Source organism: Sinohyriopsis cumingii, chromosome 14, assembly GCF_028554795.1.
Source record: "Sinohyriopsis cumingii isolate HCF-2022 chromosome 14, ASM2855479v2, whole genome shotgun sequence".
Classification (NCBI taxonomy): Eukaryota; Metazoa; Mollusca; class Bivalvia; order Unionida; family Unionidae; genus Sinohyriopsis; species Sinohyriopsis cumingii.
In genome coordinates, this window is record NC_142974.1 from 55,007,215 (window position 1) to 55,138,234 (window position 131,020).

Sequence of the window (131,020 nt, forward strand, 5' to 3'; positions counted from 1 at the left end):
GCTTTATAATTAAAAAAATGTATTCAGCTATCAGAAACCGGAGATATAAGTTTTGTTTCTACAAGGAACTGTAGACTTTAACACTACATATTGCAGCATACGTCATCGTAAGCATCCATCTTGGATTCTTCACCGGGATTCGAACTTGAAATCAGTAGAACATTTGTTATTAGGACTACTAAAATTTTATTCATGGATTATTCTTGGATTATTTTTGGATTTGATTCTATAAAACCGTAAGTTCATATTTGTTCACTTTTACAGATTTTTTTTCCAGGGAAATAAATTATTGTATTTTTTCAAAGCTTGTTGTTTTCACTCTTTCTTGTATTACTGTTTATTTAAGCCTAAACCCGTGACATAAGAGAAGCCTAATACAATGATTATATGACCTTGATACCTGTAGCCCTGAAGTCACACGGACAAGGGAACATGTCTGATAAAACTTTACTACAAGTATGTCAGTCAGACTGATAGAGTCGCCATGTTTAGAGTCGCCATTTTAAGACTTTTCTCTGTGATTTCAGCTATATTCATGACGTGTAAAGACCCTAGGCGTACGGTATAATATGTAGATTGACCTATTTGCTAAGTACCAGTGGCAGTTGTCACCGTCAAACAATTACATCTGTTGAAATGTATATTTCGTTCATAATATAAATATTGTTGGGCATTAGTGTTACTCCTATGCAGTATATGCTTGCTTCTACCTTGGAGTTAAATTACTTCACAATTCTCCTCACAGTGCTTCTACATTGGATTATAATTACTTCACATTTCTCTTCACACTGCTTCTACCCTGGATTTAAATTACTTCACATTTCTCTTCAAACTGCTTCTACCTTGGGTTTAAATTACTTCACACTTCTCTTCACACTGCTTCTACCTTGGATTATAATTACTTCACACTTCTCTTCACACTGCTTCTACCTTGGATTTAAATTACTTCACATTTTTCTTCACACTGCTTCTACCCTGGATTTAAATTACTTCACATTTCTCTTCACACTGCTTCTACCTTGGGCTTAAATTACTTCACACTTCTCTTCACACTGCTTCTACCTTGGGTTTAAATTACTTCACATTTTTCATCACACAGTTTCTATCTTGGATTATAATTACTTCACATTTCTCTTCACACTGCTTCTACCTTGGACTTAAATTACTTCACACTTCTATTCACACTGCTTCTACCCTGGATTTAAATTGCTTCACACTTCTCTTCACACTGCTTCTACCCTGGATTTAAATTGCATCACACTTCTCTTCACACTGCTTCTACCTTGGATTATAATTACTTCACACTTCTCTTCACACTGCTTCTACCTTGGACTTAAATTACTTCACACTTCTCTTCACACTGCTTCTACCTTGGATTTAAATTACTTCAGACTTCTCTTCACACTGCTTCTACCTTGGATTATAATTACTTCACACTTCTATTCACACTGCTTCTACCTTGGATTTAAATTGCTTCACACTTCTCTTCACACTGCTTCTACCTTGGATTTAAATTACTTTACACTTCTCTTCACACTGCTTCTACCTTGGATTTAAATTACTTCACACTTCTATTCAGACTGCTTCTACCTTGGATTATAATTACTTCACACTTCTCTTCACACAGTTTCTACCTTGGATTTAAATTGCTTCACACTTCTCTTCACACTGCTTCTACCTTGGATTATAACACTGGTCAACAGTGAAATCATTACTGACTTGAAAAGGCCCTAATCTGTAGTATTTTGGTGTGCCGAACACGAATATAACCGTGAAAAATTTGTATTGGCTCTCGTTTTGAAGATATTCATATACCTCATTTTCTATGTTTCACTGTGTAAATTTCTCCAGTAGGACTGCAGCAACATCCGGAATAATGATGTAACATTGCATAATACCATCATGCTCACATCATCCACAGTTGATTGCATCATTTTCTGATGCAATGCAATACTAATGCCATGCGGCTGCTGAAGTAAGTTGACATCAGCAGTGTACTATACATGTGTAGGCCTATTATACTAATGCCAGGCGGCTGCTGAAGCTGACGTAAGCAGTGTACTATATAAAGCCCAATCAGATAGGTTCAGCATTTAAAATATTTTAGACGTTGTGCGAGACAGTTCAAGCTACTGTTACATAAAACTTATTATTTTATCCATTTACGTACAATAAAGAACAGTAATGCCTCGAAAGTGTGTTAATACCGCGGACAATTTTTGCTATATTTGTGGGGAAGTGACATTTGCCAACCAGAAGAAAAGTATCAATTCTCAAGTGAAGAAGGCATATCATCTTTACTTCGGATGCAAGGTTGGTGACCAAGACAAGCCTTGGGCTCCGCATATATGCTGTGCTACATGTACAACACAGCTTTCACAGTGGTTGAATTGCAAAAGGTCATCAATGCCGTTTGCAGTCCCAATGGTGTGGAGAGAGCCAAGCAACCACCTAAATGACTGTTACTTCTGCTTGGTTCCTCCTCTTTTCGGCGGAATAACGAAGCGAAAGAAGTCGAGAATAGTCTACCCAAACATTCCGTCTGCATTGAGACCAGTTCCACATGGTGAGGGACTTCCTATTCCAGAACCTCCAGCAGAATATTCTCTTGATTCATCTGACGAAGACAAAGGTGAGTCGACCTGTTCTTCTCCTGGTCCATCAGCATGCAGTGATCCAGATTTTCGCTGTGGTGCATCATCAACCCCACACAGAATAACACAGGAAGAACTAAATGACCTGATTCGTGATTTGGACTTATCAAAGAACAAGGCAGAATTGCTAGGATCAAGACTCCAACAATGGAATCTTCTAGAAGAAGATGTCACAATTACTGCATATCGAAAGCGCCACCAGCAATTGGAGCCTTTCTTCAGAAAGGAAAGTAATCTGATATTCTGTTCCGATATTGAGGGCCTCATGAATGCTTTAAAAATCACTCATGACCCACAAGAATGGAGACTATTTGTGGACTCTTCGAAACTGAGTCTCAAGGCTGTGCTTTTGCACAATGGAAACATTCTTCCATCTATTCCAGTAGCGTATGCTATCCACATGAAAGAGACATACGATAACTTAAGGCAGCTACTGAATTCCATTGAGTATAACAAGTACAGCTGGCACCTCTGTGGTGATTTGAAGGTAGTTGCCCTTTTAATGGGACTGCAGCAAGGATATACAAAATACATGTGTTTCTTATGCGAGTGGGATAGCCGAGCAAGGGAAATGCACTACATGAGGAAGGAATGGACTCACAGGCAGAATGTAGCCATTGGAGAGAAGAATATCCAACACCCAGCTCTGGTTGAGGCTCAGAAAATCTTGCTACCACCCCTTCACATCAAACTAGGTTTGATGAAGAACTTCGTGAAAGCCATTGACCGGACTTTGCCAGCATTCCGATACCTGCATGAAAAATTCCCTCGACTCAGCGAAGCAAAGATTAAAGAGGGAGTTTTTGTGGGTCCTCAGATTCGAGAGCTTTTCAAAGATGACCGGTTCAACAACTTGCTGGAAGGTGACGCGAAACAAGCATGGAATGCTTTTCGCCTAGTTTCTACAAACTTCCTCGGAAATGTTAGGGCAGAAAACTATAAGGAACTAGTAGAAGACATGTTGATGAAGTATAAGAAACTTGGCTGCAATATGTCTCTAAAGATTCACTTCCTTCATTCCCATTTGGATTTCTTTCCTAGCAACTGTGGTATTGTTAGTGATGAACACGGCGAACGTTTTCATCAAGATATCGCAACAATGGAACAAAGATACCAGGGAAAATGGTCCACTACAATGCTGGCTGACTACTGCTGGACACTCCTCAGAGATGCTCCCGAACAGCTGTACAAGAGACAGGCGAAGAAATCTAAGATGTAGTCAATGACTTGATTTTTTATAGGTAGGCTATTACAGTTGACCTTTTACTATTGGAATGCATTTCGTTATGTAAACATTAATTTCTTGCAGATTACAAAAAAACTAGAGCCAATTTTGCAATTTGACTGTCATATTCGTGTTCAGCACATAAAAATTGATAAGAATTGACTAATTTTATTTCAGTAACATGACTTTTGTAAAAATTTGTTGTCCAGTGTAATTACTTGACACTTCTCTTCACACTGCTTCTACCTTGGATATAAATTACTTCACACTTCTCTTCACACTGCTTCTACCTTGGATTTAAATTACTTCACATTTCTCTTCACACTGCTTCTACCTTGGATTTAAATTACTTCACACTTCTCTTCACACTGCTTCTACCCTGATTTAAATTCCTTCACACTTCTCTTCACACTGCTTCTACCTTGGGTTTAAATTACTTCACACTTCTCTTCACACTGCTTCTACCTTGGATTTAAATTACTTCACATTTCTCTTCACACTGCTTCTACCTTGGATTTAAATTACTTCACACTTCTCTTCACACTGCTTCTACCCTGATTTAAATTCCTTCACACTTCTCTTCACACTGCTTCTACCTTGGGTTTAAATTACTTCACACTTCTCTTCACACTGCTTCTACCTTGGATTTAAATTGCTTCACATTTCTCTTCACACTGCTTCTACCTTGGGTTTAAATTACTTCACACTTCTCTTCACACTGCTTCTACCTTGGATTTAAATTGCTTCACACTTCTCTTCACACTGCTTCTACCTTGGATTTAAATTACTTCACAATTCTCTTCAAACTGCTTCTGTCTTGGATTTAAATTGCTTCACACTTCTCTTCACACTGCTTCTACCTTGGAGTTAAATTACTTCACATTTCTCTTCGCACTGCTTCTACCTTGGGTTTAATTACTTCACACTTCTCTTCACACTGCTTCTACCTTGGATTTAAATTGCTTCACACTTCTCTTCACACTTCTTCTACCTTGGATTATAATTACTTCACACTTCTCTTCACACTGCTTCTGCCTTGGATTTAAATTACTTCACACTTCTCTTCACACTGCTTATACCTTGGATTTAAATTACTTCACAATTCTCTTCAAACTGCTTCTGTCTTGGATTTAAATTGCTTCACACTTCTCTTCACACTGCTTATACCTTGGATTTAAATTACTTCACACTTCTCTTCACACTGCTTATACCTTGGATTTAAATTACTTCACAATTCTCTTCAAACTGCTTCTGTCTTGGATTTAAATTGCTTCACACTTCTCTTCACACTGCTTCTACCTTGGAGTTAAATTACGTCACATTTCTCTTCGCACTGCTTCTACCTTGGGTTTAATTACTTCACACTTCTCTTCACACTGCTTCTACCTTGGATTTAAATTGCTTCACACTTCTCTTCACACTGCTTCTGCCTTGGATTATAATTACTTCACACTTCTATTCACACTGCTTCTACCGTGGATTTAAATTGCTTCACACTTCTCTTCACACTGCTTCTACCTTGGATTTAAATTGCTTCACACTTCTCTTCACACTGCTTCTACCTTGGGTTGAAAATACTTCACACTTCTCTTCACACTGCTTCTACCTTGGAGTTAAATTACTTCACATTTCTCTTCACACTGCTTCTACATTGGGTTTAAATTACTTCACACTTCTCTTCACACTGCTTCTACCTTGGAGTTAAATTACTTCACATTTGTCTTCACACTGCTTCTTCCTTGGGTTTAAATTACTTCACACTTCTCTTCACACTGCTTCTGCCTTCGATATAAATTGCTTCACACTTCTCTTCACGCTGCTTCTACCTTGGATTATAATTGCTTCACACTTCTCTTCACACTGCTTCTACCTTGGATTTAAATTACTTCACAATTCTCTTCACACTGCTTCTACCTTGGATTCAAATTGCTTCACACTTCTCTTCACACTTCTTCTACCTTGGATGATAATTACTTCACACTTCTCTTCACACTGCTTCTACCGTCTATTCAAATTGCTTCATACTTCTCTTCACACTGCTTCTACCTTGAATTTAAATTGCTTCACACTTCTCTTGACACGGCTTCTACCCTGGATTTAAATTGTTTCACACTTCTCTTCACAGTGCTTCTTCCTTTTACTTAAATTACTTCACACTTCTCTTCACACTGCTTCTACCTTGGATTTAATTTACTTCACACTTCTCTTCACACTTCTTCTACCTTGGATTATAATTACTTCACACTTCTCTTCACACTTCTTCTACCTTGGATTTAAATTACTTCACACTTCTCTTCACACTGCTTCTACCTTGGATTTAAATTGCTTCACACTTCTCTTCACACTGCTTCTACCTTGGATTTAAATTGCTTCACACTTCTCTTCACACAGCTTTTACCTTGGATTATAATTACTTCACATTTCTCTTCACACTGCTTCTACCTTGGGTTTAAATTACTTCACAATTCTCTTCACACTGCTTCTTCCTTGGATTTAAATTGCTTCACATTTCTATTCAGACTGCTTCTATCCTGGATTTAAATTGCTTCACACTTCTCTTCACACGGTTTCTACCCTGGATTTAAATTACTTCACACTTCTCTTCACACTGCTTCTACCTTGGATTATAATTACTTCACATTTCTCTTCACACTGCTTCTACCTTGGGTTTAAATTGCTTCACAATTCTCTTCACACTGCTTCTACCTTCGATTTAAATTGCTTCATACTTCTATTCACACTGCTTCTACCCTGGATTTAAATTGCTTCACACTTCTCTTCACACTGCTTCTACCTTGGATTTAAATTGATTCACACTTCTCTTCACACTGCTTCTACCTTGGATTTAAAATGCTTCACACTTCTATTCACACTGCTTCTACCCTGGATTTAAATTGCTTCATACTTCTCTTCACACTTCTTCTACCTTGGATTTAAATTGCGTCATACTTTTATTCACACTGCGTCTACCCTGGATTTAAATTTCTTCACACTTCTCTTCACACTGCTTCTACCTGGCTTTAAATTGCTTCACACTTCTCTTCACACTGCTTCTACCCTGGATTTAAATTGCTTCACACTTCTCTTCACACTGCTTCTACCTTGGATTTAAATTGCTCCACACTTCTCTTCACACTGCTTCTACCTTGGATTTAAATTGCTTCACACTTCTCTTCACACTGCTTCTACCTTGGATTTAAATTGTTTCACACTTTTCTTCACACTGCTTCTACCCTTGATTTAAATTGCTTCACACTTCTCTTCACACTGCTTCTACCTTGGATTTAAATTGCTTCACACTTGTCTTCACACTGCTTCTACCTTGGATTTAAATTGCTTCACACTTCTCTTCACACTGCTTCTACCTTGGATTTAATTTGCTTCACACTTCTCTTCACACTGCTTCTACCTTGGATTTAAATTGCTTCACACTTCTCTTCACACTTCTTCTACCTTGGATTATAATTACTTCACACTTCTCTTCACACTTCTTCTACCTTGGATGATAATTACTTCACACTTCTCTTCACACTGCTTCTACCGTCTATTCAAATTGCTTCATACTTCTCTTCACACTGCTTCTACCTTGAATTTAAATTGCTTCACACTTCTCTTGACACGGCTTCTACCCTGGATTTAAATTGTTTCACACTTCTCTTCACAGTGCTTCTTCCTTTTACTTAAATTACTTCACACTTCTCTTCACACTGCTTCTACCTTGGATTTAATTTACTTCACACTTCTCTTCACACTTCTTCTACCTTGGATTATAATTACTTCACACTTCTCTTCACACTTCTTCTACCTTGGATTTAAATTACTTCACACTTTTCTTCACACTGCTTCTACCTGGGATTTAAATTGCTTCACACTTCTCTTCACACTGCTTCTACCTTGGATTTAAATTGCTTCACACTTCTCTTCACACAGCTTTTACCTTGGATTATAATTACTTCACATTTCTCTTCACACTGCTTCTACCTTGGGTTTAAATTACTTCACAATTCTCTTCACACTGCTTCTTCCTTGGATTTAAATTGCTTCACATTTCTATTCAGACTGCTTCTATCCTGGATTTAAATTGCTTCACACTTCTCTTCACACGGTTTCTACCCTGGATTGAAATTACTTCACACTTCTCTTCACACTGCTTCTACCTTGGATTATAATTACTTCACATTTCTCTTCACACTGCTTCTACCTTGGGTTTAAATTGCTTCACAATTCTCTTCACACTGCTTCTACCTTCGATTTAAATTGCTTCATACTTCTATTCACACTGCTTCTACCCTGGATTTAAATTGCTTCACACTTCTCTTCACACTGCTTCTACCTTGGATTTAAATTGATTCACACTTCTCTTCACACTGCTTCTACCTTGGATTTAAAATGCTTCACACTTCTATTCACACTGCTTCTACCCTGGATTTAAATTGCTTCATACTTCTCTTCACACTTCTTCTACCTTGGATTTAAATTGCGTCATACTTTTATTCACACTGCGTCTACCCTGGATTTAAATTTCTTCACACTTCTCTTCACACTGCTTCTACCTTGGATTTAAATTGCTTCACACTTCTCTTCACACTGCTTCTACCCTGGATTTAAATTGCTTCACACTTCTCTTCACACTGCTTCTACCTTGGATTTAAATTGCTCCACACTTCTCTTCACACTGCTTCTACCTTGGATTTAAATTGCTTCACACTTCTCTTCACACTGCTTCTACCTTGGATTTAAATTGTTTCACACTTTTCTTCACACTGCTTCTACCCTTGATTTAAATTGCTTCACACTTCTCTTCACACTGCTTCTACCTTGGATTTAAATTGCTTCACACTTCTCTTCACACTGCTTCTACCTTGGATTTAAATTGCTTCACACTTCTCTTCACACTGCTTCTACCTTGGATTTAATTTGCTTCACACTTCTCTTCACACTGCTTCTACCTTGGATTTAAATTGCTTCACACTTCTCTTCACACTGCTTCTACCTTGGATTATAATTACTTCACACTTCTCTTCACACTGCTTCTACCCTGGATTTAAATTGCTTCACACTTCTCTTCACACTGCTTCTGCCTTGGATTATAATTACTTCACACTTCTCTTCACACTGCTTATACCCTGGATTTAAATTGCTTCACACTTCTCTTCACACGACTTCTACCTTGGATTTAAATTACTTCCCATTTCTTGCACACTGCTTCTACCCTGGATTTAAATTGCTTCACACTTCTCTTCACACTGCTTCTACCCTGGATTTAAATTGCTTCACACTTCTCTTCACACTGCTTCTACATTGGATTTAAATTGCTTCACACTTCTCTTCACACTGTTTCTATCTTAGAGATAAATTGCTTCACACTTCTCTTCACACTGCTTCTACCTTAGATTTAAATTGTTTCACACTGCTCTTAACACTGATTATACCTTGGGTTTAAATTGCTTCACACTTCCGTTCATGATGATTCTGCCTTGGATCTACGTTGCTTCACACTTCTGTTCTCAATGCTTCTACCTTGGCTCTACACTGCTTCACACATCTGTTCACACTGTTTTTTTTTTATACATCAGATCGATTCTGCTTCACACTTCTGCTTCGCACGTCTGTTCACAGTGATTCTGACACGGACCTACATTGTTTCCCACTTCAGTTCACGCTGATTTTACCTTTCATCTACATTGCTTCAAAATTTCCGTTCCATTTGGTTCTACCTTGGATTCTGCATTGCTTCACTCTTCCGTTCACACTGGTGTTATGTTAGATCTTCATCGATTCACATTCTGTTCACTCTGTTTCTACCTTGGATCTACATCACACCACGTTCACAATGTTTCGATCTTGGATCTACCTTTCTTCACACTCTGCTCACAGCTGCTTCTACCTTGGATCTACATTGCCTCACACTTTTGTTCACGCTTTTTCTACCTTAGATCTGCATTGCTTCACATTTCTGTTTACACTGCTTCTCAAGTTTCCTTATCTTATCCGATCACCCATCTCATGAAAACTAATTACGCATGTGCAAGGATTTATTTTATTTATTTAATTTTGTGATCATATTTCACCACAAGGAAATTGTGTCCTATTTAAGGTAACTGAAACTTAATGCAAGTTTGTTAATTTTATGCACTGAATATTGCGAGTATGCTGAGTGAAGTCCGCAGCGAGTTTTCAACACTTCCGAAGGGTCTGCTAATTCCACGTCTTACTGGATTAGAGAACGCATCTCTTTTTTCAGCCTAAGATTTCATTGGGTGTATAAACCTCGTGTTAGCTAAATATAGCAGATTGATCATACGAATTACGCAAGGAAACATTCAATTTCAGCTTTAATATTAACATTGTATGAACACGTCATAGCAAACATTATATAAATAAACCTGATATTCAGTTCCAGAAATGGTTTAAAATACCGTGCATCGTTCAAACAAGCGTCATTCAATGTTCATTATATTTGTGTCATTAAAAGTAAATGCTTTTAATTGTATGAACCAATGGCTGATGTAAAGTTTGATTGCATATATGTAGGTTTATTGACGTGACAGTTTCGTCATAATTTCATTTCATTTCATTATGTTTACTTCAACTGGTGTGAGTCTGTTTCATTTGACTTCATCTGGTGTATGCCTGTTACATTTTTCAACTGGTGTAAATCTATTACATTGTACTTCAACTGGTCTAATTGTTACGGTGTAAATATATTACATTTGACTTCAACTGGTCTAATTGTTACATTTTACTACAACGGGTGTAAGTCTATTACATTGTTGTATTTTCTGTATCCACCAGTGTATTGTCTGTGGAAATGCGTCAATAAAATCGACATTTTAAATTATTCTGAATACATAAATATTTATTTAGTTACATAATGAATTTTTGTATTTATTGACTATGTTGTTATTTTAAGTTGATTCAGTCCAAGTTCTTCCGTATAATGGTGACCTTAGGGACAACTAAAACAAAAATCTGGATACCATTAGTTTCACCAATCAATTTACAACTTTCACATTAAAGAAAGTGAACAACTAAATTACGAATATATCGTTTCGAACAATAATTCTACCCAACATAAAATACAAAACTTCAACTGGTAAGCTGCTAAAATGAGTGAACCAGGTATTCCAAAGGATGGTAAAACATGACCATGTTATATGTGCATGTTACATCTACTACTTATAAACAGATCTCGATCTTAATTAGATTGAAGTTAATTACGTGCACATACATCCACAGGCATGTCCGCGATGGTAATAGTTCCATAATATACCTACCTTCAAAATCATATTACACGTGCTACCTTACTGAAACAAAACTACAAAATTATCCATTACTCCACAACTTTTTCCAAAATTAATTTGTTCCAAAAAAGACCCTATGATCGTAATATTTTCATCATACAGTTAGGGCTTCAGTAAGAAAATCTGAAAACGTCTAGAATAAGTGTGTTAGGGTATATGTTATCACCAGGAACTGTTTTTATAAGATTTATTTGTAAACCTTCTATATTTGTGTACTCTTACAATACCCAGTTCTTAATCTCTTCTTACACACACTTCTTTTTCTTTACTTTCCTACATCTTATAGTGTTTCTTTTTTCGGAATATCCTCTATTCTTCTCGTACATATTCTCTGTTGTAATAGCTCAAAATCTGTGTTTGAAGCTTTATACAACTACCAAGACTAGTGTAGAAAAAAGAATTGTAAGGTAGTCCTTGGCATGGCTCCCTGACCCATGGCTACTTATACACGGGGAATATTTAAAACATAATAATTAAAAAAATTACGAAATTAGCATGATCAAGGCGTACCTTATTATCATTTAGCGTTTTGGGCTTGAGCTCAGGTTGTCTTCCTCAATCTGGTTTAAGAGCGCGTGGCCAGTCTCTTGTTTTTAAAAGTTAGATAAAGCAAGATTTGATATTAAAAAAGGTATATATATAAATACGTTAAACTTTCCTTAGATATCATGAGGTACTTTATATCAGGCTGGTATATATTTATTTAGTTTTTACATTTATTGAATGGGTTTCAAATATCTACAGATTGCTAAATGAAACAGTAGAATTTAAAAACTTCTTATAACAGTTGGTGTTTGTGTGATTTGGATTTTTCACGTAGCTTTAATAATGTTTCAGTCATATCGCTACGATGTCTGCAGTGTGGCAGTTTTTAGTGATGTCTAGCACTGGGGCATCATGTCGCAGACATGTAGCATGATGTTCCACCCAGTCACATTATCCTGACACCAGGCCGACCAGTCCTAACACTAACCTCGTAATGCTGAGCGCCAAGCGAGGAAGCTGTTAGTACCATTTTTGTAAGTCTTTGGTATGACTCAGCCGGGTATCGAACCCATGACCTCCCGCATCCGAGGCGGACGCTCAAACCATCAGGCCACCGGAGCGGTGATAACAGTTGGTGTCGAATTAAGACCACCGCTGTTTTCCCCAGTGCGACGATTTCCGTCTCCTACGAATCAGATGTCAGTAGCTCAGCTGTTTAAGGGACCAGATTCCTTGTTACACGTTTTTTTTCTGTGAAGATTACTTCCCCTCAAAACGGGGATGGCTAAAAATACGCAATGGAAAAACTGAACGCAATGGAAATACAAGAAATGTATACCAACATATTCCCATCACGGTTTAAAACAAACAAGATTTTCTGGTGCTAAATTTATATCAAAACACAAAAATATAAATACTTTCTTTAAACAAGTGTGCAAATTTACTCAAAGAATTTTTAACTTGAATGTGACCAAACTGCTCTGCAACGCAAATCATTATACACTATGGAGATCTCAGATTTAGTCAATTTTGTTTATATTGGTCTTTTATATCTAAATATGGATAAAAGTTTTCTTGTTTATTTTATATAATTAACTTAATTGAAACTTACAATTTAATAATAAAATATATTGTAACCTATTTCATATGAATGTTACTGGACTTCCGCAAAATGGAAATCCGCATGCGTTATTGGAAATTCAAATTTAGTAAATTATTAATCAATAAACTTTTGTTTTAAATATTATCATAATTAGTTCTGAACATTTCTTAATTTAATATCTTCTGACTTGCAAACTCACTTCAAATAATGATATAATTTTAGGGTATTGTGTTTAATCGCGATTAAAAAAGCTGCAGAAGATTATTGTCTCGGGATCAAACTCTACCTGCTTCGGGCCTTGAGTACGGCGCTCCTCCATGGCCCTTTCAGTAAATTACAAGAAATATAAAGAAACAGAACAAAGAGCTTAAAAAAATATTCATTTCTGTATTAAAAAAAATTGTCACAAGAAATGTCTTTCACCTTTACCTGAACTTAAACTGAATTTTGCATTTTATTTATGTTAATTGTTTTTCTTTCATAATTATGTTATATGATATGCATAATGCTTAGAATATGCATCTAAAGATAAAATCACTTTTAACTTTCCTTAATTAAAAAATCATTTAAAGGAAAATAAATCATTTCCATTGCGTGCTTTGTTTCCATTGTGTTAAAGCTTTAATCTATCATGTGAATTGTCAATGAACATTTCATTCATGAGTGATCATTTCTATTTACATACAGCGACTGTGTACTTTCTCAGAGGTACATGCTTCATACACTTAATAGTGTCAGTTTCAAAATTAATTCTATTTTCTGTTTTACAATACAAACAGATATGTTTGCATCTGATGATTAAAAATTTCTTTTGATTTTCTTTCAATTAAAAAATTAATAAAACAAAACAAATAATTTCCATTTTGTACCATTTTGTCATTGCGTATTTTCTTCAGGCAGCTTAAAACTGCTGACTTAAGAATGATTAACACATCATTTGTTGCCCTTGTCGTGGTATGATCACAATAATGCTGGCAGTTCGTTTTGTTTTTCTCAAATATTAGAATTACTCTGAATGTTTCTAATAAAAGTACGTTTCTCAAGTTTAAAAAAAAAATAGTGATAAAGTCAAAATCAATTTTTCTTTTCATATTGCAATTAAGATACAAATACAATTCCTGTTATAAAACAGTGATCATGTTTCTTCATGCTTCCCATTTTGACATCTTGACCAACAAGTACGTCTTCTTGACCAAGAAACAGGTCTCCACTTTTTTCCCCTGATGTAACTGGTACCTACCATTAATGGCGGAAAAAAAAGTGGAGACCTGCTTCTTGGTCTATTTGACATCCACCATAACGTTTGAGCCTGTAGGGGAGGTCCCTGAGAGTAAGGACTATAGAGAGTAGACCCATGCAAGTAAGAACTATATGGTAGGTCCCCAAGTATGGACTGTTAAAAGGATGATAATTATCTTGAAAGAAAAAAAATATTTCTAAACACTCTTCAATTATATTTTTATACATTTCATTAAATAAGCACTTCAATTTAAACTGATTTCGGCATTCTCAACTTCCATAGCATTCCAGTCAACTCAAATGCAGGTTAATGAATCTTGAAAGTGTCCATTTGCTTTTGTGTGAATTTGAATTTAATAGAAAAGAAGACATCAGAGTAAGTCACGTTAGATGAAAATAGTATGGCGTTAATTTGTAGAAAAGCACAGACATGGGCTGCCAGGTGCGTGAGATAGTCCTGAAAAATTTAACTTCTCCTTCCGATATTATATGCACAAAGACTTGTATCATTGCTTACAATTTAACTGTCAGTCGTACCCCAGAGTGTCAGAGTGGTCTAAAGCACTCACCATTACGAATCATTGCCATCTCGCCTCTGTCTGAGTGGGTTCAAGTCTCAGGTTCAGCCAATGTGGGTATGTGAGAAAGCTTGCCAGCAGCTTCTTGTGGGTCAGTGGTTCTTCCTCCACCATTGATACTGGCTGCCATGTATAGCCTATCTTGTGCTGAAAAATGGCATTAAACCCCTACAACAACTGTCAGTCATACATTAGTGTAAAATAATACTATTACAGCATTAAAATAATATTATTTTATACATGTATTACTGATAGTTAAATTGTAAGCAATGATACGAGCCCTTGTGCATAGACGTACCATGGTATACCAGTTAGATTAGAGACCAATAATTAATTGTTCTGGGGATAGGGTCCTGATAGTTGGAAAACATTTCTTGCTCCGATTTAGAGCCAAATAACATCATACATACATAGATATATGATATTATTCTGTGATAAAAGAAAAGAAAATATGTCATCTCAATAGACCCCCACCACCTAATTTAAAAGGTCAGTACCTTACAGAAGATAAATTTGCTATGTCTTGTTGTATAAGTTGTAATTTTAAAACTAACTATAGTGGGATGATTAAGCTTACACGGTAGCTGATAATGTGAAAAATAATCAATCTGGCATTAGAGAGTTTGTTGATAAAAATAAGCAGTATTGGTACTGATGAAGACAATATACTAGCTACACTACTCATATAATTGGCAAGGAAACTTTGAGTGGGATGTCAAAACCAGGGAAAGATATTTATACAAGAGGGCCAGTAAGCATAAAATACACCGACCAAACAAACAAATATTTAGTGGACTTGAGAAATTACATAAAGTTCAGTCAGAACACTTAACACTTTCACATATAATAATAAATAACTAAAACATGTTGGGAAGGAGGGTGGGGAAGGTTTTGTAATGTTTTAACTCAAAACTTTTCCAAAAGCTGGATTTGGCCAGAATATCTTTTGCAACATTCCATTAGATCACTGTATTGGCATATGTAACACATGTCAAACATTCCATTAGATCACTGGATTGGCATATGTAACACATGTCAAACATTCCATTAGATCACTGGATTGGCATATGTAACACATGTCAAACATTCCATTAGATCACTGGATTGGCATATGTAACACATGTCAAACATTCATTAGATCACTGTATTGGCATATGTAACACATGTCAAACATTCCATTAGATCACTGGATTGGCATATGTAACACATGTCAAACGTTCCATTAGATCACTGTATTGGCATATGTTAACACATGTCAAACATTCCATTAGATCACTGGATTGGCATATGTAACACATGTCAAACATTCCATTAGATCACTGGATTGGCATATGTAACACATGTCAAACATTCCATTAGATTACTGGATTGGCATATGTAACACATGTCAAACATTCCATTAGATCATTGTATTGGCATATGTAACACATGTCAAACATTCCATTAGATCACTGTATTGGCATATGTAACACATGTCAAACATTCCATTAGATCACTGTATTGGCATATGTAAAGGATCATAAATATGATTGTAATATTCGCCATTAATTTGTGAAGGATACAACTATTTTGTACAAAAATGGATTATTTTGTCAAGAATAATGACAACATGTTGGTAATGTCACTAAAGTCATGACAAGATTACTCAGGAATTTCTGCATATTCCTTCCTTATTGAAACTACCAAAGTACCGGTACATGGTGAAAAAAACACTATAGTACTTACCAACAGAAACAAAGACTGCGGTATACACTGTACCAGTAATACCACACACCCCTAGTTCCCAATATCTGGTAATTTGGCAAAGGAAACAAATTAGAATCTTGTTCATGGTTAGTTCGATTCTGTCATATATATGTAAACAATCAAAATTTATAGAAAATATTTTATTACAATCGTGAAAAAAAATTATTAATACCAGTACACAATATTTCATCTAATTTTCTTGTCAAAATGGTATAAACATTACACAGATATTATGTACAGATGCTTCAATAGGAAATACTGACAATATGAAAATTAGAAGGATAGATTTTTCAAATACAAATACTACTGGTCTTTAACATCTGAATCACCATGCTTTCAAAAATTATAAAGCTTGCAGCAGTTGTCATTAGTCATTGTAAAAATTACAAAAATGCTGCCTGTGTCTCAGTGCATGAAAGGCATCAGAAAATAAAAAAGTGAACATCCTGTAATATCCAAGCATGGTTGCTATAATGAATTGATAAAACCCAGGAATTAATTTTTTTGGTTATAATCATAGTTTTTTTTATCTGATTCAGCAAATATGTATTGCTGTCCACCCCAAGAATCCAGACTTTACTGACCACTGGTTTTAAGTAACATTGCAGTGACAGCAGGGTCGTACACTTAGAATCATCATTCATGCATCACTGCTCAGCTTGATCAGCCATTATAATCATGGCGTGACAAGAAATGCAGGCTGTTTGATCAGCCACTATAATCATGACATGACAAGAAATGCAGGCTGTTTACTCCTCAAATTCCCATACTCATTTACATGTGCAAGACACTGTTAATTTGTTGAAGGTAATCTGTCAAAACTATATAATGTAATGTCATTAATAAAGTATACCACTAAATATATTTATTCCTACTTTCACATGCATGTTTAAATAGGACTTTTGGTAGGCTGGAACATATGTATGGTGTAAAAATTTATTTGATCATGAGCAAAGGACAAAGAATGGTGTGGTACTAACAGAGATGCAAAGAAGGGTACGAACAGAAATGTACTGGTGTGGTACTAACAGAGATGTAATGGTGTGGTACTAACAGAGATGTAAAGAAGGGTACTAACAGAAATGTAATGGTGTGGTACTAACAGAGATGAAATGGTGTGGTACTAACAGAGATGTAAAGAAGGGTACGAACAGATATGTAAAGAAGGGTATGAACAGAGATGTAAAGGGTACGAACAGTGATGTAAAGAAGGGTACGAAAAGAGATGTAAAGAAGGGTATTAACAGAGATGTAAAGAAGGGTACGAACAGAGATGTAAAGAAGGGTATTAACAGAGATGTAAAGAAGGGTACGAACAGAGATGTAAAGAAGGGTATGAACAGAAATGTAAAGAAGGGTATGAACAGAGATGTAAAGAAGGGTACGAACAGAGATGTAAAGAAGGGTACAAACAGATATGTAAAGAAGGGTACAAACAGAGACGTAAAGAAGGGTATTAACAGAGATGTAATGAAGGGTACAAACTGAGACGTAAACAAGGGTACGAACAGAGATGTAAAGGGTACGAACAGAGATGTAAAGAAGGGTACGAACAGAGATATAAAGAAGGGTATTAACAGAGATGTAAAGGGTATGAACAGAGATGTAAAGAAGGGTACGAACAGAGATGTAAAGAAGGGTACGAACAGAGATGTAAAGGGTACGAACAGAGATGTAAAGAAGGGTACTAACAGAAACGTAAAGAAGGGTACGAACAGAGATGTAAAGAAGGGTACTAACAGAAGCGTAAAGAAGGGTACTAACAAAGACGTAAAGAAGGGTACTAACAGAGATGTAAAGAAGGGTACAAACAGAGATGTAAAGAAGGGTATGAACAGAGATGTAAAGAAGGGTATGAACAGATATGTAAAGAAGGGTACAAACAGAGGTGTAAAGAAGGGTATTAACAGAGATGTAATGAAGGGTACAAACTGAGATGTAAACAAGGGTACGAACAGAGATGTAAAGAAGGGTATTAACAGAGATGTAATGAAGGGTACAAACAGAAATGTAAAGAATTGGAACAAAAATTATAAAATTTTAATCAAATCAGTCAAGCGTATAATATGTGTCATAATGACCTACATCTATAAGAGTGATCAGTGCTCATGAACATGCATGACCATAACAAGTTCCAAGTTTCATGGTTCTAGGATAGGATAGTACGTAATTAGCATGCAGTAAGCTCTGGTAGACATTAGCTACACAATTTCTGCTAAGCCAGTAAAATGTGTAGTGTAAGTCACTGTGACTTCTATTTGTATGGGTGAGGTACTAACAGATGCATACATGTACAATGTTCTGGTCTGATTATTCTAGCATTAAGAGGGCTTGATACACAGACAGAAAACACAAAACTGTATGAAAGTCAGAAAAGCATGAAAGAATAGGTCACAGTGACTGATTTTTGTGATGAGTGTGTACCATGTCTAGTTGTTTCTCCTCACCAAGTTTCTTGCTTCTACATATAATAGTACATACAGGGGGCAAAAACTAAAAAAACAAAAACAAAATTAAAAACAAGGCTGTACAACAAAAAAGTCCCCTTGCTTGGGGACAGGTGCTATGAAACCCACTCTAACTGCTGCATTGTATTTAAGAAACTGGCAGATACAGATATCAATTTCAGGGGCATTGTACAGGGCAGGTGATATGGGCAGCTGCACAGGGTACCATTTTGATTGCAGTATGTTTTTCCAAGAGAAGGAGGAAGGCCGAAGATGACTCTTGCCTGAGGCGCCCGTTTCCCCCAGGACACAAGTTGTAACAGCGCTGGGCATTACAATATCTCTCCCCAACTTTAAAGAGACAAACTAGTTATGCAAAACAATTCCTTCTAAATTATTTGATATGTATAACAGGTTCATCAAAATATTTTTGATTTGTTTTCATGCACTAGACATTTTCAAACTCTGTTTTAGAGCAATAAACAGATACAAAATACTTTTTAATTTTATGGGTTGTGAAAGAATTTTAAAAAAAATAATATGTTCTACAGAATCTGGCATATCTTGCACATCAGTATGCTTGCCAGTTAGTCACAGTTTCTGGTTCAAAAACTGTATTATTGTTGGTACCATCGACACCAGAAGAGTACCACAGTATATACTCTTACAAGTTCTACAAAAAACAATACTGACCCTGATCGGTTGGTGCATTATGCAATGGCAGATCTGAGTCTGTACAGTTTGACTTCACTTGTACGGGACTCCAGTTTGACTTCACTTGTATCTGACCATGCATACCAAATTAGTTTATTTATTTTAGACAGTGTTCGGCGGCACTTTTTTATCCACCTCACAAATGTAAATTTGCCACCATCTCATCAAATATATCTTTTGCAGCATTACTAATAAATAGAGTTCCATTTTAATCTTTGGACAACATTGTCAATTTGCCAAAATAAATACAGTATTTATTCAAACCTGCTGTAGTTTCTGCTGAAAACGGTCAGGATAGATTGACATCTTTCTTACATCTCATCATATGTCACACTCACGATGGAAAATATTGAAAAAAATGAACTTTTTTATCGCAGTATATTTATATTACTTCTCAGTATTCAAATGACTGTACATTCTTGCGTAAAAACAAACTTCTGTACTTCTGCATTAAACATATAAAGAAAAACGTATCGTACAGGATGAGCTATACATTATATGAAATATGTACAAAAGGAATGAAATGGCTATAATTGCAATGTAATACATGTATGAGTATACGATATCACACATTTTAGAAACTGTGTGATACATCCTGTGAAGAAATATGAGCAGGATAGGACAATTTATGTAACGAAGCCCAGGGCTATCAGAATGCTTCGTTGGGCTACTATAAATGATAATCACAAACTGCATGCTGGACTATACAATATTTCACAAAGGAAAATAGCTGGTAATGAACAAGGTATCAAGGAAAGTTGCAAATTTTAGAGTTACCCATTTGATATGAATATTTATGTGAGTGACTAAATTTAAGCAGGACACCCAAGTTCTTTTTATGGGCTACTGAATTTAAGCAAAGCAATCAAGTCCTTTTTCGGGGCCACAAAAATTTAAGCAAGGCGACTAGGTCCTTTTCCAAAGTAAATGAATCTGATGTTTGTTGCAAACTAATTGAGGCATTAATGTACGAAACATTTTTTTCACAATCAAGATTTTTCACAAAAACAATCTTTACTGTAATGGAATGTAAGAAATATCTTAATATCTAAATTAGGCTGAACCCTTTTTTTTACCAAAGTGACACTCCTTATTACAGTATTTATCCACATTTAACTGATGTTGCCTGTTTTCCCACTTTTCTTGGTAGACTCAGTTGACTGCTTTGACAAAGTAAGAGTCAATGACATACTTTCTTCATGACAAAATTTGTTATTCAATACTTCAAATAACGGAATATCATCTGCTGGATTTAATATCTGAAAAACTAGATCTGGTTTTATTCTGTATCTACCCTATTACACTTCCAAAATAAGTATTATATGTGTCACATTGTTTTCTTTCTTTGAAGGTTTATACAAATTTTACAGCATTCCATGATGTATATCCATCATTCATGTGCACAAACAGTTGGTGAAGTTTACTGATCCCTCTGAAACCCAGCTGATCCCAGTGAGATTCTCTTGGGACAGCCACCTAATTTTTCTCTGGTCAAATGTTTTTAAAGACAAGTTTATGATGCTGGACCCTTCTATTTCCATACCAAAATTCTTAAAAGAAAAATGCACATTACATGAGTAGATATTAGAAAAAAAGTAAAAAAAGGGCGAACGATGTTGCTAATATAGATCTTTCTCAATGTCACTAACGGATGCTGCCCAAAATGCTACAGCAGCAAAAAGCGTGATGATCCCAGAAATGGCAAACAGCCCGTAGCCCCATGATAGATAGTTCTGATCTGGCCTTGGCATCCAGGATCGATATTCCTTTCCAACACCATACACAATCAGGGTAATGAGAATCAATGCAACTGAAATAGATAAAGTACAAACCATGAAATTTTTTGAAATGAGACACCAAATATGCTCAGTTATAATTATCTCTCTACTAGGCACTATGATTGATACTCTACACCGATATAATTATCTCTCTACTAGGCACAATGACTGATCCTATGGCACCATGACTGATCATCTACACTGATACAATTATATCTCTACTAGGCATTATGACTGATCCTCTACACTGATATAATTATCTCTCCACTAGGCATTATGACTGATCCTCTATACTGATACAATTACCTCTCTGCAACACACTATAAGAAATCCTCTACACTGATACAATGATCTCTCTACTAGGCACTATGACTGATCCCCTACACTGATACAATTATTTCTGAACCAGGCACTACGAGTAATCCTCTACAATGATACAATTATCTCTCCATCAGGAACTATGAGTAATCCTCTACACTGATACAATTATCTCTCCACCAGGCACCATGAGTAATCCTCTACACTGATACAATTATCTCTTCACCAGGCACTATGACTGATCTACTACACTGATACAATTATCTCTCTACTAGGCACTATGACTAAACCTCTACATTGATACAATTATCTCTCCACCAGGAACTATGACCGATCCACTACACTGATACAATTATCTCTCCACCAGGCACTATGAATAATCCTCTACATTGATACAATTATCTCTCCACCGGATAATATGACTGATTGATAACACTAATACAATTATCTCTCCACCAGGCACTACGACTGATCTGCTACACTGATACAATTATTTCTCCACCAGGCATCATGATTGGTCAACAACTCTGAAAGATGTTGTGGCAATCTTGTCGCAGAAAGTTCTGTCAATAAAGAAAACTCAAAACTAAATGGAACACAAAATTTAATCCAAGGGTTACATGTTCATTACCCACCCAGGTAAGCCTGGTTTAGCTGCCTTGGAGTTGTCCCAAAAGAAGGCACACGCATCATGGCTTTTGGACTGTCCGTGGTGTACCATTGTGATTGGACATGTGCAAGCACTACAGTAGATTTGTATATCTACTACATCTGATGGGCATCCACTTGATATGGTTTAGGTCCATATCCAATTTTATTATTATGGTATCCACTGCAGACTTTATTTCTCATAGACCTTGACACAATGAGCAAATAGATGTAATAGACCACATCACAGTACACACAACCAAGATGCATGTCAATTTCCTACTTATACAAACACAATAACATTGCACTGAGTGTTATGGCCACTGAATTTTTTTTCTGAATGATCCATTAATTAAAATGTTCGAGGTTTTAAGTGTTTTGTATAGTGAAGCATATTAATCGCCAATAACTGGCTTCCCGTTTTAAGCACAATCAAACAAATGCTGATATTTTTTCAGAAATGAATCCAGTGAAGTCATAAATGATTTTAAACATTCCACCAAATGAAGCAAAATAATTGCCAAAACAATTATTGAAGCTGGTCCATACCTTAACAACCAGCTTTGCGAGCTGTCATATGCTCCGGTTCTGACCAGTTGATTATAATTTGATGTCCAAACATACCAATTCTGACATGTGATCAAAATGCAGTCCATTTGTGCCATAATTGTTTCCTCTTCCACTATCATAAACTTCAAACATAATCTCAAAACAATTCAAGCGAATTCAGTTGAACCTAAGCGTTAGCTCTTCCCAGTTCATACATATCTTTTATTGTTGATATTATTGGCTTTCAAGGTGTAAACTGTTCTCGAGCAGATGTCAATCAGTGCCTCCTACGTTAAATTTGTTATGCACAGTGCACTCCTAGTAGGACACTAAGCCAAAGGCAAATCATGGGTAATTAAGATGGATGCTCCAGCTCAAATCTACATGCATCAAAAAAAAGCACAAGTCAAAATGGGTCATATTTAAATTCCACGTGTCAAAACGCAAGCATATAAATCTACTAAAATCCTGTTCTTTCTCCACCAGCCACCATGTAAAGCCTATCCTGAGCAGAGAAATGGTGTTAAACTCCAAAACAAGAAGTCCGACACGAAGTACATGTTCACAGCTCCTAACAGCCAGTGGCCAGAAGCTTTGATGCCAAGGCACTGATGCTGAACTGCAGCGTGAAAATGTTCTTATCACAAAAGTAAACACAAAGTAATACTGTGTAGTTTGCTGAAAAATGTCTGAACTTGTAGTATGGACTTAACAAACATAATGAAGTCAGGTTCTGACATTTTTACCAAAAACAAGTTAGTGTACAAGTATATACAAAATAATCAGCACCTTCTTTAAATACTGTACTCAGCAAAAAGTTAAACTCCTACTGAAAACATTTAAAAGAGCATGCTTTTGCTTACTAATACAAGTAAATATAAAATCGTTAAACTCAACAAATGCCCAAACCAGTGGGTTATATATTTCTAGCTGTTGACAGAAGACAACAGAAATGTGTGCTTAGTTGGATCTATGATACCATATACCACTGTGTCAGCCTATTGTGAACAATGCACAATTCTGTGCAATGATACATCACTTTGGTAAACACCAGATCATGTGTTGTGTTTGGTAGAAAATCTAGTTTTGTATTATGAAAGAAAAATCGTCCTTTAATAATTTAGGTGAGTAATGTTCATTAGGGCACTTCTTGAATATTACTTACCTAAATAAAAGAACGAAACTTAGCGTAAAACAATATCCCACATTTCTATTCCAAATGCGTATCAAAAGGTGACTTCTAAATGTCAACATGAAGACCCACCAAATGACCTTCTGGAACTTGTGACCTTGAATCTAAAATATATGCTCCCTTTCATCAAAACCTATTTGTCTTTTAGAATCATACAAATAAATTATTTAAAAGTTAGAAATATTTAACTCAGAACAATACAGCATCTTCTTGTTGTTGTTGTTGTTCTAGGGTTCAATGCCATTTTTCAGCACAAGATAGGCTATACATGGCGGACAGTATAACTGGTGGAGGAAGAACCATGGAAAACCCAGGGAAGAACCACCGACCCACGAGAAGCTACTGGCAGGCTTTTCCACGTACCCACGTTAGCCGAGCCTTGGACTCGAACCCACGCAGACAGAGGTGAGATGGCAGTGATCCGGAACGGTGAGCGCTTTAGACCACTCGGCCACTCGGGGTCCCTACAGCATCTTGATGCACGTTTCTAATTTTGATGCCTACTTTATTGTCTGTGTACCAATTTGTCAGCTGAAGCGAGATTGTCTTGAAATTCATTGTGAAGAAATTCCCAGACATATAGTCTTATTTCAAAATTTTAATGTATATTTTGTTTTTCCATAGATGAGACGTTGTAAACACATTACATCCAATTCAGTGTTGTTTCTCTTCAACATAATAATTTAATAGATTTATAAAATGTTGAAATTCTATGAATTTTGTTTTCAAATTCAATTAGTTTGCTTCCTATCTCTTGCCTTAAATGCTACATCTTGTTGAAGACGTGCAGAATAGGCCAACATCATGAGTCATTTAAACACATGGGTGGCATCCCGTGTACCATAATTACTGTTTTTTTTAACAGTATGTTCTAATGAAAATAGCCACTTTTCAAACAGTAAGTACTGAAGCATTTTATTTTCATCAGTTGGTCAATTTCGATATGTGTTTTGTGACAATATTGATGATGTAACCTTACATGCATTGAAAGGCCCATCATCGGTGAACACTTAATATATATGTTCTGGCAAATCTTTGAAATTTATTGGAAGTAATCGGCTTGAAGAAACATAAACATTGATCATCCATCGCAGTATGCAGTGGCATATTGGGTTGTATGTTATATTCAGTCAGCCTTAAAAGTGGCATATCAGGTTGTGTTTTTATATCCAGTCAGCCCTAAAAGTGGCATATCAGGTTGTGTTTTTATATCCAGTCAGCCTTAAAAGTGGCATATCTGGTTGTGTGTTGTATCCAGTCAGCCTTAAAAGTGGCATATCAGGTTGTGTTTTTATATCCAGTCAGCCTTAAAAGTGGCATATCAGGTTGTGTGTTAAATCCAGTCAGCCTTAAAAGTGGCATATCAGGTTGTGTGTTATATCTTAAAAGTGGCATATCAGCTTGTGTGTTATATCCAGTCAGTCTTAAAAGCAAGTAATAGGGATTACAAACGGTTACAGCTCTCTTGTTATAACATGGTACTTGAGTCCACAATAGTTAACTGCATTATGGACTGAACTTCAGTATAGTAAGAATGATTGGCCCAAAAAGTGGTGTGTGTGTGTGTGTGAGCAGAGGTGAACACAAAAAAATATGTAAAACACAAGTCAAACATATAGTAATAATGTTAGTTTATGTAAATTATTTTTTTCACTTTACTGTATTTGTAGATGTTGCTTCATTTCAACTCATACAAGTGGAGATGTAGATGGATGCTACATATATGTGGGGCGAGTAAAACTAATTTTAAATATGTCACTATTGTTTCTGTAAAGAGTAAACCTCATTCATTATAGAAGCACCATCCTTCTGCACTAAAATTCTGGGAATATGTGCACCAACCCAGTCTGCCCTACATCATCAGCCTATGTGCACCCTTATTCTTTTTAAATGATGTTTGACTAATGAATATTACCAGAGCAGGGTGCAAGGTAGACATCAAATAGTGACAGGTAATTATTACATAATTAAAATCGGTTTATTTTCTACCCTTCCTTCTCCATTAAGCAAATTAAAATAAAAGCTAAATTCCCTAACTGGGCAAAGAAGTCTACCCTGATCATCCCCAGCACAGATGCAAATGAGACTGAGAATCTCTCTCAGGAATAAAAGGACAGTTTTACGCATACAAAGGAATCGGCACTCAAAGGGTCATAAGGTGTTTTTGCCAAGAAGACACATGAAAGGTTCCATATTGGTGTCATTGAGCGAGACATTCCCCAAAATACTTGTTAAATGATGAAAAATTCTCAATTGTATGGATGGGGCTCAAACATGATATTCCTGATATAGTATAACCATAAAACAGTTATTTTTCTCATCAAGCAAGCATTTTCCACTATATCCCCCCCAAAAATAAGGACGCGCTATTGCACATGGGCCGATGACATAGGTCAAACCAGGTCAATGCAAGTGTTTTAAGAATTCTTAGAATAGGAAGTGGGTGCATCTAGCAAGAATGAGGTTCTTTCCTTGCGAAAATTGTAAAGCATAAAAATAGTGACAAGTACTATATTACTGATATTGAAACTTTAGGTTTTTGATATACTGCTATAAAGAGAACCACAGTAGTTCAGTTTAATGAGCATCCCACTAATCCAAAGGTAGGAGGTTTGATACCTGCTCAGTTAAACCAAGGTAAGATGCCTTTGTGTGTCCTTGGTAAAGGCACGTAGCCCTCATTTCCTTGCCATTGATATCACCAAACAACGTGCTGAAAGTGCCATTAAAAAGCAAACAACAATTAACATCATCTTTACACTTACCCACTCCCAGACAAACACCCATGGCTGCCTGGTAGACAACTTTCTTAAAGTAAGGCGGCATGCATCTCCAGTAGGCAATACTGGCTACCACCAGAGTCAGACATTGGAACAGCAGCGACACACCTGCCATTACCTCACACGCCACGAACCAGGCTAAAATTATTAAACAGAGTGATTTTTTTATCCTCTTCTGATGCTATTAAACAATTCTAATTTTACAAATGACATATTTACATCATGGGTTATTGGATATGATACTCTACATTATATATTCACTAACAAATTAGACATAATCATAAACAGCATAGACCCAGATCTGCCATCACACAATGCACCAACAGATCAAGGTCTATGCTGTTTGCAGCTTTGTATGACTTACAAGCAAGCTTATACAGCCATCACAAGTTACAACAGATAGATGGGCAGATAAATTGTTTCATTGTATGCCTAAATTCAAAAGCTGGGGTAGAAAAATTCAATGTTCCGGAACCCAGTGACAACTAAACGTTAATGCCTGGCAACCTATTTTACCAATCATCATTTTCAAATTAAGCACACAAAGTGGGAGAGCGCAGATGACTAGTAAAATTGTAAGGACAGTAGTTCCAAAGTAACCTAGAACAAATCATTACAAATTGAATGGTCCGTGTGATGCCATCTCCAAATTCAAGGTCATGTCATACTATGTGGTATACCAGTAGTCCATTATTATTTCAATTTAATATTTTTTACAAACAATGCAGTATTTATTTATTTATTTACAAATCTAAATTTAATCAGAGCTTCTATTAACCTCGTATATGCCGGTTTCTATTAATAAAAGTTGCCTCTGTACCAGAAAAAAGATGAGACTGGTGATCGTCATATACTGACAAAACTATAAAACACATTATAATTTTAGGTTTTGAATATTAACTGTCACAACACCAAAGGATGAAAGAAACTGGCTTATTTTATTCATACTGTATTACAGTTGTAGTCCCACATTTCTGCCGACTGTGATCAGTGATCATTTATCTCCTTGATGGATTGAAAGTGCTTTGATATCAAGTCCAAGGTGATACAATATAAATTAAAGCATTCCTCTTTTTGTTTTACAGACAGTAATCTACGCAGTCACATTGTGCTTCATTCCGTTTGCATTTAAGAATTTGTTATCATGGCACTTTGATCGATAAGTTCATTTTTTTTTTAAAGTACCAGGAGTTATGGAGCTTACTATATACCATTATTACTTTTATTTACTCTGGTTCAAACCAAATTAATAACCATGTGTTTGTTTACTTGTGACCATTTTGGCTTGATTTTCTTTATAGCCAAGTCAAAGATCTAGCTGGGTTGCTGTTGAAGGCTTTTACTCACAAAAATCCTATAGAACTAAACATTTAATGTGGTGCACTGAAACACTTTAAACTATTTACTTTGTAAGTGAAAGCCAAAGTTGTTAATTGTGTTTGGATTAAGTTGGTAACTGGCAGTGATGATATTGGAATGAGATTACACTATAGTTTGTTCCATACAGCAGACAAAATTGTATCATACATGTAACTGCGTACATTTTCAGTTCAGCATCATTAAGCTAAATGTACTTAATTCATTTTAAATACTTCATGTGGAACAAATTAGATACTTTTAGCTACATTTAATGATGCTGACCAGATAATTTACTGAGTTACAGATATAATAAAATATTCACTTTGCTGTGTGAAGCGAACTAGTGTCATGGTGTTGACATGTAATGCTGTCCATTATGAATGCAGCTCCAACAAAGGTCAGAAACACATTCATTTCATTTTGTTAAAGTATTTTTTACAGCATGATTTTCTCCACTCTCTGCAAGCGATAAACCGTGCATTGATTTGATTGCTTAGTACAAGTAACATTTGGTCTTGTTCTGATTTTGAATCTGTCTTTGCCAATATAAAATACTGGTAGTAGAGCAACCCTGGTGGAAATGCTGTTAATACTGAGAAAAAAATATTCAGTTTGTTTTGATTACTTGTTGCAAATGGTCATATGAAAATAGCAATGGGAGACTATTTTGTAGCATAGGGCATGTGACCTTGACTTTGGATATGGAGTCGAACTGATTTTTGAAATATTTGATTCACAATGATTTTTGAGTCCTGCGGAACTACCTTCCTTACAGTCATGCTACCATGGCAGATGGATGCTTAGTATTAAATCTCTTTGGCAATGTATGATCTGTAAAATATATTTTGAACAGCATAAACAAATTGATGAATATATATACTGCACCAACATATACACACACCTGGAAATTATGATGCCAACCTTGCCAATATATAGCATTATCATTCCTTTTTTCCTCCAATATTCTGATGTTTCTTACAACATTGATATAATTTCAAAGGCTTGTTGTCTATGATTATGCAGGCAAGACATATTTGTTTTAAAGAATATAGGTGAAAGGAATGCAAGCTAATTTGCCAGACAGAATGATGAGTATTTGATTCTCTGTCCTATTAAGTTCTACGATTGCAAGGTACTGGTCATTTGTGGGGGGGGGTGTGCTGGCCTGAAGTTGCTTTTATCACCAGGATATTTGTTATCAATAAGGTATTTTATTCGCAATCGGAACTTAAGATTTTGTTGTAAGGTTTATCGGTGCCGGAGCAGTTTAGTCCAAAACATCTACCCACCACCACCCGAAATTCAACAATAGGTGCGATTGCAAACACGATGCAGGTATACATTTAGTAGGTTTACGAAGAAAATAAATACATAGATCCTACTTTACAATAATGTTTCATGTATATAAAACACACTTCGAAGGTTCGAATAGGCCCTAAGACAGATTTATTATTACCCCATAAATTTTACAAGCATGAGTCATGACCCTCAACAAACAAAATGGCCGTCACATTACCTTGTAAACAGGTATAAAGTTTTTTCGATATTCTCTGGTGTTACAAGTAATAAAACGCCAACTACCTAAATGTTTGCTTTAATCTATTTCAGTATACTTACGTGGTGACAACCATTCCCAAAGATTTCTTATTTTACTGTCGAAGATGTAAAAACAACCCAAAAAACGCTTCGAGTTGTAATCTTTGTAGAAAATGTAATCGTTGAAACAAAACTCCCAAAGACCACACTTTACAAACTGGTTGCCGGATTTAGCAAATGATTCAACCCAGTACGGTGTAGCAAAAGCTATCACCATACAGGTAAAAGCAAAGCCGAGTAAAAACACGGCAAAAGTTGCCTTCTCCATCTTGAATATATGTCGTTCCTTTTATAATTGGGTCATTCCAGGTATATGACAACTATGTGGAAGAGTTCATTGGCATTGCTGTAGGGGAGATATAATAGTCACATCTATTTAACACAATTTAATTTTACAACTGAACCCATTGATGCTATTCTTTAGTAAGTTAATTATATGTCTGTTAATGCTTATACTATTTCTTCCAGAAAAGGAAATAGTTTAGTCGTTCGTATATGAAAGATAAAACTATAATCACCTGGGAGTGTGAATGGAATCTCTCACACCAGGTGACTATACGTTTGTTGTCATATTTGAAAATGGTGAGCAGTATATGGCCTGGCATCGGTTTCTCTCTAGCCTGTCTGGCTTTGATTTTAATGGTTACTGGGTTTGCTACACCCAATTGGGTTGAGAGCGACCCAAATGCCATTTTACTCACCAAATTGACGAAAGTTGGGCTTTGGGAATTTTGTTTTAATCAGTACTCGGATGAGAGAGGACAACAGTTCGGGTACACTTTTACGGGCTGCTTTTGGCTTTTTGACAGAAGATACGACCCCATCAGAGATTATATTGCACCAGGTTTGTATGAAATACTTCTGGAAAATACAAGTTCCGCGTGATTTTTTATGAAACAGAGTCAAATTGAAAACACAACCCAATAGTAAATGCGTTAAACCAACGAATACCCCCCCCCCTTCTTACATTACTGGTATTGGTAGCGGAAATGTCAGGGGGAAAAAAGCGGAGATATATTTGTTCATCTAGTAATGGCATATGAACTGTCTTAAAGTGTATGTAACAAAATAAGGTACGTCACTCGTACAAATACAGTGCATACATGTGTCACATACAACATTCGTATAGTCTTTCATTCAGTTTGTTTAATTATTTGGGGTTGAAATGATGTGTACAGGTGTGGCACATGACACAAGGTAATACTATAATTATGTTAGTTATTATCTACCCAGCGCATAATTTCCAATGCAGTTGCATTGCATGCAATGATCAATGGAAATTAGTACCTTACTGGATGTTGTCAAACGCATCTTGGTTTATGTTAAATACATCCATGACCCAGTGTCTGGATGGTCAAGATATGATCCTTGTTCAAAATACATAATTTGTAAACAATACCAGAGACATATGTGAAATCTTTTAAACATGGAATATTTAGACATTGGAAATGGACAGTAGTAACAGTGATAGTTTTTTAATTTAAGCAAGTTAACCATAAAGTGTATAAAATTATAAGGCTAAATTCTACAAAAAGCTACTGTGGATATCCAAATTCCTGTTAAAAGATGAGGCATCAGTCCGTTTTTGCTTAGTGTTACAGATAAAGCAATCAAAACATGAGTCTGATGTTTGTCCTGTTTGTCTGACGCCTTCAGAAGGAAGCTCAATTAATTCCTATTTTCAAAATTGATATTCACCATGGAAAAAGTAAATATAAACCTGTCAGTATTCTACCCATCATATCAAAAATGTTTGAGCAATCAATTGACACCCAATTAGCATCATTTCTATAGAACATTTTTAATAATTATTGGGTGTTTTTTGTAAAGATCATATATAACCAGACCACTCTGTTACATTTACTTTGAAGACTAGAAGAAAAGTCTTGATGAAATCAAATATGTATCGACAGTTCTAATGGATTTTCCAAAGGTCTTTGACTGTCTTTCTCATGATGTTCTAATTTTCATGTTCAGGGCTTATGGTATGTCAGATGGCTCAATATGACTCTTAGACACCTGTCTGTTAAATAGAAATCAGCAAATTAAGATGTAAGGTGTTTTTAATGGCTAAACTTAAACTAAGAAAAAGTTCCTCATGGTTCATTCCTCTGACAGTTAGTCTTTTAATGTTGTTATAAATGATATTTCTTTATTTTTATTAAATATGAATATGTAACAATGCTAACAATTACACTATATCCTTTTCCTCATCAAATGCAAGCCAACTCTGACAGGTTTTCAAGCACTAACTATACTTATAAAAGACTTTATTTAGATAATTGGCAGCCCTTATAGGAAGGAAAGGGCTAGTATAAATTTGTATATTCTTTAGTTGTTTTTTAATACAATAATTTGACTAATTATCCCATCCAGCATATCATGACTCTGAAACTAGTGTATCAACTCCATCATCAATTTCATTGTCACACACACACACACACACATATATGTATATGTGTGTATATATATATATATATATATATATATATATATATATATATATATATATATAAAAGATATAGAAAATAAATTAATTAGTAAAAAATATTAAAAAATATAAAATTATATTATTGACAAATGTTCAATATGTCATCAGAGCTCGATTTATATAATACAAAATTTAGGCATGCATAATACTTACTATCAAGTATTTTATAAATAATTAAACATAATATATTGAGAATTAATTTAAAAATGCACTTTCATTTTTAAAGAATTAGTAAACTTATTTTTATGATATTAGTTTATGCTTTCACTAATTATACTGCAAGGTAGAATAATATAAAAATATTCTTAACTAATTCTATTAATATAACTACGTGTTGGTGTTGTTTATTGTATAATTAATTTATGTATTTGACATGTTGGTGTTGTTTATTATATATATATATATATATATATACACTGAGCTGCTAATATTGACTGTTTGAGTGGCAGGTAATACAAAAATATACTGTTGATAAGTACCAATCAACCAAAATCCAGTTACTGTAATTTTATGTAATTAATGTATTATCAAAGCATTGATAGAATAGTGAAATGTTATATGCTTGTATAACCTTTTTGGGTTTTTTTGCTTTTGCTTGACCCATATGTGTAATATCACCCTGTCCCTATGTAATATATAAACATTGATTAATTGCTACTTAATGTTAATGAATAAACGGAAGAAAGTATTTATATCTGGGTCTTTGTTTTAATTATTTTACATGTTGAAAATAGAAATATATACTGGTATATGTACAAGAAAAATCCGTGAAAATAAATATAACAATACAGACAAACACCAGTAAATGAATATATGTTTTTGGTGGTGGGGTCGCCATTTTAAATCTTCTTAGTAAAGATGTTTCCTTTTAACCTTGTTTTCCTTGTCCTGGTCTTGATACCACTTGTTTTCCTTGTCCTGGTCTTGATACCACTTGTTTTGCCTTGTTTTCCTTGTCCTGGTCTTGATACCACTTGTTTTTGCCTTGTTTTCCTTGTCCTGGTCTTGATACCACTTGTTTTGCCTTGTTTTCCTTGTCCTGGTCTTGATACCACTTGTTTTGCCTTGTTTTCCTTGTCCTGGTCTTGATACCACTTGTTTTGCCTTGTTTTCCTTGTCCTGGTCTTGATACCACTTGTTTTGCCTTGTTTTCCTTGTCCTGGTCTTGATACCACTTGTTTTGCCTTGTTTTCCTTGTCCTGGTCTTGATACCACTTGTTTTCCTTGTCCTGGTCTTGATACCACTTGTTTTGCCTTGTTTTCCTTGTCCTGGTCTTGATACCACTTGTTTTGCCTTGTTTTCCTTGTCCTGGTCTTGATACCACTTGTTTTCCTTGTCCTGGTCTTGATACCACTTGTTTTGCCTTGTTTTCCTTGTCCTGGTCTTGATACCACTTGTTTTGCCTTGTTTTCTTTGTCCTGGTCTTGATACCACTTGTTTTACCTTGTTTTCCTTGTCCTGGTCTTGATACCACTTGTTTTGCCTTGTTTTCCTTGTTCTGGTCTTGATACCACTTGTTTTGCCTTGTTTTCTTTGTCCTGGTCTTGATACCACTTGTTTTCCTTGTCCTGGTCTTGATGCCACTTGTTTTGCCTTGTTTTCCTTGTCCTGGTCTTGATACCACTTGTTTTGCCTTGTTTTCCTTGTCCTGGTCTTGATACCACTTGTTTTGCCTTGTTTTCTTTGTCCTGGTCTTGATACCACTTGTTTTGCCTTGTTTTCCTTGTCCTGGTCTTGATACCACTTGTTTTGCCTTGTTTTCCTTGTCCTGGTCTTGATACCACTTGTTTTGCCTTGTCCTGGTCTTGATACCACTTGTTTTGCCTTGTTTTCATTGTCGTGGTCTTGATACCACTTGTTTTCCTTGTCCTGGTCTTGATACCACTTGTTTTGCCTTGTTTTCCTTGTCCTGGTCTTGATACCACTTGTTTTGCCTTGTTTTCCTTGTCCTGGTCTTGATACCACTTGTTTTGCCTTGTTTTCCTTGTCCTGGTCTTGATACCACTTGTTTTGCCTTGTTTTCTTTGTCCTGGTCTTGATACCACTTGTTTTGCCTTGTTTTCCTTGTCCTGGTCTTGATGCCACTTGTTTTGCCTTGTTTTCCTTGTCCTGGTCTTGATACCACTTGTTTTGCCTTGTTTTCCTTGTCCTGGTCTTGATACCACTTGTTTTGCCTTGTTTTCTTTGTCCTGGTCTTGATACCACTTGTTTTGCCTTGTTTTCCTTGTCCTGATCTTGATACCACTTGTTTTCTTTGTCCTGGTCTTGATACCACTTGTTTTGCCTTGTTTTCCTTGTCCTGGTCTTGATACCACTTGTTGTGCCTTGTTTTCCTTCTCCTGGTCTTGATACCACTTGTTTTGCCTTGTTTTCCTTGTCCTGGTCTTGATACCACTTGTTTTGCCTTGTTTTCCTTGTCCTGGTCTTGATACCACTTGTTTTCCTTGTCTTGGTCTTGATACCACTTGTTTTGCCTTGTTTTCCTTGTCCTGATCTTGATACCACTTGTTTTCTTTGTCCTGGTCTTGATACCACTTGTTTTGCCTTGTTTTCCTTGTCCTGGTCTTGACACCACTTGTTTTGCCTTGTTTTCCTTGTCCTGGTCTTGATACGACTTGTTTTGCCTTGTTTTCCTTGTCCTGGTCTTGATACCACTTGTTTTGCCTTGTTTTCCTTGTCCTGGTCTTGATGCCACTTGTTTTGCCTTGTTTTCCTTGTCCTGGTCTTGATACCACTTGTTTTGCCTTGTTTTCCTTGTCCTGGTCTTGATACCACTTGTTTTCTTTGTCCTGGTCTTGATACCACTTGTTTTGCCTTGTTTTCCTTGTCCTGGTCTTGATACCACTTGTTTTGCCTTGTTTTCCTTGTCCTGGTCTTGATACCACTTGTTTTGCCTTGTTTTCCTTGTCCTGGTCTTGATGCCACTTGTTTTGCCTTGTTTTCCTTGTCCTGGTCTTGATGCCACTTGTTTTGCCTTGTTTTCCTTGTCCTGGTCTTGATACCACTTGTTTTGCCTTGTTTTCATTGTCCTGGTCTTGATACCACTTGTTTTGCCTTGTTTTCTTTGTCCTGGTCTTGATACCACTTGTTTTGCCTTGTTTTCCTTGTCCTGGTCTTGATACCACTTGTTTTCCTTGTCCTGGTCTTGATACCACTTGTTTTGCCTTGTTTTCCTTGTCCTGGTCTTGATACTACTTGTTTTGCCTTGTCCTGGTCTTGATACCACTTGTTTTGCCTTGTTTTCCTTGTCCTGGTCTTGATACCACTTGTTTTCCTTGTCCTGGTCTTGATACCACTTGTTTTGCCTTGTTTTCCTTGTCCTGGTCTTGATGCCACTTGTTTTGCCTTGTTTTCCTTGTTCTGGTCTTGATACCACTTGTTTTGCCTTGTTTTCCTTGTCCTGGTCTTGATACCACTTGTTTTCCTTGTCCTCATCTTGATACCACTTGTTTTGCCTTGTTTTCCTTGTCCTGGTCTTGATACCACTTGTTTTGCCTTGTTTTCTTTGTCCTGGTCTTGATACCACTTGTTTTGCCTTGTTTTCCTTGTCCTGGTCTTGATACCACTTGTTTTGCCTTATTTTCCTTGTCCTGGTCTTGATACCACTTGTTTTGCCTTGTTTTCCTTGTCCTGGTCTTGATACCACTTGTTTTCCTTGTCCTGGTCTTGATACCACTTGTTTTGCCTTGTTTTTCTTGTCCTGGTCTTGATACCACTTGTTTTGCCTTGTTTTCCTTGTCCTGGTCTTGATGCCACTTGTTTTGCCTTGTTTTCCTTGTCCTGGTCTTGATACCACTTGTTTTGCCTTGTTTTCCTTGTCCTGGTCTTGATACCACTTGTTTTGCCTTGTTTTCCTTGTCCTGGTCTTGATACCACTTGTTTTCCTTGTCCTGGTCTTGATACCACTTGTTTTGCCTTGTTTTCCTTGTCCTGGTCTTCATACCACTTGTTTTGCCTTGTTTTCCTTGTCCTGGTCTTGATACCACTTGTTTTGCCTTGTTTTCCTTGTCCTGGTCTTGATACCACTTGTTTTGCCTTGTTTTCTTTGTCCTGGTCTTGATACCACTTGTTTTGCCTTGTTTTCCTTGTCCTGGTCTTGATACCACTTGTTTTGCCTTGTTTTCCTTGTCCTGGTCTTGATACCACTTGTTTTGCCTTGTCCTGGTCTTGATACCACTTGTTTTGCCTTGTTTTCATTGTCGTGGTCTTGATACCACTTGTTTTCCTTGTCCTGGTCTTGATACCACTTGTTTTGCCTTGTTTTCCTTGTCCTGGTCTTGATACCACTTGTTTTGCCTTGTTTTCCTTGTCCTGGTCTTGATACCACTTGTTTTGCCTTGTTTTCCTTGTCCTGGTCTTGATACCACTTGTTTTGCCTTGTTTTCTTTGTCCTGGTCTTGATACCACTTGTTTTGCCTTGTTTTCCTTGTCCTGGTCTTGATGCCACTTGTTTTGCCTTGTTTTCCTTGTCCTGGTCTTGATACCACTTGTTTTGCCTTGTTTTCATTGTCCTGGTCTTGATACCACTTGTTTTGCCTTGTTTTCTTTGTCCTGGTCTTGATACCACTTGTTTTGCCTTGTTTTCCTTGTCCTGGTCTTGATACCACTTGTTTTGCCTTGTTTTCCTTGTCCTGGTCTTGATACCACTTGTTTTCCTTGTCCTGGTCTTGATACCACTTGTTTTGCCTTGTTTTCCTTGTCCTGGTCTTGATACTACTTGTTTTGCCTTGTCCTGGTCTTGATACCACTTATTTTGCCTTGTTTTCCTTGTCCTGGTCTTGATACCACTTGTTTTGCCTTGTTTTCCTTGTCCTGGTCTTGATACCACTTGTTTTCCTTGTCCTGGTCTTGATACCACTTGTTTTGCCTTGTTTTCCTTGTCCTGGTCTTGATGCCACTTGTTTTGCCTTGTTTTCCTTGTTCTGGTCTTGATACCACTTGTTTTGCCTTGTTTTCCTTGTCCTGGTCTTGATACCACTTGTTTTCCTTGTCCTGGTCTTGATACCACTTGTTTTGCCTTGTTTTCCTTGTCCTGGTCTTGATACCACTTGTTTTGCCTTGTTTTCTTTGTCCTGGTCTTGATACCACTTGTTTTGCCTTGTTTTCCTTGTCCTGGTCTTGATACCACTTGTTTTGCCTTATTTTCCTTGTCCTGGTCTTGATACCACTTGTTTTGCCTTGTTTTCCTTGTCCTGGTCTTGATACCACTTGTTTTCCTTGTCCTGGTCTTGATACCACTTGTTTTGCCTTGTTTTTCTTGTCCTGGTCTTGATACCACTTGTTTTGCCTTGTTTTCCTTGTCCTGGTCTTGATACCACTTGTTTTGCCTTGTTTTCCTTGTCCTGGTCTTGATACCACTTGTTTTGCCTTGTTTTCCTTGTCCTGGTCTTGATACCACTTGTTTTGCCTTGTTTTCCTTGTCCTGGTCTTGATACCACTTGTTTTCCTTGTCCTGGTCTTGATACCACTTGTTTTGCCTTGTTTTCCTTGTCCTGGTCTTGATACCACTTGTTTTGCCTTGTTTTCCTTGTTCTGGTCTTGATACCACTTGTTTTGCCTTGTTTTCTTTGTCCCGGTCTTGATACCACTTGTTTTGCCTTGTTTGGTACACAAAATCTCCCATCATAAAATGCATTTTGTCTGCTGGCATCTTGTGATTGTTTTCATGATATTGTCTAAAGCAATAGTCTTGTTCAGCAGATTTTTGCCACAAGTTTATTTCCTGAACTGAAAGTAAAAAATGTTAAGGCTCTAGTTGGTAATTACCAGCATTGTAAATAGCTTGCAGCTTAACAATATCATACATTTTATAAACCAGGTCTGGAGCACTTTGTGGTTTCCAGGTCTGGAGCACGTTTTGGTTTCCAGGTCTGGAGCACTTTGTGGTTTCCAGGTCTGGAGCACTTTGTGGTTTCCAGTTCACTGCATAGATATTCGGACACATTCTTGATTTGTGCCTTGTTGTTCTTCCACAATTTTTGGTTTTTGGTTCCATATCTAGAACAAGACATGTACAAATCAAGACAAATTTTTAAATGTTTAGTGAAAAAGTCTGGAGTGAATTTTGTCTGTTGCTGCCAAGGTCAAGCTGCCATGGTCAAGCTGCCAAGGTCAAGCTGCTAGCTATGCTTAGAAATATCGATGTACTGCTGTTAGATTTGTCAAATATTTCATCTTGTCTTACAGCGGATAATATTCCTGTTGATCGTGGAAAAGAATGCTCTGATGTTTTAGTCGAAACATTTACATTGTCCTTTCCAAAATTCAGCGAAAGTTGGAATTCGGACATCCAGTTCTTCAAATGTTGGATTCAGATTTACATGCAGTGCATGGATAAAGGTTCTGTAGCTTTTGTGTGAAATGTTCCAGTGCAGAAAGGTAAAGGGGCCCCAGAAACTGGATGGTCATTTGTTTCCTTTCTCATATTCTGGTCAGCCATGGATTTTTTGTACACAAAGATTTGTTATATAATAACTGCTTAAGTTGAATGTTCTACATATTATACCTAATCTCCTGGACTTTTACGTTAACAAAAAAATTGGGGCCCCGAGTGGCCGAGTGGTCTAAAGCGCTCTCCGTTACGGATCACTGCCATCTCACCTCTGTCTGCGTGGGTTCGAGTCTCTGATTCGGCTAATGTGGGTATGTGAGAAAGCTTGCCAGTAGCTTCTCGTGGGTCGGTGGTTCTTTCCGGGGTTTTCCCGGGTTCTTCCTCCACCATTAATACTGGCCGCCATGTATAGCCTATCGTGTGCTGAAAAATGGCGTTAAACCCTACAACAACTACAACAACGTTAACAAAATGTCTCAGATCAAATATTTGTTCTTCAGTGTAGCAAATTATTGACAAAACCTGATCTTTGGTTTGTTTTATAGTTCTAAAGATGTTTAAGAAAGCTTGCAAGGGCCATATATACACATAAATTAACCCCAACTGCAAACTGCATAGACCCAGATATGCCATCGCATAAATGTACCAGCAGATCTGGGTCTGTGCAGTTTGTTAGGAGTAATCAGTGGAAAAGAATGACATACACCCTGATCTTCAGGTGCATTATGCAGATTAGGATATTAATTGTTTGCAGTTTGACTCAAATTATAAGCAAGTATATAAAGTAAAATATTACACTGAAAGGAGATAAGTTATCAAAATTATTACTTTCAATGAAAATTATAAGAATGTTGGGTCACTTAGGCATTATTCAGAGAATTTATAAATATTAAATAGGTTTTATGCTTTTAATCAGAATTTTTCAATAACAAATTGTGAAATACCATGTATAATATTAAGTATTACCTTCATCTGTTTTTTCTTTTTGGCTTGTTGTATGTTTTGTATGTCTGAGTTAATTGTTTGGAAATGGTAAACTCCACACAGGTTTAAAAAAACATTCAGCCAAGTTCCAAAATGGTTTTCATTGGGGTTTATTAGTTTATTGTACATGTCATGTGCTGCCAAACAAATGTCATCTTCAGGGATGTTTCAAAAGATGTAGAGACTTGTTTGTCCTTTGTATATCTTTCATAATATACACCAACACCCACCTCACCCCCACCCCATCTACGAATTTTTGTCAGAAATCTGAATCTACTGTATTTAGAGGAGAGGTAATTACTATGCCTCCAAGTGCGTGCATCTGCTACTCGTGAATGCCCATATCCATGTGTGGTTTGGAATGTATGCTTAGTCAAGCGAGTATCAGGATTGGTTAGTGCAGGCAAGATAATGGTTGCCATAACCAGCTGAGCTCAGTTCAGATGGGGGGAAGAAGTATAATTCTCTATCCTGCTTTCTTATGTATATCATATATATATATATATATATATATATATATATATATATATATATATATACACTCTGTATATTAACAGGATGGTTTAAGACGACCCAAGCCCTTGTGACAACGTCCATTGTGATCGCATTCGTCACTACTCTCTTCGTTCTTTTAGCCCTCATCAGCTGTGTTCCTAGGGAAAAACACAAGTGGCTATATGCAGTCGTTACTGTACTACAGTATTTTGTGGGTAAGTTGGTATATATTTCTTTGGTCTTTTTTAGTAGTTTTCTGTTACTGTGTAGGAGATAATTTGCAACAAATAATTATTCAAGTTACTGTCTGATGTAATAATATTAGGAAAATATGTTGCAGTCGAACAGTTTCTATTTTTTAATTCACGCTCCCATGCACAGGTTAGTTATGATTCTTTGTCCATCCATGACACTGATTGTCTTTGCTTTACCATCTCTCACCATTTGGAGGATTTTAAAGGTACAAAATGTTATAGTGGGGTTTTTTACTCCATTTTGACATTTTAATTTTTCCAGTGAAATAATTTGAATGCTAGGGCTCCAATTTATTTTCGGGTTCCTTTTTGGATAAATTATAAATCAATATTTTGAAAATTCGGCTAGGTAACCATTTTAAATCAAGCTTCATTTCTTCAGTTAAGTTTTATAATGCAAAACTCTTGCACAATGAGCCATCATCTTGTTGGCTGAATTATAGTGAGTGTAAAAATAACCATGGGCAAAATTAGGTCATAGTGACCAGATCATAATGTCCATAAATTTAGGTCATGTTTTTACTCATATCAATTCACTAGTGACATTTTTTTGTGGCATTAATATAGGTTATTTACTCTGTATTTTCTCTGCAGAAGCTTAAACTTGTGTTACTTAAAATAATCCATAAACAGTTGATTTTTGGGGCCCCGAGTGGCAGACTGGTCTAAAGCACTCTCCGTTATGGATCACTGCCATCTCATCTCTGTCTGCGTAGGTTTGAGTCTAGGATTCAGCCAATGTGGGTATGTGAGAAAGCTTGCCAGTAGCTTCTCATGGGTCGGTGTTCTTTCCGTGGGGTTTCCCAGGTTCTTCCTCCACCATTAATACTGGCCGCCATGTACAGCCTATCGTGTGCTGAAAAATGGCGTTAAACCCTACAACAACAACAACAACAGTTGATTCTGAGATGAAGAAATAGACTGTGCTATGTGTTAGGGCATAACCGATTAGCATTTTTCTCCTGATTTCCGATTCCGGATTTTGGGCATGAAATTTTTCCGATTCCGGATACGATTCAATTAATCGGAAATGCTAAATTAAAAGGTTTTTCAAATTAACTTTTTAAACCGTGTTACACACGTTTTGCATATCACACCGATGTCACAAGGGGAAGGATATGGCAGGACTATAGCAAAATGCAACGAAGTTCAAAGCCACAAAGAATCCATGAAATTTTTTATTTTTTTGCCAGTTCCGACCCATTCTTTGTTCAACAATTAGTTGATCTTGCCACCAGGCTTTTATTTTCCCACCTTAATCATTTATGTCGGCAAGCAGCCAGTTCCATCCTGTACTTTATTCAACAATTAGTTGATCTTGCCGCCATGCTTTAATGTCGCGGTCAAATAAAAATAAAACAGGCTTTTGTTTGGTCCTATAAAGTTGGCCTCTTGCGGAATCATTTTCTTTTAATACCTCATTAGCATGTGTCAATGTATTCAATATTATGCCTTCATTATTGAGGATGTTGACATAAACGGGTAGGACTGTATTATATATTTTAATAAATTTAAATCTTTCGGTCTAACTCAAGTATTATCGTTTCACCTCGTTGTGTTGACCATATTGGACTTTTCTGACTTCTTATTTAACTTTATTAACGCACTATCGAATGACACGCAGTGTTAGACACGGTGCTATAGAAATTCAACTTTATTATTTTTATTATCCGAATCGGTCATTCCTGCCTTGTCCGACTCCGATTAATCGGAAGTTCATACTATCCGGTGGAATCCGATTTCCGGATCAAAAGTCGGTTATGCCCTACTATGTGTGAGAACATGTAGTTTGAACACTGATTTCTAAGGTATAATGTAAGTGAACTCGAGGACATAATGAGTGCAATTTAAATTACATGTATCCAAAAGTATACCAGGGCAGTGATTTTTTTCCCCCAATAAATCAAAGCAAGAATATGTTTTGAATCTATCTGAGAGCTGGATTTTTTTTTCTTCAAAACATTCCAGCCCCCATCCCAATGTTTGAGGAGTGAATTTTTTTCTCTCCATAGGATAGCTCTAATATCATTGAAATGTTTACTAAAACAGCTATATAACCAGTCTAAAAGGTCCACTCATCACTTAATGGTTCAATCATATGAAATGACAAATGCTAATATGTTAAAGATATCATGGAACATTTCAGACAGAAAATACTTGGAGATCTTTGTGACTGTTATGTAAGGAAAGGTACATTATTGCTATGTGAACGTTTTGAGCACTTTCAGAATGTCCAAGGAAATGCTAAAACTAGACCCTGTTCATTACACACAGAGCAAATGGATTACCATGTAATGCAGTTTTAAAGATTTCTGGCTGTTGATAAATTATGGCATGTTTCAGAAAAATAAAAATGAATACACTTATGAAATTAGTCATTTACATTCAAAATGAGTCACTGACATTAAGTTGCAAGTGACATTTACACTCAAAATGAGTCACTGACATTAAGTTGCAAGTGACATTTACACTCAAAATGAGTCACTGACATTAAGTTGCAAGTGACATTTACACTCAAAATGAGTCACTGACATTAAGTTGCAAGTGACATTTACATTCAAAATGAGTTTCTGACATTAAGTTGCAAGTGACATTTACACTCAAAATGAGTCACTGACATTAAGTTGCAAGTGACATTTACACTCAAAATGAGTCACTGACATTAAGTTGCAAGTCATTTACATTCAAAATGAGTCACTGACATTAAGATGCAAGTCATTTACATTCAAAATGAGTCACTGACATTAAGATGCAAGTCATTTACATTCAAAATGAGTCACTGACATTAAGTTGCAAGTCATTCACATTTGATAGGATAGAAATCTAAGGAAAAAGTTTATGATCATTATTTTATTACGTATCTGGATTAAAGTTTCAGTCTCATGTTAGACAGAAACAGTTCTTAAACAAGTTAGTTTCTTTACTTTTTTTCTGTATTTTGACTTAATAAATGTATGTTATAATGGCATTCTGGCTATCAGAGTCTTCAAGTACAGGATGCATTTCCATTACTATGATTATTTATCCACTGTTTTTTTGTACATTTGCTGCTGCTTTGTGGTCATAATTTTTCACACTACTTTTGGGAGTTTTTTCAACAGCTTACGGGACTGGCAGGCTGTTGTGCATAGCATGGCAACCCTCAACAACAGTTAAATGATAAATGATCTGGGGTTAAATTTGTGATGGTTAAAGGCTGATAGCTGCAAGTTAGTACTACCATTCAGAGCTAAAGCATTTTGCTTTCCAGCAGTCTTACACCATGCAAAAAAGTGCTTTTAATGTACCATATGATTTCACTTTTTCATCCATGACATGTTTATCCCATTCAGGCATTTTGTTCTCACGTTTGTAATTCTGCCACCAATTCTGTCAGTGTACTTAACAGTCGCGATTAAATCAGGAAAAATATACACTTGAGCTCTCTCTCTCTCTGTTGTTTTCAAATGTACTGTCCCTTTCATTTATATTTTGCCATTTTTAGCATTAGTGCCATTTCCCTCCAAAATCAAAACAGACTTTGTTGTCTTTTTTCAATGAGTTAAAGTACATTCCTTCATGCTTTAACAAAGAGTGTAGTGATACAGAAGTGCCCTAGTCTAAATCGCAGTACTGAAGTAGCAGTTATTATTATGATTATTATTTGACAGTATTGTCTGTTGTTGTTGTAGGGTTTAACGCCATTTTTCAGCACACGATAGGCTATACATGGCGGCCAGTATTAATGGTGGAGGAAGAACCCGGGAAATCCCTGGAAAGAACCACTGACCTTCGAGAAGCTACTGGCAAGCTTTCTCACATACCCACATTGGCTGATTCCGGGACTCGAACCTACACAGACAGAGGCGAGATGGCAGTGATCCATAACGGAGAGCGCTTTAGATCACTCGGCCACTAGGGACCCCCAGTATTGTCTGACTCAGACTTTGAGAAAGCATTGATTACTTGATACATGCATCCATTTAACTAAGAATACCATTAACAATTGTCATCATTTAGTTGCCAGATAACTGCAGGGTCATTCAGTAGGACTGCATAGATTTTTGAACAGCTTACGCATATAGTTGCATAGTCATTCAGTAAAACATTTCTTTGAAACATCACATCAAAGAAGGCTTAATTGTTAGTTAGTCATTCAGGCTTCTTGCTTGTTTAAATACGTTTAACCAAATTAGCTATTTGCAAGCCACAGATCATCTATGGCCTATGAAAAAATATAAAAAGTGGTGCATCATGGAGGAAGATCCGGCATTACAAGGAGAAAAAGTGTATTCACTGTGAACATCATGTACATTCGACTCAGACACTTAGGTTTCGGACAGCCCTACTTGCAGGTAAAAGAAAAATTTTGATGGAAGATCAATGGACAAATTCATTGAATAGAATAAAATTGTGTTCTAAATACCATATGACTATGATACCAGTACTATATGAGATATGGATTTGGAGATTCCGTCACTCATGTTTGATTATTTCAAGGGCTTCCCAATCTAAGAATTTGATTGATAATTACATTAGGGTACAATGAAAAGAATGACAATTTTAAGCTTACATACATTTGGTCTTAAAACTGACAAAACTATTGAGTTGTCTTCTTTGAATACCAACAACTGTAGCTTAACTCCTACATTGAACTGAGTTTGATAGAACAGGAAATAAATGATTTTGGAGAAAGATTTTTCAAACTACCATAACGAATGACAATGTATTCGGTAAACAGATGGAAATGTCAGGGGGACAAAAAAACAGCAGCAAAAACCTATGATGAAAATATTATAAGTGCCTGAGAGTTCTATCATTTCCAAGGCAATGGGGGTCCTGGGTGGCTGAGTGGTCTAAGGCCATTGCCTTTACAGATCACTGACATCTCACCTGTCTTCATGGGTTCATGTCTCAATGTACCTTATTTACCATATATGTTGGGACACCAAAAATTAATAATAATAATAATGAGGACTTCGTACAGTGCCTAATCTTTAGAAACTCTAAGTGCTTTACAACATTAGACAACACCTATAAGATAAAAAACATATAATGATATGATTACATTCACAAACACCATGAAATTAGAAAACATAAAAAACATGCTGAGAATATTTAAGGTAGTAAACATTATTAGGTCTTTAAGTTTGTTCTTGCAGTCGAAATAAGTGAGTTTTGAGAGCACTCTTGAATGTGATCACTGTGTCTTTGTGTCTAAGTTCAGTGGGCAATTCATTCCACGTTGCTGGGCCCTGGTATGCAAAACAACGCTGTCCATATGACTTTTTTTAAAGTAATTTTTTTGTGCACTATATGTTTTGGGACACATTCTTTATTTGAGTCGTACATTGTGGGACACCTTTTAAATAATTCGAAAATTACATGTTGGAAAATGTACTCCAACTGAAATTTTATTTAACAAAAATATAAAACTGTGTACTTGAGATAAAACTCTTTAATCCATTGCAGCAGCATCTCATCAATACAACCCTTCTCCTGCACACATACGATCCATTCTTTCGGTACATTAATATTTTTTTTAGCTTTCTCATACTGTGAAAAATTGTTAGAGGCAACACATCACCTGAAGTGGAAACTGCAAGGACTAAAGTCAGATTTTTTTCAAATCTACACCATTCTTGTTAATTCTCACACTTTTGACCCCCGTCTTATTGTCAGTCTGTCCAGGAATGGGATCAAAGTAGACTATAATTTCTTCCATGTTAATGATCATATTGTTAGTGAAATCATATGCTTGTCTTCTGGCCATCACAAATTCATCACATGATTTTATTTTCTCCAAACCTTCTGGGCAATGCTGGGTCATTGATGTCCATGCAGAAAGCATTATGTTGTGTCACTTTAAAAATTGTTACATTGTTTCAATTTATTTTTAAAATTCCCCTGAATACTGGTGAAAAGGAACCAAAGTTAGCTTCCATATCTTGGCTGTCTTTGTATATTCAAAAAAGATATCTGCACATTTAAAAGAATCCATAGTCAGCTTCTGAGGTCAGCTTGCTTTGCAACAAATTAGACTTCATACTGATATCCTTTCTAAAAAAATGGCTTCAGAGTGTCCAAAGTTGGCTTTCGAGGCTGGCTTGCTTGGCAATAAAATAACCTTTGTATTGATACCCTTTTCAAAAAAAAAAGTAACCAAAACCAGACTCTGAGGTTGGCTTGGTTTGTAATAAAAATAACCTTTGTCTTTGATGTCCTGTTGGTGAGTTCAAAGAAGGAATTTACTGCTTGCTGCAAGTTGTGTTTATTCACCACCCGGGCGTTTATGTGCTTGGCATATGTAGTTACAATTAATACAAAGGAACATTGATGTCTGTGGGTAAATAGTAATAATACTTTTGTAACCCGTGTTGGCAAAAAGATTGTCACTTACACTCAAGTGAATGAGTTTTCAAATAATGATTTTTATTTGTGAGATACTGTCATACAGTAGACCTGAATATAATTCAGTCTTGATTATTATGCACCTAACACCATGTCATGCGTGAATGACAGTTATCTTCAAGATATGGGTTGATTATTTCTCTCTTGTCCTTGATTTTGTTTGATACACTTTTCAGTTGGATAACATATTCAAACTTTTGAGCACAGCCACACACAATTTGTTTCTCAATGTTCATGTCAATAAGCAATGCAGCATGTGTTATCAGACATAAGCAATACATGCTACAGTATCAAAGCCTACGCTACAGTTTTCGTGGATATATTTCATTCTTTAATGCTCATGTCGAAAACAAAGGAATAAATGGTAACCATGTAAGGTCAGTTTCTTTATTTTTTTATCAAATAAACGTTTTATTTATGTTTTGCAACATGCAGTGGGAGGGGGAGCATAAATACAGTGCAAATTTATTTAGCTTCTTAAGTCTTGGGACATGTGACTTAGGTGAAAAAAAGTTTCACCATAAGTTCTGGGTCAGGACAAAAAATAATTATTTTATCAGGTTCCAACATATACGGTAAATACAGTAGCTGATATAGGTATTTGATTCTCTGTGCACTTGCATTGACAAAGAAGACTTTAACAGTGACATGAAAGATAATATAACATTGTCACATTGTGACCATCTCAAACACAACATACATGGTTTACCGCAACTGAATAAGCATGTTCCTCGACATTTCGTGATTGACCTGAATTGTGCTCTGATTAGAGAGTTTTGTTGATTATGATAAAATTTCCTTCATTCATTCCTGTTTCAGGTGAAAAGAAAGTATGTCAAGGAATATAAAAGAAGTTGCTTTGAAATTAACATAGATCATACAATCACGAGATGTATAACACACAACTTAAAAAGCATTGAACACCTTACCATTACTCTCCTTAAATGGATGGTTGTATTAACATGGAATTTTCACTAAAAGACTTCTTATTGTGTCTAGCTAGTTGGTTCTAAATAAAAATTATGCCAGTATGACATTCATTATGTCCACTATGGGAGCTAGTGTGTCATAAATAAAAAGTAAGTGCTGCTCAGAAATCCATTATTGCCACCTTGGCAGTCATCTTGAAAGAAACCATTTTACCTTTACTCCTCCTGATTGGATATCAACATGGAGTTTCACTGAAAGACTTCAAATGATGCCTAGTTCATGCTGATCTGCTGTCCAATATGGCCACCATGGAAGCCATCTTAACAATATTTTTTATTGGTATTTCTGAATTGAAAATCAAATTGACATGGGTTTTTACTAGAGAATGTACTGTATGATGACTTGTTGGCCCTAAATGAAAATGGTTCAGTTCTGACATCAAGCAGGGTTGTCAAGCAGCAATCTTGAAAATCTGTTTATCAAAACTCCACTTGAAGTGATTGTTGCATTAACACTGGTGTTTGACAAACGATTTTTTATCATGCCTAAACAAAAATTGTGCCGATCTGGTCTCCAATATGGCTTCCACAGTGGGCACTTTGAAAAGTGTATAGGTACTCATCCTAAACAGGAGGTAATGTCAACATTCTTTTCTCACCAGAAGACTTCCTTTTATGTCATGCTGAAGATGGTGCAGATCTGATATCCAATATGGCCACTATGGCAACAACCTTGAGAAATGTTTTATTGCAACTTCTTCTAAATAGAAAGTCATACAGACATGGGGTTTGCAAAAGAAGACTAATTATGATGTCTAGTTGGTTCAAAATGAAAATTGTGCGGATCTTTTCTTTACATCACATTTAGTTGCGACATTGGCCAAGTTGAAAATGATATTGCTCAAGAATGTGGGTTATAGTTTTAACACTCAGTAGTTAAAATAAAGAAATGATATTGTCTTTACAGATGCTCACACATGCTTATGGAACACCATGCCTTACAAAAATGGGATAGACTGGACATTTCCTGTGGAGATTTGTTGCTTCATATCACATAAATATGAACTAACCAGTTATGGTTTTGTTTGGTTATTGTCATGAAATCTGTAACAAGGAAGCTTACTTTGGAGAATATCAAGAGAAACTAGATCAAATTATTTCTTGAAGTCTAGAAATGCTATTAGGTTGCCATTATTCATTTCTTGCAGCCATTGTGAGATGTGATTGACATTGATGTTGAAATAGTTAAAAACCTGTTTTTGCTAACCATGCAGATCAGATCTGCATTACATAATACACCAGCAGATCAGAGTCTGTGCAGTTTGTTAGGAGTAATCAGGAGAACAAACAACATTGATCCTGACCTGCTAGCATATTATGAGTAATCAGGAGAACAAACAACATTGATCCTGACCTGCTGGCACATTATATGATGGTTGATCAGGGTCTGTGTTGTTTGCAGTTGGACGCAGCTTATAAGCAATTGTTTACCCTACTTAAGACAGGTATAACTGCATGTGTAAAAAGAAAATTAGTCGTAATAACTGAGAATATCTCGTATCATCTTAAAACCATGTCCGTTCTTTTGTATGGAAATTATGTCATAATAAGACTTTTTTTAAGATCATCATTCATGTACATATAACAAACCCTGTTTCTCCTTGCAGGGGCTTTACTCATCGCTGCTATGATCCTGTTTGGTACTAACGCTGCCACGAATCGTGCTTGGCTGAAGTATCCAGAAAGAAGGCTGTTGGGATGGTCATTCTATCTGTGTTGCACAAGTACAGGAATAATCTTGCTTGCTGGAATGTGTTTTACGGTTCATTATTTGCAAATACGGAAGGAAATATATTCAGCAGTTAGAAACAAGAGTTATGAAATGACCAGGAGAAATGTTCGTGGCATAAATTATTAGCTGTAGTTTGTATGGTGACATTTCTCACAACTGAGAAAAGTTTTGTATTGTATGTATTTATTTGTGTCTTTTGTTAACAATCTAAGAATCTTGGATTACCTTGGATCAAACTGAAGTACATCCTTTGTCTGGAACATGTCATGTTTTCTTGCCAGTAAAGTATTCATGATGGGAGATGAATTCCAATGTTTTGCAGACTTTTCTAGACATGGGAAATAAAGTGATGTTCTTATGCAATACAATAGCTGTACAGATTTAAGTATTTTTTAACGACACATGTACGTAGTATTAGGTACCAATAATTGTTTACTGCAACAAATGAAAAAAGACAGTACCCTCAGGTCATGTCAGCATGCTTGAAGTATTTTATTTTCTCCCTTAAATCATGTTCAGTTTATATCTTTGTGAAATGTATATTTAAGTATACTCATATTTGTGTGTGATAAAATATTTTCTTTATTTTTATATCATATATTTGTAACCTTTTCAAAGAAAATATTTATATTTTCTGCCCATTTCAAATACACTGGAAAACAACATAGTGTTGGAAGGATGTTTTTTTCTTTCCAGTCACATTTAGGATGAGGACATTGACAAAGAAGGAGTAGAGTAATATTGAGACGGAGTACAATAACATTAATGAAAGAGTGTACTGATATTAAAGAATAATTACAGTAATATTAAACAATGATTACAATGATATTGAAAAATGACTAGAATGACGTAAAAGAAAGAGTACAATGACATTAAAGAATGAGTACAATGACATTGAAAAATGACTAGAATGACGTAAAAGAAAGAGTACAATGACATTAAAGAATGAGTACAATGACATTAAAGAATGAGTACAATGATACTGAAAAATGACTTGAATGACGTAAAAGAAAGAGTACAATGACATTGAAAAATGGCTAGAATGACATTAAAGAATGAATACTTGAAAAATGACTAGAATGAATTTAAAGAATGAGTACAATGACATTAAAGAATGAGTACAATGATACTGAAAAATGACTAGAATAATGTAAAAGAAAGAGTACAATGACATTGAAAAATGACTAGAATGACATTAAAGAAAGAGTACAATGACATTGAAAAATGACAAGAATGACGTAAAAGAAAGAGTACAATGACATTGAAAAATGGCTAGATAGACATTAAAGAATTAGTACAATGACATTACAGAATTAGTACAATGACATTAAAGAATGAGTACAGTGACATTAGTGTTGTTAAAAAAGTACACTTCTGTTAAAGAGTACAGCAACATCATAGAAAGAGTACAGAGGTGTTATAGAGATTACAAAGACATTAAAGAGTAAATGAAGTTAGAGATAGAATCAATGACATCAATCCATGTGCAGAGATAAATTTAGCATGAGGATAGTGACATTTTCTGAAATCGATTCATATTTTCAATTAGTTTCATCTCAAGTTCACGTTGTATCAGTGATTAGTACAGTAAATTACATTTTCTTATGGGTGGTGCTATAGATGCCTTTATTTGGAATATCTGTAATAGACATACATAAGTACAAGTCCATACTGTATTAGTATTTAGTACATGTATGCTGAATGACAAATACGTATTGCATCATTACTTAATATACTAAATGACATTTCTTATGGGTGCTGCAATGTTTTGGATTTTTTAAATTTATGTTATAGAAGTAGAAGAAAATATTATTAACAACTTTGATATAGATAAATTGATCTATTTGGGTTTTGAACATATCTAGATTTTAAAGAGATAATTCTGTTTAGATATAAGACAAAACTGAAAAATTAAACAGCCATAAACAGAACTGTTTAAATTTGATTTTAGTCATGTTGTAATAGTTTATATTTTTCTTTATCTGTATTTCCACTTCAAATACAGTTGATCATGCAGATTTTAGTATCAAATTCAATAAGAAAACTAGATGAATTCACACTTTGCTTTTTTTATGTGGAGTGTTCCACTCACATGTCTGCTTCCACTTACACATTATACAATTTTTGCCCTGAAGTTGGCAACATGTGACTAAATGTTCTCTGAAATGCTGTTTTATTTTTAAAAAGAATGATTTTGAATTTATTTTGATGTAACTAATTTCCAAACAGTAAGTATGCATAGGTCTGCTGTGATCATCACGTGAACAAGAATTAATAAGTACCACTTTTGGATGCTAGATTTTCACATGGCTAATCACTGGAGATGAGTGCATTTTGTTTTCAAACATGTGTCAAATAAATCTCATTTGCCATTATGACCTAGTGACTCTGAAATCTGCTACATGCATCATGACAATCTTTGACACACAGACAGTTCGCCTGGCAATCTTTGACACACAGACAGTTCGCATGGCAATCTTTGACACACGGACAGTTCGCCTGGCAATCTTTGACACATGGACAGTTCGCCTGGCAATCTTTGCCACACAGACAGTTCGCCTGGCAATCTTTGACATACAGACAGTTCGCCTGGCAATCTTTTATGTTCAGAGCTCACAAACTGCCCTTAGCTAGGTTATGACTTGAAAGTAGGCAAATCTATGTACCTATAATATGATTATAACTGACAAGTTGAAACATAAGTATCTATTTCATATTTTTCAAAACCTGTATTAAATAACAGTAGCTAGACAAGATTTTAGTAAAAAGAACCTTTTGAGAGTTTGTCCTAGTTACAAGTCAAAAAGCAAAGACACTGGTTTATTGATGGAATTTCAGTCCTTCACAGACTTGAATTTTGGAAAACTCATTACTGAAATTAGCACCTGGCTCTTTGGTGCAGAATTGAAAGCACGTTTTAAACACCTGTAAATTCAGAAAATTCCATGCCTCATGTGATTTTCTTTATATATGAGCTGTCATCAAGGATACTTATAAAGATAGGTTTGATCATGAGCATTCAGAAATTTAAAGTTATTGACTCTTTAAAACCATGATGTTGTCATGAATTTACTATGGGAGATGAATTAGTAATGTGAGTCCTGAACACTCTCTTTCTCTCTCAGAATTGTTTGGACCCGGGGCAAGTATCTTGCATACATAAGCATGTCCAAGCTGACTATGACGATGTCCTGAGAGTCAGGCTAGTGGATTTATAAAGTCCTGGTTCAGATACTTATTTAATTGGTAAATATCATCATTGTTAAATACAAGTAGTGGTACCGCTTTCATTTTTGGGAGCAAATGTCCAGTAAAAACCCTGCAATCTCAGAAGAACTCGGTGTCATCACTGTCTACATATTTCTCAGTATAAACATGGTTTCATTAAAAATCTTAAAAGCAAAACTCCAGCATGGCTGAAAATGCTTCTACTGCCAGAAAAATAATTACTATTACTATATTGCATTTGACCATGCTGATTCGTTCAAGCAATAATTCAGAAGACTAGGTGGAAGGCATACTAGCTAGTTAGCTAGATAGATTGAATACCTGATAGGTAGCTGTGCATTTGTCTGTCAGACTAAGTTCTGTGATTGCAAAGAAATAACCTTTAAATGAGTAAAGGTCAATTTGGCACAAAACAGTTTGGCCTGGGCTAGTTAGGTTAGGATGTTTCAGTTCACAGCATAAACTGTGATGGTCAGCCAACTATATTTTAATACAGACAGAATACAAATAGTTTATGTTTAGAATTAGCATTATTGCTAAAGAACATGTGACTTATTATACATGGGAATACGATTCATTCCTACATGTGGTTTATAGAGTAATTACTCATTTAAGTCAAAGTTTTGTGCATTAGTATTTTAGTCTGTGATTATGTAGAAGAGAACATGAATTTTTAATTTGTCTAGTCAGAGCTATTATGCTTGTATATTGTGCAAAATGAATAAAGTAATAAATAAATCTTTCTCATGTGCATTTATGCCATGTGTTTATAATGTTAACATTATATTAATAAATACAAATAATGGTTCCATTTATTGTTTCTTAATAAATTTATTAATTCAGTTACACTGGGTTCAGTAGATGTTTGTCAGTGTTCATTTTTGTATCATCAGAATTATTATTAGATCGATTAACGGATTGCAGAACAATGTTTTTGTTAGTCCATAATGCTAGTCGATGTGTCTTCTGAGTCTTGATAAGAAAGATGGAAATCCACTCGATATTATTGACTGAATACATGTACTTGAGTACATCTTATCATTGCAATTGTTATATTTATGGCAATTTTTCATGTTTTTATTACTGTTATATATGTAACAAAATAAAAAATTATTATCTATTTATTTGTTAGAGTATTTTTTTATTTTAATGGGGAAACAAATTGTGTTTATTTGTAAAAGTGTAGTTGCAAAACATTTGTAAAACATTTTCCCATAGTTTGTTTTAATTAAAATTGTCCTCTTAGATGAACACAAATAATAATTAGTTATCTGTTTTAGAAGAAAATCATCTAGTAAATTTTAAATTTTATAAAAAAGATAATCAAATAGGCAGATTAAAAGAAATTGTATTTGCCTATCTTGAAATTTTGGACATCTATAGATTAAATCTAGATAATGGTTGATATACTGGTGATAAAAATCAATACAATGATAGATTTTGTACCAAACAGAATGAGTTCCATTTCATTGTTGGAAATGGTGGAGAGCAACTGGGAAAGTATGTCGACAGAAGAAGAAAAAAACTACTTTATCATCAAGCAGAATACCTAAAAGAAATGTCCAAACAGTACAGAGCAAGCAGCTGATGGAAATAGTATGTTCATGTGATTAGGATTTTTAATGTAGCTTTAAAAAAAAAAAAGTCATATCACTATGATGTTTGCAGTGTGACAGTCCTAGCACTAACCTCTTGACAAGATCCTGTATTTAAATTTAATTCAACCTTTTATGCCATTTCTAGCTGTTCCATTTTATCAGATGGAAGACTCCATTGTTTTGTACTGCATGAAGGTTTTAAAAACATCTTTCATCTGGAAGGCATGATGGTGCTATCTTCAAACAGAAGAAATAGTCCAATTTCCTCATCAAGTAAAATCTTATCTAGAACAAGTCCAAGTGTTGGGGTAGATTTTAATTTAAATCTCAAATTAAGCAATAAGAATGTAAACCACTAATTATTCATTACTGCTGAAGATTAGAGTAACTTGTATAGTGTAAATATCAATACATCAATCATTTCGCCCCAAGTGAGCATTTTGGCAGTTGTGTCCATCCGTGAACCCAAAAGTTTTAGAATCATCAGGTTATCATTAGATTACCAGTTGTGGTTCTATCCAGTTTTGTGCATCGTTATGAGATAGCAGTGCTAGAGATTTGCCAATATTAAAGATGCTTCCCATTGATTTCCATATAGCATGCAATCATTATCAGGGGAGGTAAATCAACACACTACTGTAGTTACACAGAAATTCCAGTTTCTCCCTGTTCATTTGGGGAGTTTAAATTAAGCAAATATCTTTATTTAAATATTAGAGTGATTGGGCACATTTTTCAGTCTTTATGAGAGATTTTAATATCATGGGTGTATTGTTTGTATTACTTTTCCATGGTGTATCGGACTGTATACCTGTATTTCCCAAATCACCTTGTTCTTTTAGGTAATTCATTAGTCACTCTATTGAATTATGAATTAACGTTTTAGTTGTTAATTATTTAATAACGTTTTATGGACTCCAATTTTTATAAATAACTAAAGATTCATCTTTCTTCCAATCAACTTTCATTGTGTACACCAGTTTGCCTTCACACATATTTTGATACTATCAAGTCCTTGAAGCTGCACTTCTGACATTTATCTTTTCTCTCTTCTTTCTCTCTATTTAAAATATGTCCACATCTGCAGTATTTCATAAAACTCGACATCTGATTCAGAATTCATATGACCTTTGACCTAGTATTGTTATTTGGTAACTTCTTTGATAACGTGATTGATAACCTGTTTGATATCTTGCTCAGTCTTTCCATAAAGTAACCAAACAGAAACAAAAGCTATAAAGAGTGACAAGCTAGGAATACAGCTCCCAGAAGCAGCTTTAAAACACTGGGATTGGCAATGGACAGAGTAGCTCTGGTTATACTGGCTTTGCTAACCAAGCCCGAGAAGGGTAAACAAGTACTTGCTAACCATTGTTATATACTATTTCTCAAAACGGACAGAGGCCATCCAAATTTGGAACCCAAAAGTGGTACCAATGTCCAGTGCCTTCATGGACCATTACTTGCTTTAGGGTGCCCAGAAAAATGCTAATAGGCTAAGGAGATGGTTTGAATCACTACCAAATAGGAAACAGTACAGGGTTTTCACCTAATTTAATGATGCTGGGATTGGAGAAAATGACTAACCAGTGAAGCTATTTTATGATATAGATAATGATGGTAACCGGTCTGCAACAAGCCTTTAAGCTTATGTTGAATCTCTGCATAACAAAAGTGGTTATTTCATGAGGAAGGTGAAAACAGTTTAGTTATAAGCACTGCCTGGTTAGGAGTTGTCCATTTAGTATGTATGCATGGAGGAGGGAGGGAGGGTAACCCAAGTACATATGTATACATGCTTGAGTATGGGGGGGTCTACTGATAGTGTATGTACACATAGGAACTGGGGTGGGGGTGAAACCCCAATAATAATTTGTCTAATACGTAACTTTTTCGACTGGGTTCAGTTGGCATTTGAATTTTAATGGACGCTAGACAAACTGTTTATCTGTCTGCTGCGGTTCGAGTCTAAGATTCAGCCAATGTGGGTATGTGAGAAAGCTTGCCAGTAGCTTCTCGTGGGTCGGTGGTTCTTTCCGGGGTTTTCTCTGGTTCTTCCTCCACCATTAATACTGGCCGCCATGTATAGCCTATCATGTGCTGCAAAATGGCATTAAACCCCACAACAACAACAACAACAACAAACTGTTTAAAGTTATGCAGCTTATTTCTTTGATGCAGCCAGACATTCAACATCGGTGGACTATCTGTTTTATTAAACACATTAATATTACTAATCCTTTAAGGTTTCTGCATAAATTACATATAGGCCGTTCTACAGAATTGGGGGGGGGGGAGTCAAGCGTACATATGCAGGTGGGGTGGTAGTGGTGTAAAAAAGTATGCATGTGTGTGGAGGGGGGAGGGGTCAAGCTTTGCCAGATTTTTTGCGTACATACTAAATGGATGACCCCTGACTCATAATAAAATAAAAAAGGTAATTCAGTGAAGCTGCAACTTAAGTGGGACAAACCTTACCAAAGTGTTGGTTTCATTTCAAATTTTATTTTCCAAATTCAGCAAGGCCCAAAAGCAAAACCTAACTTGAACACCACTTAAGTCACTGACCTTTTTTGGGACAGGTTTTTGGCTGGCAGTCTACACACACATGCAGTGTGAAGAACATTTTAGAAGACCAATTTTCTGCAAGATGATTTCATTCAATTTTTTTTTTAGAAGACCAATTTTCTGCAAGATGATTTCATTCAATTTTTTTTTAATTCTTCTTCTTGCTACATAGTTTTTTTTTGTACAGAAACACACAGAGACACTAAATAACAACAAAACATAACACTTAGGGACACTAAATAACAACAAAACAACACTTTGGGACACTAAATAACAACACAACTAATTACCTAAGTGTAGCATTATTCTGTCAAATTTTGCTACAACAGACATTTAAGTTACAAAATACCCTGTACTCTCTTTACAGAATGTCTTCTGAACACAAGTTAGAAAGTGCAACAGGTATTATAACCAACAGAGGCAACCTGAAAGACACATGAGAAACTTTCATGGTCCAGTTGTCACATGAATATCGTGAATATAGGCTGCCAAGAAGTCAAAGTTTTTATATGAAGTGTCATGCGGAGACAGTCCATCGTTTCGACTCTCCTCAGAAGATAAGAAGGGATTGTTTGATGTCACTCACTAGCATCACTGCAATCTATATACTTGTCCTTTGTCTTGAAGATGCCCATGGTCCTGCAACTTTACCTAAAGATCCAATACTCTTCACCCTTTGTAGTGACTACTCAAACATGCAGAGTTCCTGAATTTCATGATGATGGAGCCAGAAGCATTTTCCAGAAGTCCTTCAGTCTTGTCAACCTTGTCAGTCATGGCTGCAAAAGCTAGTTGAAAGACCAGATAATAATAGGATTAGCTGGAGTCTTTAGATACTGGTTTTGTGGACTACTCAAACATGCAGAGTTCCTGAATTTCATGATGATGGAGCCAGAAGCATTCTCCAGAAGTCCTTCAGTCTTGTCAACCTTGTCAGTCATGGCTGCAAAAGCTAGTTGAAAGACCAGATAATAATAGGATTAGCTGAAGTCTTTAGATACTGGTTTTGTGGACTACTCAAACATGCAGAGTTCCTGAATTTCATGATGATGGAGCCAGCAGCATTCTCCAGAAGTCCTTCAGTCTTCTCAAACTTGTCAGTCATGGCTGCAAAAGCTAGTTGAAAGACCAGATAATAATAGGATTAGCTGGAGTCTTTAGATACTGGTTTTATGGTGCAAATCCGAGTCTTGTTTCCACTCTTGGAAGTATCAAAGTCACTGTTGAATAAGGTAACTGCACCTGATACACCCATAGTCAGGCTTCTGACTACATAAGTACCAAAGCCCCAAATATCATGGTCCAAGAAGACTTCAGTAATAAGAACATTCCAACATAGGAATGTCTTGCCAGTGATCAGAGAATCTATTCCTGTGAGCCAGAGATTCTTTTATAAGGGGACAACGGCATCCATTCTGATGAAAAACAAACAATTCGCTCATAGGTGTTGGTCAGATAACCACTCCTGTATATTTCCACTGCATGGTTTTGCCAGTTACAAAATTATCCTCCTAGATGTTACAGTATACGAGTTAAAACTGACTTATTCCAAGAATTAGAGTCCTGCTACCAACAACTTCAACCCAGATGATGGACATTCTAAGGACCCTGTACAATTGTTGAGTGTTGTCTCTTAACCTGAAATGAGTATAATGAAATAGGTATGATGATGACAAGCGTTGGTTTGTGTTTCATGGATTAAAAAACAAATATTTTAATTTTTATTGATCTTATTTGTGGTTACATTATGTATTTACAGGTAAAGAGTAAGTCCAACTTGTCCAAATATGAGGTAGTTATTGCTGATACTTTGCATTTTGTGTACATGTTTTGTACTATATAACTGTATAAAGACTGATTACTCATCATTTTTATGCTCACTTTCTAACTATACATTATACAGCTGAGGAGATTCTGAAAACTGCTGGGTGAAAGTCATGTTGTTGTTGTAGGGTTTAACGCCATTTTTCAGCACATGATAGGCTATACATGGCGGCCAGTATTAATGGTGGAGGAAGAACCAGGAAAACCCTCAGAAAGAACCACTGACCCACGAGAAGCTACTGGCAAGCTTTCTCACATACCCACATTGGCCAAATCCGAGACTCAAACCCACGCAGACAGAGGTGAGATGGCAATGATCCATGACGGAAAGCGCTTTAGACCACTCGGGGCTCCATTATGTAATGAAGAGGTATATACTATAGTGCGTAAAGTTCAAGTTCAGTAAAGTCATGATAGAAATACATATTTTTGTATATGTATGGATAACCATAACATTTTACAAATTTTACCTTTTGGTTCCATGTCATAAAACTTGCAACCAAGGGTCTGATTCTCATCAGGTAGGTATTTTCTTTTAATATTTATCTCATTTTCATGTTCCTGGAATATATATGGATTTTTCATTATTAAATGCAACACATCAAAAGTTGAGAAATCTGACAATGTAAAAAAGTGTCATTTAACACTAAATACTCATTTTATTCTGTAATATTACAGTAAAACCTGTCTTGATTGATAGACTACTGCTATGAGAGACCATCTGTCTTGATAGACCACTGCTATGAGAGACCATCTATCTTGATAGACCAGGTTCTTCATGCTCAGATTTATTGATTTCTGGCAGAAGTGCTGGTCTTTCAAGACTGTTTCTGCTGTAATAAGTCAGTCCTGATTAAAAAGCACAATATTGCTTTCAAGGCCTAAAGAAATTGTTTTTAAACAATATATGAAGTAACGACTGCATAAACTTTTTCATTAATAATGGTATCTTGTTGTGACAGGATATTCTCACGAGGAAAACAGAAGTTGGAATATCTTATACTATGTACAATGTGCAAGATACTAACCACCATCACCAGAATTTTAAAATGATGATGATAGTACATTGTCAATATTCTCTGAATAATACAATGTAATGCAAACAGAATACAGACTTCACTTTTTCTTACATTCCACACATTCTAAAATAATGCCCCTTGAGTAAAAAAGTGGCTTTATAATAAAAATTCCTAATTAGGTATCATTTAAAAAGGCTTAAAGACATTAAAATTGACTGATTATCAGTGGAGGTAAACCCCGAGATTGTCAGGGGAGATAAACCTGAGTACCATTGTTAAACTGAAGTACTAGCTTCTCCCCATAAACATGGGGACTTTAAATGAACCAAAATTAAATTTAAATGTTAGAGTAAGTGATCCATTATTCCCTCTATGTTTTTTTTAAAATTATAATATCATTAAGGTTGTATTATTTGTATTACTTTTCTACAACATATATAATTGTCTGTCTGTCTTTCCCAAATTACCTCACTTCTTAGGTAATGTGTCACTTTCACTGTAATTATTTACAAAATAGTTTGGTGTTAACACTTTAATAAAGTTATTTGCTAAGTAATTTTGACTCCAGTTTATAAATAATTATTGGTCCAGCTTTCCTTAACTCCACATTCATGGAATACGGCAATTTGCATTCCAACATAATATTTGACACTAGTAGATGCATGTTGTCTCACAATCTGTATCTGACCTTTAATTCTTTTCTCTCTCTATATTTAAAGTGTGTCCAAATTGACAATTTTTACACAAAATTCTACATTTAAACAATTTCCAATATTTACTTGCATGTGTTCTACTATGTATTAATTACATTTTAGAAAACTCCATTATGATATATTAAAACATGATTAAAACTGGGTTAACAGAGACTGTTTTCTTTGTTGTTTAATTTTAATTTTAATGAGCAAAACATCTCTAACAGAAATTTAGTTATTCCCAAAATTGTTTTCTATGTATCCATTTATCTGTCAAAATATATACATGTGTGTATGTGTGTGTGTGTATATATATATATAAATCTGTACTCTAACACATTCTTTTTTCTCATCTACATACTCTCTACATGTACTATTTACATTTATTTGATAGCTTTAATTATGTGCATAAAATTTTAAGGTCTTTACAATGATAAGAAGAAAGCAGAAGTCTTTTCTAAAGTAAATGAAACTTGATATCGCACTATTGACAATCTTTATTTACAAATTCAACAAATAATCAGTTGTCTTAATCATGTGAGATGCCATGTTTAACTAATAAAAGTGGGGTTACAAAGTTAAGAATGTGAGAGAAAAATATCACAGTGCATAGGAACTTTGAATGGTCTGAACTGAATAATGGACAAATACAGTACAGGTGATCTGCCACAAAGTGGACTGCTTAAGTTAAATAACCATTGTATGGGAACATGTAGTTGAATTACCAATGTATGGGAATATGTAGTTGAATTACCAATGTATGGAACGTGTAGTTAAATAACCAATGTATGGGAACATGTAGTTGAATTACCAATGTATGGGAACATGTAGTTGAATTACCAATGTATGGGAACATGTAGTTAAATAACCAATGTATGGGAATATGTAGTTAAATTACCAATGTATGGGAACATGTAGTTGAATTACCAATGTATGGAACGTGTAGTTAAATAACCAATGTATGGGAACATGTAGTTGAATTACCAATGTATGGGAACATGTAGTTGAATTACCAATGTATGGGAACATGTAGTTGAATTACCAATGTATGGGAACATGTAGTTAAATAACCAATGTATGGAACATGTAGTTAAATAACCAATTAACCATAGTATGTGAACATGTAGTTAAATAACCAATGTATGTGAACATGTAGTTGAATTACCAAAGTATGGGAACATGTAGTTAAATAACCAATGTATGGAACATGTAGTTAAATAACCAATGATTGGAACATGTAGTTAAATAACCAATGTATGAGAACATGTAGTTAAATAACCAATGTATGTGAACATGTAGTTAAATAACCAATGTATGGAACATGTAGTTAAATAACCAATGTATGGAACATGTAGTTAAATAACCAATGTATGAGAACATGTAGTTAAATAACCAATGTATGGGAACATGTAGTTAAATAACCAATGTATGGGAATATGTAGTTGAATTACCAATGTATGGGAACATGTAGTTGAATTACCAATGTATGGGAACATGTAGTTGAATTACCAATGTATGGAACATGTAGTTAAATAACCAATGTATGGGACGTGTAGTTAAATAACCAATGTATGGGAACATGTAGTTGAATTACCAATGTATGGAACATGTAGTTAAATAACCAATGTATGGGAATATGTAGTTAAATTACCAATGTATGGGAACATGTAGTTGAATTACCAATGTATGGAACGTGTAGTTAAATAACCAATGTATGGGAACATGTAGTTGAATTACCAATGTATGGGAACATGTAGTTGAATTACCAATGTATGGGAACATGTAGTTGAATTACCAATGTATGGGAACATGTAGTTAAATAACCAATGTATGGAACATGTAGTTAAATAACCAATTAACCATAGTATGTGAACATGTAGTTAAATAACCAATGTATGTGAACATGTAGTTGAATTACCAAAGTATGGGAACATGTAGTTAAATAACCAATGTATGGAACATGTAGTTAAATAACCAATGTATGGAACATGTAGTTAAATAACCAATGTATGAGAACATGTAGTTAAATAACCAATGTATGTGAACATGTAGTTAAATAACCAATGTATGGAACATGTAGTTAAATAACCAATGTATGGAACATGTAGTTAAATAACCAATGTATGAGAACATGTAGTTAAATAACCAATGTATGGGAACATGTAGTTAAATAACCAATGTATGGGAATATGTAGTTGAATTACCAATGTATGGAACGTGTAGTTAAATAACCAATGTATGGGAACATGTAGTTGAATTACCAATGTATGGGAACATGTAGTTGAATTACCAATGTATGGGAACATGTAGTTAAATAACCAATGTATGGGAATATGTAGTTGAATTACCAATGTATGGAACGTGTAGTTAAATAACCAATGTATGGAACATGTAGTTAAATAACCAATGTATGGAACATGTAGTTAAATAACCAATGTATGAGAACATGTAGTTAAATAACCAATGTATGTGAACATGTAGTTAAATAACCAATGTATGGAACATGTAGTTAAATAACCAATGTATGAGAACATGTAGTTAAATAACCAATGTATGAGAACATGTAGTTAAATAACCAATGTATGGGAACATGTAGTTAAATAACCAATGTATGGGAATATGTAGTTGAATTACCAATGTATGGAACGTGTAGTTAAATAACCAATGTATGGGAACATGTAGTTGAATTACCAATGTATGGGAACATGTAGTTGAATTACCAATGTATGGAACATGTAGTTAAATAACCAATTAACCATAGTATGTGAACATGTAGTTAAATAACCAATGTATGTGAACATGTAGTTGAATTACCAAAGTATGGGAACATGTAGTTAAATAACCAATGTATGTGAACATGTAGTTAAATAACCAATGTATGGAACATGTAGTTAAATAACCAATGTATGGAACATGTAGTTAAATAACCAATGTATGAGAACATGTAGTTAAATAACCAATGTATGGGAACATGTAGTTAAATAACCAATGTATGGGAATATGTAGTTGAATTACCAATGTATGGAACGTGTAGTTAAATAACCAATGTATGGGAACATGTAGTTGAATTACCAATGTATGGGAACATGTAGTTGAATTACCAATGTATGGGAACATGTAGTTAAATAACCAATGTATGGAACATGTAGTTAAATAACCAATGTATGGAACATGTAGTTAAATAACCAATGTATGAGAACATGTAGTTAAATAACCAATGTATGGGAACATGTAGTTAAATAACCAATGTATGGGAACATGTAGTTAAATAACCAATGTATGGGAACATGTAGTTAAATAACCAATGTATGTGAACATGTAGTTAAATAACCAATGTATGGAACATGTAGTTAAATAACCAATGTATGGAACATGTAGTTAAATAACCAATGTATGAGAACATGTAGTTAAATAACCAATGTATGGGAACATGTAGTTAAATAACCAATGTATGGGAATATGTAGTTGAATTACCAATGTATGGAACGTGTAGTTAAATAACCAATGTATGGGAACATGTAGTTGAATTACCAATGTATGGGAACATGTAGTTGAATTACCAATGTATGGGAACATGTAGTTAAATAACCAATGTATGTGAACATGTAGTTGAATTACCAAAGTATGGGAACATGTAGTTAAATAACCAATGTATGGAACATGTAGTTAAATAACCAATGTATGGAACATGTAGTTAAATAACCAATGTATGAGAACATGTAGTTAAATAACCAATGTATGTGAACATGTAGTTAAATAACCAATGTATGGAACATGTAGTTAAATAACCAATGTATGGAACATGTAGTTAAATAACCAATGTATGAGAACATGTAGTTAAATAACCAATGTATGGGAACATGTAGTTAAATAACCAATGTATGGGAATATGTAGTTGAATTACCAATGTATGGAACGTGTAGTTAAATAACCAATGTATGGGAACATGTAGTTGAATTACCAATGTATGGGAACATGTAGTTGAATTACCAATGTATGGGAACATGTAGTTAAATAACCAATGTATGGGAATATGTAGTTGAATTACCAATGTATGGAACGTGTAGTTAAATAACCAATGTATGGGAACATGTAGTTGAATTACCAATGTATGGGAACATGTAGTTGAATTACCAATGTATGGGAACATGTAGTTAAATAACCAATGTATGTGAACATGTAGTTAAATAACCAATGTATGGGAATATTTAGTTGAATTACCAATGTATGGGAATATGTAGTTAAATTACCAATGTATGGGAATATGTAGTTAAATAACCAATGTATGGGACGTGTAGTTAAATAACCAATGTATGGAACATGTAGTTAAATAACCACTGTATGGGAACATGTAGTTAATTAACCAATTAACCATAGTATGGGAACATGTAGTTAAATAACCACTGTATGGGAATATGTAGTTGAATTACCAATATATGGGAACATGTAGTTGAATTACCAATGTATGGGAACATGTAGTTAAATAACCAATGTATGGGAACATGTAGTTAAATAACCACTGTATGGGAACATGTAGTTAATTAACCAATTAACCATAGTATGGGAACATGTAGTTAAATAACCACTGTTTGGGAATATGTAGTTAAATAACCACTGTATGGGAACATGTAGTTAAATAACCAATGTATGGAAATGTAGTTAAATAACCAAGGGCAATATCCAATGTATACTGATGTGTGTAATGCTGTGCATTATTTTTATCAATGGTGTTTCCTAACATAAAACGAAAATGTTAATTGTAAAATATGACATGATTTCACACTACTGACAACATTTAGAGCTTCTATTAACACAGATTTGTGTATCTCAGACACAAAATAAAAAGAGGATGCATTAGAACCCCATGCTAAATGTCCAGTTTTGATTTCAAGTGTTAAAATAAATCAACCTGAGTAGTTTTCCATGGATTTGACTGCATACCTGTGTATTCCGTGGTGAGAGAATATTCTGTAAGTGCTAAGTATCAGTATGTCTCTCTACTATATGCTTGCAATTGCAATACCCCGCCAGGCAAAATGCATGTGCATACATATCCAGGGCATCTTAGTTCGAAATATAAACAATGTTTAATGGTTCTAACTTATGGAAAGGAAACAGGGGGTATGTTACTTCATATTTAATATAATTATCAAGTACCATTATAGAAAACACGTTGAAATTGTTTTGTTTTGTATGACATATCTCCCCCTTTAAACTTTCATTCTTGCAAACTGCTTACAGAAAAGGGGAATCCAGTGATCATGCATCCACCACTGTTTTTTTTTTAATGTAACTGGTGTTAGGTCAGTCGAGTCAGAAACAAGGCAGGGAATGACGTATTGCTCTACTTGGTGAAAACAACACTGTACACAGGTTTGCAAAGAGGGAAGCTGTTAGAAATAGTAAATACACTACATGTATTTTGAATAGGGTCAAAGGAATACTGCAGTCTTAATAATGTCCTCTTTTTCCAAGAAATGCCACCCAAGAGCCTTTTGAATAATTCTTTGATGTAGCCTTTAGTATAACTGAGTTGCCTCTCACATTATCAAAATACTTGCTCAATACATTATACATGTACTTAAAATAACACACATATAATATTTATAACTGTGACAAACACGTAAAGCAAAGTCCACAAAAACTACACATTTACATCACACTGATTGCCAATCTCACGACTGCATGGTTTCTCCTTGATACATTTCATTAATGTAGTGCCAGTACTTAACTACCAGAAAATACAATTCACAACTCAAATACTGGGAACTATTTTTCCTACACTACCTTAAGTCAGTCAAATCATGATTTTAAGCCTCATTTCACCTGTAACTCTACACCATATTTACCATCATAGCAAGAATAAAAAGGCATCTCCACATAACGGAATATTCCATTCTCAATCATTCCAATGTATGATTTACCAGTCCCTATCATAAATACTGCACTTGGAGTCACACAATCAATCACACAATGTGATTTTAATAGGGACTACTTGGCTCCAGGGACACTTATGTGGCTCTGACCTGAGCTCACTAAAACTTAACCATGCCATCATGAAATCTCAACAACACTGAAACTCAGTGATGTTTGCTCCTAGTAATTGGCAAAATAACGGGGATCAGGACTACTTCCCCAGCAATGACTTCCCATAATCAAACAATTAATCACAAAAATCAAAGAATTATTTAAAATGGAGAGCTATATACACATGTGCATAATTCAAATTTACTGCAATAATGTACACTATAACGTTTGTCCCCAGAAACTGGCTAATTATTATGGCTGAGTAATATCTCCCCAACACTGACACCCCAAAATGAAACACCTAATGAAAAAACCTAACAAAGCTATAAACACATGCATACAAATGGCATATACCCTATATTTATTACAGAAAACGAGGACATTTTTTTATACACGAATTTGGGAAGGTACATACAAAACAAGGACATTTCATACACACCACCATGACATGATACTTACAAAATGGGGACATTTACATATGAATTTTATTAAAGACTTTTTCAGCTGAAATGAGAGATTTTAAAAATAAATGTTTGGTGTGTTTTATATTGCAGAGATCTTATCATGCATTGGCTTTATTAATTAAGGGGACTGCTTTAAAAGTGGCAAATTTTAGTACACAAAAGTTAAAACTGTGTTATTTTGTGTGACATTATAAATTCTAAACTGTATTCTTGCCAATAAAATCATTTTAATTGAAGATTGGCATGCAGATCTTTGGCTATTTCATTTTAAAAAAGGGGCACATTCTATGTATTTTCACACAATTCTGACATTTCAGTTTCTTCAAACTCCTGGACTTAATTTTTACTTCTATATACAAAAAAAAACAGAATGTAAAAATTCAACATGATAATTTCAATTTAGATTGTTAATATGGATGGCAAATATGTGCATGAGGTGAGATTACTGCAATATTTAGACTGAACTGATCATTATTTCAAATCGAAATACATACTTATTGACTGTCCCCTAATTGACTGTATAATTACTAACACTGTCTATATGAGTGTCCCCATTCTGATGGTAAAGATTCTCAAAGTGTTTCTTGGAAATCAACCACAAATCAATTAGAAATGAGATGCATATATCAAATGCTTAGTAAAATAGATCTTTATCGCCCATAATTTCTTAAAATAAAACATGTCCCTTTTTCATGATAAAAATCATATGTCCCCATTCGGTAGGTTTTCCAAGAATGTGTGTGTGTGTCTGTGTGTGTGTCCAGTTGGGAGTCATTGTTTTTATTTATCAAATGTGATAAAAACATCTTTATTTTTAGTGATGTGATAAAATACCATAATGTAAAAGAAATTAAGTAATGGATACTGAATATTACAATTTTGTTGTATGGACTAAATACGAAAATAAATTTGATTGTTATATTGTTTTATTAATGTTGAGAACATGTTTTAATGAACATGATAACAAATTGGAACAACTTCCAATATCTATCTATTAATATATCAATCGATCTACATAAAACAAAACAGAAATGCTATCCCTCGATTCTACAGGAGAATGCTTGATAAAAATACTAAAATAATTTGTATACATACAAATGAGTTGCAATATCATACAGGATAGAGAATTTTAATTCATATTCTACAGAGATTCGATCCTGGGTCCATGAGTAAATGGTATCCATTGCCTTGCCTGTAAGAACCAACCCCTATACAATCTCAACTTTGCACACATCACAAAAATCAATGTTTAAACTTTATGAAAAATGTGTAACAAATATTGTTCATATATCTACTCAATTATTTTAATGATATTTGAACACTGCATCTCGATTTATGCCTGCTTAGCTTGTTGGATTATCTGTGCAAATAGTGTGGTCTGTTAAATCAAAAATTAAATAATAAAATCAATTATAAAAATGTCACAAACTGGATAAATAAATATAATTATGCATAGTTCCATGACTACACATTTTTTTATATATTTTGTATCATAATATAGCACACCTTTCTGCATATTCAGATTGGGGTTCCATTACTTTACACCAGTATTATAAATTTTCATATGTATATCAATGGATATAGTTTGCAAAAAATGTGGGCATAGGTCAAAATCTGGGAGGAGTAAGCTTTTTGTGCGTAAATCTGTTGTAATGAAAGATTTGTAAAGATAGTGTTGTATACATTTAATGACTGTGTATAATTCTGCTATTTAACTCTTCACCTTGCATACTGATAAAGATATAAACATGGTTTGTATGTACATGTCCCTGAATCTTCCCAACTATATAACAGTAGTAATGAAGATGTAACTGAATTATTAAGCGAGAATTTATTTAAGATCAAAAGTCAAATACTGAAATTGTTCTCTTTTCTTATCAGGAGATTTTAAGGCTAGAATTAAGAATTTTAAAGATTTTATCCCTGATGATACACTTGAACTTGTGTATGGATGCAAAGTTTCATTGAAGAGGCATACAAAAGATGATAAAGTGTATAACAATTTTGGCTTAACACTGATAGAATTATGCAGAAATTGTAATATTTATGTTATGAATGGAAGGCTCTTTGATGATAAAAATGGTCAGTTCACATGCATAACACATAATGGTTGCAGTGTAGTTAATTACTTGTAGTAAGGCACACACTCAATATGTCTATCTTTGAAAAACCAGACTTCCATTTGCTCGAGATATCCAACATTTCTGGGTACAATGATTTTAGTTTTATTGAGATATTCACCATTTCTGGATACAATGATTTTAGTTTTATTGAGATATTCACCATTTCTGGATACAATGATTTTAGTTTTATTGAGATATCCACCATTTCTGGATACAATGATTTTAGTTTTATTGAGATATCCACCATTTCTGGATACAATGATTTTAGTTTTATTGAGATATCCACCATTTCTGGATACAATGATTTTAGTTTTATTGAGATATCCACCATTTCTGGATACAATGATTTTAGTTTTATTGAGATATCCACCATTTCTGGATACAATGATTTTAGTTTTATTGAGATATCCACCATTTCTGGATACAATGATTTTAGTTTTATTGAGATATTCACCATTTCTGGATACAATGATTTTAGTTTTATTGAGATCGACCATAAAACCAGTTTTATCACAGAAATAAGTTTGATGATCATCAACATTTACTGTTTGGGAAATGCTATCTTTATTTCTCACATATTTACTTAGTCAAAGTCATAATTATATAGGACAAAGTGTAGATCCATCATGTGTCCCTATTCGAAAACTGGTAATGTAACTAAATAGTTCAGTGTGTGTGTGGTGAGTTGGATATTTAACATAGCTTTAAAAAAATTTCAGTCATACTGCCACAACAATTTTTCAGTCATACTGCCACAATGTCTGCAGTGTGGCAGTTTATAGTGATGTCTAGCACTGGGGCATATATATAAATAAAAAATACATGTTTTGGTACAGTTTATTGTTTATGTTGTTTATTCAGTAATTCAAGCTACAAAATAAAAGTATAATAGTGTACACCATGGTGTATAGAAATTAAATGTTATGTTCAACATGAGTATACTTATACAATTTCCTATCAGTAATCCTTGCATAATATTGTAATTTTCTACGACTAAGTATATTATTTACTATTTGTACAAATTATCATAGATTGCCTAAGACGAAAAGCCAAACTGACATAGTAAGAATGATTTCGTATGATCAGTATATTACTATGACTCATGAGGGATAATAAAAAAAATCTACAGACAAAGAAAGCAGCTGGATTTTGAGTTATCAAAATGATTTGACTGTTTCAGGATAGAGGATGCCGGAATTTATTTTATTATGTGATAAAACCCAATTGCTGGCTAGGGGTCAGAAATTGGGGTATATGAATTTAGTAGAAATAATGAAAGTGTGCAATACAGCTTTTGTAAAGTATCAAGGACCTGGCATTCCACAACTGACAGTGATATTAATGCGTGTGTGTGATATGAATTGCCCACTGAACTTAGACACAAAGACACAGTGATCACATTCAAGAGTGCTCTCAAAACTCACTTATTTCGACTGCAAGAACAAACTTAAAAGACCTAATAATGTTTCCTACCTTAAATATTCTCAGCATGTTTTTTTTTATGTTTTCTAATTTCATGGTGTTTGTTTTTGTAATCATATCATTAATATGTTTTTTATCTTATAGGTGTTGTCTAATGTTGTATAGTGCTTAGACCTTCTAAAGATTAGGTGCTATACAAAGTCCTCATTATTATTATTATATTATTATTATATTGACAGTTCATATAAATGAGTGTATTATAGCATGTATAAAACTGAATTAAAACTGGAGAAATATATATCATGTGTATTGTCACATTCTTTTTTAGGAAGTTACTTGTTAAATTAGGTGCTCAGAGCCTATGCTAAAAATAGAGACACGTAGGCACAATAGGACTGAGATAAATAATAGGTACTGTGAATTATGATGGAGAAAAAAAAGTTTATATAGAAGATGAATTCCATTTTTTGGTGTTTGTCCTGGTTATGCCTATTTAAGAAAAAAAATACTTTAATCAATTTTACTATTAATATCTCTCTGTAGAAATATTTTTATCCCTCATGAGTCATCGTAATATACTGATCATACGAAATCATTCTTACAATATCAGTTTGGCTTTTCGTCTTAGGCAATCTATGATAATTTGTACAAATGGTAAATTATATACTTAGTCGTAGAAAATTATAATATTATGCATGGATTACTGATAGGAAATTATATATGTATACTCATGTTGAACATCACATTTAATTTCTATACACCATGGTGTACATTATATTTACTTGTATTTTGAAGCCTAAATTACTGAATAAATTATTAGTAGTAATAATATTAATGTACAAGCAACATAAACAATAAACTGTACCAAAAACATGTATTTTTAATTTACTCCAATCTTTAATTTCTTTTAACGTTACTCTATTTTCATACAAATTTACAGACCATTAATGAACATACCGTACATTATTGAGCATTACTGTACATTACCGTCCATTACATTATACCGTGTTTAGGACGACCGGTGTTTTGTCGCATCCGCACTTTCTTACTCAACGTCACCGAAGAAAACATGTAAGAAAGGAGAACAGTACATCCCTAATCAAACGAACAAAAAAAAAATGGCGACTATTTGCTCTTTTTAACAGGTAGAACCACAGGGGCTCGTATCGTTGCTTACAACTGACCTGTCATACATGTACTATATAATAACTACATCGGTATCAAATTTATTACGCTACGCGAAATGTAGCTTGAAATAACAGCGTTTATCCTTAAATAGGTTGCGCGAGAAAGAAGAGAAGTGTCCTCCCTTGCAGTTATTATATAGCACATGTATGACAGGTCAATTGTGACCACCTTTGGCACAACTTTCTTCCACTTTCTCACATGTTATGAGTAACACAATGCCAGCTACCTGTCAGTTTGCTTTTACGTTTTAAACATACTTACGTGGAGACAACCATACCCAAACGTTTCTTGTTTTCAGGGTAAAAACAATCCCAATCACGTTTTGAGCTGCAGTCATTGTAGAAAATATACCAGTTGAAGAAGAAAAAAAATCAAAATTCCACAAACTGATGCAAATAATTTAGCAGAGTAGGGTGTAACGAAACCTATCACCATACAGATAAATACAAAGCCGCGTAAAAACATGGTAAAAAGTTGCCTTCTCCATCTTGACGGTTGCTTTTTTCTATAATTGGGTCATTCCAGGTAATGACAACAATGGACGAGTCCATTGGAATTACTGCAAGAGAAGTTTGGCCGTATATTTGATTTAACAGAATCAAATTTTACGGTTGGCCAATTGATGTTATAATTGAAAATGATTTTAATTTTTCCCCATAATATACGTTCCACTCCAAAATAATATAATAAAACACCAAAAAAAATTCAATGGTTCGTATATGAAAGGTAAATTAGGTATGTACCTAGAAGTGAAAATGGTATTTCCTTTCAAGTGAATGTACAATTGTCACATTTCAAAATGGTGAGCCGTCTGTGGTCTGGCATCGGTTTCTTTTTAGCTTGTGTCGCTTTAATTTTGTTGATAACTGGTTTCGCTACATCGTATTGGGTTGAGAGCGAGCCAAATGCCATTATGTTGACTCGGTTTACGAAAGTTGGCCTTTGGGAATTTTGTTTTAATCAGTACTCAGATGAGAGAGGACAACAGTACGGGTATACATTTACAGGGTGTTTTTGGCTTTTTGACAGAAGATACGACCCCATCAGAGACTACATTGCACCAGGTTTGTATGAAATACTTTTTGTAGATACGACTTTTTCTGTAACAGCGTCAAAATCAAAAAGGATGTGATCAGAGAGTAAATGCGTATGAACGGTCACGAATAATACATGTATTAACCTAAGGTACGTAACTCTTACAAAACGAAGCCAGGTAAGGGCAATTGTGAGGAATTACTAATTATATCTCCAGCTCGTGACTTTCGATATAAATGCATTGCGTGGAAATTTGTACCTTATTGGATGTTGCCATGCACTTCTAGGGTGCTGTTAAATACACCAAGGACCCAATTAGATAGTTGCCACCGCAGTTTTATGATAAAACAACAGTCCATAAAATCACGTAACGTCATACTAAGTATATTTAATATTAAAAACAACATTCCTCTTCAAACATTATTGTATTTACTTTAATTTTGTGAAAAGCAATTTAAATGAAGTTCATTATGTAATAATAGGGTGTATATAATTAATAAATTAGTGTCTGTACTGTTCGATATATAATAAATATGGGTATATAAGTAATAAACTTGTGTTTTTACTGTTGGATATTGGAGCCCTTATCAGACGTACGCGGGGATAGCAAGCTCGCACCGTTGAAATTCGTAGTCAGTATCGAACAGTACAAACACTAATTCATTACAGATTACCCCTGAAAACAACATAAATTAAATCAATTTATAATACCAATATTTATTGTGGACTAAAGAAATATGCAACTCGACAAAACATTCTTAAAAACTTAATTTGATAAAAATTCAGATTTTAAATTTAGAGTTATTTGCATAATTAACCCCAGTGATGTCATTAATAAATATGTTTGAATATTTGTTGTATTAACTGAGCAAAATCCCGATAAATAATCTCTCACATTTTTTAATACGATTTTGTTAAAACCACGATTAGCAAAACCATTATTTTGGTAAATTGAAAGGGTATAGATTGGCATATTGTCTTTTATCTTTCATTTTTTTTTTTAAATTAAGCCTCCCTCCACCATGATAATGTCCATTTCCTTTTCGTGTACATAATTGGAAAATGCCTAAACGATTAAAGTTATTAATATTAGAACTTGTTTTTTTTTTTTTAACTGGAGCAAGTTTCCTTCTCTGACGACCTCCCCCCCCCCAACTTATTAATGATTATAGTGGCGTTTACTTTGTAACTTTCATCAGCAGGAATGTTTAAGACAAAATGTCCAAAAATGTATTCTCACGAGCATAATTTGATCAAAATTCTAATTTTCAAATTGACGATCAGCTCTTAAATTTCATTCATATAAATACGTTCTGTTTCGTGGATATGCGCTTCAGACGTATCGATATACATTCTGTTTTAGTAGATAGGTGCTTTCTTGTTCCGATTGTAATACTTTTCTTTTCAGATGCATTGATATTCATTCGGTTTTGTTTTAAAGACAGATAAATATCATCTATTAAGTGTATATGCGTTTGAACTGTATTGAAATTACATATCAGATAAAGTTTGTTATACATGTGAATACTAATGATTCTCATCATCCGTACACTACACTCTGTCATATTATATCAGAATTTAATGATAAATATTTTACGTGGAAGACTTTAATCTATAATTACAACTAAGCTAGAAGTAATGTTGACCATTCTGGTGGCCTAATGTTAGAGCATCCGCCTCGGATGCGGGAGGTCGCGGGTTTAAACCCCGGCCGAATCATAACAAACAGTTAATAAAATAAGTACTAATAGCTGCATCGCTTGGCGCTCAGCATTAAGACTAACAGCTGCATCGCTTGGCGCTCAGCATTAAGAGGTTAGTGTTAGTACCGGTCTGCCTAGTGTCATGATAATGTGACTGGGTGGGACATGGTGTTACATGTCTGCGGCATGATGCCCCAGTGCTAGACATGATTATAAAACTGTCAAGCTGCAGACATCGTAGCGATATGACTGAAAAATTTTTAAAGCTACGTTAAAACAAAAACCAGAGAGAGAGAGAGAAGTAATTTCTTTAATGAAACTTGAATTTCCTATGAAAAAGGGTACGGAATAAGAACAGCTGTGTTGCATAGTGCGGACTATTCAGGAAACAAAAAAGCTTACAAAACTTACTTTAAAACAAAATATCACAAAATATCATTCTGACCTGAATTGACCACGGAGAAAAGGTAATAAAGAGCAGTGAAAAATTTGAAACGGGAAGTACGTAAGATGAAATGAAAATTTTAAAAAATCCAAAGAAAACCAAAACCAAACAAGACACCACTCCTCCCACCAAGCACCCCCCCCCCTCCAACCCTTTGATAAACAAAAAAATCTCGTGGCAAATTTGACAGATACGATTTATTTGGTTTTTATCGATTTAATTGAGTTTTGAGAAAACACGTACTTCAGAACTCAACGATTTCTTCATGTTTTAAGTCATATCAAAATATATTCCGTAAGTTAACTGTTTTTTTGTTGTTGTTGTTGTTTTTTAACACCATCACGTCCCAAAGATAGACGAGATCTAATGTATTCTTGTTCTCATTTTCCTACCGAATTAATGTAACTGAATTAAGCCGCTTACATATTGATGTCTCATTGATGTCTTAAGTTTAAGCTGATGATGCAAGCCGGTATAATCAAGTTGATAGCTGAGTATGGGGATTATGAGAAATGTACAGCAATTGAAAGTAGCGCTTCTTGCAACGATTTCCGTCTCTTAGCAACGTTTAGTGAGTGTTGTCGCTTTAAGATTTTATTCATTATACTTCTGTGTAAATACTATTATTTTCCAGACGATTCGAAACAAATTCAGATTGCACCACTGACAAATATTTGTGTTGGTGTCTTCAACACCACGTACAACGCCAGAGCGAACTGACAAAATTGTCCAACTCAGTGTTTATCACCCGTGTTGCATGGAAATACTGTCACAAGCCTGGTACTGTTTAACCATCTTAGGGACCGCCCGGTGGCCTAGTGGTTAGAGCGTCCGCCTCGGAAGCGGGAGGTTGCGGGTTTGAATCCAGCATGCCTGTATGTGCAAGTTGGTTTTCGTCTTTGTTTTGGAATGTGCGCTTAGTCGAGAGGGTATCGGGGATGTTAAGTGCAGGCAAGGTGATTGGTGCGGTAACTTGCTTAGATGGTTTCAGATGGGGTAGAATTATCATTCTCTAACTTGTACGATAATTTTCTTTCCTATATTGACAGGATTTTTTCAGACGACGCAAGCCCTTGTGACAACATCCGTCATCATCGCATTCATCAACGCTATCTTCGTTCTTATTGCCCTCATCAATTGTGTTCCTAGGGAAAAACACAAATGGTTGTATGCAGCCGCTACTGTACTGCAGTATTCAGTGGGTAAGTTAGTATATAGTTCCTTCCTACTTTTTGAAATAGTAAATTTTCTGTTATTGATTTGGATTTTATTTTATGTTTCTTAATTCATTATCAATATTTGTAATATGAAATAAGTTATCCAGTTACTAGCTATTAATTATATCAGAATTTTTTGGGGCAACCGTAGATTGTGTATTACTGTTTATTTCCACATTTCATACTTTAAGGGGTATATTGTCATCACCTCCGTGCACACGATAATATGGTTGTTTGTCCATCCATGACAAAGATTGTGGTCACTTCTCCTTCGACATCGTTTGGACAAAACTATTTAATAAATGTTTCTGGCGAAATAATTTGAATGTTCTGGCTCTGATTCATGTTTGGGTCCATTTGTAGAAAAATTGTCAAAACAGTAATATTAGAAGTCAAGTTTCAGAAAAAAGCTCCTTCTCCCATCCACAAAATGTGAAAAATATTATTAACATTTTGTGGGCCAAATACAGTAATTGCAATATAAAGTAATTTCAGTAATTGCTTGTGTAAATACAGATTACGGTTTTACTTGTTTTCTCTGGCACATATTTTTGTTTTCTTTAGTGTGGGATTTTGATACAGACATGTATAAAATCGATATTTTGAATAAGAACATTGTGAGCATTTCTTCGAAGCATTTGTATATTTATTTCTTCACTTTAGCGATCCAAACTAGGAATGATTCCTTGAGTGTTTATAAATTGGCCAAAATATAACAGTGGGACTTGTATCATTGCATGCCATTTTTGGTAATCATGTTTTGCTAATATTTGCCATGACAAAAGTAAATGACATAATTTATTAACGGTCCTCTTCCAAAAATTGTAATTTTTGAATAACTTTTTCCCCCGAAAATACAGCAACAACATCGGTATCACATTTCCGGCAGCTTTTTTGTTGTCGTAAGCGGCAACATTAACATATCTCAAAAATTCTTGCACAAAGAATCAGCAGTCTTGATGGGTGCAAGCATCTTGAGGGACACTACTACTCACCGACGGCCAAAGTAGGTTATATTGACCAACATTTCATCCATGCATTTATAGTGATGATGAAACTAATCACGGGCTCTAAATAGGATACAGTGACCAGCGTTATAGCTCTGCTTGTCATAGACCAATAGAACTTCGGAGATGGTCTGTTGTTCGTCGTCCGTTCGTTCGTCAACACGGGATTGTTATCACTACTTCTCCTAAACCACTTTAGACATATATGTATCCCATGGTATAGTTGGTCCTGTATGAAAATGTTGCTGCCAGCATATCAAATATGGCCGCCACGATGGTCATCTTATAAAATATTGATATCACTACTCCTCCTGAAAAGCTGGGCATATCAGTATGGGATTTTTCATTAAAATACCTCATATCATCACCACTATGTCTAATTGAAAATGATGCTGATCAGACATTCAGTATTGTCGCCATGCCAGCTATCATAAAAATCTAGTGATCAATACTTTTCCTGAATCAATAGACGTGTAAACATGGGGTTATCACTAAAAGGCTGCTTGTGATTTCTATTTGGTTCTAAATAAAAATGGCGCCGACCTGGTAGCCATTGTGAAAATATTGCTATCGCTACTCCTATTGAAGGGACGGTTGTATCAACATAGAGGTTTCACTAGAAGACATCTTAAAATATTCAGCCAGTCCTAAAGAAAATGGTGCTGATCTGAGGTAAATATGGCCGCCACTGTGGTCTTCTTGGAAATCTTATCACTAATCATCCTATATTGATGGTCATATGAAGATGGGGATGGCACTACAAGACTTCTTATGACGTTCTGCTGGTCTTACATTCGGTATTAACGCAGTGGCAGTCATCTTGAAAATCTAGTTTTCATTACACCTCCTGGATGAATGGTCATATAAACAAACTTTTCACCTAAAGACTTCATATGATATCCAGTTGGTCTTAAATGAACTAGGCGCCGTTCTGACATCCAATATGGCAGCCACACAGTGGACATATTTTGTTATCGCAGCTTCACCAGAGTAAATAGTCTTATCAACATTACGTTTCCACTAAAGACTTCTTATGGTGTCATCCTGGCCGACAATGAAAGTGGTGCCAATCTGAAATCTAATATGGCCACCACAGCAGCCATCTAATAAATATATATATCATGACTACTGAACGGAAAGTCATATTGAAATGGGGTTTTCACCAAAAGACTTCGCTTTAGACTACTCGTACCTCAATGAAAATGGTGCTGATCTGGTGCCTGATCTATCTGCCTCGTTGGCCTGCTTGAAAATATCGTTATCACTTCTTCTGAATGAATGGACACATCATCATTGAGTTTTCACTCAAAGATCTTTTTATAATATTTTGTTGATCTAACATTAAAATGGTGCTCAAGCGACGTTCCGTATGTGGCCGTCTTGAACATTTCGTTTTATCTACTCCTCTTAAAGGGGCTCATTTGGCATAGGGTTTTCTTTGGAAAAATTCTTTTTGATATCTAGATGGGCCTAAATGAAACTGTCTAACTCTCTGGACAGTATTATTATCTCTACCCCCCCCCCCAAAAAAAAAAAAAAAAATGATGGCTATTATCAAATGGGGTTTCAGCAGTGTACTATGTGTATTGCCTAGTTGGTCCTCAATGAAAAATATGCCCGTCTTGTGTCCAATATGACTACCATGTCAGCTATCGTGAAATTGTGTTGTCATTATTATGAAATTACATTATTACATAGGATTTTGATCAAAAGACTTTAAGCGATGTTACTTTGATCTAAATGAGAAGGGTACCAGTCTGACATCCAATAGGTTCACCACGTCAACTACTTTGAGAATGGTGTTATCGCTGAAGAATGTCAAAGATGGTTTCAACACTCAGCAGTTAAAAGAAACAAATGGTTTTATCTTGAATTCCAAGAAATCCTTTTCGGCGAGCAGAGCATCAGTCCCTTCAAGGGGCTCTTGTTATAATCGGGTGTTTACACTGAGGATTTGCTTTTATCCCCATTTTTGTTATAATCCGGTGTTTACACTGAGGATTTGCATTTATCCCCATTTTTGTTATAATCCGGTGTTTACACTGAGGATTTGCATTCATCCCCATTTTTGTGACACTGTTGAATGTAGTGATGGAAACATATAGGTACATCAGTGTTTAAGGATATTACTCGCGAATGAGAAAATTAGGTTAAAATGACTTGCACGACATTTTTTATTATGTAACCGCTGAGCAGAATTGTTGCTTTAAGAAAAATTACATTTTATTTCTGCATCAGTTGATTCTACACATATAGGTGCATGAATTGCTGGAAATAAATCTTTATGTAATTTTCTGCAAAACGTCCATATTTTTTAACCTCATTTTGCATTAAAATAGTTTAGTGACTCTGTATTTACCATTCACAAAATTAAACATGTGTGTTGTTGTTGCTGCTGTTGTTGTCGTAGGGTTTGGCGCCATTTTTCAGCACAAGATAGGCTATACATGGCGGCCAGTATTAATGGTGGAGGAAGAACCCGGTAAAACCCCGGAAAGAACCACCGATCCACGAGAAGCTACTGGCAAGCTTTCTCACGTACCCACATTAACCGAATTCGAGACTCGAACCCCCAGCGACAAGAAAGGTCTCTCTAAACACAGTAATGGACATTAATGAACAGTAATGGAGATGAAAATAATCAATATAAACATGTGTGATTTGAAAATTTCGCGAACAGATAATTTTAAGATGAAGAAACTGTGCACATTGAGTGAAGTTTGTACATTATTTCCCAAGATTTAGTGACCTTGAGTTTGAGCCTCTCTACGATTAGAGTACATGAAATTTTTACACTTTTAACTATAAGACCTGATAAGATCAAACAGTATAGATGCAAGAAAAGTGTCTATATTACGTACCTATTGGTCAATGATACGTGAACAGAAGGTGCAAGATCTAGGTCACGTGGGTGACTTTATCGGCTCGTTAGGCTAAAGCTTAACCTCTAATTACAAAATATTTTATTAATTATTTTTGGCCCTCCTGAGCACAGTGCCAGGTCGTCGCATAATACGGCTGCATCTCTGCCGTCCATCTTTGAGCTGGGATCTTCTTTTGAGCCGGGATATGTTTTCCTTATACAGACTTATTTTTTCAAACTGATATTTCGTAACAATATTTGTTTGTTCATTTAGATCAGAGCAAGGATATTTTTAAGCTATTTTTTTTAAACAAAAAGAAAGTTAAAACCCAACTAAAATGTATGCAGACAATTATTTACACATACAAAACACTGGTAGCATTGAAATATTTAATTAAACAACTGTAAAACCAGTGTAAAAGGTTCACCCAACACTTAATAATTCAAGCATATGAGCATATGAAATGACGTTTGCTAATACATTATAGCTGTCATGGAACATTTCAAACGGAAAACTCTTCATGAGTGTTACGTAAAGTAAAGTACATTGTTTTGTTCTGAACGTTTTGAATAGTTTCGGAAATCCACAATTAGGAAAAATTACAACTTTGACCTTAATCGGGATTATTGTACACTCAGATTACCAAACAGAAGTTTACTGATATCGGGAATAGATAGATAAGATAAGAATTCTTTATTTCAGACTACATAGTACATACGTCTAAATTAAAATGTAAAGTAAAAACCTTGTAAACATACATATGATACATACAAGTATACAGATACACCTACATAATCAACTGCGCCCTGCATTATTAAGAATGAAATTAAGCGGCACATTTAAAGAGCAATTTGATCCATCTGCTAATAATATGAGAATTTAAATGAATCCCATAGTTCTAAAGAGATTTCAATATATATATATATATATATATATATATATATATATATATATATATATATATATATATATATATATATATATATATCCTAGACCAATTAAGACAGATGAAATATAGTGGATTGGATATAAAAGGTGAAGGTAATTTGTTACGTGTCTTGATCCTACCAGCCACTATGCATAGGCCAATGTGTGGCTGCCATTAAAAGATAAAACAAAATAGATGGGCAACCGATAGACAAATTCGATGACTAGAAGAAAATATGTACCAAATACCAGAATATTATATTATACCTGTTAAGAAGTGGATTTGGAAATTCCATTATACGCGTTGAATATTGCAAGGATTACTTATTCAATAGAAATTAATTACAGGTGAAAATGATTATGTTATCACCTTGGAAAAGAAGCAGATTGCTGATGACAAGAGCACAAAACCGACAGTTCCAGGACTGTTTCATACATAGAAGACAGAACCAGTGAAGAATTCATATAGCTGAGTTTAAAACTTTCAAGGATGCACATAAATGTCTTGTTTGAACAGTAGCAAATTGTTGTTAAAATCTTGTACAGAACTCAATACAAGTTTGAGAGAAAAAAAACCCATAATTTTGAGAAAGATTTTATCAAAGTAATGAATTACATTTTATGCGGTTAACATTTGAAAATGTCAGCAAAATGTATCGCTGTAAATGTTTACAGATGACAGTAATAATGCAAGTACCATAAAGAAACCTATTATGGCAGGAAATCGACGATGACTTGGTATTAGTCCGATTGCAAAACTAGAAGATCAGAATTACCGAAACTAATTTTGAGGCCCCGAGTGGCCCAGTGGTCTAAAGCGCTCTCCGTTACGGATCATTGCCATCTCACCTCTGTCTGCGTGGGTTCGAGTCTCGGATTCAGCCAATGTGGGTATTTGAGAAAGCTTGCCAGTAGCTTCTCGTGGATCGGTGGTTCTTTCCGGGGTTTTCCCGGGTTCTTCCTCCACCATTAATACAGGCCTCCATGCATAGCCTATCGTGTGCTGAAAAATGGCGTTAAACCCTACAACAACAACAAGAACCGAAACTAATTTTCGGTGGATTTTGAATTTTATCTATTGAAATGGTTGATGTGCTAACTATTCAGCAGCAAGTTGCAAACAAACGCGGTGAGACTGATAATAGATTGTCTGTGATCGCTTCGATGGCCTAGTAGTTAGAGGTCACTGGTTCGAACCCCAGCCGGGTCATACCAAAAATTTAACAAAAATGGTATCAGCAGTTCCTTCGCTTGGCGCACAGTATTAAGAGGTAAGTGTTAGGACAGGTCAGCCTGGTGTCGGGATAATGTGCCTGGGTTGGACGTCATGCTACATGTCTGCGTCACGATACCACAGTGCTAGACATCACTATAAACTGCCACACTGCAGACATCATAGCAATATGACTAAAAAAATGTTAAAGCTACGTTAAAATTCCATCACACACACATACACACGGTGTGTGTGTGTGATTTCTATGTTTGTCTGGTAGTTCACATATTATTAATGTTTTACTTTCTTCATTTACGACTGAATCAGTATTTGTCTACACGTCATATTATGAACACTCTTTATCTTTCATGGACTAAAAGTTTGCAAAGTTGTTGACACTATTATTTGTGAATTGCTTCGACGTTTATTTTATTATTTTCACGTGGTCCCGAGCCATTAAGCAATTCTTCATACTCTTCCGTTTCACAGTGCTTACTTTTATCCTTGCATTTGTTTGGTCATGGAGGTCTTTTCAACATTATCTATATATCAACTGATTATTCGTATAGAGGTGACTAGTCTTGGTAAAATATGCAAAATTTCCCTACACATCCATACCAACCTTTTTCCATGGTTTTGCAAATATGGACTGTTGTCGCTTTTGGGGAGAAGAGCTGGATGGTTTAATGTTCTTCTTGCTAGGTTTGGGTACTGGTATCATATCACTGTTGCTTCTTGTCAAGATGGCGGTAAAGTAACAGTTTCCTAATTGTTATTGAAAAGTTTTAGTAGTATATTGAGAGTAAGGTTTTGAGTAATTGTTAGTGCATGTTATCCACTGAAGTGTCATAGGTTTAATCAAGAAGATCTTGTTATTTTCAGAGAGTGAATGGTTTGTTTTTGTAAATTATTATTATTATTATTATTATTATTATTATTATTATTATTTTATCTTACCAGTCCATACATCAGTGTGCTTGCAATATCATGCAGGTACATAACTGTTTGATACTGGGATAATCATAGAGTGATCAGGTATGATCTGCAGAATTGTTGGAATTTTGATCCATTCTCCAGTGGTTGTGGAGTTGGGGTGGGGGAGGGAGTGGAGATTGAAACTTATGCACATGCAATCATACTGTTCTTAAAGGTCGTCTGTATTTTACAATCACCTGTCTTAAACAGTTACTTCTGAAAGGTCCATTAATCCTCCATACTGTTCTTATGTATATCTATATTATGTGGGTTTTTTTCATAATAATAGTTTTAACGGGCCATTTAGTTAATAATATTTTTGATACTAATTTTAACCAGTGACCCCAATTTCACACTTTAAAATGAGTAATTCTTGTAGTGCGTAATTTGATTCCTAGCTTTCAAGGTTGATGAGTACTATTCACTTCGAGGAAACATCACGTGATCTATCTTCAGGACATGCATTCTGAAAGGCCAAGCTGATCTAATTTCTAATAGGCCAGTGTTAAAACAGTTGATTTTGTTTATAATTGAGATTATCAGTTGCAACGCTCTCTGTATTTTGTCTTAGCTTTCTACACAAGATTGTGTTACAGAGAATTTGACAGTCCTAGTATTAATATCAGTCTTGGAAGGACATTTAGCTGTGTTTGCTTGAAGGGATTTGTTTATTTAATTCTCTGATTCATTGGAATTTTTAAGTTCTCAAATTAATTGAAAATTACCTGTATTGGAATTACTGTGTATTCATTTAAAGACATTTTGGATCATATCTACTTGGAATTTCTGTGAATTTATCAAAGCCTTATTTGGATTATATCGTAGTGACATATCATTAATGTTGATGCATACGTACATTAGTGGACATTATTTAAAATACCACTGAAACTCATTTGGATCACTCAGTAGTTATGGACTTGATAAAATATTTAGGACTGTTTAGGATTTCATTCACCATACTATTATTTTTAATTCTTTCACTTTGTGTTTTATGGAAAAAAAATTATATGTTCAATGTTACAAAACTTGTTGGTTTTCACTCTTTTTTGTTACATAGTTTAAGACCATAGTGACGTTCCACTGTATAAACAAACCTTGGTGAAACAGCCACCTGTCTTTAGGGGCCTTTGTCTTGGCTCTCCAAAAGATGGCAAGTTAAGAGAGGTTTGACTGCATGTGCAAAAAGGAATGGAGTTGTGATAACTGAGAAGTATATGGATCAAGATTTCCTTCTATTTAATTTCCTAATATTTTTTAAGGATTTTTATGAATTTCTCCTTTTAAAAATCAGATATGTTTTATTTTCATGTCATAATATGACCTATACTGTAATATCATTAAACATATAAGTACTTGTTTTCCTCTTTCTAGGAGTTTTTCTTTTAATTGCTTTGATTGTGTTTGGTACAAATGCCGGTACCAATAAAGCTTGGCTGAAGTACCCTGAAAGAAGGCTGTTGGGATGGTCATTCTATCTTTGCTGTGCAAGCACATTGGTATCCTTACTTGCTGGAATGTGCTTCACCGTTCATTATCTCCAAATACGGAGGGACACACATGCAGCAGCCGCATACAGGAACTATGAAATGAGTAGGGTAAGCGTGCGTGGGGGAAAATATTAGCTGGAGATGTACCATGACATTTCCCATTACTTAGAAAAGTCTCACTTGTATATATTCATTTGTCTGCATCTTTATTAACAATATAGCTTGTTCAGAGTTGTCTCGAATGAAATCGAAGTATATTTTACATTTGGAACACGTCGTGTTTATTTGTAAGTAAATTATTCATGATGGTAGAAGGATTTCAATGTTTTGAGGCCTTTTCCAGACATCTGGAGAGTAAAATAGTGTTTATATCAGGATACTGTATAATAGTTATACAGATTTAAATATTGTCTTGCTTGCACGTAAGTAGCAAAATGTAATTGTTTACCTCATTAAATGAACAATACCCTCAGGTGATGTCAACTTACTGCAAGAAATGTATTTTTCCCTTAAATCATGTCCAGTTGATATCTTTCTGAGATGAATATTTGTATATTATCATATTTGTATGTGATAATATATTTTCATCTGTTTTATCATCTATGTAATCGTTTCAAAAGTAATACTCATCTTTTTTGCCCATTTCATCTGTACTAGAAAGTGATACCTTGCTGCAATGGTATGTTTTAAAAATATCATCAGTCACTTTTAGGCATTAAAAAACCAGCGCAGTAATGTTGAAATAAGAGTACATTGATGTTAAAGAAAGAGTACAATGACGTTAAAGAAGGAGTATTGTGACATTAAAGGAGTACAATAACAATAAAGAATGAGTACAATGACATGAAAGAAGGAGTGCAATGCCATTAAAGGAGTACAAATGATGTTAAAGGAGTACAGTGATGTCAAATGATTAATACTGTGACATTAAGGACAGAGGGCAATGATATTAAATAATGAGTACAATGACATTAAAAATAGTAAAGTGACATTAAAGAAAGACTAGAATTACATTAAAGAAACAATACAATGACATTAAAGAAAGAATACAATGCCATAAAGAAGGAGTATTTTAACATAAAGTAGGTGTACGATGACATAAAGAAGGAGTACAGAGACATCAGAGGAATACAATGACATAAGAAGAAGTACAGTAACATAAAAAAGGAGTATAATGACATAAAGAAGGAGCACAATGACATCAAAGGAGTACAGTGACATAAAGAAGGAGGACATTGACATTAAAGAAAGAATACAATGCCATAAAGAAGGAGTATTTTAACATAAAGGAGGTGTACGATGACATAAAGAAGGAGTACAGTGACATCAGAGGAATACAATGACATAAGAAGAAGTACAGTAACATAAAAAAGGAGTATAATTACATAAAGAAGGAGTACAATGACATCAAAGGAGTACAGTGACATAAAGAAGGAGGACATTGACATTAAAGAAAGAGTACAGTGACATTAAATAAGGAGTACAATGACATAAAGAAGGGGTACAATGACATAAAGAAGGGGTACAATGACATAAAGGAGCACAATGACATTAAAGAAGGAGTACATTGACATTAAAGAAAGAGTACAATGACATTAAAGAAGGAGTACAATGATGTAAAGAAAGAGTACAATGACAAAGAAGGAGTACAATGACATAAAGAAGGAGTTAAATGATATGACAGAAGGAGTACAATGACACAAAGAAGGAGTACAATGACACAAAGAAGGAGTACAATGACATAGAGAAGGAGTACTTTGATATAAAGGAGTACAGTGACATAAAGAATGCATACAATTGCATCTATAGTAATTATTGTAGAAGATATTCTTTCCAGATAAAATAGTCATAAGGTTTATTTTTTTGAAATTTTCAGCTTATTATTTGAACCTAAGATTTATATGGTTGATTGAAAGATCCGTCCCTGTTTAGAGACAAATTTGTCATTAGGAGTACAGCATGATATTTATAAAACATACAGCCTATTACATTTTCCATTAATTTCAGCTCAAATTCATATTGCATCAATGCACAATGAATTACATTTTCTTATAGGTGCTACATTGGTATCATTTTGAAATTTTTGTAACAGAAGTTCTAAAATTATCACTAACAGCATTCAAACAAGTTTTGCCTTGGAAGAAATATTGGGCATTTAAGATTTAGAAATGGTTTTATTTTTTGTCATTTAATTTTGTAATATATAGTAAATTTTAAGACCTGTTGAACAGGAAGTGTGTACATTTTTGTGAAAATTAGAGGTATTTTATTTAATGTTGTATTTACTTGCAATGTATCATTTAAATAGTCAGTTAAAACAAAAGAAAGTCAATGTGACCTACATTTCAAATTTTTTATTGGCTAATGTTAAGTACTGAATTCAGCTAATGACCACACAGGTTTTATTATAGATAACTGCTGTATAGATAACTGCTATTCCTAGAATCAGGAAACTTGGTGAAAGTATAAATCTTGAAGAGTACTGCAACCTGATCTTACAATTAGGACACTGTAACCCATAATTAATGCTTCATTGACCTTGACCTTATTTTGTGTTTTAACTATTAAGGGTTCAGTCTTCAAACTAGATTATTCTGTGTGTGATCCACATTTTGCATATTGCTGATGTTTGATAACATTTTGCATATTGCTGGTGTTTGATAACATTTTGCATATTGCTGATGTTTGATAACATTTTGCATATTGCTGATGTTTGATAACAGTTTGCATGTTTCATCATAAAATATTTTTGAGGAAATCATGCTTCATTTTGATAAAATCCTACAGTTGATAAATCACCAGTACTACATACAACTTTAAATTGCATAAAACCAGTGCTTTCTATTTTTAAAAATTTTGATGCATTAAAAGAGTGACATTGACATTTTATACATGTGCAGAAAATCTGCTATCCCTTTTTACTGGATGATTCCATGTTTTACTGTCATAATTTTTATCTACATTTTGACAGATCCCAAATGTATGATTCAAGTTGAACATCATGTGTATGTTTTACATCTTTTATTTTTGTCTTAGGCCATCTTTACATCATTTTTTATTCCAATATTATTTGTATTATAAAGTCACTGTAACAACATGCATATAGAATTTTATAAATAATAATACAACAAACATGTATGATACACGGTATGCTACATACATGTGTGTTTTACTTACAACTGGAAAGGTTGCTTCCATTCTCTGGATTAATAAATATGGGGTGGGTATAAAATGTGCTGTTCATGGTACTCTTGTTTTTTTTATTATTCCTGTCATTTTGGCTGGTCATCGGTCATTGATCATTGGTCAGTAAGCCATCACAGCCATACAAAACACATCTAACCTAATCGAAAGAATGCAATAAAAGAGGTGCAAGATTACATCCAGGGGTAAACGTGTAACAATATGTTATGCACTTAAAGGGATTTCAACATATTTAGTTTTAAGAGAGAGAGAGAGAACTGCACAGTAGGATCAAGATTTACTTTTTTCCTGTTTTAACATGTACTTTGTTTGCATTAGTAGCATAGTCTTAATTCCAAGTAGTTCTTTTATTTGAGGATAATTATACACTTTTTAGTACATTTTATATAAAGTGCACACATCTAAAATTAATTCACTTTCACTTGGCACATCATGTTAGTGTACTGAAAAGAGGATGCGAATGATAATTGTGTAATGGAAAATTTTTATTGGCATAGTTTTCATGAGGTAATTATTAAAGGAAATGTCATCATAAAAAACTGTTTTTGACCAAAGGTCTACCAGTAAAGAAGTCTCAAATATAAACAGAAAATCTATTTCCCATGAGAGGTATAAAATGACGGCTTTAAGAAAAGGAATGCTTCAATAAAGCTTAATACAATTTTTTTCCTGAATGTGAAATTGATCAATTATATTAGTTAAATATGTTTTTCATTTGCATGATATTCTATCGAAAAATATGTTAATAACATTTTACATAAAACACTATCATTTACATGTAGATTATATTAGACACAAACAATCACACAGTGGAACATTGTGGTTTGTTTCTATTTATCCTTTTTTGTATGCATTCAATGTAGAATCGCCTGATTGGTCAGAAGAATGAGTCTCATTTTATCCCAAAATACATTAATCTCAGTCCCAAAATGTTATTCTCATTTATATTACAACCTGGAGAAAATAGCTTCCAAAGTAACTTTTAAGTTACATTTAATGAATTCTCTAGAGTGTTTGCATTTTCTTTTCAATTTTTCTATTTTCATCCCATCAAACAAATTAATCTCTATTCTACATCCTGTATTGACTAAGTTTCACAATAATATCTGTTCTATATCTACTGTGTGGCATTTCAAAATACAGAGCAATCCAAATGACCTTTCTAAACATCCGATGCTTTTGCTATGTCAATGGAACATTCTCATTTTCTTAGAGGGTGATAAGGCTGATGAAGATTGACTGTCCTCACAGAACTCACTAATTTGATAACTTCTGTTAGAACTAGAGAATTGAGTTTGGATCTAGGGAAAATATATGCATATCAATGAGGTGATCTTATACTTGAAGTCAGTATCACTTTAGAGATTATGTTTTTGATCTGATTTTGATTAAACTTGGAATACATACTTATATTATTAATTTTTCAGACAATTTTAATAACAAGAACGATGCATGCATACATAAATGGGATGATCTTGCATTTATTGGCTGAGCTTGTTAACATCTGAAAGCCATATTTATGATCTGATTTTGATCAAACTTGGTATGTGAACTTGTATCCTCAATCTCTTTGAAGAGTTTGATAGTAAGATCATTGCTTATTAATGAATCGAGCTTGCTTGACTCTGGAGGTTATATTTGGATCAGATTTTAATAAACATGGAATATAGGCTTATATAATCCAGATCTCACACAGGTTTAATAATGAGTGAGATCAACAAATATTAAAACAATTTTGTTTGCATTTAATATGTTTTTCTCTTTCTCTGTAAATAAAGCAATGGAAGCACCTCATGATAATGACTGTTGAGAATCACATTTTGTGTTTTACAGAGATTTTTTCATTTGAAAATCTTTATGAAAACCAAACAGAACAAATTGTAGAATACAAGAGGAGGCCTAGAAGTTAACATAAATTTCTTTGTAGACAGAAGGACTAGCAGATTGAGAAATTTATTTGTCCTGCTGAATCTTCAGTAGTCCTTGGCACAAAACTTGTCCTGCTGAATCTTCAGTAAGTCCTTGGCACAAAACTTGTCCTGCTGGATCTTCAGTAAGTCCTTGGCACAAAACTCATCCTGCTGAATCTTTGGTAGTCCTTGGCATAAAACTTGTCCTGCTGAATCTTCAGTAGTCCTTGGCACAAAACATGTCCTGCTGAATCTTCAGTAGTCCTTGCCACAAAACTTGTCCTGCTGAATCTTCAGTAAGTCCTTGACACAAAACTCATCCTGCTGAATCTTTAATAGTCCTTGGCACAAAACTTGTCCTGAATCTTTGGTAGTCCTTGGCATAAAACTTGTCCTGCTGAATCTTCAGTAGTCCTTGGCACAAAACTCATCCTGCTGAATCTTCAGTAGTCCATGGCACAGAACTTGTCCTGAATGTTTGGTAGTCCTTGGCACAAAACTTGTCCAGCTGAATCTTCAGTAGTCCTTGGTACAAAACAATGTCAAACGCATATCGAGATTAGCTATCCATTGGACCATTGAACATTTACAGCCAAAGGAAAGTAGAATACCTTTAATTTTGAGCCATTAAGTTGTATAACTTTCAATACAGTAATTTAGTAAATTGGCTAGATATTACACCTTAGCGATTAAAATAATTTGTAACTTAATCTGTCAGCAGAAACATGCTGAAATAATGCACAATTGCAAGTTAATGTGAACCTTGATTTAATTGGGGACTAGAACTTCTTTACACAGTTATAAAGATTTGTTTTCAAGCAATATTTTTTCTTCCTTATAACATTGATTTTTCTTCATTAAGAACACATTTCTTGTGAAAACTATGTTTAACATTACAAGTTTATTTGCAGAGAATTATGTTCTAAGAACTTTGCAACATTTGAAGTTCTTAATTATTTGGCAGAAAGCTTTATGATATGTTTACCGACAGAGTTGGACATTTGCTATTATTGCCATAGTAACATACCTAGAGTATTTGTCATTTATATGTTGTCACGTGTAGTATACATTATTGAATGGCATGTCATATATAGAAGGACTTTGCTCACAGATTACTTGAAATTTATACTTTGTATTATTTTGTATTTCTAGCTGTTAATAAAAAAAATAATCCAAAACCCAAGAGGATTTTCTTATGAAATATACCCAAATTGAATTTCCAAGACTAATGGAACCCATAATAGAAATGAAACAGCTTGTGAATTTTGATTTCAATTCATGTGAAAGATGTGTGTTTCTCCCATGACCACAAATTAAGGCTTTGTCTGTTTAATTAATTTGTAACAATCTTGGTTGACTTTGATTTTGGACAAGACATTATGGAAAGTAATGATTGTAAAATAGATAAAATCAACATAATGTAAAATATATTATCAAAATTTGGGAGATACAGTCAAACTGCCCAGATGGTGTCCTTTATATAGTGGTCCTGACAGCCATTCTCATTTTCCCTTATGAAATTTTGTCATTAAAAGTTGTGTGTTCTGCTGCTTTCTCTAGTCCATGGGCACTTGTTTCCTGATCAAACAGTTGTTTCTTACTTCATAAAGTGGTCACTTGAGTGTGTTGACCATGCTGATGAAGTATTTCTTTTTCCAGGGACATCATTGTTTAGGTTTAGCCATGTCATCTAAATTGATGTTTTTATATGCCTTAATTTGCTTATATTGACAGTGCTGATATGAGACTGTCAGAGTAACTTTAAATGGCTGATGTCACTATTATTGTTTTAAGAACACGAATAAAGCCCAAATATTGCTTGCAAATTGGTTTTGGGGGAAAAGGGTGATATTAAATCAGAGAACTCTGATCTTATAAATCACTTTAGGAAAGGGGTCGGTGTTTTTGGGGATATGCCTTCATCAGTAAAAGCCTCCTCCATTGCATCTCTTGGACAATCTTCATATTGCAAGATTTCCTTTCTTTTGATGCCATCCTTCATGAATGAGTCAGTGATACATATATAAGCAGCAAAATGTAGTTATAAGCCAAATTCAAAACATTACCCAAACTTGGTTCATACATTTCCAAAGTTAGCAACCCAGAAGTGGATGGGACTGACAGTGATCCCAGGAAACCAACTCTAAAATGTTGTTTAGAACCAAGGAACTATTGAACTACAGTAAGAGATACCAATACAAACTCATTTACTTTACAATTGCAGAAAAATACATTTTGTGACATGTTATCTCCCTTTATCTTCAAAGTGGCATGCTGAAAATTAGAGTACATTAAGGAAACAATTATGGACAGAAAGATGACTTATTTTCTAGTTATAGCAATAAGCTCTCTTATGTGAGTGATGGAGCTGCTGTGCAAGCAGCTGCATGAAATTAAAGTAAAATTGAAGGGCTCTGTGGGTTGTTAAGAACACGTTTAAATGACTTAAATTATTTTGGTATGGTGGTTTTACAGTTTGGGGTATAAAATAATGATCATATGCCTTGTATAAGTTATACATTTCCAATAAACGTAGAATGCCTTTGCTGTCTGCATTTGACCCCATCATTTTAATTTGCCCTTCTCTATCCAGATCGAAATTAAAAAGAACAGTAATACATCAATTAATGATATAAATGTATGTCAACAAGAACATGTCGCAACCTTACAATAATTCCCTTTTTACAAGGGGATGAAATGTTGTGCAATTTCACATCACCTATTATTTACAATATAGCCCTAATGATATATTTGGTTGTGCAAGCTTTTTGCTGCAGTGCAGTTTGTACACTATATAATTTTTTTTAACATCTTAATTTTTTTCCTGACATGTTAAAGAAATGGCCAATGGAAAGTAGTGTAATGTATGAAATTTGCAACACTATATCTGATAATTTTGTATTTTGATTTTTATCTTTTCTTCTACTCATCTTGTCACATTGCTGTTATGCTGTCCTCCATTACTAAACAAAAATGTCTTGTTAATTTTTTAATTGCATTGAAACTTTTGTATACTCTGTTACACATCAATGAATGAAACACATGATTTGTGCTTAAATTTATTTCCAGTTGATACAAAATTTGTATTGATAAAGAAAGTATATTAAAAAGATACAAAGTTTTTAATCTGTTTAATATCTGATGCTGATCACTGTATTGTGTTATATATCAATAACTGCTGATTACTGTATTGTGTTATATATCAATAACTGCTGATTACTGTATTGTGTTATATATCATTAACTGCTGATTACTGTATTTGTGTTATATATCAAAAACTGTAGATTACTGTATTGTGTTATGGTGGCGCTCTAGAGTTTCACATTCTGCATAGGGTTAGAATTTTAAAGAAAAAGAATTTCCCCAGCTTTCCTCACTGGTTATACTGGCTATTTTAAAAAGACATTGTATATCTTGAGTATAATTCAATGAACCTTCAATTCCCTTTATTTTGGTGTATGATTGATCGGTGTAATATGGGCTATAGAGTATACAGCTTGACCTTACTCCAGATGTGCACCTTTCAAAAATGTGCTAGCTCCACTTGGTCATCTTCACTTCCTGAACTTCAGAGGTAAATTGTATTAAAAAAAAGAGCCAATAACTTTTTTTTTTACATTTTAAATATTTGGTAATTCATTCATTCTTTCAGAAGCTGGTTTTGTTTAGTCTGGCAAAATTCACTTTCCCTATTTAATAGCTGCTATGGACAGTATACTTTAAACTAATTCAGGCTGATTTTATTTAGCAAAAGGGAGCAGTCATTTTAGTTAGCAGTGTGCTTATATCATGTACAATTTCCAAAATTACAATATCCCCAAAAAAATCATCCATATTACATTAATGTAGCATAGAGGTATGCCAACATTCTCTCCATTGTGCATGTTTTAAACGCAAACAACTTCACCTTACATACGTCACTCTCTCAAAAGTACATAATAACTGGTGAGCACCCCCTATATATCATTAACTGCTTCTTACTGTATTGTGTTATATATCATTAACTGCTGATTACTGTATTGTGTTATATATCATTAACTGCTGATTACTGTATTGTGTTACATATCATTAACTGCTGATTTGACTTGTTAGTTGCTTCTTTGGCTTTGTTATTATACCAAATGACATTTTAGCAATATTTGCCTTCAAATCGTAATGTAAAATTTGAAGATCTCATGTTGCAAAGGCCGACAAAAGGATACTTGAAAATAACTGGATACACTTAAGCAAATAAGAGCAAATTGAACAGACAACACAAAACAATATTCATCTTGAACCCAAATTTGGATAAAATTGAAATTGCATTGGGTGGTGTTATGTTGACTCAGTACATAAACATCACTGTAAAGAAAACAGTTCTTTTGAAAAATCCAGATGGAACTACCATACATTGCTGAATTTGTGAAGGGCATTCAATATTGCACTTATCATGATAAACATTACAGAACCAATAAAGCATCAGATAGATGCCAAATAAACTGCTGTATTATGTAACAAACAGTGTAGAATTAAATAGGTTATCTTTATTTATGATACACAAGCAACATGGCATTCAGATTTACTGTGTCCCCAATACCATACCATTGATTTGTCTTCTGAATACTTTATTTCATATCGTCCCTCTTTTGTTGGAGGTCATTGTCCTCAGTTTCATGAGAGCATCTCAGCTGACTTTTAGCCTTGATGACTTGCACTACAAGTGTTCTCTTCAAACTTTAATATCATTTTCTAGCGTGGCAGTCTTAGTTGTTAATGCTTGTACATGCATGTGCTGCCTCACCTGACATAAGACTGAAAGTTACCTTCATCTGTAGTAAGCTAGCAAACCTTAATTACTAGGGCTTTTCAATTACAGCTGATGCTTATTTATTAGAATATGTTGCATGATCTCTTTGAGTTTTTCTTCTGGTTGTGAAGCTGTCTTCAATACTAATGATTTACTTTATTATTTCAGTATGTTTATTTCATTTATTTTGTTGAAATATTTGCTCGGATATGTTACGAACGAATACACATATCCCTTATATATCGCGTGAGAATGCCACAGGTACTGTTTAGGCAAACTGGATGTTTAGGTACAGAAAAAGTCAGTAAATGATAGTTACTTACTATTATACACTATTTTGTTAATAGCAGTAACTTTTGGTCTTTCATTGGTACTAGTCTCCATATCACATAAAGTAACTTTAAGTCATTAATTACCGAAACTAGTCACTGAATGTTACTGATAACCAAAACTTGACTGTACATATTAATAAAAGTTACTCAGTTGAGTTCAATAGGCCCTAAACCTAATTAAATAACATAAATCAATATATATATATATATATATATATATATATATATATATATATATATATATATATATATATATATATATATATATATATATATCATAACAGTACAGAATAATAATATAAATCCCAATGGTAGAGTAGTTGATGGCATACTGTTGTGTTAAAACATTAAATGGACTCGATTCAAGTGTCGTTGTCAAAAATCTGCACATGAATTTGAGGAACGAAAAGAAGGCTTGATAACATGTATAAAATGTATAAATAAACAAGGTATAAATTGAACCAGAAAAATAATGTCAAAGCAAGAACGAACCATTCGTTTGAAATTTGGCTGCATAGTAAATAACGTGAACAAAAATATTGTTCTGTAACTTAATCATAGATTAGCAGCCTGTGAGTCAATTGCATTCTGAAACATTTTCTAAAGCAGTTCCAGAATGACAATATTGAACGTGTGGTGAGTTCTAACATAAATATAATTCACTAATTTCCGAGAGTTCAAAGGAGAATAAATTTATACAGTTCCGCTATGAAAATCATAGAATGTTTCAGTGTGTGTGTGTGTGTGTGTGTGTTTCGTCAGTTGATAACAAGGTTGAAAGTGTGCTGATTTTTATATATGAATAAATCGAAGATATTTTCACTGTAAAAATGAAATTATGTTTTCTTGTCTATAAAAATTTTGAAAGATTGACGATATTGGCTCGAATGAACAGTGCCAGGGAAGCAGTGAACATAGATACAAATGGCAAAAGCGGGACGAAATCCAACGTCGATGACACATCGATGAACTAAACAAACATAAACAAATCTATACTAAATCAAACACATCTATTAGAAAGGCCGATTGCGGTTGGAGTTATCGCCAAAGAACTATGTATAAAAACCAAATAATAGAATGTGTTACACTTTTGCCGTGAAGCATTGTCCAGTGTGGAAGACCGAAAAACAAAGGTCATCAGCAAATAAGTAGGTTATTATAGAAGATCACGGTCCAACAGCAGTGATGCTGAAGGAAGGAACATGTCCAGAGCAGCAGGGGGGGCGAATCGGACATTTTGTCCAATCGTTATTTTGCTTAATTATTACTTTCTGCACTCAACGATCTAGTGTCGTCAGCGCCTGGTAAAAAAAAACGACGACGTCGTTGGGGGATCGTCCAAACGTCATTTGGTTTAATTAACACCTTCTGCGCGTTGATCCCCAGCGTCGTCAGCGTCCGGTAAGCACATCGACGACCGCGTCGATGTCATCGCCCCCCCTGCTGCTATGATCTTACAAACAGAGTGATCACTAACTCCTCCTCTTGTAGATCAATTAGGTTATTTGACTGATCGGTAAGTCTAAAATTAATTCTCGTTAAAAACCGATCATGGCATCGCATATAGACCGGATTAATCGGACTCTCAACGATTAAAAATCCCGGAGGGGCTGTTGGTGAAAACGAATAAAGGATATATCCCTGTTGAGCCTGATTTGATTGCTTGGTATCCACCTGGTAACTTCCTTCGATAGCATCACACACTAGATTAATCGCTATCACCGATGCAATATTTACGTTGTATGGAGCAATATGCCTGCCATCATCTCCGTTATCGTGTCTGAGGACAGTTGATGGGGGGGCGTCCGCGGGTGGATTTTCAGGCCATCCTAGTATGGTTCTTATTGAACTGTTATAAATATCAACCATATACCCCGGTGTACTTATTTCAATCGTCGACGATAACGTCGGTTCATGAACCGTAATAGCGATTTTTGATTCCTTTCCTGTGATCGATTTTATCCTGCGTTGAAATTCTTTATTGATTTGCTCTATTTGGTATGACCCAGTTGGTATTGTAACCTCCTCCCAGTTTGGGGTTCCATCGGGTTTATTTGTCCGTGCAAAAACCAGCGAGTTATTAGGTTGTTGTCCGTTAAATGCGTCCGCTCGAATATTAGGCCAACTGTGATATACTCGCAATTTTGCCAGCGCTATTTCCTTCACTGGAACCGGCGATGGGAAGTTCACACTAAATTCGGGTTTCGTTGACGTTATTGATATCATATTTGTTTGTACCGGAGTGGTGTTCTCCGCGATCCGTTGGAGCAACTGAAACCCTTCGGGGTTCAGCGACATTATTATTATTCGTTCTCTTTAGTGTCTAATTTCAACAACCAGGTGGTTCCGGCTTCCAGTTGAAAATCCTCGATTTTTGACATCGCGGAGCTATACAACTGGACCATCGTGGAGAATTCAACATCGGATACGAACAAATTATCAATCGATAACGAGATCAACCCGGATAATTTCGAGTACGCGTCGGATACTATTTGATGTTTTACTGTATACTCGTTGAGTTTTTTCTGAAAACACGATGATATCTTCCTAGTGATTGCGTTGGCGACTCCAGCAATTGTTGTCATCGCGGAGACGGCGATTGGAACAGCGATCGGGGCTATCGTGGTCACCGTGGATAAAATAACACCGGCGCCAGCTACTATACCCGACACCGAGTACACGACCGCGTCGATGGCGGTTATTTTACGACGGTATTTTTTTATTTTTACACGGTATTGTTCGGAAAGCGTTTTCAAGTTTGCGGAAAATTCTTTTGCGGTATCGAATCGATATTGATGTGACGTCGGTGATACCTCTGATTCAACTTCCTTGGTGGTCATTTTTATTTTAAAAGAGCTAGTGTTTTTAATTACTTAGATTCGCCGCAAATTCCACATACCATGTAATGTTTGCCCGGGCTAGATTTCTATCAACGGCATAAATTGTAAACTGTTCAGTTGCGTTCCTGTCTATAATTGTTGATATTGTATTGTTAAACCCGGATGAACTCGACGATAATATATTAAACTGCATCATTGAAACCAGTGTCAATCGATAAATACCCTTAACAGTTGCGGTAATATTTACTGTATTCTGTGTAGGAGTCCAATCGAATGATCCATGCCGAATTGTGTATACTGTGTTGATGATGTTCTCATGAGGGATTTTTATTTTTTCGAATTGCTCTGCTACTCTCGGTAGTCCGTCTTTAATCGCTTCAACATCAGTTTTAATCGTTCCTATTTCCTGTATATGCGTGTCCACATCTTTTTTGTTCGCTGCAACCCTAGTAATGAGTGTATTTATTTCCTGTATATGCGTGTCTATACTTTTTTTGTTCGCTATAACATTAATTTTGAGTACTTCTATTTCCCCTTCATGCACGTCTATACTTTTTTTGCTCGCTATAGCATTAGTGTTAATTGTTTCTATTCTCTGTCCATGCGCGTCTACATTATTTATGATCGTTACAACATTAGTTTTGATTGTTTCTATTTCCCGTGTATTCTCGGTCATACTTTTTTTGTTCGCTGCAACATCAAGTTTGATTGTTCCTATTTCATATGTATGCACGTCTATGCTTTTTTTGTTCGCTGCAACATCAGTTTTGATTAATCCTATTCCCCGCCAATACGCGTCTACATTTTTTTTGTTCGCTTCAACATCAGTTTTGATTGTTCCTATTTCCTGTGTATGCGCGTCTACACTCTTTTTGTTCGCTTCAATATCAGTTTTGATTGTTCCTATTTCCTGTGTATGCGCGTCCATATTATTTATGATCGTTGTAACATCAGTTCTGATTGTTTCTATTTTCCGTCCATACAAGTCTACATTATTTATGATCGTTGCAACATTAGCGCCGATTATTTCTATTTCCCGTTCATGCGCGTCTACACTCTTTTTGTTCGTTGCAACATCAGTTTTGATTGTTTCTATTTCCTGTTTATACGCAGTGATATCATTTATAGTTATTGTGATTTCATCCGGTTTGGTATTTTTTTTACCAAGGAATTTATCAACGGCGCTATCAACCCTGTTAAAATTTTTTCGTAACGTGTAAAATTGGCCCGACAGCGTTGTAAACTCCGAAATAGTATTTTTTATTGTTGCAAGATTTGGTTCGATTACCGTCGGGTACCCAAAAAAATTACCGATAGTTGTTTTCACATGCACGTCGAGTTCGATCATTGATCTATCCAACCTTATAAGATCGTCTTGGACTAATGTTATCATATCCTCTATCTCCAATATATGTTTACCCGGTTTGAGTCGTCCGTCGCCGGTATACAACACGATAGCGTTCTCGGCGGCATCACGCTGTCGTATTAAAACGTCATTCAGTGACACATTACCGGATTTCAATTTACCCTGGCGGTCTTGAAATACAACTATTTCGCCCGGGTCAACACTTGTTAGATTCAACATATCAGCGATTTCATCCTCAATTAGTTTTTTTATGTCGGCGGCGGCCGTTTCCGTGGATTCTTTCAGCGCCGAAACCGGTCGCCCCCAGATATCAATCATTATTATTGTAAATGTTATTCTCTAATATCCGTTGAGCTTCTACGACCCCACTAGTGTATTCGTTTACAACCACATGAGGTGGTTTCCGCGATGATGAAATCGCCGCGAGTACGTTCAATACCTCACGGCCGCATATCGGTGGGTCACTTAACTGCTGTGTTGGCAGCGTGGAATAAAAAACCGGGGCTGAACACGCCCGGGCTGAACACGCCCGGATATACCGCATGAACTCTTTCGGCGGGGCTAACCCGTATGAATCAAAATAGACGATCGCACGCGGATCAATCGCGTATGCAACCCAATGAGTTCCCGCTCCGGAGGACCCATCGAGGTTAATTATGCCGGTTTCAATATTTCTTGGTGCCGCCGGTAATTGATCCCTCATAAAAACACCTCTGAAGTTTTTTATCGCTAACGCGTTTGCGGCGTCTATTAAATCAAAATTAGACATTGGAGTCATAGACTCTTGCGTTAATAAACGGTTCCCGGTAGTCTTAGACCCTTTCCCGAGTACCATGAATACGGGGTTCCCGGTAGTCTTAGACCCTTTCCGGCCACGGGTCGTTTTTTTTTGTAGCCTTTCCCGGTTGCCTTCTTCAATGCCATTCCCGCCGCGGTACCAACGGCTCCTAACGCCGCCGCCTTAGCCACTGCTGGTGCGGCCGCGGCAATCAATGCCGGAATCGCAGCTAACAGCGGAAATATCCCACCGGTCTTTTCCATGTTTTTAATTGCTGCGGCTGAAAAATCTATTTGAACACCCTTTTTATTCTTCATCGCATCATTGAAATGTTTTATTTGACGCGCCGTCAACGATATCTTATGATTACCACCTGCCATCTGCGACGGCTTCAGCGTTATTGTGGTCCCGCATTGTTTAGCCGACTTTGATCGTAATTTCTTGACTTGACCATTAGTCAACTCTACACTGACGACACTATACGACATTTTATTGTAAACGCGTTTGTGTTTTCAATTACATGTTTTCTACTGGTGCATCAATGATTCTCATTCGTCCACCAACACCTTCTAGCAGCATTGATTTATCGCTGAGAATGACAGCAACCGCTCTATAATTAACACCACCCGGGGCTATACGAGCTCGGAAGTGTATATCAACGACGGATTGTCTCGTTAAATCAAGATGTTCCAACGAAAAATAATAAATCGGATACAGGTTTTTAAAATCAAGTTGTGATATTTGCAAACCAGTGTCGACGTTTTGATCACGACCCATATATGACAGCAATCGATGGTACACACGTGCGATATGGTTGTCGCCGTAATTAAGCTGTATGTCCTCGGATGGTTCCTGTTGTCCGTTTATTCTCAGCGAAACATCCCTGACTCCTAATTGATCAAATATCATATGGCTGCGTTCTTGACTGCCCAATCGTTCCCTATTCTGTAGCGCTATGAATATATGACGCGGGGCTGAAACACCCTGTTTTGATGCCAGGTGCCATGTAAACGTATCGGCGACGTTATTTTCTTTAGCATCAGTTGTTACCGCTAGCCAACTCAACAACGATTTCCCTCCCTGTTCCATAAATGCTAACAATCGTGCCTCCGTGGTAACTGATGGAGTCAGCACCGGCATCCACAATGCCATTTTAGTTAAAACGACTTTACCGGCAGCGACGCCAGCAGCATGCCATATTGCATTGTTATCATCGCCCCTTCGCGTCAGCGCGATTGTATGCTTAGCCCCATAGATAACTTTTCTGACATTTCTGCAGAATCCAAATATATGATGGAGTGGAATCGCGCATGAAAACTTTCGGCGTTGTCCTTGCAACATTCCTACTCGTGCTGCGAATCCCATATTGTAATTATCGTTAAGACTTTTTGTAACAGTGAAATCAGCGTCCGGTTTTACTCTGCGGTCTGGATTGGCTGCTTCAGCCTGATCACCTGCGATATCTTTTTTCGCCAGCACGTTGATGTACTGAAGATGGTCAGCGTTATTAGTGGTGTCCTTTGCGAACATCCTAGATGGGCCCGCCGATCTTGTATAATCATCCGAATATCTCGCCAACCCAATTATCGTCGTTGCAACATCAACCTCGCGTTCTATTGATTCAATTTCTCGCCCGTCAATAAGATATCTGGCGCTCTCAAATAACGCCATAATACCGTTGTTGACGAAGCCAACTCGAACACGATGGTCATCTGCGTATGGTGCATTATCGGCGGCATTTGTCACGAGTTCTCCCTCAATTTCGATAAACGCTTCACACGGCAGAAAGTATTTACTGGTATCTTGGACCTGAAGTTCAATTCGCGATCGTAGGTCGGGTTGCGCTGCATAATAAGAATAATATTGATAATCACGGACAGAATCATCCCTGCGCACTGGGGCGTCCATATCAAACGCGGGATCAGCGGTACGCGCAAACATTCTATTATTTATCATGTTGATGTTTTCAATTGCGATTTTTTCGTCGTAAATTCTTTGAATTTAAACCACTTCCCGCTATCGCGTTCATGAGCGCGTTGGTTGCCGCATCGGCTGATGGCGAAGTCGCCAACGACGGAGTCGTCGCCGCCAACGACTCTAATTTTTCTTCCACGGCGTTATTTATTACTTTACTGACATTTGCAGGCATCACTGTCGTTGATGGCATCTGTTTTTTCTTGAAAATCTCTTGGATTTCACCAACGACATTAGTTTGTTCCGCGCGGCTGAAAGCGCCTTTCCGGCAACATCTCCAATAGCGCTGATTCCCTTATCACGAATAACATCAATAGCCTTCATTCCTAATTGTTTGGCTAACGGCGCCACTTTTGGAGCCATTCTTGTAAATAACCCCGCAATGGTGCTACCGAGACCATCTCCATAGTACGCGCGGTAAATAGGCAATCGCGAGTTTACCACGTAGACGAGTACTGGTTTATCGTGGTTGTAATGTATGATCATCCTTATTAAAAACACCAGTTTTCCAATTAATCATCCACGAGTTCGTCTATGAGCGTTCGATATGCATTAATGTCCATGATACCGCCTGCAAATAACCGCTTGCAAATATCAGCGGCCTCATTGATTATTTCCGGAGAGTTATTTCCGGCTCGTTTTCCTCCGATTAGTACTTCCAGCCGTGATATATCACTGAGAACACTATTAGGACAGGTAACGCCGTAGGATTCTTTACCAACAGAGTATCCTTTTCCTTTTTTTGGTGTTATACTCTTAACTTCCTTGTGGAATGCGTCGTAATCGGATTTACTACGATGTGGTAATGCATCTTTATGTTTACTCGCTAAATACACTATTCTTGCCCAGTCCTTTAACGACTTTATATTTTTCTCGTAACCGCTATTGATATGCTTCTTATCTCGTATGTTCTTAGCAAAATTGTTGGCAGTAAAATTAATTAATTCTTCCCTGTTGCTGAAGCCTCTAATTTGATCTATTGTGCTCTTCTTGAGTATAACACGGGGTATATTCTCCTCTTTTTCTTCCGGTATTTCTTCTTCTGGTGTTTCTTCGGGTATTTCTTCTTCTGGTTCTTTCGCAGTAGCGCCTAGTTCTTCCTCGTCGGCCATTGTAACATAAGGTTCTTGTGGTTCGGTTATAGCGAGTGGTGGTGGCCTCCGTGTTGTAGCAGCCGCTATTTTTGCAGGGAGTGTTTCTAAAGACCTTTTTGTTTGTTTTGTCTCTGCCGCTATCTTTTCAAGCGCACCAAGAACGGGTACAGTTACCGCCGTAACATCCTTAGTCGCTTTAGTTACCGGGGCAAATAACTGTTCACTTCCAACAGCAAAATCAGTTTGCATTTGTTGTCGCGTTTGAAGTTTCTCTCTCACTCTGTCTCGTAACGGTATAAACTTTCTAAGCGCTGCTAGTCGCTCTCTGGCTAGCCGAGTAGTAAGTGATTCACCTACCATTATTGTAAATTGATCCGCAATTTTCTAATTTTCCGCCGAGTGTACCATCGGGAGCTCCACGGAGTTTTCGTCTATAATCCTTCTAATGTTTTTGATCTTACTAGAAATCTCCCGGCGTCGTTCATAAACACGTCCGAGTTTTTTTCGTATTATTTCAACGGCAGTGAATAGTCCAATGAATGCATTTGCGTCATTGTGGTACAGGTTCTCATTAATCGTATGTTGTAATCGCTTTATAAAAAAGTACTCGCGGGCCAGGGTAAAACGCCCCCGTTTCGACTGTTCGTTAATAATCTCATAATCGGATAATATTTTTTCACTGTCGAGACCATCAGATAATTCAATTCCTTGATTTTTTAATTTTGAAATCTCAGCTAATATATTATTGATGTCTTCGATATTCATTATTCTTATAAAACATCTTATTTCTAATATCAAAAATTTTAATAAAATTTAAGTTAAAATTTAATAAAATTATTGGGGGTCATTTTTGACCCCGTTTTTTTGTATGGACAGTACAATGCCGTAAATCTCCACTCGAGTGTTGTGGCAGATTACAGGCATACATGGACAGTACAATGCCGTAGATCTCCACTCGAGTGTTGTGGCAGATTACAGGCATATACATATACTTAATTAAGGACATTCACATCTTGGAACCCCAAAGCATACATCTCCGGGAGGGAGGCCTAGGGTGACAAACGTCATCGTAGACCGCCCAGAAGATATGCTTGGGGGACATCACTACATGTACTTAATTAAGGATGAATATATTTACAATGAAATGATTGATGGATGATGGGACGACACAAGACAGCACAAACATAAAACGACGGGGCGGAACTCTACGGCCAATTCAACCAATCAAAAGCAACCCAATTAAATTAACCCGGTTGCATGATTGTGAACAAAAGACAACCACACGCACGGGTCAAGAGCGTGGGTTAGTTTTGATTAGTTGAATTGGCTTTCGAAAGCCCCAGGCTTATAACGAGTCATCTTATATATAAAGTGACTAATACAGCGGCGTCAGTCACAAGGTGTGTGTTAATTTGAATTCCCTTGAATCGTTTGAATCCTTAAATACTTATTAATGGTGTTTCACGGCATTTAAATGAAACCAAATACTCAAATAAAACATTAAAAAAAAGAATACAGCTGTTAGATAACAGCGTGTATTTCATTAGTTTTCATCGTAAAATGATTAATTAATCGCAACATTAATTGGACTTCAAGGGACGTAACTCTTGTCATGCGACGCTATCACAAAACGAGTTATCTCCCTTTGATGTTATATATGAAAATCGAATTCTGTGACCCGTCTTTTTTGAGATCGCTGTTTGATATACTCGTTCTGCTACTCTTCGTATTGAGGCGATACAAATGTCAAAATATTTTCCTGCCTCATTCATCGACTGAAATATTTTTTCCTCGTGAGTTGTTGTATCAAATGATTTGACGCCCCTTGTTGCTTTTGAGTACTTACCAGTTTGGCCTTTTTTACTGTTTTCACTCTGAGAGATGGCTTGCAGATTACACAGTCTGTTATTTTGAGGACATCCATCAATATGATCAATAACGAGACGATCTTTGATCAATCCGTGGAAACATTCATAGATGATTCTGTGACAGAGATATTTTTTCCCTCCAGCAGTAGACATCAAATATCCGTGATTGTTTTTCCATCCAACCGGCTTCTTCAGTCTACGATTTCTAACAATGCCGTCGCGAGATGCCTCGTAATTGACGAGCAGGGGATGCGGCTGAAATTCTTGGTCCATTTGTATAATAATACTACTTGTCTAATTTATTATTTGGTTTAATTATGAATCTTTCAACGTAGTCTTGGGGGGTTTTGATGACGAAGTCGGCGGTGGGGTCGATGACGGCGTTTTTTATTCGCTTGTCATAATAACGTTTTAGTTCCCTGTATCGCTTTCCGCCACAATTAATACACAACTGCGATTTTCCTCTTACACCGACGTGGCAAACCAAGCACGGGAGGGGGCCAAGAGAACCATTACGAACGCTTTGTAAATGATACCCGCAGAATTCACCTCTGCATGATTTATTGCACGGGGTTGTCGACCCAATCATCAACCATTTGCATTTATTCATTATACTATATTCTTTCATTTAAATACTTGTTTTAATTATATGGATGAGTTTGAGAGATTAGCAGTAATTAAGCCCTGGAAAAATATTAGGTTTAATCTCGATAGAGTCCTCAAGGACACACCAAAAGCGTTAATAAACGATAAAACCCTGTTGAGTAAAATACGCGATTGTATCAATGAATTCAAGCGTGATGGTGCATCTCATAGTTGGTCAACATTTCGAATTGATGGTGTTGTTGATGCTACCATGAACGACAACCGCGCAGCAACGATAATATCACAACTTGACGGTAAAAAGTATTTCTTCAGAGTAAAATTCATTGTCCGGGTGGAATCAGGCGATTGGATCATACGTGATAAATTTGAACCAGTTTTCAGCGACAAGAAAACAGTCACTGTCAGCCGCGACTCCAAGCCGGGGTTGTTAACCGGAATTGATAGACCATACTATGAACGAGCGTATCCTGAAACAGCAGTTGTTTATGGAATATACCCGTTAAATAAGAAACCTGATATCGGAAAACTGAAACCGATGAAACAGTCAACTGGGATAAATTGTGTAGCAGAACGAATAATAGAGCATTTTACAAATGCATGTCGAGGAAACAAATTGACTGATTTACGACGTAGCAAAATCAACCAGTGGGAACTAACCGTAAAAGAGCGTGGAGCAACCATCAGCGACATAGCGAGATTAGAAACGTCGTTGAGATTTCCAATAACCGTTACAACGATAACCGGTGAAGTATTATACGAATCAAAGTATAAATCAAAGGGAGCCCCAATCAAAATTATTGATCATAACGAACACGCGTGGACGCCCGCGATCACAATATTTCCACGGGATAGAACAGTAAAGTATATACCCGAAGAATTCCTGGGAGAACAATTCTCCAAGGATGGTTTTCTCGCGGAGAGGAAACTATTTGATGCTATTGCTTGTTTGTGTAAAAACGACCCTGTATCAATGTGGTTACTTCGCAGCGCTGAAAACGACATGGATACCTTTGATCAGTTTGTAAGACCAAACGGTGAATTATATCGCACTGAAGCATTTCACAACAAGATGAAAAAAACCGCCATGGAATTTGAAGAGCATGATGAACAACTGCTAACAAATTGTTTTACGATTCCATCGGTTGTAGCTCATGTTGCAGCAAGGAAAAATGCGTGGAGACCAACTCGCAAGGAATTTCTGCCGGATGTACAATCCAGTTGTTTGGAATACTATCACGGTGGACTATGGAACACTGAATACAACCGCGACGCTATGATCTCGGTTGATATGGTTGCCTGTTATCCAGCGAGTTTTCTCGGGTATGGATCCGCCGCCGAGTACTTTAGACGATTTGGACACCCCAGACATGAAATGACTCGTGTTGCTATTAATGGACCACTGCCTGATTTTGATTTAACCGGATTCGCTCGCATAGTATCATTTGAATTCGCGGCAGGACTCCATCGCTGTTGCTATATTTGGATCGGTAGACACATGGCTGAAAAGAAGTGGCTGCCAATAGCGCTGCTACGGTATATGATTGATTGTAGCATGCTAGTTTCGTTGATTGTCAGTGACGCGATTATATCATACCGGGCACAGACTGAAGTCTGGTTACCAGAACCGGAGCGTCTAGATAGCATAATTGACGAGTCCAGAAAAAACATTGATGCCGACGAGGAATATATCATCGAATGGTCCAGGAGGATATTCAACCAACGAAACCACGAGGCAAAAGATCTCGGTAGAAGAATAATTGGTAAGTTTACACAAGGTGGAAGAAACTGCGACTACAAACGATATTGCTCACGGCTGATTATAGATGACGCAGAATATGATTTCGTAATCAAGGACGCAGTGGCAAAAAATAGATACGTGAACTGCAAAACAGCTTTCTTGTCCAATGGAACGAGGTTGGGTACAGTTGTTACCTACAGCGATGGAGACAGCCCGGCGTATCCACATTTGAGGGCGTCTATGCTGGGTTATGCCGCTATCAATTTATTCTCGATGATAAATAGATTCCCCGATACCGCGGTTAGAGTAGCCGTTGATTCATTTTATATTGACGTAGCGTATAAGGGAAACGTAGCCGAGTTTACTAGTCCGGACGAGAGTTGGGGTACATGGAGAATTAAAAATGAAATACGACGCGATTATTCCCCGTCAGCGGATGTCACCGTTGAGAACAACTACTTACGCGGTGATAAATTGTCAGAATGGTCTAATGCACCGTCGTGTTCTGATCCAATTTGTAGACACAAGACGGTTTATTTAAGCGGCTGTGGCGGGTCAGGAAAGACGACTCGGGCAATTGAATTATTTCGAACGCGGGCAAGTATAATCGTGCTTACACCGACCCATAGACTAGCGCGAGAGATAAAACAACGAAATGTTGACGCCGTTACTTATCACAGCTTTTTTCGATACAGCAGCGGTGAGTGGACTCCTGATCGAATGGGGGAAAAATTTATTCCTGAGGTTATCATCTGGGATGAGATATGTACTGTTTCGTTAGATGTTTTACAAATGTTTCTTGATTGGTTGCTGCGCGCGAATACAGCGGTAATCATGTGTGGGGATCATGGCCAACCACCACCATTTGTCGGCGAGGGTCCACATGATTGGCTGAGCGGGTTCGTGGACTATTATGAAGAAACCGATACTGATTACCGAGCACTTGATGAACAACTGCGCGAGGTTAAAAAATTAATCAGATTACAGCCGGATAGAATTCAGTGTGAAATAATCCGCAAGGTGATTCCGGAAACGCCGTTGAATGAATTCTGGGAAACATGGAGACCAAACGATTTGATTGTAGCGAGTAGAAAGATAGTCAGAGACACACTTCAGCGGAAGTTGTTTACGTTGCATAAGGAAAAGTTTCCAACGCGTCCAGTGCCGTTATGTTATAGACCCGCGGACACACGGCGGCAGAACATTGAAGTTGAAATTCCAGGCCGGACAGAAAAACAAATTCTCGTGCTGAATGATATCGTGCTCGTTGATATTAGCGTCGTCGAGGACGCGCTACGTGCTGATAAATCCCCGTGGACGCTAGGATACGCAACAACAATACATTCCTCGCAGGGACTAACCATCACGGACACAATTGTTTGGATAGTTGATAATCGCATCGAATGGTCGAATCTAGTCTATCTTGCAGTGTCCAGAGTACGAAGGATAAATCAGCTTCGAAGAATTGTTGTTGACGAAGCCGGTGACGGAGTCACTGACGAAGCCGGCGACAAAGTCACCATCGATGCAAGCGTCATTGATAGAAAACTATCGGGTTACCGCCAACAGGATAAAAAAAAACAGCGGCGTTTTGATATTGATGCCGAATTAATAATCTCGCTACGACAACAACAGAATAATCACTGCGCAAGTTGCAATTGTATAATGAGTTGGCGTTATTCGGATAAAGACACTCGCCAATTTACCGTGGATAGGATCGATAACAGTCTCGGTCATGTCAAAAACAATGTGAGGTTGACCTGTCTTGAGTGCAATAGACGCAACGGCGCTAGTTAAGACCACGTGGGGGTAATTGAGTATCGTTAGGTATCACTTGTAGTTGCTCGCGTGTAAATCCGCGCTGAGGAGCAGTTGAATCCAGTCTATAGATCGGTGGTCTACCAGTTGATCGTGTTATCGTTGATATGTTATGTGTGGTAACACTCCAAATAGGATCAGTAGCTCTTTTTTTACCGCCTTCAAGCTCTCCTGGTTCATATAGATATCTAACAGTGACATCGCCAAGAATCGGCTTGGAAACGCTATTTATTTTTGATTTTCCGGGTATATACTCGTATTTAATCGCGTCGCTGGGCTTCATATTGATTGCTCGGGTAATCTCGTTATTTAACGCTGCAATTACACCTGGCAACCTTTTAACCCATTCACGAGATCGTTTTTCTTGGATGAATTCCTTCGCGTATTGATATCCAAATAACCGTTCAGCGAGAGTCCGATTGAATCGTTCAACAATTGCCTGATCACGATGTAGCGCAGTATGACCTCGTCGTACCGCGACGCTATGATGTTTCAGCGTTGATAAAACAGCGCCGCGAAATTCACTACCGGGATCAACTTGTAATAGATTTGGCCAGCGCAGAGGACCTCTTCGATAAATTCTTTCAAACGCAGCGGCTACTTCAGTTGCTGACTTTGTTTTTAACGGCTCCGCTTGTTTGTATCGACTCGCAACATCAACTACGGTTAGCGCGTATTTGTAACCGTTGTCATGCGGCAGAAATAGTATATCAGCCTGATGAACTTCATTAGGTACGCTGACATCAAAGCGCGAGAAGCTGATTTGTTTAGGCGGTGGTAGATAGATTTGCCATATAGCCTATTTGGATAACCAATTAGCCGCAGTGACCTTTGTTACTTTTGCAGCGCTTGCAAGCTTACCAATTGCGGCCTTCCCCTTCCAGTATCCTCTCGGAGAATAATAGATGAATTCCATGTTGTTATTAATTACCAGCACCCATCATTAATTTACCTTTCATAGCCGATTTTACCAACCATGAGGCCAATTTTTCTTTGACGGATTTATCAGGAATAGCATTTAATGCGTGAATTAATTTTACATCCGCGATATGACGCTGTTGAAGATCGCTACTTTTGTAAGCAACATCATGAGCATGACACGCCTTATCGATAGCGTTTATTGGATACTCACCGGGTTTGGGCTGATTTTGATCATCGAGTCTGATATCTAATCGTGTTCCGGGGCCACAGTAGCTATATCCTGGGAGGTGTTTTTCTCCTGGATACTTTGCCCACGGGGTTCCGGGGAGTTTTGCCAATTTGGCTGCAATATCACCTCCTCGCTTTTTTTTAAAACATCCCCGGGTTTAATAGAAATAAATCTAAATTTCTTTGTACCGCATTGTACGCACTTACCAGTAAGCGCCGATCTGTTATTTCTTGTTGTAACGGTTGTCATATCATTTGTGCCAGTACGCACTCTGCACTTCACACAATATAGATCCATAATTTATGTATAGAGATATGAATATAATTGATTTTTCGGCGACTAAAACAAGAGAACCAGTTAAGCATGTTGCAGCGTTACCAAACTCGATCCGGATGATTATCATCGGACCATCTGGATCCGGCAAGACGCAATTGTTACTCAATTTAATAATGAGATGGATGAAGTGGGATAAGTTGTATTTGGTTGCTCCTAGCGTAGATGATCAACGATGCTACGAGGTGTTGAAAGATTTCAACGAGAATGCATCAGCGATCGCTAAAAAAAATGTTATTGAGTTTATTACGGATATCAATGATGCACCGGGTATTGATGATATTGATGGCGACGTTAACAATCTAGTCGTGTACGATGATGTTATGTTAGACAATCAAAAAAACCCAGCTAGAATATTTTCCAGAGGCAGGCATAAAAACACTGACGTGATATATGTCACTCAACGATACACTCAGATTCCAAAAGTAATTAGAGACAACTGTAATATTCTTGCTGTGTTCAACGGCGTTGATACACACACGCTACGAAATATTTGGCAGACATGGTGCGGCGGTGACATGGACTTTAATACTTTTCGAAACTTTTTTAGTCATGCTCAGTCGACCCCACATGGATTCGTAACGATAAATTTACATGATCCTCGGACACGATATCGTATCGGACTTGACCAAATATTCGGTTAGTTGTAAATAATTTTCATTGTAAATAACCACTTAGCAGCAGAGGGGGCAATGACATCGACGCGGTCGTCGATGTGCTTACCGGACGCTGACGACGCTGGGGATCAACGCGCAGAAGGTGTTAATTAAACCAAATGACGTTTGGACGATCCCCCAACTACGACGTCGTTTTTTTTTTACCAGGCGCTGACGACACTAGATCGTTGAGTGCAGAAAGTAATAATTAAGCAAAATAACGATTGGACAAAATGTCCGATTCGCCCCCCCCCCTGCTGCTTCCAGTGTCAAAGACTAGATCACCAAAGACTAAAACAAACCGATTGTTAAAAATACATTGAAGACGACAAGAGGGATGAGACGTAAGACCAAAATGGTTCAGCTGGAACAAAATCCAATTAAGATTGAAAGGGAAGCATCATTTAGTTATGCAATCAACCAGTACAAATCCTCTGGTGGAAATATCAAGACTGGATCAAAGGAGGAAAAAAAATGTAAATGTAACAGTAAACAGCAAACAAAACGTTAACAGGAGTATGTGCTTGTTTATTTGATGCTAACATACAAAGAAAATTGTCATCACTAGAAGAGATAAATCAGGTTTGCAAAGACAAGAAACAAACAGTTTATTATACAGCGTGATTTATGGCAACCCTACTCAAACTAATATGCAGTTTGTATACTGGATAAACTGTTTTTTCATACTCATACTCAATTAGACAGAAAGATAATTAAAAACATTAAATTTGTATATGACGGAAAGTCGATTTCCACGATGATGCAAAGTATAAGCATCTGTTTGATATGGTTCTGATAAATATTAGTTAAAAGTGAGACTACTGGTAAATATGAAGACGTATTTGATATGTCTCTAATGTTTCTGATGCTCTGTGTGTGTGTGTGTGTGTGTGTAATGTAAATCAGATTGATTAAGATAATAAAAGCGAGAAAGAGCAACATGATGTTTTGTTTATAGTGTTCAATTCTACATCAGAACATGGTGACTATTTGTTGGTATGTGTGTCAGTTTTAACAAATACAATAACTGCATATGACAGCAATAACAACAAAGAGTTAACATACCATTACGATGGATTGAAAGCTATTAAGTTGGTTGTTGTTGTTGTTGTTGTTGTTTTGGGGCTTAACGCAATTTTTCAGCACACGATAGGCTATACATGGCGGCCAGTATTAATGGTGGAGGAAGAACCCGGGAAAACCCCGGAAAGAACCACCGACCCACGAGAAGCTACTGGCAAACTTTCTCACATACCCACACTGGCTGAATCCTAGACTCGAACCGCCGCAGACAGAGGTGAGATGGCAGTGATCCGTAACGGAGAGCGCTTTAGACCACTCGGCCACTCGGGGCCCCTATTAAGTTGGTGAAAAGCAGATAAACAAACATAACGGATAAAACCTATGCATTGAAATGCATTTTGCTATTAGTAAAAGTAAATTAACTGAATAAAATAGATTATGCTGAGGCGTAGTCCGAAACAGGTTCTCTAAAAATCATGTTTAAAATATTTAAATAGCTCGTGATGGTTTCATTCAATATTTAATGCTTTTTACTGTATACTAGAAACGTTTATAATTAATGTAGGCAAAAGCATGAAATACACATCTTTGACACATACAAAATGGTAAGCACGCTCCACCAGGCGTATCTACGGACGCTGAATACGCTTACGATTTACCTTTCAGAGGTACATATTCTAATGGAGTGTTTTACGATGCTTTGAGTGACGTCGCAAAGGAAATGTACTAAGATACAAGAACTATAAATCAATATTCATGGTTTACACATGATGGTGAGAGAGACTTTGTTCAACCAACATATGCCATATCTACGATGAAAAGACTGATTAATAAAGTTGGCTGTTTATGGGCTTAATGCTGGCACGCGGAGTCCGCTATCACGACCACGTTATCTATCCGTTGTTTTCACGTGACGTCACAAAACGTGTGTACGTCCATATCCGCCATTTTGAGTCCCTAGCCCTGAAAACCAGCACCTAATAACATTGTTTTTCCCGCATAATTACGATGGCACGTCTCATTTTGTGCGTAAGAATATAATAATACATAGCATTATAATGTGCATGTCAACCGCACAAGACTGAAGGCGTGACTTTCCTACTTGTTTTCTAAAAGTAAAACATTTAAATTTCAACCATCCTTGTTATTCTTTCATAAAAAAATAGATCGATCAATAAACCAACGCATAAATAAATGGATACACAAACAAGTTGCAACATGTAATGATTTTCAATTTTCATAGGCTGAACTCAATCATTTGGTTATCGTTCAAGTTAAAAGGCTAATTGTTAATATATAATTTCATATTTCTAAAAGCATTTCAGGAATACTTTTTTTTTGACATTCGACACAAAGTCGAGTTCCTTTTGGCACATGTTTCGTTTGAATAGACTGAAGATGAGACTTCTTTGAACGGTTATCGCTTTCATTCAGTATCATCCTACACCCAACATCACCACAAATACAATATTTGACCATAATAATTAAATTGATTTGTCAACTGTTTTTGGCACAATCACTGTTGTCGCAAAAAGTGTTTGTACATAAAGGTTCTGGCATAAAACACACGCTATGAAATTTTAATTCGTAACTCATATTGCTTACCAAATATTCGGAAACACTATTTTAAGATGACAAGCTTAGGGATATGATGCGAAACACTTTTTAAAAATGTCAATAGTGTCTTTAAAACAAAAAATAAAAGAAAATAACTGCATTTCTATTTAATAGCAATATGCACGATTGGGTTCAACTTCACTATTCTGTCTTTCGATGTAAGCAAGGCAACTTCCAGCTTTACTTTTATTTTCGTGCTATAGGGCACTTAATTTCAAGTATAATCTATGTATCGTTTCGATGAAGTAAATGTCCTTATCGACAGTTAAATCAGATTATTATCTTGAATATACATGATGACTAATGTTGACAAAGGTTTGTTAGGGACTCAAAATGGCGGCGCAAGGTTTGCGCACCTTGCATTGTGAGTATTTGTGTACTCAATCGTGACGTCTGTGAAAACAACCCATATGCATATGACCCCAGCTGATCAAATGCAGTTTAAATTACAAATGTTAAAATAATCCCACTCTTTATTAATACTTTCTCATCCTATGACAGTTAACGTTTTATCAAGAAACAAGTTAGACGAGATCGTAAGCAGGAGGTAACAATCATACCAAACAACTATGAGAAATATAATTAATTCAACCCCTGACCCCCACCCACCTGCCTGAACGTAAACGATAAGTGAAATTGTAAATGTGTTTAAAAACAGATAAACACAACGACAGATCTTAATGTGTAGAATTGGTTCATGGTATATTAAACACATGCGAATTACGTCAACAAATAAAATGGAGGCAATTTGCTTTGTTAAACATGCAAAACATTTTCCCGGCTTCTTGGGTGGTTTAAGTAATAAAATACCAACCTATACCCATTGCTTTTAATATGTTTAAATGGTGAAAATTATTCCCAAAGACTTCATACTTACTGTCAACGTGTAAAAAATAATCCAAGAAACGTTTTGAGCTGTATTATTTATAGACAATCGCAGACTGTTGATTCACAGTACACCACCGTACAGAAGACATACCACTTGATTCACAGTACACCACCGTACAGAAGACATACAACTTGATTCACTTTACACCACCATACAGATGACATACCACTGAATTACTTAACTGATTTTGAAAAACAACTTTTACTGGAAATCTATCCATTTTTTCATGTTTTGTCCATTTTGTCATAGTTTTCAAATACAAAACTTGCGGTCTACTTCGGATCAAATATAGTTAGATCGTGTTTGTTTCGATGATTAATTGTTTCATTCAGTGCGTCCTTAGAAACATCGGTATAGATAGCTAATTCGCTCTCAAACAGGGCAAATAGTTCGGTTCCAAACTTAATATATACTTCTTCGAGGTGGACAGGTCTAAGGTGAACTTGTTTTGTTGGCAACGTGCACACTGTAGAAAATGTTGGCATACATGTACGCTGTTTTAACATACTTTGACAGAAATATCTTTACAGGTTCCATTAAGAGTTTAATGTTGTTTTCTTCTGAGTGTATCGTTGTATAAACTATCAGTTTTCGAAAAAAAATGCCCGAATGGCGTTATGTAAGCTGTGTGAGACGGCAACTGTCGGCAACTGACAGTTTATACCACGATAAACTCTGGGGGAAAAATCCATTAAAATTGCATTTCTAATTTTATATATTTATTTACTTTTATTTTTTTAAAGATATTTCCTGTAAGTTGTAGAGTTTTATTTAAGCGTATGCATGTTTGTTGAGGGGGTCATCTACGTAGCTATTTTTTTTTATAGAACGGGGGATTCTCTCTCTTTAACGTAAAAGCTACGTCAGCATCGAACAAATTCTACCAATGGTAAGCGATCTAAGGTTTTGAACATTCCTCAGCATGGTCATTATATTTTATCTGAACTGGCATATGTGATCTGTGAGAAAGTTCAATATTCAAAGGAAAGGAATTGTTGTTATGTTTAACAAACGAATAGCTCTTAGATTTGATGCTTTCATGAGTTCGTCGTGACTTAGCAGAATCGTTATTGTCCAGACACGTGATCAACCAATTTTGGTTTCTTTCAATCTACTTTGTTTTCATTAACAGTTTAGGCTATATATAGGGGCTACTTACAAATGAAATTAGGAATATGGGTAAATGGTTATAGTGGTGGGGGAGGGTCCAATAGTCAAACAATGCAAGACATCGACCCTGACATTTACGATGGGGGGGGAGGGGGAGTAGCTGATCTATCCCCCACCCATCCCACATCGTACCTATCAGAGTCGGCTTATTACATTGAAGGACTGTGAGTCCAGTTGATATAACCACCTCCTCCCAGTCTCTGTATCCATTTACCAATCGTTTTAAATTCATTTGTAACGAGCCGCAGTGAAAGTGCTGTAATCCCAAATGTTCGTCTTGGCAGATTTTAACTTTCTAGTTTTTTTCTTTCAAATCTAGTCAAAGAAAGAAATATTTGTCTTCAGAAAAAGTGCAATGATTTATTATTTGATTCTGTCCAATCAATTTATTAAATTTTCTAAATAAAATATAAACCCACCGTTTTTATTTAGTTTTAAATGCATGTTTTGTGTATGCCTTCCGGTTCAATATTTATATTAGTTACTTTGCATGTGACTCTATTAACAGAAGTTAATATAAAAAATTTTTTTTTTTTTATAGTTTGTACAGAAATAAACGTAACTGGGTCTGATCACTTGGGTTTGTTCTGACCAATGGAAATCATCCATACATGGATAATATGCCCTACCTAAGGCACACACCTATCAACTTGGCCGCCCCCAAATGCTCGAAAAATCAGTCTGAACTAGCCTCAAGTACATTAACTTTCTCCTTTATTAAAACATAATAAAGAATGTTGCTGCAATGGACAATACCAGCTTTTTTTAAGCGCAATCAATGAAGCATGAAATGCATAAAAGTAAAGCAAGATATTATTGATTTGTGTTATTTTGTCTTTTAACTTACCTTTAAAGTCCAGGAAGGAAAAATGACCAAGTACAGCTATCAGTCTTTTGAGAGGTGCGCGTAAATGGTAAGGTAAAACTGTACCTTACTGCCCAAATTACCCCCATCATTATGCAACAAAACACGTTTTAATACTATGCTAAAATTCCATAAGATATACCTGGTCCGTTTTAAATACCCAAGATAATCAGCAGGTACAGTCTAGGAAATGCAGGGTTGGATAGTGTTAGGGACCACATTTTAATATCTTTGATGCTGTTGGGTTTTTTAAATCGGGAGTGGGAGGGGTACAAGCAAAGGGAAGTTAAGCGAAACATATAGTTATAATATGTTGATTGGGAGTGGGGAAGGGTGTTATTATTAGTTTCACACTTTTTACTGAAAGGATCAAGTGCCTGTGTAGCAAATATAGTTGTTGAAACAGAACTCCCAAAGTCCACATTTCTCAACTGGTCTGATTTGGTTAATGGTTCAACCTAGTAAGATGTAATGATATTTATAACCATACAGGTACAAGCAAAGCCGGGTAAAACACGGCAAAAATTATCTTATATATCTTCGATATATCTTGGATAACAAAGGACAACAGTTCTATTACACATGTGCGGGGTGTTGACTTCTTTTACACGTTATATGACCCAATCAGAGGGTATATTGCACAAGGTTTGTAAGAACTACTTTTGTACATACAAGTTACCAACTTTTGAACTGTCCGGAAGGTATAATAATCTAAGATTAATAGAATCTATGTTGGGATTTGCACCGAGACAAGAGGTTACATTCTTTGTTGGGAGAACACTAATGCAATCTCACGACTAGGATTTCCTTGTCTTGGTAGAAACACATACATTATTGTTCTCACCCAATTTCTTTCCAATAAAACGAAAATAAACCTGCACTTTTGCAATATAGGTAGCAGACTGAACAGCATTAATGAGGTACTGTTATTGCCTTTCACCATATATAAAGGACATCAAGTCTTGTTCACATTTATAAAATCGGAATGGCTGTCTAAGTAGAATCTATCTATATGTTCTGCTTTCTGAAGAAGAAAAAAGCAAGAAGAAGAAAAGAAAAATTTATAATTGTTACGTGTTGGAAGAATTGCACCATGATCGTTTGGAGCAACGTGCTATTGCTTGTAAACACCGCGCATTAATATGTTAATGAGGAAATTTTGGTGACCTGTCGATCCTAAGTACACAAGTTCTACGCATGAGAAAATAGAAACATGCAATATTTGATATTATTATTGCATTACCACATTTAATAGACGGATGTCATATGAAAATAATAATAATAATAAGGAATTAATAGTTTCTATACCCATAACGTTTAACTATCATAAGTTCTGATTTGGAGAAAGTTCAATGAGGCGACATGATACACAGCTCTAACTATGTGTTTAATGGCTATGGTTGATTCTTAATTTCTAATTCGTGATGTTCTTGAAAACTTATATTTTCTGCTCTGGAAATATGACAAGTGTTGCACTTGCTAGTGCAATGATACGCTACGTGAAAATCTTGTGGAAAAGTGTAGGGACTGATGAATGAACCACCCTGATAGATACTTGCAGGAGTTTTCATTCGTTATATGCTTAGGTTTAATTTAAGAGCTCTACGAAATGTGTGTGCGCGCGCGCGCGTGTGTGTGTGTGTCCCTCAAATTGTTTTGAATGGCATGTTTTCAAAACCGGGGAGACTTTAATTTGATTTATGGGTGAAGTTCGTTTGTTATATATGTTTTTGTCGTTTCGTTTTATAACAAGTCAGGGACATCAGAAGATAACAAGGGTTTCTTCTTTTAAAAGTAGTTCCTATCGCGTGGACACGATGAGATAACCAGGCTGAGACAACCAGACTGAGATAAGAAAAATAAGTTTAGCAAATAAGATAGATTTCTCGGTCGCATGGGTGAGAAAATAAATACCTATAGATACTAATGTATTCGGTTCACTTGTACACTTACACGGTCGCAAAGTATATCTGGATGCAGTAAAAACAATATTATGTTGGAGAGCAGGACTAGAATCTAACATCACTTTCTTTGTATCCAGAAGGAATATTAGACTGAGAAATATACTCGTCCTGTTGAATCTTCACTAGTCCTTTCCACAAAATAATGGCAGACACATATCGAGAATACATAGTAATGAAAATATGAAAACCACTAGTCCAACATATAACGTATTACATGTAGTATCAGGCATGTGGATTATTTTTCAGTTGAACACTTTATCAAATCGGCAAAACAATAATAGTCCAACAGGTAATGTATTACCTTCAGGTTCGTGGACTACATTTCAAGAAAAGCTTTATCAAATCTCCAAAACAATGATGAATGATGTGAAATTGATTACTTAAACTAATATTGGTAGAAATCGTGTTGGACAAAAGCGTACAATTGCAGATTAGCATGTAGTTTGTGTTAATTAGCCCTCGAATATCTGTATACAGTTATAAATAACTAGAATCTAAATAACTGTATTCGAGCATTCTTTTCTTCCTTCTTTTTATTGATTTGGATCCAGTAATAATATATTTCTTCAAATAACCATCGTTACTGTTGTAAATTTATTTCCAGAGAATATTTCTGTATTTATAAAGATTGTTTGGCATGAAATATTTACCAGGAAAGGTGGTAAAAGTTCATTTTGCATGTTTGCATGAGGCAGTAAAATCTACATTATAGAATAGCACCACTACATATATGTTGTCTTTAAATATACCGTGGGGTAAGTGAATCTGCTACAATTATCGAGGAACAATAATATCATCATAACTTTAAGAAATATTACATGTTGACGGGGATTTTTACGTGAAGGACTCGTGATTTATCAAGATACGCTGGCTTTATCCTGACCTGATTGACTGGAAAATGTCGTGTTAATCAGGCTAAACCGAAATACCAAGTTTCAATATTATATAGATGGCAAAATCACTAGCAACAATTTTTTTGAGGCATAACAACTGAAGTGGCCACTTGGTATAAATGCCTCTTTGACACGTTTTTGTGCAGGATTTCGTCGAGATATCATAATGCTACTTTTTTCATCGTGTAAAATGCTTAGAGGTTTGTGGAATTATAATCGGTCATTTTAATTGCCTCCTTTAGTCCGACATTATTGACAAAACGAATTTTGTCGCGACTTTATGACAAAAATATTGCTAAAAATTCAATGTAATGAAAACTTGAATGAAAACTTGTTTTTTCTTATTGAATTATACATTGCCTACATCAGAGTGTTCACAAATATTAAACATTTTAGTGACGTAATTACACCATTAAGAATTTAATTTTTTCTGCTGATATTTATTATGTACTTAAGTCACGGCAAGGAGGAGATAAAAAATCATTTATTAATCTTTTTTAATTTTAATTGCAAATAATGTAAATTGACCATCCTGCTATTTGCCACTCTTCTTCAAGTTTGTGTTTTCAGACCTTGTGGAGCATAGCGTTGTACATAAATAAAGGACCGAGATGATTGTGTTTAGTAAAAGTGATTACGGTAGTAAACGGATGTACTTACGCCACTGAAACTAGTTAAACACTATTGTTATATGTATCATTTAAGTGCCTAGCAAAATATTACCTTCAAAGTTTGGAGCACACAAATACTTTGCGGTGTAAGGACTTAGGTCGGAGATGTTGAATAAAAATGAAATTACAGTGTTGTTGTTGTGAAATCAGCGCTATTTTTCAACGCACGATAGACCATATATGGAGGCCAGTTTAACTGGCGGAAGAATCCGGGTAAACTACGGTAAGACCAATCAACACATCGGAAGCTTCTGGCTAGTTTGCTCACATACCTACATTGGCCGAACCCGAAACTCGAACCCACTCGGATAGTGATGCGATGGCAGTGATTTGTAATGGCGGCCCCTAAATTACGGCGTAATTATTCACATTTTAAGCCTTTAATATTGGATATAGCAAACAACTGAAATTGCTGTAGTTTATATACGATAAAAATCTCTTAGGAACATTAGAAGATAACAGTCAATAAAATGTTCTTCGACGCAATATCTGATATGCTTTGGGGAAAAAACGGCTGCAAAGGAAAGTAAAACAACAGAAATCTTGTTATTTCTCCTAGACGCTTAAGGGAGCAGAGTGACATTCTCGTAGATCGTTCCACATGATCATATCGCAAAATATATAAAACAAGCACCATCGTCAAAAGTTACTAATGCAGTTTATTGTTTTGACTCTCGGCTCGCGTATTGAAAAGGGGTCATACGAATAAAAGTTTCAATCAAACGAGAAATAAATTCCCTGAGAAGCCTAGAGTGGTTGGTTGAATGGTTTTGATGGACTAAAGAAGTCGTACCAAAATTATCTCAAATACGCCGTAATTTAAAAACATTCTAACTGGCTTTAAAAATAAGTTTCCTGGCTTGCAAAATGAAACTAAGAAGAAATGTCGCATCTACAGTTGTGAAATTAATAGGTGAATCTGTCGGTTGGGATCGTGTCTGCTAAGTTACTTGTGCTCCGCAATTGACCCATAAACGCTTAATTACCGTTTGCTGTAATAGTTGTTTCGCTGTTTATTTTTTGCTGTGCAGAACATTGGGTTTTAAATCAGATTCGTCACAAGGCTTTATATTCCCAAGTAGAAGACTAAAATTGTTATCTCAGATTTCATAGCTGTGAGATAAAGTCTGTGTTACATAGTTTTAAGTCTTTAATGGAACAATTTCGCCAGTTCTTACAAATGTATTCGGCCCTCCGATTCAATAAAACAATACTTGTATGTATTATCAAATGCTAGTTACTTTATGGGACCGTTACCTAAACAGTATTTTGAAGCAACTGATATCATAAGCATCCTATTCAAAATAATCTTGTTTGAGATATAACAATTCGGTTAAAGATAAAATTAAAACTTGCAGTTTTATGTATCCACACACAAACGAATATGCATTAAAAATGAAATATCTGGTTAATTTATTTACACATTTACTTGTAGGAAATGTTTATCAATGAAAGAAATCTGGACATGATAGATGTGTTTATACAAGGACTGGAATAAAACATGTACCTAAAAAATGCCAAATATTGGGATGAGCGAGTTTAAAAGAAAGTTTGAACATATAAAAAAATACAAACAAAATTTATTTTGAAAAATCATGATGCCGCCGCGGCAAGTTTGAACTCGCGAACTCTTATTTGGCAGCTAGGAAACAAAGAAAAATGTAGGTTATGTATATACATATATATATATATATATATATATATATATATATATATATATATATATATATATATATATATATATATATATATATATATATATATATATATATATATATATGTATGCATGTATGTATGTATGTGTGTGTATCTGTCTGTCCGTCTGTCTGTCCACATAAAAGTGATTAAGACCCAATTACAAAACAAATTCCGAATAATTCGAGCAAAACTCATTCTAGGTGAAAGAAACCATTTACATCTACAAAACACACTAATCACAAAGGTGAATAGAAATTACTTGTACATGTTTGAAAGAACGAGAAGTTTAATAATAATAATAATAATAACATCAATAATAATAATAATAATAATAATAGCAATAACATCAATAATAATAATAGTAATAATAACGACAATAGCATCAATAATAATAATAATAATAGCAATAACATCTTTAATAATAATAATAATAATAATAATAATAATGAGGACTTAGCCCAGCTATATGCGCTTTTCCATATTAATAACACGTGAGGAGAGACATATAGAGACATGACTACAGAAACGAACATACTGAAACTAAATACTGAATTTACAAACAAAAACCTTCTGAAAATAATTAAGGGAAAGAAACATTGTAAATCTTTATGTCTGTTCTTCTAGTCAGATTTTGTGAGTTTTATATAGCACTCATGAATGGGGCCACATTGTTAATGTGTGTACAGGCAGTTTGTTGCAGGTAGCTGGCCCTGGTTCTCAAAAGAACGTGGTCCGTATGACCTCGTTTTGGAGGTGGGAATAATGAGAATACGAGTGTTGGAAGATGGGAGTAAGTGTCTGGAATGGACGCACGCGCCGGATAGGTATTTTTGGAGTAAATGCTAAATGCAGTGAACGAAATGCAGCATAAAGAACATTTTGTTCGTTTGATTATGGAGCAAACCGGTAGCCAGAGGAGAGCACATAGCAGGGAGGGGTGGGGTGCTCGGTTCTTGTACTCTAAGGATGATCCGAGCAGATGTGTTTTGAAGTTTCTGTAGTATATACTGAGACGAACAAGAAAAAAGTGAATTACAATAATCCAGTCAAGAAAGTACTGAGGAACACACAAGTGTATCAGTGGCTTTATCTGAATGAAACTTGCGAATGGAATTTATGCAACACAGCTCCAGATAGATATACAGCTGTGCATATATTTTCATGTCAGTTTGATGAAGTAAGAGAGCACCGTCGAGATTAACACCTAGGTTTTGTAATGAGAAAGTCTTTCAGAAATTTTCAGAATGGCATCTGTTTTATCATTATTCATATGCAACGTGTTACATGTCATCCATGACTCTGGTGCCGGATTACCAAATAGGCAGAGTAGGTACAGGCCTTATCCCCCACGCCTTTTAGGGGCCCCGCAGCAACGGATCAAAATAATATTGATTTGATCTTGAAAGAAAATTACAATCAAGCTTTCTTAAATTGTTTCCAAAAGATAGAAGGAAAACAAAAATGAATCAAAGAAACGAAAACTTTACGTTAACGACTCCTTAGTGAAAATGCTGTATTAAAGTAAAGTACCCATTAACAACTTAAAGTTTTGCTGGTTTATTATAATTTTTTTATTTAAATTTTTGTTTAATAATATTGTGTAATATTGTTTAATAATATTTAATAATTTTTGTTCAATAACATAAAAGGTTAATTTGTTTAATAACATTAATAATTGTTCATATTTGTTTGGTGTAATAAAATTGGTTCATTAAAATTGTTGGTTGGTAAAATTAAAAACGTATTAGGAGATAATTTGCGAGGGGGGCCCATAACATTTCAACTGCCTTAGGGCCTCCACAGGGTTAAATCCGGCACTGCATGACTCCACATAGGAGATACTCCTCTCTACGCCTTGGATAGTTGCATCGACTTCAGTTGAAATAAACAAAACAAAGGAAATAGCTGAAAGAAAGAAGCAAAAATCTGCAAACGGTCTTAAAAAGAGTATGTATGTATGCATATATGTATGTATGTATGTATGTATGTATGTATGTATGTATGTATGTATGTATGTATGTATAATGCAGTATTAGCCCAACAAAGTTTTATATCAGACATTAGAGGAAAGGATTGTTGTGCCCATCACACAGAAAACTAAAACTGTATTCAATAACCAATCTGAGATGGACTCTTGAAAAGAATATTTCGTTAACCCTGACGTTACATCTTTAGTTTGCAAATATCTTTTCAAACTGAAGAGAAGTACTTTGCCAAACACCAGCTGAATGTACAATCAGTGCCAGTTCCTACTAGTCAGTTCTTGTCTAAAACAAATTTAAGAAAATGACATATACCAAAATTACCATGGTCGTGGTTAATTTTAATAAAATGAAATGTGCTATACAGACAATAAAATCAAGCAGCAATCTAAAGACTTCAAGGAACTGTCATATTGTGGCTAAGATGAAACACATTATAGCACAGAACAGAGTTTACAGACGTAGCAGAAAACATAACTTTGTAAATCATACCATTGGTCATCAAACAAATAAATATAAATCATTTGCCCATAAACCTATTACATAAAAAATCCGTTGCCCATAAATCTACTATTTGTAAATCATTTAATCATAAACCTATTATATACAAAATCCGTTGCCCATAAATCTACTATTTGTAGATCACATGCGTATAAATCCACTAAATGTAAATCATTTGCCCATGAATATTTCAATGTACAATTTGCCGTTAATCTGCCATTTGTAAATCATTTCCCATAAATCTCATAAATGTGAATCATTTTCCCATAGATCTCATAAATGTGAATCATTTTCCCATAAATCTCATAAATGTGAATCATTTGCCATAAATCTACTTACCGTAAATCATTTGAACATAAATATATCAAAGTAAACAATTTGCTCATAAATCTGCGGATAAACTACTTGTCCATATATCTAATATCTGTAAATCTCGTGTCTATAACTCTACCAAATGTAAATTATTTGCCTATAAATATCCTACACGTAAATAATTTGTCCATAAATCTACTAGATGTAATTCATTAGCCCATAAATCTACCAAAGGTAAATCATTTGCCCATAATTCTAATAAATGTAAATCATTTTTCCACACGTATATCAACGTAAACCATTTACCGATGAATCTCCTTAATGAAATATCTGTCCCAAAGTCTACTAAATGTAAATAATTTGTCCATAAATATGTTTCCAAAAGTAAACCATTTGCTCATAAATCTACCAAATGTAAATCATTTTGCCTTAATTCTAGTAAATGAAAATTATTTGAATATAAATCAACTAGATGTAAATCATTGACCTATAAATCTACCACACGTATGTCATTTGCCCGATAGTTGACTACATGTAAATCATTTCTCATAAATCTACTAAATGTAAATCATCTACCTATTTATCTGCTAAATGCAAATCATTTGCCCATACATTATATGAAAGTAAACAATTTGCAAATAAATCTACCAATGTATAAATTATTTGCCTACTAATCTATAAATGACAGTGTGGTACCATTATGTCATTATGTCATGTGTCATGCCCCATATGGCATTGTCGGCCTGGGCTATGTTTTAATTGTGTAATTAAATAATAGCTACTTTTATTGTTTGTTTTCTAATTATGTAACATATGTTCGAACTTAGGAAATGGCTCGTACATTTCCGATGCGTTAAGCAGTGACATGTTAAACTGGAATTTGATTGGTTGTAAATTTCGATGCTAATCTATCAGCTCATTGCAAACAATAACCATCCATCATAATTTAATGTGGTTATCCAGTGATCATCCATGTGTGTAAACGGTACATTACGAAGTAGATGAAATTACGTCCTTCTCCGTAAAGATAACATTGCAGACAACAATAGACTCGGTCAACACATGCGCAGTGATACTGCGAACGCACTATGGGGGGGGGGGGGACTGTGAAGGCCTCAAAAGGAGTCACGGTACTAATTCAACTCCAATAGTAAACATATGGAAACACCATCATATTCAAAATTCAATAACTTAAAATTTCTGGGTGCTGATGGTCAGACTTATATTTCTCCATGCACAACTATTCTTGGTGCAAGCTTCTGTGTGGAGAACACCATATGACCCGCGGCATTTTTTTAAATCTACATGTGCATGAAACACATGTTATTGATTCTGCACCAAATGAATCAGGTGCTACTTTCATTATTTAGTACTCCTAAGTCAAGCCTGTAAAAATACTAAAATTGCATCAATAGAATTTTGTCTATATTTTTTTTAAATTATAGATAGAATGAGCTATCAAAAGATATTTTTACTAACAATAGCTATGTAGTTCCTAGTTGCCACATTATCGATATAAGCAGGAACTTAGAGTGTTAATGGTACCTAGCATAGTCTGTACGGATTAGTTAGCAGTTGCATAAAAGTTAAACAGCCTCTGGATAAGAAGATAAGTGTGCGCAACTTGAATTCGTTAATTACTAACCTCCCAAAATCCAGAATTTGTACGGGTCGGACCGTCCACCATTGAATCTTTTCTTGCACGTTTGTTCTCAGCCAGTATTGTCACAAGATAATAAAATGGCGGATAGCAATTTGCTGGTCTAAGTTACTGGGAGATAATGAAAGTTGTGGATTTGACATTCTACCTTCTCATCGATTTGTATGTATAACATGTTTATTTATTCATACATGTTTTGATGTAAATAATCCTTATATTTTTTCTTCTTTTTACTTTGAATTTCTCATACAATTTGCTTATATAAAGTCATGTTTTTTCTCGATAATATTTAAAATATTTGTCTCATGTAAATTTAAAGCTGTTACTTATATTTTTCACTACACTTTTCTTCCCCCTTTGTTGTTCATCTCCAAGCCTTACTGTTTCTGCACACCAAGGATTCGTCTGTATTACGCGAACTTGTTAGTGTTATGTGCAGACAGGTACGCTGAGTATATTTAATTAAAATCTTGGCATCGAAAAGCATGTTTAAAATCTGCAACTGGTAATAATTGCCAATCTCACTAGATAATTTCTAACCTTTCCATCGCACTTGTTTACGGTCTTGTTTTCAGAATGTTCTGTCAAACATAAGAAAGAGTTTGGCTAGATGCATATTCACGTAATTTTTCCTTCTTTTGTTGGCACCATTTTACCCGTGTTATTTCTCCGAATAATATCGAATCAGTAATTAAGATAGCAGATATGATACTTACTTTACATATAAGTTGTACTGGTGATATTGAGCTTTGTTAATAGAACTGCTTTGATCCGCGTAATACAAGCATCATATAGGAATGTTTGATTTCAGTATTTCCAATGTAAAACACTCTAAAAAGTACTTGACCGGTAAGACAATGTGTGGATATCTGCTTTGCTTTGAAAGCATTGATTTATAATCCAGTGGTCTTGAGTTCGATACCCACCAAGGCCTGCCCAGGTCAGGTGAGTTGATGTGTCCTTGGAAAGACACTCAACTTCCATTTCCTAAGTATGACATAGTCAATAATTGTGTTGAAAGTGTTGATAGACCAATACTAATAAAAAAATATGTCACATCACAATACATGTATGGTTTTAGTTTGCGATATGAACAACCTTTTCTCCATCGTTGGCTCTTTAGGGTTGATAGTCAATCTGTGGAGAAGTCGGACGTTGATCCTTCCCAACATGTTGTACGTCTAAGTATGAAGTCACTAACTCATGTCAGGGAAGGTGTCCTCCATGAATTTCATTTTTCACCTCTTCGACCTCCTCAGTGAACAGAGGATATGTTACACCTCGGCCACCTGTACATGCATCTTCTGCAGATGGTTCTTCTGGTGCAGTCTTAATAAATAGATTATGAAGTGTTTCTCTCAAAATGAAACCAGCAAATGACTTAACGGTTTACAAAAAGGTAATTGATGTACACGATAACATTTATCAAAGTGGGAAATATACATTACTTCATTTGAAGCCAGCGAGGACGAGTAGATCAAAGGTATGGCCATTGGTTACCTGATACATTTGAGAAGCCTTGATTTAAACTATGCTTAAAGGTCTGAATTAGAAAATGAAAAACAATATTTGAAAAAGGCTTCCTTCCAAACTTTACTGAGGAAATATATAATCTTAGGCAATTTATTTTATCAGATCGAGGTTTTTTTTTTTTTACAAATTGGAATATACTTCAATGCATCTTTTAAAGAAAAGCGTCGTCTGTAAAGTCCTTGACAAGATAAATAGTTATGCAAATTAAATACATATCGATGTAATCAGTGGAATACTTAGCTCTGTTTCAAATTTCAAGGAAGTTATACAAAGTGTGGAATGCCAATGACGCAACTCCCCATACAAGAACTCTTATCGTTAAATATAAAGTATTGTTCATCGTTAAATTTGCTGTGCGCACGGTAATTTTAAAATTGTTATTTTAATTCTTTATACACTATCTTTGCCATTTTATTCACAATGTCGTAAACTTTTAAATTCAATTTTTTTATTGGTTTCAATCTCATGTGCTTTGATTAAACATACAAACATAACCAAGATGGAATGGTTTTTTGTATAGTCCTGGATATTACGCCATCAGTGAAGTGTTTCAAGGAATTTTTTTATTTTCTTTTTGCATATCAGCATTGTGTTTCATACACATGCTTTCTGGGTGATTATAAGTTTGTGCCTGCGGTACAGTGATACTTTCAAAGCCTCCATAAGTATTAAAAGGAACTTTTAGCTGGCGTTGTTGACCGTTTTAGAATTTTGTAAGGGGAACGTCATCGGAAACTGAATTACCAGAACTGATTAATGACAAAATAGCTTATTCCAGTAGAAAGAAATAATAACGTTGGCAGATGATTCTGTGGTGTTGTGGATATATATATATATATATATATATATATATATATATATATATATATATATATATATATATATCGCACTCCTTTGGGTAAGAAATAGATCAAGTCCAAGATTAATGTTGAACAGGATTGAACACTGAACACTACGCTATAAACTGCCACACTGCACACATCGTTGCCATATGACTGAACAATTGCTAAACTTCTGTTAAAAATCCGAATCACACAAATAGACACACACAAACTCCAGCGCTATGGATATTTTCATACTTTGTCATCCGTAAATAACTATTTTTCTTTTAATTTTTCTCTTGGCACATTAAATAATATAAAGTTATTTCTCTCGCCATAATACATAAATCATACTGAATGCGTGTTTAAAATTGGGCTATATAGGTTCCCATTTAATATGTTCAATTAATCTAGAAAATTCTTCTGAAACAGGGAACCAGTCTTGAAAATCCCATAGTACACTCGCGTCATGTAAAGACAGACAAAAGATAAAGGATGAATTTAACTAACTCAAAACATAGAACAAATGTTCACCGTATATCATATCTTGTGCATCTTAGTTTCTGGCTTCCACACTTTTGAATTCGTTAATTTTTCTTAAAGGTATGGCTCCACTGTGTGTTAGAGGACAATTAAGGATATTTATTGTATATAGTAAGAGCGGGAAAATGATGTCTCCTGTAAAAGAAGGTATCAAAGAATAAATGAAGTTATAAAGAAAAGTAAAGAACACTGATTTTAAATTAGGATCTGAAAAAGATTATACCATGCCAATAATAAACTTTCTTCTTATCTGTAAAATACGTTCTTTCTTAAACTTTATTTCATTTAATTCATCTGCCCTGGATTTCACCAACATGTTGTATGGACTTAGAATCCTGCAATGTGATTGGCTGAAATATAACTCAAATTTGAATTTGACCAATTACATTTATTAAAGCCTCGATTTAAGCTGTCGGCATTGAGGCAGTGGTTTCAATGTGAAGACAACATCTGGCTTGAATAATCGACTTCGTGATGGAGACCATCTTCGTCAGCCAAAACAACTGCTCATAACGCAAGTGTCTGACAATATGAAATCTATTAATGATAATTTGGTCAAATTAAAATAACGTATATTAAGTGTATCTTTGCCAAAATAATGATGAAGAGTTATTTATATGAAACACGTTTATAGTTAATTAATCTAATTACAATATGACCATAGTCTATACAATAAATATCGTCACCACCACCATCGCTACTACTACTACTAATAATAATAATAACAATAATGCTAGCGGCGCCACCACCATCTTTTATACGATTACAAACTCGTCTACGCCGCTACTACCACTACTGCAACTAATGCTGCTGCTGCTGCCTTTACTACATTAGCATGAATTACCAAGTTTATAAAATTGGAATAATTTCTACAGAAAGAAAGTTTGCTGCTAGGAATACTCATTCTTCTCTTTTCTGTCATTAGGCTGTCCTAACAACCTCACCCACACACCCAAAAGCAACCCTCACCGTTTAATAACCGTGGGTACGCATGTCCGTATATATTTGCGTAAATGTTTGCTCAGCTTATGATAAGGCCAAGTGAGATAATGGGATGGTTATGTGTTCATCGTTATTGGTTCTTCGCCAATCTGCCATCCAATATTCCTTTAATAAAAAATGTGAAAACAATGTAAATAATCTATACCCCAAAACTGATAAACAGACTCGGACTATTTTTGAAGAAAGTAATTTAATATGATGACTATCACTGTCACACAAATGATACAGATCCATCATTAACATGGCCGCAATTACAGCAAAAAAATTAAAACATGGAAACGGCTTCTTCTCGAAAACAACTGAACATAACTAAACCACATCTGACAGACAACTATCTAGCATCGAGGCTGTTAAATTTTATTCACATGGTGGAGATGTGCCATCACTATGGTAGCTTGTACTAAAGCTAGGAAGAACCTTGAAACAACATCTCAAATCTGCTGCAAGTAACATGACTAAACCTGACAGAAGACATTCTAACCAAATTGCCTGAGAATTTGTTTCTTTTTCTACAAAGCTAAGCCGTTCGGTGAATAAATGATATCACCGTTACCAAACAGAAAGCAACTTCGTACAACTTCTTCTCCCAAACCGCTAAAAGGTATTTGACAAAGTCAATAAAATATATCAAGCATGAAAGCCTTTCATTTCATATAACGATGCACAAAATTCCATAAAATACAGCCGCTGTTCCTAAAGTAGAAGCCTTTAAACGACTTCTCTTTCAAACACAGTTGAATCATCCAAATTTGATAGAAAGTCCCCTGACAAGAAGGCATTTCAGGTTTCTACATCTGCCATCAAATTATGCTGCCATTGCGAAAAAACAACAACAAATAAATAAACAACAACAACGACAAAGAAACAACAAATAATAACTGCTTCTTCCAAGCAATTAGTTTACCATATTTGAGGTATAGGGGCATCCTGACATAAAGGCCTTTCAGATTGGTACCAATTATGCCGATCCACTAAACAAAATGACAATTGTTACGAAACAAACAAACAAAATTCA

General features: G+C 35.5%; 3 protein-coding genes and 1 long non-coding RNA gene across 5 annotated transcripts; 2 read left to right on the top strand and 2 right to left on the bottom strand.

Moving 5' to 3' along the window:
- Positions 1–16,459: 16,459 nt before the first annotated feature.
- Positions 16,460–30,030, bottom strand: LOC149783849 (uncharacterized). Its single transcript, XM_089932052.1, has 3 exons — positions 29,737–30,030; positions 26,746–26,898; positions 16,460–21,305 (listed from the first exon to the last, which is right to left on the bottom strand). Exons 1-3 carry the CDS (start codon positions 29,981–29,983, stop codon positions 21,115–21,117), a joined length of 591 nt encoding a protein of 196 aa, XP_089788178.1. The 5' UTR covers positions 29,984–30,030; the 3' UTR covers positions 16,460–21,114.
- A 258-nt stretch (positions 30,031–30,288) lies between these two features.
- On the top strand, positions 30,289–53,730 carry LOC149783850 (uncharacterized). Of its 2 annotated transcripts, none has more exons than XM_089932053.1 (3): positions 30,289–30,559; positions 40,080–40,232; positions 49,258–53,730. In XM_089932053.1, the coding sequence occupies exons 1-3, from the start codon at positions 30,295–30,297 to the stop codon at positions 49,506–49,508; spliced, it is 669 nt and encodes a 222-aa protein (XP_089788179.1). In that variant the 5' UTR covers positions 30,289–30,294; the 3' UTR covers positions 49,509–53,730. The 2 variants fall into 2 exon arrangements, with proteins under 2 accessions (XP_089788179.1, XP_089788180.1); XM_089932054.1 differs by having other exon boundaries at positions 40,158–40,232.
- A 3,336-nt stretch (positions 53,731–57,066) lies between these two features.
- On the bottom strand, positions 57,067–72,045 carry LOC149783851 (uncharacterized). The gene is made up of 3 exons (XR_016413692.1): positions 71,797–72,045; positions 59,071–59,161; positions 57,067–58,414 (listed from the first exon to the last, which is right to left on the bottom strand). It is a non-coding gene; the product is annotated as an uncharacterized LOC149783851 (long non-coding RNA).
- Positions 72,046–72,319: 274 nt separating this feature from the next.
- Positions 72,320–94,467, top strand: LOC149783852 (uncharacterized). Its single transcript, XM_089932055.1, has 3 exons — positions 72,320–72,599; positions 75,768–75,920; positions 84,293–94,467. Exons 1-3 carry the CDS (start codon positions 72,335–72,337, stop codon positions 84,541–84,543), a joined length of 669 nt encoding a protein of 222 aa, XP_089788181.1. The 5' UTR covers positions 72,320–72,334; the 3' UTR covers positions 84,544–94,467.
- Positions 94,468–131,020: the final 36,553 nt, after the last annotated feature.

Excerpts from the sequence above, each read along its gene's own strand:
- LOC149783852 (XM_089932055.1), top strand. The coding sequence starts at position 72,335 with ATGGTGAGCCGTCTGTGGTCTGGCATCGGTTTCTTTTTAGCTTGTGTC. Across the intron at positions 72,600-75,767 it reads CAGAGACTACATTGCACCAG|GATTTTTTCAGACGACGCAA; the intron begins GTTTGTATGAAA and ends CTATATTGACAG. Across the intron at positions 75,921-84,292 it reads TGTACTGCAGTATTCAGTGG|GAGTTTTTCTTTTAATTGCT; the intron begins GTAAGTTAGTAT and ends TCCTCTTTCTAG.
- LOC149783850 (XM_089932053.1), top strand. The coding sequence starts at position 30,295 with ATGGTGAGCAGTATATGGCCTGGCATCGGTTTCTCTCTAGCCTGTCTG. Across the intron at positions 30,560-40,079 it reads CAGAGATTATATTGCACCAG|GATGGTTTAAGACGACCCAA; the intron begins GTTTGTATGAAA and ends GTATATTAACAG. Across the intron at positions 40,233-49,257 it reads TGTACTACAGTATTTTGTGG|GGGCTTTACTCATCGCTGCT; the intron begins GTAAGTTGGTAT and ends TTCTCCTTGCAG.
- LOC149783849 (XM_089932052.1), bottom strand. The coding sequence starts at position 29,983 with ATGGAGAAGGCAACTTTTGCCGTGTTTTTACTCGGCTTTGCTTTTACC. Across the intron at positions 26,899-29,736 it reads TTGGGAATGGTTGTCACCAC|CCTGGTTCGTGGCGTGTGAG; the intron begins GTAAGTATACTG and ends TAATAATTTTAG. Across the intron at positions 21,306-26,745 it reads GGGTGTTTGTCTGGGAGTGG|TTGCATTGATTCTCATTACC; the intron begins GTAAGTGTAAAG and ends TATCTATTTCAG.